The 122773-nt window shown below is 53.0% G+C and overlaps 4 protein-coding genes and 1 long non-coding RNA gene across 17 annotated transcripts; 3 read left to right on the plus strand and 2 right to left on the minus strand.

Moving 5' to 3' along the window:
- Positions 1-26898: 26898 nt before the first annotated feature.
- On the minus strand, positions 26899-29422 carry LOC131815513 (uncharacterized). The gene is made up of 2 exons (XR_009347764.1): positions 29345-29422; positions 26899-28956 (listed from the first exon to the last, which is right to left on the minus strand). It is a non-coding gene; the product is annotated as an uncharacterized LOC131815513 (long non-coding RNA).
- GRAP (GRB2 related adaptor protein) lies at positions 27569-53401 on the plus strand. 3 transcript variants are annotated; one of them, XM_059147187.1, is made up of 6 exons: positions 27569-27816; positions 29435-29640; positions 37011-37108; positions 41526-41648; positions 50049-50217; positions 51938-53401. In XM_059147187.1, the coding sequence occupies exons 2-6, from the start codon at positions 29563-29565 to the stop codon at positions 52121-52123; spliced, it is 654 nt and encodes a 217-aa protein (XP_059003170.1). In that variant the 5' UTR covers positions 27569-27816; positions 29435-29562; the 3' UTR covers positions 52124-53401. The 3 variants fall into 3 exon arrangements, with proteins under 3 accessions (XP_059003170.1, XP_059003169.1, XP_059003172.1); XM_059147186.1 differs by lacking the exon at positions 27569-27816 and having other exon boundaries at positions 28950-29640; XM_059147189.1 differs by lacking the exons at positions 27569-27816; positions 50049-50217; positions 51938-53401 and adding an exon at positions 44164-44257 and having other exon boundaries at positions 28950-29640.
- On the minus strand, positions 53390-112284 carry SLC5A10 (solute carrier family 5 member 10). Of its 2 annotated transcripts, XM_059147184.1 has the most exons (16): positions 112126-112284; positions 107263-107334; positions 106946-107050; positions 106520-106579; positions 105919-106023; positions 105766-105810; positions 100149-100254; positions 99852-99932; positions 98155-98360; positions 94351-94486; positions 61159-61266; positions 58640-58790; positions 54556-54724; positions 54153-54368; positions 53877-53934; positions 53390-53756 (listed from the first exon to the last, which is right to left on the minus strand). In XM_059147184.1, exons 1-16 carry the CDS (start codon positions 112237-112239, stop codon positions 53650-53652), a joined length of 1839 nt encoding a protein of 612 aa, XP_059003167.1. In that variant the 5' UTR covers positions 112240-112284; the 3' UTR covers positions 53390-53649. The 2 variants fall into 2 exon arrangements, with proteins under 2 accessions (XP_059003167.1, XP_059003168.1); XM_059147185.1 differs by lacking the exon at positions 105766-105810 and having other exon boundaries at positions 112126-112282.
- FAM83G (family with sequence similarity 83 member G) lies at positions 69425-100481 on the plus strand. The gene is made up of 6 exons (XM_059147183.1): positions 69425-69511; positions 69960-70609; positions 83732-83899; positions 91630-91754; positions 92520-93765; positions 97583-100481. The coding sequence occupies exons 2-6, from the start codon at positions 70088-70090 to the stop codon at positions 97988-97990; spliced, it is 2469 nt and encodes an 822-aa protein (XP_059003166.1). The 5' UTR covers positions 69425-69511; positions 69960-70087; the 3' UTR covers positions 97991-100481.
- On the plus strand, positions 110090-117392 carry LOC131815512 (uncharacterized). 10 transcript variants are annotated; one of them, XR_009347762.1, is made up of 5 exons: positions 110090-110524; positions 110652-111114; positions 111302-111455; positions 111770-112288; positions 114527-117392. XR_009347762.1 is itself a non-coding variant. In XM_059147192.1 (4 exons), the coding sequence occupies exons 1-4, from the start codon at positions 110481-110483 to the stop codon at positions 111728-111730; spliced, it is 591 nt and encodes a 196-aa protein (XP_059003175.1). In that variant the 5' UTR covers positions 110090-110480; the 3' UTR covers positions 111731-111759. The 10 variants fall into 10 exon arrangements, 4 of the variants coding, with proteins under 4 accessions (XP_059003175.1, XP_059003173.1, XP_059003174.1 ...); XM_059147192.1 differs by lacking the exons at positions 111770-112288; positions 114527-117392 and adding an exon at positions 111672-111759 and having other exon boundaries at positions 110778-111114; positions 111305-111455; XM_059147190.1 differs by lacking the exon at positions 111770-112288 and having other exon boundaries at positions 110097-110524; positions 110778-111114; positions 111305-111446.
- The last annotated feature ends 5381 nt before the right edge of the window (positions 117393-122773 follow it).

Here is a 122773-nt window from a genome sequence, read left to right on the forward strand (position 1 = left end):
CTGAGCAGAGAGCCAGATGCCGGGCTCGATCCCAGGACCCTGGGATCATAACCTGAGTGGAAGGCAGAGACTTCCACTGAGCCACCCAGGCGCCCCTTTATTTTACTTTAAATAGTGATTTTTTTTAAGGGAGTTATTTATTTATTTATTTATTTACTGAAGAAGGGTCCACACCCAAGATGGGGTCCTACTAAGGACCCTGAGATCAAGAGTCATATGCTCTGGAGACTGAGCCAGCCCGGCTCTCCCTAAGTGGTGACAGTTGGTTGTCTCTATTCGCAACAGAGAACAATCCAAACAATTTCGAAACTACAAAGAAAGTAAGCAATAAATCATCACCATAAGTGGGATTTCTTTTTTCCTTTTAAAGAGAGTGAGCGCCCAGGTGCAAAGCGGTGCTAGGTGGTGGTGGGGGCAGGGGCAGAGGGAAAAGGAAAGAGAGAGACTCTTAAGGAGGCTCCATGCTCAGTGTAGAGCTCATCTCAGGACCCTGAGATCAGCACCTGAGCTGAAACCAGGAGACCCACACTTAAGCCACAGAGCCACCCAGGTGCCCCCATAAGTGGGGTTTTCTATTTTATGAATATCATTATAGAATCCTCCCTACATAGCCTCATCATGTCTCTACAGGATGAAAGCCTAGATGGGCAGATATGATTATGAGATCATAGTCCATGCTATTTATTTTTTCCTATGTACAGCCTGTGACTTGCTTGCTTGTGTGTGTGGGTGTGTGAGTTTAAAATTAATTGATAGGGACGCCTGGGTGGCTCAGTTGGTTAAGCAGCTGCCTTCGGCTCAGGTCATGATCCCAGCGTCCTGGGATCGAGTCCCACATCGGGCTCCTTGCTCCTTGCTCCTCAGTGAGCCTGCTTCTCCCTCTGACTCCGCCTGCCATTCTGTCTGCCTGTGCTCGCTCTCGCTCGCTCTCTCTCTGACAAATAAATAAATAAAATATTTTAAAAAATAAAACAAAATTAATTGATAGATGTTGAGATGCCAGCTTTAGTTTTCCAAAAAAATTTGAGCAGAAAGCACAGAGAATTCCTGGAGTGCCTGGGTGGCTCAGTCGGTTAAGCGCCTGCCTTTGGCTCAGGTCATGATCCAGGAATCCTGGGATGGAGCCCCGCATGGAGCTCCTCAAATAAATAAATAAAATCTTAAAAAAAAAAAGTACAGAGAATTTAAAAATAAATAAAATCTTTCCAAAAAAAGTACAGAGAATTCATCCACACCTGCACACCCCATTTTCCTATTATCCACATCTTGCATTATATTGTGATACATTTATTATAATCGATGACACAATATTCATATGTAATTTTTTAAAAGATTATTTATTTGAGAGAGAAAGAAAAAATAATAAGAAGGGGGCAAGGAGGAAGAGCAGAGGGAGAGGGAGTAGCAGACTCTCCACTGAGCAGGGAGCCCAATGCAGCACTCGATCCCAGGACCCTGAATCATGACCTGAGCAGATGCTTAACCGACTGAGCCACCCTGGTGCCCCTTGATATATAAAGATTATTTTTTTTTAAGATTTTATCTATCTATTTATTTATTTATTTATTTGACAGGCAAATAGGCAAGTAGACAGAGAGGCAGGCAGAGAGAGAGGAGAAGCAGGCTCCCCACTGAGCAGAGAGCCTGATGTGGGGCTCGATTCCAGGACCTTGGGATCATCACCTGAGCTGAAGGCAGAGGCTTTAACCCACTGAGCCAACCAGACACCCCTAAACATTTTATTTTTAATTAATCTCTACACCCAACGTGGGGCTCCAGCTCACAACCCCGAGATCACATGAGTCCCATGCTCCACAGACCAAGCCAGGCAGGCACCCCAATATATAATTATTAAAGTCTAGAGTTTACAATGGGTTCACTCTTCATGTTACGTATTCTGTGGATTTTTGAAAAAAATATAATGATATTACCTACCATTAAAGTATTATACAGAATAGTCTCACTGCCCTAAAACCCCTGAGTTCTACCTATTCATCCCTCTTTCCCTCTGAACCCTTGTCAACCACTGATTTTTTTACTGACGTCATAGTTTAGAACCTCCCAGAATGTCCTAGATCTGGAGCCACATGGCCATCTGGTCATTTCTTCTCTGCTATCCTCTAAAGTTTTATAATTTTGTGTTTTACATTTACATCTATGATCCACTTTGGGTTATTTTCCAGAAAGGTTTGAAGTCTGCATCTGGATTCTTTTATTTATTTATTTATTTATTTTGCATGTTGATATCTAGTTGTCTGAGCACGACTTGTTGAAAAGACTATCCTTTCTCCATTGAATTACTTTTGCTCCTTTGTCAGAGATTGGTAGGCTGTGTTTGTGTGGGTCTGTTTCTGTGCTCTCTATTCCATTCCATTGATTTGTTTGTCTGTCCTTCACCAATAACACACTGTCTTTTTCTTTTCCTTTTTAGAAGATTTTAATATTTTTAAGTAATCTCTATAGCCAATATGGGGCTAAAACTCACAACTCCAAGATTAGGAGTCATATGCTCCACTGACTGAGCCAGCCAGGTGCCTCTCATTGTCTTCATTCCTGTAGATTTATAGTAACTCTTGGAGTCAAGTAATTTCAGTTTCCCAACTTTGTTTTTCTCCTTCAGTGTGGTGTTGAATATTCTGGGTCTTTTTCCTCTCCGAATAAACTTGAGTGTCAGTTTCTTTGGTACTTGCTGGGATTTTGATTGGGATTGCATTGAATCTATAGCTAAAGTTAAGAAGAACTGACATTTTTTTTCTAAGATTTTATTTATTTGTCAGAGAGAGAGTGTGTGAGCACAGGCAGACAGAATGGCAGGCAGAGGCAGAGGGAGAAGCAGGCTCCCTGCGGAGCAAGGAGCCTGATGTGGGACTCGATTCCAGGACGCCGGGATCAGCTGAGCCGAAGGCAGCCACTTAACCAACTGAGCCACCCAGGCGTCCCAAGAACTGACATTTTGAAGTTATTGAGTCTTATATTCATGATCAGGGAATATCTTTTCATTTACTTAGATCTTCTATAATTTCTTGCAAAAAAGTCGTATAGACTTCCTCATATAAATTTTATACATATTTTGTTAGATTTATACCTGAGTATGTATCTTTTTTGGTGCCACTGTAAAAGGTATATTGTTTCTAATTTCAAATTTCAATTGATTATTGTTGGTATATTAAAAAAAAAAAACTGTTGGGGCACCTGTGGCTCAGTGCATTAAGCCTCTGCCTTCGGCTCAGGTCATGATCTCAGGGTCCTGGGATCGAGCCCTGTGTTGGGCTCTCTGCTTAGCGGGGAGCCTGCTTCCCTCTCTCTCTCTCTGCCTGTCTGTCTGCCTACTTGTGATCTCTCTCTGTGTCAAATAAACAAAATCTTAAAAAAAAACCTTACTGATTTTTATATATTAACCTTGTATCTTGCACCTTTGCTTTAATTGTTTTCTAGTTCCAGGAGTTTTCCTTGTTGATTCTTTGGGAATTTCTTGGTTTTTTGCTCTTTAAAAATATTATTTATTTATTTGAGATAGTGAGAGAAAGAGAGAGAGAGCATGTGAGCAGGGGGAGAGGCAGAGGGAGAAGGAGAGAATCTTGAGCAGACTTCAGGCTAAGCACAGAGCCCAATGTGGGGCTTGATCCCATGACCCTAAGGTCATGACCTGCGCCAAAATCAAGAGTCAGTCACTCAACCAACTGAGCCATGTAGGTGACCCATTCTTTAGGATTTTCTATATAGAAAATCATGCCATCTGTGAACAATGACAGTTTTATTTCTTCTTTCACAATCTATATCTTATATATCACAATCTATATCTTATATTTCCTTTTTTTGTCTTACTGCATTATCTAGAATTTCCAATACAATGCTGCATAAGAGTAGTCAAAGAGATTGTACTTGCATTGTACCTGATCTTAGAAGGAAAGCATCTAGTTTTTGACCCTTAAGAATGATGTTAACTGTATGTTTTTTGTAAATGTTCTTTATCAACTTGAGGACGTTCTCCTCTATTCCTAGTGTGCTAAGATTTTTTTATTATTTTAAAAAAGTGTTGGATTTTGTCATATGCTTTTTCTACAACTGTTGATATGATTATATGTTTTTCTGTTTCAGTCTATTGATATGATGATGAGTTATACTAATTAATTTTCAAATGTTGAACCAGCCTTGCATACTGACCAAGTGGGATAAATCCCACTTGGTCATGATGTATAACTAAGTTCATGAGCGATATCAGTCTGAAGTTTTCTTTTTTTGTAATGCCTTTGTCTGGTTTTGGGATGAGGGTAATGCTGACCTCATAGAATTAATTGGGAAGTATTACCTCAACTTCTCTCTTCTACAGTCTAGAGAATTGGTATAATTTCTTCCTTAAATGTTGGCAGAATTCACCAGTAGACCCACCTGGGCTGCTGCTTTCTTTTTTGGAAGGTTATTAATTATTAGTGCAATTTCTTTTTTTTCTAAGATTTTATTTATTTATTTGACAAACAGAGTTCACAAGTAGGCAGAGAAGCAGGCAGAGAGGAGGAAGCAGGCTCCCTGCTGAGCAGACAGCCCGATGTGGGGCTCCATCCCAGGACCCTGGGATTATGACCTGAGCTGAAGGCGGGCTTTAACCCACTGAGCCACCCAGGTGCCCCATTAGTGCAATTTCTTTAATAGATACAGACCTATTCAGATTGTCCATGTCTTCTTGTGTGAGTTTTGGAAGGTTGTGTCTCTCATGGAATTGTTCCATTTCATCTAGGCTATCAAATTTGTGGACATAGAGTTGTTCATAGTATTCCTTTATTATCCTTTTAACATCCATACGATCAGTCCCTCTTTTGTTTCTAATATTAGCAATTTGTGTCTTCTCTCTTTTTTCCTTAATTGACCTGAAAAAGGTTTATCAATTTTATCCATCTTTCAAAGAATCAGCTCTTAGTTTCATCAGTTGTCTCTATTGATTTCGTTTTAAGTTTTATTGATTTCCACTCTAATTTTTATTATTTCCTTTCTTCGGCTTCCTTATTTAAATTGCTCTTCTTTCTCTCATTTGCTAAGATTCTTATTTTGCTTAGATTATTGATTTTAGAACTTTCTTTTTTTCTAATCTATGCTTTCAATGCTATGTATTTCCCTCGAAATACAACTTTCACTGCTTCCCACAAGTTTTGATGAATTGTATTCTCGTTTTCCTTTAATCCAAAGTATTTTTTAAAAAAGATTTTATTTATTTATTTATTTATTTATTTGTCACAGAGAGAGAGAAAGCACAGGCAGGCAGAGTAGCAGCAGAGGCAGAGGGAGAAGCAGGTTCCCCGATGAGCAAGGAGCCCGATGCAAGACTCCATCCCAGGATGCTGGGATCATGACCTGAAGGCAGCTGCTTAACCAACTGAGCCACTCAGGCATCCCCTTTTAGTCCTTAAAAAATTTCTCTTAAGACTTCTTTGACCCATGTGCTATTTAGAAGTGTATTGTTCAATTTCCAAGAATTTGGGGGGAATCTACCAGCCATTATTCCTGTTACTGATTTCTAGTTTTATTCCACTGTGGTCTGAGAGCAAACTTAGTGTGATTTCTGTTTTTTAAAATTTGTCAAGGTATATCCTAGAATATTGTCTGTCTTGGTGAGTGCTCTGTGAGAGCTTGAGAGGAGTGTGTATTCTGCTTTGCTGCATGAAATATTTTATAGACGTTAATTAGATCAGTTGATTGATGGTGTTATTCAGTTCAACCATGTCCTTACTGGTTTTCTGTCTGTTGGATCCATGAATTGCTTACAGTGGGATCTCAAAGTCTCCAATACGATAATGGACTTACCTATTTCTCCTTGAAGTTCTATCAGTTTTTGCCCCATGTATTTTAATGCTCTATTGTTAGATGCATACACATTAAGGAACGTTAGGTCTTCTTGAATAATTGATCCCTTTATCATTATGTAATGTCCCTCTTTATACGCAATAATTTTCCATGCTCTGGAGTCTGATCTGTCTGACATTAATACCTCTACTCCAGAGGTGCTTGGGAGGCTCAGATGGTAGAGCGTGCGACTCCTGATCTCAGGGTTGTGAATTTGAGCCCCACATTGTAGAGATTGCTTTAGTATATATACATATATATTTACTCTAGCTTTCTTTTGATAGCACGTGGCATATCTTTCTCTATCCCTTTACTTTTAATCTCTCTGTATCTTTACATTTAAAGTGAGTCTCTTAAGAGGCAAAGACTTTGAAAAGAAAATCAAAGTAAAATAATTTGGCAATTAAACAAATGAAGTGAAAAAAGTGAGTTTCTTGTAAACTACACATAATTGGGTCTTGCTTTTTACTCACTCTTTTCTTTTAAGATTTTATTTATTTATTTGACAGAGATCACAAGTAGGCAGAGCAGCATGCAGAGAGGGGGAAGCAGGCTCCCTGCTGATCAGAGAGCCTGATGTGGGGCTCGATCCCAGAACCCTGGGATCATGACCTGAGCTGAAGGCAGAGGCTTAACCCACTGAGCCACCCAGGCATCCCCTCCCTCCCATTTCTTATAACACTGCTGCCATTCATTTCACTTATTCACAAACTATAATGACCAAATATAGTATGGCTATAATTGTTAATTAAGAATAATAAAAAGAAAGTATTTTATTTTATTTTCATTGATTCCTTTGAGTCTCTGACCTATATAATTTTTCTTTTTTCTGAAGAATTTTGTTTTTTAATTTTTATTTTTTAAATTAACATATAGTGTATTATTAGTTCCAGAGGTAGAATTTAGTGATTCATCAGTTGCATACAACACCCAGGGCTCATTATTTCACATGTCCTCCTTAATGCCCATCATCCACTTACCCCATCCCCCCATTTCCCCTCCAGGAACCCTCAGTTTGTTTCCTGTAGTTGAGTCTCTTATGGTTCATCTTCCTCTCTTTCCCTTCCCCTATGTTCATCTGTTTGGTTTCTTAAATTCCAAATATGAGTGAAATCATGTGGTATTTTTATTCCTCTGACTGGTTTATTATTTCATTTAGCACAAGATCCTCTAGTTCCATTCATATCATTGCAAATGGCAAGATTTTGTTCTTTTTATGGCTGAGTAATATTCCATTGTATGTATAAACCACATCTTCTTTTTCCATTCATCCGTTGATGGGCATCTGGGCTCTTTCCATATTTTAACTATTGTGGACATTGAGACTATAAACACTGGACTGTATGTGCCCCTTTGAATCACTATGTTTGCATCATTTTTTAAAAATTATTTTATTTCTTTATTTAAAAGAGAGAATGAGCAATAAGGTGGGAGCAGAGGGAAAGGGAAGCAGACTCTCCACCAAGCAAAAGCTCAACATAGGGCTTGATCCCAGGACCTGGAGATCATGACCTGAGCTGAAGGCAGATGCTTAACTGACTGACCCACCCAGGAGCCTCTGTTTGTATCCTTTGGATAAATACCCAATAGTGTGATTGCTAGGTCATAGGGTAGCTCTATTTTCAACCTTTTGAGGAACTTCCATACTGTTTTCCAGAGCAGCTGTACCAACTTGCATTCCCACCAACAGTCTAAGAGGGTTCCCCTTTCTCCACATCCTGACCAACATTTTTTGCTTCCTGACTCGTTAGTTGTAGCCATTCTGACTGGTGTGAGGTGGTATCTCATTATGGGTTTGATTTGTATTTCCCTGATGCCGAGTGATGCTGAGAACTTTTTCATGTGTCTGTTGGCCACTTGGATGTCTTCTTTGGAGAAATGTCTGTTCATGTCTTCCCCTCATTTCTTGATTAGATTATTTGTCCTTTAGGTGTTGAGTTTGATATATTCTTTATAGATTTTGGATACTAGCCCTTTATCTGATAAGACATTTGCAAATATCTTCTCCCATTCTGTTGGTTGTCTTTTGGTTTTGTCGACTGTTTCCTTTGCTGTGCAAAAGCTTTTTATCTTGATGAGTCCCAGTGGTTCATTTTTGCTTTTGTTTCTCTTGCTTTTGGAGACATGTCTAGCAAGTACAAAAAAATTTACTTTAACATTTCTTGCAGGGATGGTTTACTGGTGACAAGTTCCCTCTATATTTTGTTTCTCCAAGGAAAGTCTTTATGTCTCCTTCACTCTCGAAAGATAATTGTGCTAGATAGAGAATTCTAGGTTGGTGGGATTTCATCAACACTTGAAATATCTCACTCCACTTTCTTCTTGCTTGCATGGTTTCCGAAAATAAGTCTGATGTAATTTTTCTTGCTCCTCTATAGGAAAGATGGGTTTATTCCCATCCCTCTGACTTCTTTTAGGATTTTTTTCATTGTCTTTGACTTTTATGCTATTTAAATATGATGCAGTTAGATATAGATTTTTTTGTATCCTGCTTTGTGTTTCTCTGGATCTGTAGTTTCATATTTGACATTCATTTTTGGAAATTTTGGAATTTGGAAATTCATTATTGCTTTGAATATTTTCTTCTCCTTCTCTCCTTTTTCTCCTTCTGGAGTTCCAGCTATGTGTATGTTACACCTTTTGGAATTTTCTTACAGTCCTTGGATACTCTGTTCTGTCTTTTTTCATTTTTCTCTTTGCATTTCAGTTTTGGAAGTTTCTACACTGATCTTTTCCCTCAACCATGTCCAGTCTATTGATGAGCCCATTCTTCCTTTCTATTCATGTTTTTGATTCTTTCTTAGAATATCCATCTCTGCTTGCCTTACCCACCTGTTCCTGCATGTTGTCTAAATACTTTTTCCATCCCAGCCCTTAGCATATTAATCATAGTTGTTTTAAATTTCTGGTCAGGGGCGCCTGGGTGGCTCAGTGTGTTAAATCTTCTGCCTTCCACTCAGGTAATGATCTCAGGGTCCTGGGATCGAGCCCTACATCGGCCTCTCTGCTCAGTGGGGAGCCTGCTACCCCCCACAACCCCCACCTGCCTGTCTGCCTACTTGTGATCTCTCTATGTGTGTCAAATAAATAAATAAAATCTTAAAAAAAACAACAAATTTCTGGTCTGATAATTCCAACATCCCTGTTATATCTGAGTGTGGTTCTTAAGCCTGTTTGGTCTCTTCAAACAGTATACTTTAGTATACTTTGCAAATTTTTTGTTGAAAGTGAGACATAATATGCTGGGTAAAAGGAACTGAGGTGACTAGGCTTTCAGTGAAAGATTTTACATTTATCTGGCTAGAGGATAGGTTGTAATTACTATTTGTTGTAGTTGTAGGTGTCAGAGGCTAAAATAACCACTAGTGTCCTTGCTTTTATCTTCTGTGTGGTATTTGGGGTTCCCTAGAGACTAACTAAATAATTGACCTTTATTAAATAATTTTTATTGAAGTAATAACTTTTTAAAGATCTTATTTATTTATTTGAGAGAGTGACTGAGAGAGAGAGAGAGAGGGTAAGATGAAAAGAAGCAGACTCTCCCCTTGAGCAAGGAGCCCAACGTAGGGCTTGATCCCAGGACCCTGGGATCCTGACCCGAGCTGAAGGCAGAGGCTTTAACCCACTGAGCCACCCAGGCACCCCAAAGTATAGACTTCTTAAATAAAGTCTGAGATGTGTTGTATTCCTCTGTTATTATACAGGAGCCCTATTTATAAATGATAGGCCTTGTTAAAATAAGTAGTTATAAGCCTTTGTTAGGAAGAGCAGAACATTCTGACATGTTTCAAAATGGTTACTTTTGCCCTCCTCCTGCCAGAAACATGAGCAGATTTTTCTCTAATATTCACTGTGAGAACCTGTTCAAGATCCTGGAGCAGTGCCTGGGTGGCTCAGTTGGCTAAGCATCTGCCTTCAGTTCAGGTCATGATCTCAGGGTCCTGGGATCAAGCCCCACATCGGGCACCCTGCTCAACAGAAGAGTCTGCTTCTCCCTTTCCTTCTGTCCCCCGTCTGCTCCTGCTCTCTCTTGCTCTTGCTCTCAAATAAACAAATGAATAAATATTTAAATGACTGAGCCATCCAAGGGCCCCAACAAATGAATTAAAAAAAAAAAAAAAAAAGAATCCTGGTGATAAAACTTGAAGACAAGGTCCCCCTGGAGATTATGACTCTTGAACTTGCCCAGTGGACTTCCAGCAATTCATCAGCTATAGTTCTGGCTTCCTGAACTTGGTGGTGGGTCCACCGAGGTTTTTGTTCCTGGGTTTCTGCTTTGGTGAGCTGTGGTTCTCTGTATCTGCCCGTCTTTATCTCCAATCTGTGATCTCAATCCTCCAATAGGTCTAGGGAGAGTTCTGGGAGTTTATCTTTCTTCTTACTCTGAGATCAGATGTGACAGTGACGACTCCTGAGCTCCTTACATGCCCAACCACAAACCAGAACTCAGTTTATTTGTTCTTAAAATAAAAACCTTAAAATTAATTTTGTTGGAATTTGCAAGATGAAGAAAAAAGTGAAACTGAATAAGTCCTGGACTTGAGATATATATATCTCTGTATCTATATCTATATATATATAGCCACAAGAAATGTGGGTTCTAAGAGGCACCCGGGTGGCTCAGTTGTTAAGCCTCTGGCTTCAGCTCTTGTCATGATCTTGGGGTCCTGAGATCGAGCCCCGAATCGGGCTCCCTGCTCAGGGGGATGTTTGCTTCTCCCTCTCCCACTCCCCCTGCTTGTATTCCTTCTCTTGTCTCTCTGTCAAATAAATAAATAAAATAAACAATAAATAATAAATAAACAAATCACAAATAACAATAATAAATCACAAATAAATAAATAAACAAACAAATAAATAAAATCTTAAAAGAAAGAAATGTGAATTCCTTAAAAAGAATCGTCTATGGTTAAGATAGAGTTCATGAAAATCATTAACAAATTAGTGTCTTTTTCTTTTTTAACTGTATGTTTAAAATTTAGATGATCTGAACGGCTCTCTGCAAGGAAAAATAAGGTGACTGTCTTTTGTTGTTTTCTTTTTTTGTTTTTTTGTTTTTTTTTTTGCTGAGCCTTCACAACTTTAGTTGCTTTTAACTTTGTAAACAGTCTGTTTTGTAATCACACATCTCCCAGTTGAACTTTATCTCTGTGTTGAAGTGGATTCAATGCACACCTCCACTCCTTTTAACATGGCTTTTCTGTATCTGAGTTCTTTCTTTTGATTCATCCATGGGTTGGCTAGATTTTATTATTGAATAACTTTTTTTAAAGATTGTATTTATTTATTTGACAGAGAGAGATCACAAGTAGGCAGAGAGGCAGGCAGAGAGAGGTGGGGGGAAGCAGGCTCCCCGCTGAGCAGAGAGCCTGATGTGGGGCTTGATCCCAGGATTCTGAGATCATGACCTGAGCCGAAGGCAGAGACTTTAATCCACTGAGCCACCCAGGCGCCCCTTATTATTGAGTAATTTTTAAAAGAAGGTCTAAAGGGTGCAGTATTTACTACAGGTAGCAGGTAGGGTCTAATCAGGAGATTGGACACCATAGACTAAGCAGGGAAAGCTTGCTCTGGGGGGTCACTATGATAAAAGAGTAACTATAGGGGAACTCTGTCCAGTACCCTAGTGCTGAAGGAGAGTACCCAAGGATGGACAACCTTGGAAGGCGTGCAGATCTCTGTGAGGAAGGTGTGGTTCAACCAGCGGATGACAGAGAAATTCTCTGGGTTAGCCAGACTGGTGCTACAGGGCTAAAAAGAGGGCGGTCTCCAAAAATGGTGGGGGACCAAGGGCTCAGAAAACTGCAAGTGGAGGGCATGACTCTTTTTTACAGCGTGTGTCCTCCTGGGGCTTGCAAGGGGAGTAACTGCTTGGTGCATGACCCTCCAGGCCACAGGCAGCCATGTGTAGACAGCAAGAGGTCTTTGGTTTCCATTTTCGAGAGGGCCACGGAAAGGTTATCTCCAGACTGGGACTGAAACAGGTTCAAGTAGGGATCACATTCTGGATCCAAGGCTGGGCCAGGCTCCATCAAATGTCCTCATGCCCGCAGGGCTGACCCTCTGCTTCCCCTATGCCAGAAACAGGCGAGCATGGTGTCTTCCTTTTAAGGAGGAGTCTGAAGAAATCCCTTCACTTGTCACAGAGCCTATCTTACAGGTGGTTTTGCAGCCGTGAGCCAAAAGTTGACAACTGACCCACGGATCCTTCACGTTTGGGCCCCTCTGCCTGCCACTTGTGTGCTGGCTTGACATTCTAGCTAGTTATGATCGAGGAGTCCAGCTCCTGGTTAAAAACCTTTAGGTGACTTTCCAGGCCTGACCACAGGGGATTGCAAAGGCTTTCCCTGTCACATCTCACAGGAGAATCTACCTCTTCACACCAGACTTGGGGCACTGAGGTCTCCCAGGGAGTAGCAATCAGGGACTCGGGCTCCCTGACTAGCCAGGCTCTTTGCGACTTTCCGTTTCCGGTGCTGCTATCTTCATTCCTAGGTCTCTTCAACTAAGACCTGAGGCAGTGGTCTTCTCTAGGCACCTCTGTGAGGCCTCTTTATGGGTGAGGGGATGCCTCCAAGGCACTCCCTGCCCCAACTTGGTACCCAGTACTTCTCCACCCTGAGCCCTCTGCCTCACACCCACCCCTCATCTTCAGGTCCGTAAAACATCCAAGACCTTCTACTGGGACTCCCTGGACAGTTGCACAGCTGGAGGTGACCCTCCACAGGGGCACCGTTCCAGGGGGGAAAATAGAACAGGAACAGTGAGAACTTCTCTGGTTTTATATTCTTGCTTATATCACAGTAAGTGATTAAACCTTAACACTTTGATTTTGGGCTTGGTGCTTTAATCAGCCACTCTGACACCTGACAGCTCAGCTCTCTCTCTCCCAGCTCAGCTGAGCTCCTGACAATGATATTCTTGGGGCACCCTTGCCCTCCAAACCTCGTGGCTTTGCTGCAAGATTTTCTGGCATGAAATGTTGCTTGGGAGAAGGCTGAGAGCAGACTATTTTTTTCCTGTTTGCATGACTTCAATTTTAAGTTTGGAGAGGCAAAGAATTTTTTAAAATTCTTGCGTTATTATTGAGATATGATCCTATTGTTATGTACAAATTTTCTGTACTAATTTTTTTGTATGCGGTATGCCCTTACTATCAATAATACAGGGTTTTTTTTTTCTTTATTTTAGGAATTTTCCCCTGCTATGCATGTCCAAATAGCTTTTTACACCCATTTGGTGTCTCTTTTTCAGCGAGGCTGATTATCCTTATTTTGGATCATCCCTACCGTTGCCCCGTACTTATCACTTCATGCTTATTGCATTAATCTCTTTATCTGTTGCCACTGAATCTACTGTGACTTTCACAACACTTCTTCCACGTCCCTGATCTTGTTTTTATTCCAAGTTTATTTCATTTTCTGTTTGTAATTCATTTGTTATGTCTGTGATGGAGTCCTCGAAACTGATTTCCTTGTCTTCCATCTCTCTTTCTGTCCCTTCTGTCATGTGATCACCTTGTCTTTTTTTTTTTTTTTTAAGATTTTATTTATTTATTTATTTATTTGAGAGAGAGAGAGAGAGAGAGAGAGAATGGGGGAGAGGAGCAGAGGAAGAGGGAGCTGCAGACTTTCCACTAAGCATGGAGCCAGAGTTAGGGCTTAATCCCAGGACCCCAGGATCATGACCTGAGCCAAAGGCAAACACTTAACTGAACCACCCAGGCACCTCCCTTGTCCATATTCTTGTAAAGTTCTTTCTTAGTCAAGGCACTCGTGTAGAGTCTGCTTTTCATCATGTAATGTTTTCTTTCAGACCAAATAGGCTGTGTTTGTTTCTATTGTTTTAATTTGTGGATTGGGCCCTAAGTGTACATAGGCTCCCTGGGTGTGTGGCTACATGATTTCATTTCATCTTTCTTGTAGGTGACTTGGGCCTCTCTTTAAAAACTTTCCATCTGATCTGCCCTGGGGCTTCCTGTCACATCGCCTCTCCCTGCACTGTGAGGTAGGGAGAGGTTTTTCTTGAGCTCTGAGAAGGGCAGCAGTAAGTCCCATTTACACTTGGGCTGCTTCCATAATTTGGCTATTATTAATAAGCTGCTATAAACATAAAGGTGAATGTATCCTTTCAAATTAGTGTTCTCATATATTTTGGGTAAATACCCAGTAGTGTGATTAATGGATCCTAGGGTAGTTCTATTTTTTAATTTTTTGAGAAACCTCCATACCATCTTCCATGGGGCTGCACAGTTTGCATTCCCACCAATAGTGCACAGATTTCCTTTTTCACCACATGCTCACCAACACTTTTTTTTTTCTTGTGTTTTTTATTTTAGCTCCTCTGACAAGTGTGAGGTGGGATCTCAATGTGGTTTTGATTTACATTTCCCTGATGATCAGGGATGTTGAGCATCTTTTCATGTGTCTGTTGGCCATCTGGATGTCTTTGGAGAAATGTCTGTTCATATTTTCTGCCCAATTTTTTTTTCTTAAGAGAGAAAAAGAAAGAGAGCATGAGTCAGGGGGTCAGAGAGAGAGAGAATTTTTTTAAAAGATTTCAGTCATTCACTTAAGAGAGAAAGAGAGACAGAGAGACAGAGAGAGAGAGAGAGACCGAACACAAGCAGGGGGAAAGGCAGAGGGAGAGGGAGAAGCAGACTCCCTGCTGAGCTGGGAGCCAGACATGGGGCTCAATCCCAGGCCTGCAGATCATGACCTGAGCCCAAGGGTCTTTTGTTTTAAAGTCTATTTTGTTCAATATAAGTACTGGTACCCTGGCTTTCTTTTCATATTCATTTGCATGATAAATATTTCTCCATCTCTTTACTTTCGTGATCATGGTATCTCCCCTGCCAGGTAAGTATCTCCATCTCTTTACTTTCAATCTGCATGTTATCTTTAAGTCTGAACCGAGTCTCTTGTAGGCAGCATATAGATGGATCTTGCTTTTTTATCCATTCTATCACCTTGCGTCTTTTGATTGGAGCATTTAGTCCATTGACATTCAAACTAATTGTCAATAGGTATGTATTTATTGCCATTTTGTTACTTGTTTTGTGGTTGTATTTGTAGTTCTCTATTCCCTTCTTCCCTTGGTCTCTTCTCTCACAATAAGTTAGCTTTCTTTACAGAGGTACTTGGATTCCCTTCTCTGCTTTTTTGGTGTATCTATTATTGATTATTGATTGTGGTTATCATTAGGTTTATATAAAACATCTTCTGCATTTAACAGTCTATATTAAGTTGCCTCCACACCACGTTTTTGGTATATGGTGTCGTACTTTATACATCCTTTTATTTTGCGAGTTCCTTGACTGATTTTTTCCACATACTTATTTTTACTGCTTTAGTACTTCTAGGTTTTCTTACTCTTACTTATGGTCTTTCCTTCCCATTCAAAGAGTTCCCTTTAACGTTTCTTATAGGGCTGTTTTAAGGGTCATGAATTTCTTTATTTTTTGTTCATCTCAGAAACTCTTTATATCTCTCCTTCTATTCTGAATGAGTCTCTTGTTGGATAGAGTACTCTTGACCGCAGAATTTTTCCTTGCAGCACTTTGAATATATCAAAGTTTCTGCTGAGAAATCCACTGATAGCCTTCTGGAGTTCCCCTTGTATGTAACTGTTCTTTTCTCTTGCTGCTTTAAAATTTTTCTATCACTATTCTTTTCCATTTAATTACTGTGTTTCTTAGTGTGGACTTCCTTGAGTCAATTTTGTTGGGGGATCTCTTTGCCTCCTTGATCTGGATATCTGTTTCTTTCCCCAGATTCAGGAAATTTTCAGCTATTATTTCTTCAAATAAATTTTCTGCCCACTTTTCTCTCTCTTCTCCTTCTGAGATCCCCTGTATTGCAAATGTTATTATGGTGTTGCTGAGTTCTCCAAGTCTATTCTCATTTTGCATATTTTTTTTCTCTCACCTGTTCAGCTTGATGACTTTCCATTACTCTCTTCTCAAGGTCACTGATCCGTTCTTCTGCTTCCTCTAGTCTTCTGTTTATTCCATCTAGTATATTTTAAATTTCATTTGTTGTGTTTGTTTTTCATCTCTGGTTGGTTCTTTTTTATCTCTTTGTTAAGGGTCTCACTGATGTCCTCCACTCTTTTCTCAAGTCTAGTGAGTATCTTTTTGGTCATTACTTTAAATTCCCTATCAGGCATATTACTTATCTCCATTTCACTTAGGTCTTTTGCTGTAGTTTGTCTGTTTGTTTGTTTGTTTAACTTGCCTTTCATTTGGGACATACTCCTCTGTCCCCTCATTTTGTCTAACTTTCTGTCTGTTTCTCTGTGCTAGGAAAGTCAGCTGTATCTCCTGCCCTTGGAAGTAGTGGCTTTATGACACTGCTGTTCAGTGTCCCCTGTTCACCACAACCTAGCATTTCAGGGTTGTCTCCTATGTGTATTGTGCACACACTGCTGTTGTGGCTGAACCTCTTTTTCCTCCTGTCTAGTTGTCGGCAATGGCTCTATGCCTGTTGTGGGCAGCATTTGGTCCCTGCGGTGTTATGTTCTAATCTGGGATTGAGTTGAGTCAGACCAAGCATTTTACAGGGGTGTGGTAGCCCTCAACTTACAGACTGCTTTCCCTGTGTTGTCCCCTGAGCAGCTTTCCTTGGTGGGTGAAGTCTGCAAATAAACCAGATATCTGCCCTCAGCCTCCCACTGGGGCCACAGTGTGACTGGTGTGTGTGTTTATCTTCCCCTTTCCTGGGCAAGAGTCACTCTGTGGCAGTGCTGGTCCTTTTCAGGGTTGCTTGCACACTGCAAAGCTTGTGAAAGGGCTGGGACTCAGTTTCTCATACCCTCCAAAGCTTTTTGGATGGGCTCTGGCCAAGAGTGTATTGGAGGGGCCAGATCCGCAAAGCACTTGGGTCAAAGACGTGGCATTTGCAAGTTTTGCGTGCTGGTTTTCCAAAAGAGAGGGCCCACTACCACTGTTGGAACCAAAGGCAGCCAGGCCAGAGGGGGTGGACCCACAAAATGCCTGGGTCAGGATATACAGTGCCAGCAAGTTTTGTGTCAGTCCAGTGTTGGAGGGGACCTGCAACCTGCAGCACTGGGGCTGGGGTAAGCCTAGCTGGAGAGGGCAGAATCACTGAATGGGGCAGGGCCGGGGGGGTGGGTAGGGCACGATGTTAGCAACTCAGGTAGGAATGTTGGCACTACACTGGTTCCCACATCTGTCTGTGTGTTTACAAGGGCATGTGGGGGAGGGAAATGGCTCCTACCAGCTCCTTTATTCCTGGAAGACTCTCCCAGGGATCTCTGTCACTCCAGACAGCTCTGAGATTAGCAACTCTCCCTTCTGTACGTCCCAGGTGTTGTGCCCATGCTGTATCTGCATGACCTCTGTGTTGTGCTGTCTCTTTAAGGGCTGGGACTCAGTTTCTCATACCCTCCATACTCTGGGCTCTCCCAGAGCTAGTCCCACTGAATTTTTGTTGTTGTTCAGTTTTAAAGATTTTATTTATCTATTTTTTTGAGAGACAGAGTGCGAAAGCACAAGGGTTGGAGGGGGTAAGAGGGAGAAGAAGATTCCCTCTGAGAAGAGATCCCAGAGTGGGGCTCGATCCTTCAGCTTGAGCTGTAGGTAGATGCTTAATAGATTGAGCTCCTCAGGTGCCCCAGTTCACTGCATATTAAAATTCCAGGGTTCCCCCCACCTCTCTAAATAAATAAATAAATAAGGGAGGGGCACCTGAGTGGTTCAGTTGGTTAAGCGTCCAACTCTTGATTTTGGCTCAGGTCATGATCCCAGGGTAGTGAGATCAAGCCTGGTGTTGGGCTCTGCACTGGGCATGGAACCTGTTTAAGATTCTCCCTCTCTATCAGCCCTTCCCCTTCATGCATGCTCTGTCTCAAAAATTAAACAATAAATAGACAAAAATAAAATTCCGGTTTTATGCCCTGCTTGTTGTAAAGAACTCAAGAAATTTGGCCCCTCTGGTTTTCAAAGTCAAATGTTATAGGGATTTATCTACCCTGTGTGGGTTCCCCAGTGTGACAGCCTGTTTCTTTCCTCTCCACCTGCAGATGATCCCGCAGTTCCATTTAGCTCCCCACCATATCTCCATCCTTCCTACTCTCTTCGATGTGGCCTCTTCTCTACCTTTAGCTGTGGAGTTTGCTATGTCAGTCTTTGGGTCATTTTCTGTGACACTGATCAGCAACACTGACACAAGTGTCATCTAGTTACATCCATTGGATGATGTGTGCTTAAAGTTCTCCTACTCCACCATCTTCCCGTATATTTCTTCTAAACTATTCTTTTTCTAGATTGTTTTGACTGTTCCAGGCCACTTGCAATTCCATAGGATTTTCGCTTTATTCTCCATATGAATTTTAGGATAAGCGTGACAATTTCTATACGATGTCAGGTGGCATTATTGTCATCTTAACAGTGTTAAATCTTCTAATCCATGATTCCTGAGGATGTTTTTCTAGTTATTTTGATCTACTTTAATTTTTTTCAGCAATGTTTTATAGTTTTTAGAGTAAGGATCATGCCCTGAGCTGAAGGTTGATGTTTAACCAACTGAGCCACCTAGGCCTCCTTAGTTTTTTTTTTTTTTTAATTGAGGATTTTATTTATTTATCTAACACAGAAAGAGATCACACAAGTGAGGGGAGCAGTGCAGGGAGCTATGCTGGGCAGCTGAGCAGGGAGCCTGATGTGGGGCTAGATCCCAGAACCCTGGGATCATGACCTGAGCCAAATGCAGATGCTTAACTGACTAAGCCACCCAGACACCCAAATTTTCTCATTTTTTGTTTATCTAGGAAAATCTATATTTCACTTTCATTTTTGAAAGACAGCTTTGCTGGGTATAGGATTCTTGGTTAACAGCTCTTCTTCTCTACTTTGTGGTTTTTACTAGGAAGTCAGCTGTTAGTCTTTTTCAGGTTCTCTTGTAAGTAAGAACTTGGGATGTTTCTTGCCACTTTCACGACTTTTCTCCTTGTCTTTGACTTTTAACATATTTGCTATGTAATGTCTGTTTGTGGTTCTCTCTGTATTAACTTGGAGTTTGTTGAACTTCCTGGATGCACAGGCTATTAATTTTCCATAAATTTGGAAAGATTTCTGCCATTATATTTTTGAATATTTTTTCCTGCACATTTCCTTCTTTTGTCTCCTTTTGATAATCCTGTTAAGTGAATGTGATGTGTTCAATGGTGTCCCAAATTTCTCTGAGGCTCTCTTAATTTTTGTTCATTCTTTTTTTCTCTCTATTCTTCAGTCTATATAATCTCTATCAATCCATATTCAAGTTCACTTATTTTTTTTCTTCTGCCAGTTCTAATCTACTGTCAAGACCTTCTAGTGAATTTTTCATTTTAATTACTGTACTTTCCAACTCTATAATTTCCCCTTGGTTATTTTCATAATTTCTGTCTTTTCATTGATATTCTCTATGTGAGGAGACATGTCATCATGCCTTCCTTTATTTCTTTAATCACGGTTTCCTTTAGTTCTGTAAGCATGTTTAAAATGATGACCTTAAAGTGTTTTTCTGGTCAGTCTGACAGCTGGTCTTCCTCACAGGCAGTTTATGTCATCTGATTTTTTTTCCCTCTGTATGGTCATGCTTCCTTGTTTTGTTTTGTTTTTCCATACATAATATGTGTGTGTGTGTGTGTGTATATGGTGTGTGGGTGTGTGTGTATATATATATATATATATATATATATATATATATATGGTGTGTGGGGTATATATATATATATATATATATATATATATGGTGTGTGTGTGTGTATAAAGATTTTATTTATTTATTTGACAGACAGAGATTACAAGCAGTCAGAGAGGCAGACAGAGAGAGAGAGAGGGAAGCAGGCTCCCCACTGAGCAGAGAGCCCAATGCGGGACTCGATCCCAGGAAACTGAGATCACAACCAGAGCCAAAGGCAGAGACCTAACCCACTGAGCCACCCAGGCATCCCTCTGTATTTAAAAAAAATTTTTTTTAAATAATATATTGTAGCAACTCTTGGTATGGGTTTCCCTACTCTGGGGCTTGTTATTGTTATATTCTTATTTGCTTAGTGACAGCTGGATAATTTGGAGGGGGGGAGGCTCTACCTCCCACAGTATTCAGCTTCTGATGTTTTCTTCATGGAGTCATTGCTTTCGAATGTTCATAGTCACCCTGGGATGACAGTGGTTTTGGCAAGTCTCTCATTCTTTCTTTCCTTGACCACACCCTGCCATTAAACTCCACTAATTTTCAACTGATTTTTCTGTTGTTTTCATTACCCTGGGGCATGCATTGCTCTACAGAAAAATCCAGTCAGTCCTGGCTCCTTTGAAACAATAGTGTAAGGTCCATAACTGATGATTCGTTCTGACCCCAGAAGGGTTCCTCCTACCTGTATTGGTCCCTTCTTCTCTGCTGCAAACCAGAAGCTCAGCGTGTGCCTTGAGTCTCCTCCCAATTGTCTTCCCCCAGAATCTCCACTATCCTTGGGAGCACCTTTAGGCTTGGATTTCTTCACTCTCTGGTGTAGATGAGGTCAGTTCCCTCGGGAAGAGAGGAGGAACTGTTTTTATGGCCAGTTTCTATCCCCCAGGCAAATCTCTGAGCTGGGGTTCTGGAACCAGGAAGGAGGACAAGAGCAAGCTTCTCTCTGAATAATACTCCTGCTTTAAGCGGGGAGAAATGCTGACCTTCTGCTCCTCCAGAAAGAAAGCCCTCTTACTGGGAGCTAGGGAGAGAGGATTCCTGTTGTTGGCCTAGGGGAAGGGAGGCTATGTTGTTGGTCTGGGGGGAGGGGCCCTGCATTGTTGGTCTGAGCTGGGAGGGTACAGAGGCCACTTTAGGCCGGGGCCTAGAGCACTGGAAACCTAAGCTAGAAGGGCCCATGGAGACCATCCTGGTTTGCTGCTGCCATTTGCCAGGACCCTCTCCTTGGTGGGATGTTCAGGTAGAGTCAGTCACCCCTCATAAGGTCTGGTCCTTTTTTAGGCCAGTGGGACACCCTGACTGAGATCGTGACCACGAGTTGGGACTCCATTCTCCTTGGAGGGATGCCCCTTTGGGAGCCGGCAGCTGGTCCTTCCCACTATGGAACAAACCCCCTCTATTCCTTTGGACTCTCCCTTGGGCTGTATTCTTCAAAACTGGAACACATTTGACCCCCAAGGCCTGAGGAAAAAAATGTCTCATCTTTTCATATAATGTTTGTGGCCTCAGGACCAAACTCCCAGATCAAGAGGTATGACCCCTCCATGGAACTCTATCTTACACTGTTTTCCAGATTGACCTCTGTTGCTGGAACTCCTCCAAATGGCCAGAGGTCTCATAGGTACAAGCCGTCATGGCATTGTCCCAAAATTCTGACCTCTGCAAGAACTAGAATGTGTCTTGCTCAGCTTTATGGCCCATCTGACTCGTGGACATTCTAGATGACCCCCTTTTATTCCATCCTGTTGTCGTTTTCCCCCCCTTGAAGACCCAGAGGCTCTCCTGGTTCCTACTAACACCCTAGGGTCCCCTGCCATTGCCACCACCGTTCCACTCTACAAGGTCCTCTCTCCGCCTTCCCATACCTGGTCTGGCACTCACTATGAGCCCAAGGACCTGACTTCCTATTTCTTCACGAAATGTCCTGCCCTTGGTGAGGCTGTGAATGGGCATACAGGGACCATTGGGGTCCATGTTTCCTTTCTGATATCTGATCTGTCTCAGATAGAAACAAAACTTGGTTCCTTTGGCCAAGATGAAAGTCACTGTAATACCCCAAAATCTACAACCCATCTTAGTCCCTTCAAGGTTCTTTCTGGGAAACGCTTCCTCTAGAAAGATCTTTTATTAGACCCTGAAAGCCACTACCTTGCACAGTATGTTACATCCCTTGGGCAAACTGTCTCTGCCATTTAACCATCAAAACCAATACAGTCCGAAACCCGACCCCTCTTTCTCAGGGAACATATACCCCAAACTTATATCCAGGGATTGGGTATACCTTAAGGCTCTTCCACAGGAAAGCAACAACAACAAAAAACTCTTGAACCTGTCTGGACAGGGTCCTATCAAGTTCTCTTGACCACCCCAACAGTGATAAGACTTCATGCCTTCTCCCTGTGTGTCTGTCTTTCCAGAGTCAAGACCAAGCTGGCCTTAGGTGAGGAACCCTCTGCAGAGTATGGCTACAAGCCCATTGGAAAGCTTTGTTCAAACGAGACAAAGGTGAAACATACTCAGAGGACCAGAGACCCATGAATCTGGTCCATTACCAATCCCCATTCTCTCACATTCAGTCATTCTATGAATTTATCTTAGAAAAGCCCCCTGAATACTTTCCTCCCAAAACTCTCATGATTTCCCCTTCCTAAATTCAAGACTTCATTCTTGACATTTTCCTTTGGTGTGACCTCTCCAAATTTACTTGGTCAGAAATCATAAGTTACCTGGAGCTGTCCCCCCTTGAAGTTCTGCTCTCACAACACAGTCAATACCCCTGGTTGGATTAATCTTTGTTGGGGCACCTGGGGGGCTCAGTGGATTAAGCTTCTGCCTTTGGCTCAGGTCATGATCCCAGGGTCCTGGGATTGAGCTCTGCATTGGGCTCCCTGTTTATCAATGAGTCTGCTTCTTCCTCTCTCACTCCCCCTACTTGTGTTCCCTCTCTCGCTCTCTCGCTCTCTCTGTCAAATAAATAAAATCTTAAAAAAAATCATTGTTATTGTAACATTCTTTTGGTTCATATCTGATCCTAAACATAGATTTCCATGCTAGCATAATTAGCTCTAAATCCAAAGAGCAAAAAGACTTTCCAATTGTTAGACATGGCCGCTGTTCTGTTCTTATATCATTGCCTATTGTTTTCTGCTCCCTATTTCCCAGTCCTCAAGGAGTCTCAATGCCTCCTCCAAACAGCCAACACAACCTATTCCTCCAATTGTTGGCTATGCATAGATGCCTCCAATGGAGGACTTGGATCCCCTTACCTAGCCACCCCTAGAGAGTGGACAGCAATGAAGGTTTCCTTAGCCTACACTGTAACCATATTTCCCAAAGTTAATCTCCTCCAGGCACCCTTAGATGATGTGGCAGTCTCAGGCCTTACATGGCACCAACCCCATCCATCTTGGACCCCTCTTTTTCAGCCATTCAGCTATCCTTATTTGCACCCATTTGCATTGTGACCCCAGGACCACAGGGAATACCACTCGCCCTCACTATCACAGATTCTCAACACGCTACCTCTACTCCAAGGTCGCAGGGACAAGTTAAATTCTCTAGTGCACCTAGTTTAAATCATTCCCCCTCAATCCTTTTGGATGCAGGAAACATCACAGTTCTGCTAAGACAGACCTCAAAACTACCCAACTCCTTCACTTTGGTTACAACCCACAAAATGGGGACCCTTCCAGTCCTTTCCCCAATTTCCCTCAAATTCAGAACTCCTAGATGTCACCGGACATGGGTTTTTATGAAAAATCATTCTGCAGGAGCCATGCAAACCTCATTCCCTTGTGTCGCTCCCCTACTGGCAACCATGCCAGCTGCCCACTATCAAATAGCTGGGACACTAGGATGGTATTGGTCTTTCTTTGGCCCTGACTTGGGGGCCTCTTCTCTTCCCTTCCCCACAGGTGGGCCTGCTTCTCCACCTTCAGAATACTTCTTCCTCTGTAGAAATGCTGTTCGTATCTGTCTCCCTGCTGACTGGACTGGAACTTGCACTATTGTAAAGCTTTCTCTAGATTTTTTTTTTTTTTTTTTTTGAGTGAGAGAGAGCAGTAGTGGGGATGTGGCCTAGCAGAGGAGAGGAGAGAGAATCCTCAGCAGGTTCCACACCCAGTGAAGAGCCTGATGCAGGGGTTCAGTCTCATGAACCTGAGATCATGACCTGAGCTGAAATCAACACGCTTAACTGACTGTGCCTCCCAGGTGCTCCTCCAAGATATTTTTATTTTTAAATATTTTTATTATTTGTTTTTCCTCCCAGATATTCTTATAGCCCCAAGGGCCATTCTAATGGACCTCTTCCCTTAATTGGACACACTTCACCCCAAATGAAGTATGCTATTCACATTCTTGAGTGAATGGGCTTCAGAAAACAATTTGATCCTTTCTCTCCCCTCTCTTGTTAAACTTTCCCTGACAGATGCTCCCCTCCCTGCCCAGAACCAAAATTCAGAGAGGTCCCTCAGATGTCTCTCAGTCCTCCATCCTGCCTCCTTGCAGTGTCAAGGGTATGGTCCCGTCTAATGACAACAGAACTCCAGAGGTAACTGCAGGAATCAGCACTGGGGTGGGAGGTGTTGTAAACTCATCTAGGATCTATCATAATCTCTCTCTAGAGGTTGCAAAGGCCTAGAAACAATAGTTAAATCTGTCCTAACTATACAAATTAGCCACCCCTGAACCAAGTCGACATGGCTCAGGTCTAGGGGCAAACCCAGGGGGTATCTGTGCCGTGCTAAAGTGTTTCAAGAATTTTCTCCATTGGTGCCTATGGTTCTTGGTAGACCAGAGAGATGTTCTGCTGATGGGCAGCAAAGCAAGGTTTATAGAGTGGTAGCAAAGTGATAGTCCAAGCTACCAAGGAGGGAAAGGACCCAATTCCGGTCGTTACCGGAATTTCTAAGTCTAGGGGTTTTTATGAGCTTGTTGGGGGGCTGTTTTAATCTGATTAGCCCCCCTCTCCCCCTCTCCCTGCCTGCCATCCAATCAGATTCTTGTCACCTCTCTATCCTTTGGGAAAGGGTGGAGGGCTCTTTCTACAGTGGATTAATCCCTTAAATCCCTTTGAGGGTGACTTCTTCTTTGGGTGGGGACCCCTTTTCCCTGCCTGCCTTCCAACTATACTTCATCAAAAGGAACAACATAGTTTTGGATCAATGAGGGCAAATACAAGAAAATGCCCATACTTGGATTCAACTGGACTCCCTCCAGGACCATGCAACACAAGGATGGTTTCCCTGGAAGGAATCCTGGCTCTCCTGACTCCTTCCCTTCTTAGGAGCCTTGGCCTCCATATTCATACTCCTGATTATTGGTTCCCCTGTCTTTAATGTCTTGGTTAAATTCGTCTCTTCTAGAATCCAACAGTTCCACGGACAGATGATGGTTTGACAAGGATTCTAGCCCCATCCCATCAGAGGGTCCCCTCCCCCTAAATCTCATGGCCCTGGCCACCAAAAGATGTCACTCAAATCGCCTATCAGTACGTTAATCTGCTACCAGGCACTAGTCCATGATTGCCCAGAACCCCTGACCCACCTGCAAGTTTAGGGATGTACGATGTGTCCTTGCCCCCAACTGTTCAGCAGGAAGCAGCTACTGCAGACCTCCACCCAAATGCCAAACACCTGTCCTTGTCGATGTGTCTGGGGGTATGTAGAGACCACTTTTAGGCCACAGGCTTGAGCACTGGGAACCTGAGTGAGGTGGGAGGGCCCACCGTGACCACTGGGCTGTATGCAAACAGGTCTGTTAGGAGATCAGCCTCAAAACAGCCATAAGCCCAGGCTCCTTACACTTGGACACAGGTACCAAAAAAGGAAAATCCCATATGTTTCTATACCTCCTCACCTTCTCCCTTAACTCCAGCCCCCCACCACTGCCTCCTTGTGGACAGCCTCTCCCTTCTGTCCTGCCTGAGCTCTGTGTTGTTGGTCTGGGGAAAGGGAGGCCCTGTGTTGTGGGTCTGCGGGGAGAGAGGGGCCCTGTATTGTAGGTCTAGAGAGCAAAGGCCCTCTGTCCTGGGCCACGGCAGTCTGGAGCGGAGTCTTCACCTCAGTGAACCAGAAGGAGGGTAAAGGGAGGGAGTGATCTTGGTTCAACTACCACAGACTCTCACCTATTTATTATTTTTTAAACAAAACTTTCATAAGTATTCCTTTTTTTTTTTTTAAAGATCTTTTTGTTTATTTATTTGACAGAGAGAGGGAGATCACAAGGAGGCAGAGAGACAGGCAGAGCGAGAGGGGCGGGGGAAGCAGGCTCCATGCTGAGCAGAGAACCTGAAGCGGGACTCCATCTCAGGACCCTGAGATCAGGATGTGAGCGGAAAGTAAGATCCGGATGCTTTACTGACTGTACTAGCGAGGCACTCCACGAAGAAAGAGTTCTTGAGTGAACGGGCTTCAGAAAACAATTTGATCCTTTCTCTCCCCTCTCTTGTTAAACTTTCCCTGACAGATGCTTCCCTCCCTGCCCAGAACCAAAATTCAGAGAGGTCCCTCAAATGTCTCTCAGTCCTCCGTCCTGCCTCCTTGCAGTGTCAAGGATATGGTCCCGTCTAATGACAACAGTACTCCAGCTTGCATTGAAAACTACAGTTCTCTGAGCCCTGACCCCAGCTCCGGACCTGGAGTGATTAATTCTCTGTCCTCCGCTCCCGGTCTCAAGCTGCGATTTCAGACTGTCCTCCCCTTAGGACCAGCCCCGAGGGAGGTGGGTGTATCTATCTCCTCTGGCTTCTGAACCACGTCATCACAATTCAGTGGCTTTGACAACGTGAGATTATTCTCTGCAGGTGTGGAAGCCAGAAGTCCCAAATCAGTCTCACTGTCAAGACGTGAGCAGAATGGGTCCTTCTGGAACCTCCAGGGGAGAATCCATGGTGGCCTCTCTCAGCTTCCAGAGGTGATCCCCTCGCATCCCTTGGCTCGTGGCGCCTTCCTCCCTCTTCGAAGGCAGGAGTCCAAGCATCGGGCTTCGGTCATATGTCTGCTGCTTCTGTGTCAGATCTCTGTTCCTCTCCCTCTCAGAAGACACTCGAGGTCACACTGAAGGCGCCCCCTGGACAATCCAGGGTCCTCTCCCCATCTCAAGGTCCTTACCTTAGCCACATCTGCGAGGTCACTTTGCCAGACGAGGGAACCTTCACAGCATCCAGGGATAAGGCCCTGGATGTCCTGGTTCCACGAATCAGCCGGCCACAGGGAATTAGGGCCTCTCTTAGGACAGAGAGTCACATGTGGCTGGTTCTGCTGTGGCCGGGCATGGCTAGTGACCGGTGCTGATTTTTCTCCTCCGGTGGGTGGCTTTTGGGGGATTCCCCCCTGGGGACCCCAGCTATAATTCCCACGAGGGGCTTGATGCTGTCCCAGGTGCCGGATCTGATGCCCCCCTCACTCTAGGCCCCACTAGCTACCGTCAGCTGGGGTGCCCGATGTCCCCAAGGGTCCTCTCAGTCAAGTCCCATTTGGGGGTCCTGTGTGGTCTCTGGGAACTGGGTCCATTTGAACTCCTGAATCTGTGCCTCACCCCCAGCCTGGCTCTCTTTGCTCACTGTGTGCTGCTCAGGCTCCAGGCCAAGATCATGGGCAGCACTGGGGTCATGGCCCGGCCTGGCTCAGGTCTCTGCCCAGGCTTGACTCCCCGCCCTCAGCCCGGCCACATACTCTCCGTGGCCCTTTGGAGAGCCACTCACCTTTTTGTGTGTGTGACTTGGCACAGAATAAAGACTTTGAAAAATACCAAATAAGCCAGCCGGCTGGCCCCCCAAACCCCAGGGGACGCATGCTTGGCTTCCTAAGAAGAATGCTGCCTACGCCTGCCTCTAGGCATCTCAAGCTTGGGGAGGGGGTGCCCCCCAACCCCTGGCTGCCCCATTCTGAGGCTTTGAAACCTCAGCTGAAACTGAGCCGGAAAGAGCCTTGTAACATCCTGTCACGCTGGGGTCTGAGCGGAAGACGGGGAGGGGCCTGGAGGGGAGACTGGCAAAGGGCTGTGGGGAGCTGGCCAAGCCCTAGGGGCTCCGGGGTAGGTCACGGCTTCTGCCGTGTTCCTCTTTTTGCCCCATGACTTCTGTTTGTTTTGTTTTGTTTCGTTTTTAAAGATTTTATTTATTTATTTGACAGCGAGAGACACGGTGAGAGAGGGAACACAAGCAGGGGGAGTGGGAGAGGGAGAAGCAGGCTTCCCGCCGATCAGGGATCCCCATGCGGGGCTCAATCCCAGGCCCCGCAATCTGAGCCGAAGGAGGACCCTTAACGACTGAGCCACCCAGGTGCCCCTTGTTTGTTTTTTGTTTGCTTGTTTTTACATAAACCTTTTATTTTGAGCTAAATATAGTTTGCTCACATAGTTCACATAGAGCCTATCCACTTTCTACATAGAAAATTTCCAGCCTTCCACAAAGCTGTGGAGGGCAAAGGACAGGCTTCGACGCTCCCCCGCGCTCACTGATTCATATCTGTTTGAGTTCATGGTTTTTAATCTATTATCTGGAACTAGACAGACACACAGAGACCTGAACGTAGAAATATGGACATACTCTGTCCACAAGTAAATATATTTCTTGAGACTCATCTAGAATGAGCTCTTTCATATCGATGTATGTAATGAGTTCATACAGGAGTATATTTATACATGAGTGTGTATGTGTATGTGTGTGTGTATGTATGTGTGTGCATGTGTCCGTGTGTGTTTCTACCCCCTAGCTCTGTGTTTCTCTCTCGTGTGTCTAGAAGCATTAATACTCTCAGCTAACACCAGCTCGATCCTGGTGTTAGGATCCTCTCCAAAGCAGCTGATTCTAGGCTGACGCAGGAAAAGGCTTCAACGGGCCTGGAACATACTGGTCAAAGGAAGTGCCCAGAGAATGATGGGCACTTGGCAGAAGGACAAGGAGGCAGCTTGAAAAGGGTCCCATGGGCCAAATCCGGGACGGTTTGAGCATCCCACATCAATCATCGTAGTAATGGATTCGAACCCATTGACGAAAACAGGAAGGCCAAATGTAACCACATTGATATAAACAAAGGAGGAAAAACTCCTTTACAGAAAAAAAACCAAAAACAAACCGAAAACAGCATGCTTTCACATTGAGCCATCCAGTTCCCATCCAACGCCACGGGGCTCTTCCTTGCTTTGCCTTTCCCGGTTTGTGTCTCCTTTCTTTCCCAGAAAGAACCAGGGTTTGGAGCAATGCCACCGCATTTATCCACTGATGCTCTTTCCCGTAATACACAGTTGTTGCAGAATTGTTACACTGATACCACATCCTGTGACAAACCTACTAACGAGAGGTCAAGATTTATTGGCAGTTCTTTTTGACCTTAGGATCTCAATTGGACAGAGGACGTCCAGTGTTTAAACTGGAAGAGGCACCTTTTGAATTGGGCTTTGAGGGATGCATAAGAGTCTCCTGGGAAGAGAAAGGGGAAGGTCACATATGTGCAGAGGGAAGGGGCATGAAAGAGCAGGGTGGAGCCCAGTGTTTGTTCACAGGGCAAGGGGATAACAAAGGATGGATCTGGAGAGGAGTCTGGTGGGTGGGGGTAGTGGCTTGGAAGAGCCTTGAATGTCAGGCAAGGAGCTGGGGTTGGGGAGGCAGGCCCTGGGGAGTCCTGAGAGGCATCGGAGTTCAGAAAACGTGGCGGGCAAGCCGGTGGGGGTGGCTGGGCCCATGAGACATATTGCCTGAGCTGCCAGGAAAGCTCTTGTTCTCTGGAAACCTCCGTATCTCATCTGTGACATGGGTGGAAGAGGGGACCCACTCCCAGGGCTCCCCGGGGAATCCCCAAGAGTCATACCTGGCCTTTGGGGGTCCAAGGTAGAGGCCCAGCCGCTCACAGGCTCGCCGTGCTCCGTGACATGTCAGCTTCCTGTTTCCCCTCCCTCAGGGGCAGCTTCAAAAGCCCAGCACACTCTCAAAACAAAGGAAGACGGGTCCTCGGGTCCTCGACTGCAGAGGAAGCAGGAAGAGCTGACCCAGCTTGGAGCCCAGCTGCTGGGGCCTGGGGACAGCGGGATGGAGTCCGTGGCCCTGTACAGTTTCCAGGCCACGGAAAGTGATGAGCTTGCCTTCAACAAAGGGGACACGCTCAAGGTAGGGGGGCTGGGCTGGGCTGAGCTGGGCGGGTGTTAAGAATCAGAGGCCCAGGACACCCCCCTACCCCGGACACCCCAGACAGAGTCCAACTTCTCCAGGTACTGGCTGTGTGATTCTGGACAAGCTACCTCCTCCGGCTGAGCCTCAGTGGCCCCATCTCGGAAATGGGGAGATAACTATGACCCGTCCTTCACAGGCGGGGGTGTGTTGTGAGGATTCAAGGAGACATTAGCATGGTGCCTGGCAGGAGTCTGTTCAACCCCAGGCCTCCCGGTTTTCCTGGGAAGAGTTTCAAAAGACAGTTGCAAAGAGGGAGGGAGGGAGGGATAGAAAAGCTTTCAGGATGAAGTGTACACACTCTGGGGGTTGGGAGGGAAGGTAAAAAGGTAGAGAAGGAGCTTCCCAACAGCGTGAAGGAAAGGGCAAAGAAAGTCATACCACCAATTGATTCTGGAACCTTTGTTCTGTCCCCGTGAGACTGAACAGCCTGGGTACGGGTTTGGGAACGTGATGCTCCACAGGGGGAGCCATGTCCACTTATGGAATCCCCTTCCTCTCTCTGCCAGGATGCCAGCACCTATGTCCACGTGAGTGGCTGGTTGGGGGCCCTGGGGACACGTGGCCTTCGGGGAACATGGGTAGGCTTAACACCAGCACTACCTGGTCAGGACAGGAGACATCCTGTGAGAGCTGGGTCTAGTTCAAAGACCTCACTGACTACTTTGAGAGCAGTTTTCAGACTCAGATTTGAGGCTCGGTGGGAAGTGGGACAATGAAGAAATAGGAACGGGGGAGGGGGCTAGCTCCAGCTGGGGCTCAGAGTGACTGGTCAGTGGGGGGGGGGATCAGTAGGGATCCCCCAAGGCAACTGTGTAAAGAATATGACATTTCCACTTCCCTCCCAGATTCCTGCACCCATGACCCCCACCCCAAGATGAGTCATGTTTCCCACTAGCTTTTGGTAAAGCATTAGGCAACTCCCAGCGCGTTTGCTTCTAACAGAGGTGCTCGCTAAGGAAAGAGTGAGTTCACGAGGCCAGGAGCACACCGGAACACCAGGACGTAAAGCAGGGCCTGGCCCACAGTAGGCTCCTAATAAAACATGGGGAATGGGGATGCCTGGGTGTCTCAGTTGGTTGAACGTCTGCCTTTGGTTCAGGTAATGATCCCAGGGTTCTGGGATCAAGCCCTGCATTGGGCTTCTTGCTCAGCAGGATGACTGCTTCCCCCTCTCTGCCTGCCCCTTCCCCTCAATCTCTTTCTCTGACAAATAAATAAATAAAATCTTAAATAAAACAAACAAACGTGGAGAATGTTGCAGGAGAGAAGGAATGGCGGAATCATTAATGTGTTAGCTGAAATGGGAGCATCCCGCGAAGTGGGATTTGCATCTTGTGTCCGCAGAGACCAGGGAGGGTTGGGGAGAGGACTCTTCAGGCTCAAAGAATATTGGAGGAATGCCAGGCCGTGGGAAGACCTGCCTTTTTTTTTTTTTTTTTAAGATTTTATTTATTTACTTGACAGAGATCACAAGTAAGCAGAAAGGCAGGCAAAAAGAGAGGAGGAAGCAGGCTCCCCGCTGAGCAGAGAGCCCGGTGCGGGGCTCAATCCCAGAACCCTGAGATCATGACCCAAGCCAAAGGCAGAGGCTTAACCCACTGAGCCACCCAGGAACCCTAAGACCTGCCTTTTTCTTCCTTCCCTCCACAAACATTTGTCAAGCTGTTGAGCACGTACCCTGTGCCAGGCGTTGTTTTAAGTGCAGGGGCTATAACAAGGAACCAAGTAAAGTCTCTGCCCTCTGGGAGCTGACATTCCAGAGAGTGAGTGATGTAGGGCGGTGATGAATGGACTGAAGAAATCAACACAGGGAGATGGGATGAGAGTGAAGGTGAGTGGGAGGTTCAGATGGGGTGGTTAGGACAGTCTTTCAGTCAGGAGCATAAGACTCTTGATCTTGGGGTCATGAATTCGAACCCTACACTGGGCATAGAGCTTACTTTAAAAAGAGAGAGAACACCTTAGCCCAGCCCTGAAGGCTGAGCAGGAATCAGCCATGCAAAGAGCCGGGGGAAGAGAGCACCAGGTGCGGGGTGGAAAACAGCTGGTGCAAAGGCCCTGTGGTAGGACCATATTAGTGTGTTTGAAGAGTTGAAAGGTCTGTGGCTGAAGAGCAGTGAGTGAGAACAAGAGGGTAAGGATGATGTTGGGAGGCAGGCAGGCATCAGGGCCTGTGAAAGATTTGTATTTCATTTCAAATTTGAGGTGTACTCACTGAAAGTTTTTACTGGAGGAAAAAATGTGATCAAATTTACATTTCCAAAAGATAACAGATTGACAGGAATGGAAGCAGAGAGGGACTCTTGCAGTCTACTAGGTAAGAAATGAAGATGGCTAAACTAAGAAAAAAAGTCATGACAAAATATTAATGTCCTTAATATGTAAAGAGCTCTTATAAATCAATAGGAAAATCACAAACAGTGTACTAGAACAGTGGGCAAAGCTATGAATGGGGAAATTGCCAAAGAAGCAATGTAAGCAAGTAAGTGTCCAATTTTACCAATAACAAAAACCATGAAACCAAAGCAAGTAATTGTTTTCCATTTGCCAGATCAGCAAAATTTTATTTTAAAAAGAATCTCCCAGGTTATTGAGGGTGTCGGAAAATGTGCACTTTTACAGGGGAGTGGTGGACAGGTAAAGTGACACAGTCATTCTGCAGGGAACTTGGGGAACATATAAAAAGCCGTGAGACTCTCCATATCCTATAACCCAGAAATTCTGCCTCTGGGAAACTGAGATATGGTCAGAGATGTATGTGTGTTCTCTCACGGGGAACTCAGAGAGGACTCAGTGTGTCCGCGGTCTTCTGCTAGGTAGTGGCGACTCGGCAAGGAGAAAATGGGCACAGTTACCACTCAGGAAGCTGAGATTCTGGTGGCAGATGAGGGCCACAAACCAGATTAATAACATACAGAATTTGTCTGACAGAGACAGTGCATGGGGAAGAATGAAGCAGGCGAGGGGTGGGGAATTTGGTGCTAGTTTGCAGTGTGAAATCAACCTAGACTGCCCACCTAGGGATGGTATCAAATATCGTACAGCCCTGAAAATGCTATTTGGGGAGGGCGCTTAATGGCGTAAAAAAATCTCATGATGCGATGGCAAAAAGCAGAATGCAAACATATCCACATGGAGGGTCAACTCTACACAGATAATCAATAGGTATTCATTTTGTGGAGTGATGAATTTTGTGGAAGGAAAACTGCCCATCGTGCACTGGATTTGCACCCCCCCCCCCAAAAAAAAAGATCTTTCTAGAAAAAAATGACCTGAAAAGCTAGCAGTGTTTGGTTTGGGGACATGAGCCATGAGCTATTATATTACCACTTTCTTTTCTTTTCTTTTCTTTTCTTTTTAAGATTTTACTTATTGGACAGAGAGAGAGGACACGAGTGGGGAGGAGAGGGAGAAGCAGGCTCCTTGCTGAGCAGCGAGCCTGTTGCAGGGCTCGATCCCAGGACCCCAGGATCATGATCTGAGCCAAAGGCAGAGGCTTAACCCACTGAGCCACGCAGGCGCCCCTTGCATTAACTTTTAAACAGACTTTAATTTTCAGAACAGTTTTAGATTTGAAGAAAAATTAAAGAGATACAGCACAAGGGGATTTGGACCCATCCGTCTCAGTGGGTAACAGCTTACACGATGAGCACCCTACCTACCATTGTTTTGTTAATGGATTGATCTTGATAGATTATTGTTAGCTCATGAACATAATCAGTTTTTGCATTGATTTGATTTTTTTAAAAGATTTTATTTATTTATTTGACAACAGAGAGGCAGGCAGAGAGAGGGGGAAGCAGGCTCCCCGCTGAGCAGAGAGCCAGATGTGGGCCTTGATCCCAGTACCCTGAGATCATGACCTGAGCTGAGGGCAGAGGCTTCACCCACTGAGCCACTCAGGTGCTCCTAATCTGATTTTTTTTAACATCTTGTCTTAAAATATTCTTTATCTTCATGGCTGAGTTTCTTGATGCCGCCTTAAATTTTGTCCCCGAGATGCTTCAGCCGCCCCACTCCTGTGAAACCCTCTCTCTGTATAACAGTAAAAACGTGACTGGGTTGTCACGTTGTGTCCCCTCTTCTCCCTGGCCAGGCTTCAGCGTGTGGGTCTGCTGGCCCCCTGTCACAGCAGGGCCCTCAGGTGGATCCCCGCCCAAGGGAGCCCCGGTGGATCAATAAATCCGAGCTCTGATGTTGGAGGAAGTGTAGGTGGCAGGGGCATCCACTCTGGACAGATGGCCCCCAATGGACATATGGCTCTGGAACAAAACGTCCTCCTTGTCAGAGCAGGCACCTCTGGGGACAAAGTACCCCATTGCTCCCAGCTGGAGGAGGGACGTAGCTAGTGGCTCACCCCCATCCCTGGGTGAATGACCTGGCCTCCAAGACCCAGACCGAGGGAGCCCACAGCCTCCTTGGCATCTCCAGAGGGAAGGTCAATGGCACCTCTGACCCAGGGCAGTCGACCCTGAGCCCCCTAACCTGCTCCCCGGGAGCCCTTCCCACAGTGGTTAATGGCCACCATTGTAGATGCCAAGCCCTGGACTTGTCCTGGCTGCTCCCTACCTGTCTTGTGCACAGCCGTCGTTGAGTCCCGCCAGCAACTCTGCTGACACCTCTCCCGACCCTGACACCACTTCTCCACACCCCCACCCGCCTTCCCCCCCGCCTCGGGGTCTCCCCAGCTCCCAGCTAGGCCAGTGCAGAAGCTCCCCACCGCCCCCACTCCCAGCAGTCCCCATCCCTCCACCACAGCCATGACTCAGAGCCCGAGCCTCTCCTGATGCCCCTCCATGGCCTTTCTTGGCTTTTGAAGTAAGATCTCTCTCACCTGATTCCTGGGGCCTACAAGACCTACATCCTCTGACCGTGCCCGCCTTCCTTACTTCACCTTACAGTGCTGCCCTCCCGCCTCTACTCCAGGCACACTGGCCTCCTCTCTGTTCTGAGAACAGCTCCCACCTCAGGACCTTTGCACTGATTGTTGCCTCGGCCTTGGATACTGTTCACCATATCTTCTCACATCCCGTTCTGTCTTATAACTTGGGCCTCAGTTCACACATCAGCTCCTCAGAGAGGACTCTCTCGACCACCCCATCTACCCACTGTTGACAATGCCCAGCCCTCAATCAATTTCAGAGCACTTAACCACTACATTGAATTACCTGTGAACTGGTTTCCTTCCTTCTTTATTGTCTTCCTCTGCCCACCACTGTGGAAGCTCCTTGTTCCCTGCTGTCTCCCTAGTACTTTGTATGGTGTCTGACACACCGTAGGTGCTCAGGTCATAGCTGAGAAGTGAATGCCTTGGCCAGGGGTAGGACGGCCTCCCAGGTGGAGGGCACGGTGGGAAAAAAGGCTTGGGGGCAGCCCAAGCTGTGGATTTCACCCGGGGAGGAGCTGGTCCCTTTCCTTTGTGCAGATTCTCATGTCTCAGGGGGTTTTATAACCTTTGAACCATGTGACCATTAAGAATTCAGCTCCTGTGGCGCCTGGGTGGCTGAGTTGGTTAAGCGTCTCTCCGGCTCAGGTCATAATCCCAGAGTTCTGGGATCGAGCCTCACCTCGGGCTTTGCTCCACAGGAGGTCTGCTTTTCCCTCTCCCTCTTGCTGCTACTCCCTCCACTTGTTCTCTCTTTCTCTCTGTCTCTCTGTCAAATTAATATCATCTTAAAAAAAAAAAAGAATTCCGTTCATGTGACCAATGAGAACATTTCTGGGTCCCCAGATCGGGATGGCAGGAAAACAAAACAAAATAAAACAAAACAAAGATTCTATTTGAGATAGGACATTCACACGGCCACGGGGGACTTTGTAGTTCGACACTGCTGCATTCAGCATAGGCCATAAATGTGCCCATTTCATAGATGAAGAAACAGAGGGCAGGACTGTGGAGAGAGTCAGAAGGCAACAGAGTAGGGCAGCCCCAGGCTCCCAGGCATCATCCTTGAACTCATGTCCATGGAAGCCAGCTGACAGGTTTTAAGCGTCCTATTAAGTCGGAGAATTGTTTTGTTTTGTTTTCAGCAAAAGTTGTCCTGAGTAAGCCACCTGTTTCCGTCCACCCCCTCGGGGCTGTTGACCTTGCCCAGGCTGCAGAGTCAGGAAGGAAGGAGCTCAACGGGGCCTGGCAGACAGATAAGGGGGTGCTTGTCTGCAAGGCCTGGGCCCAAGGCAGCAACTCTCAGCTCTTCCCAGCAAAATCAAACTAAGTTGATGGCTTTGCGTCAGCCTGCCCCTGGGCCTTTGCTCCTCCAAATGCCCTCTCCTTGGGATGCTGTTGTATATCTGATTTTTTCTCTTTCCCTCAACAAATACCCACTAGGATTGCACCAATGTTGGCACCTGCTCCAAGACCGACAGGAGAGATGCTCCCCTGGCCTTGGGTCTGGACACAAGTGGGGAGTGGAGTGGGATTAAAATTCCCAGACCCCAGGCTGCTGGCTTGCTGTACAGGCTCTGCCTCCTCTGGGCATCACGAGCCTTATCTGCAGCCTTTGGTGACGAGCTGTCCCATGTGGGAGGCTGGCCCAGGGGAAGGAGGAAGGCGCCCCAGGGTTCATGCTGTACCCACTCCCCAGGCCCAGCCCATTCCTCCCTGTGGCTGCTTGGTTGCTCAGCCACGGCGACACTCACCCCCACTCAGCTGTTTCAGTTCCTCTCGGCCCACCTGTGGGTCTGCAGAGGCCTCACACCATGGACCAGGGGCCCATGTGACTTGAACAGGCTGGGCCGCAGCCTCATCATAGCCCAGAGGCCTCCCTCGTCTGCTCACTGGTGCCTGAATCCCCACTTTCCCGAAATGACGCCCATGAACTCAGATTATAGGGGTTTAAAGGCAAGTGACCCCTGGTGAACCATCAGGAGGAGCCGAGCTGGGGCTGGGACTCCCCGACCTCCCGGGGGACCTCAGACCTCCACCCCACGGCTCAGTACGTGGCATACAGATGCTGTGGAGTCCCCATGCTCAGGGGACAGCTCAGGAATTGCAGCACCCCGGGGTGCCTGCTTCCCAAGACTGCATGGTCTGCCAGGGCTCTGGGGGGACAGATCCTGAGAGTCCAGCTCCAGTCCCCCCAAAGTTCAACCCACTGACCCACATTCTGGGTCCCCAACTGTCCAGCCTGGGGAGTCTGTGACCCTCCTGGGGACATGCCTGTGACATCAGACTCAGCCCTTGTGGGCCTGGGCAGGTTCCCAGCCCTCCTCTGTGAAATGGGTCCTGGGACCCCCTACCTGTCCCTGAACAACAGGGCCTCAGCCCATGGCAGCTACCCGAGTGACCTTGTCTCTACTGCCCACAGATTCTGAACATGGAAGACGACCAGAACTGGTACAAGGCTGAGCTCCGAGGCGCTGAGGGCTTTATTCCCAAGAACTACATCCGTGTCAAGCCTCACCCGTGAGTGGCTATATATCTATCCTAGGGGCTCCCCTACCCCAACCCCTGCAACCAGTGTCCCCACCTGGCCTGGCCCAGGCTGAGCTGAGCTGCCTGAAAAGCTCAGTCCTGGTGCACCCCTTAGGCACGGGGATTCCTCACCTCACTTCCACTCATCTGCCTGAGGTCCCCTGTCTCTACCCTGAGCAGGAGCAGGGGACAGAGATGGGAGTACCAGAAGGTGGCAGAGTCAGGGCCGGTCCAAGCCACAACCTGTGACACCGGGGAACATCCAGGAGGGTACTGGACGGACGGGGCCCCCAGCTCTGGGCTGGCTGGGCCACTGGCTGTCGTGTGGTCACTCTAGGCCTCAGTTTCCCTATCTGTAACACAAGGAGGGCCAAGGCTTCAAACTGCAGAGGATTCTAGAGCTCTCTCTAGGAGGCTAGCTCAGCCTGTGTGAGGATGAATGAGGGGGACAAGGGAGGGGTGACAGGGGGTAGGGCAAGGGTGGGAAGCAGATCCTGTAGGTCCTGCCTTTGGGGATTGGAGGGGAGCTGAACACTAGCCGAGCAGACCAATGCCCTGGGACTGAGGCAGAGTGAAAGTCATGTGTGGGGCATAGGGAAGCCCCCATCAGGCTCATAGTAGGTGGCATCCCAGCCTGCTGCTCTGGGAATGGCTGGGGCATAGCCCAGTCCCAAAACAGGCCCCAGTGGCCAAGAACCTATGGAAAAACCAACTAGATCTTCTTGAGATGCTGATGGGGTTAGTCTCCCACTCGATCATTCATCAAACACTAGCCACGGCCCCAGGGGCGGGGGTCTCCTGGGTGATGCTGGAGACACAGGAGAAGCAGCTGGAGTTGGAACAGCCCCAACCCGGGGGAGAGATGGGACATAAAGAAAGTCCAAGACAGGAACATAGTCAACCCTGAGGTCACTGGGGAAGGGTTCTCAGAAAAGATAGCACCGAATGAGGTTTTGAAGGGTGCGTAGGAGTTAGCTAGGTAGAAAAGGAGAAAGGCATTCCTGGGAGAGGGGACTGGGAGGACGATGAGGGCAAACCCATGGCAGTGAGACCACCAGGAGGGCCTCAAATGGCAGGCCTGGGACGGTGGGGAGTGCAGAGATGGCTGAGCTGGGGAGGGTGTCAGTTGGATGTGGAGGACCATGACTCGGCCACACGGCTCAAGAGGATAGGCCAGAGACCACGAGATGTATGCAGGGGGGGGCAGGATTGGGGGGGGCCCGCAGTGTACAAGAGGTGCAGTGCCTGGGCAGGCCCGGGGGGTGTTTCCTCTTCATCTGTCTTCGAGTTATTTCCAAAGCTGCCCCCGCCTCCAGCTTCCTGTGCTGGGGAAGCCCCATCCCACCCAGGTCCCCGCTATACCCCTGTCTGGGCTCCAGGCATCCCGGGCCTCTTACACAGAAGCCACCGCCCCTAGTCGGTGTGCTGGGCTGCAGCTCCCAGATCCAGGCCCTGCAGCGGCCCGCTACACCGAGTGACAGGGTCAGGGGTCTGCCCCTTTGGCCTTTTACAGCCTTTTTGTCAATAAAGGGAAGGCTCTAGCGGAGGGGCATGGAGAGATGCCAGGCGCCCCGGGGAGCAACCACAGACAGAGTGGCCCCCTGCAGGCTGGGGGTGGGGTGGGGTCAGGAAGACTTGATATTTCCAGGGACAGGAAGTGTCCCGGCCAAGGCCGGAAGCCCAGAAGTCCCAAAGCTGCTGGGAAGCCTTGAGCAGATGTCAGCACAAGGCCAGGACATGGGAGCTGCTGGGGGTTGAGACGAGACTCCACCCATAGGAAGCCATGGAGGGCCCCGGTGTCCGATCTCCTGGGGGTCCCTGGGATCAGTTCTGGTCACTGGTGTCTGAGACGGAGCAGGGACAGAGCTCAGGCCCCCGACCAACCCATCAGAGGCCAGACCTGGTGCCTTGTCCGCTAACCTCAGCACCTGCCCGAGGCCCCGAAATAGCTGGGGAGAATGCCAGCTTAGCATCTGATTCAGCCCGTCAGGCCCCAGGGTGTGGGGTGGGGCAGGGGAGAGCTGGGGTCCCAGAAGGCCTTACTTGGCCTACATCAGCCCCGCTCCTTCCCTAAGGATTCACTGTCTCCCCTGCCTGGCCAGGGGACCAGGTGCCCCAGAGACACCCAACCAACCGTGCACCAGTGGGCAGTAAGGAGGGCTTCCCAGAAGAAGGGCATGGTTCGCTGGGCCTGGGTGTTAGAGTAGAAGTTTGCCAGGGACGGCCTGAGGGTGTGCTGCGGGAGAAGGGGTGTGAGCTAGTTCATGAGGGTCCCCAGTCTCCCAGGGGCCCTGCAAGCTGGGTGCCACCATCACCATCTCATGGACAAGGAGACAGGCACAGAGAGGTTGAACGGTTCTTGCAGGCACACACAGACGGCAAGAGTCTGCATGGGATTTGCAGCCCTGTGCTGTGGGTCGCCACTGCCCCCCCCAGGTTGTGCCCCCCAGACATGGGGAGGGGGTAGCTCTGGGAGAGGGCCTGAGGCTAGGGACCGGCTGGGCAACCTTTCGGGGAATCCCTGCCCTTCTCCGGGCCTCAGTTTCCACATCAGGGAAATGGGGGAAGATACGAGGTGGCCCTAAGAAGAGTTGGCACTGGCATGGCAGAGAGAGCTGAGGTTCAGGGGGCTTCTGGATGTGTTGCTCCTGCTGTCTGTCCTTCAAGCCACCTGAGGACCAGCCCTGCCTTGTTCCAATGGGGGCAGGGCTGGCCGCCTCAGAGGGTGTGGTTGCAGAAGCCTTTGAGGGTGACGGGCGCCCACACACTGATGCCTCCTGTGGGGTTTTGTGGGTTCTTTGGAGACACCCAGGCCCTCAGGAAACGCCCACTTGGGGCCCCACTGGGCCCCTGTTCCTGTGTCCTGCTGGGGGCTCCCGGGTGGAGGAGCTCCCTTCCCCCAGCCCCCAGCTCAGCCTCTGTCCTAGAAGCCTCCATCCCAGCCTCCCGAACTCCAGGGACCTGGGCTGAGCTTTCCAGATGGTGGCCTTGAACCCCCACACTCAGCAACTGTCTTTTACCGCCTCCCCTCCCAGGAAATCCATCATGAAACAGGCTCCGGGGTCCCCACGTCTGGGTGTCAGCTCCCCAGAACCAGGGCTTGAGACACAGTGCGAGGACAAGGACTTCATTTTGGAGTGGGAAGTGACCCGGGAAGGAGCCGCCATTAGGGGTGTGTTAACAGGATGGCTGCTGCTGGCTGCGACAGGCACCGGGGATGGGGGGGAGAGAGCGCAGTCTCCTCAGAATGTTCCATCGGAGACAGGGGAGCTGAATGTTTACCCACCTGCGCCCCTCCACCCCTCCCCACTCTGTCATCACTTGACAGTGTTCTGGGGGCTCAGCCCACCCTGAGCACAGGCCTTTGTTAGTTGCCAGAAAAAAGCCCCAGGACAGAATCCCAGCATCCTCATTTGGCAGGCGACATGGTGGGGAGTGGAGACAGGGCAAGACACCACGGGTTGCTCCCTGCACCTGTCGCCCCTGTCCTGGGCTTCAAGGGCTCAGCAACATCCTGAGACAACAGGAAAAAAGTCCCACCTCACATCCGCCCCCGGTGCCAAGCTCAGACGCAGGAAACATTTGCTGAAAGAGGGAAAGGAAGCCTTACAAGGAACAGAGTCTCTAGACCCCGCCCCTGCTTGGCCATGGTGCCCCCATGTGACACTGACTGCTCTGGGCCTCAGTTTCCCCATCTGCACAATAAAGGGTCCAGTCAGAGACCACCTGGACTCTGTGAGGGGCGGCAAGATCCACAGAAGCTGGGGGGTTGCCTGGGCTACACAGCAAGATGGGCAGGACTGTCACTAGGGTGGGGGGGGGACAGTGTGGGGTCTTACAAGTCTCTAAGCATTTGCCAGGCGCTTCTGCATTCCCAGTTCTGTGTGGTCATCCAGAAAAGGGACTTGTACCAGGGAGAAAAAAAATCCAGGTGGCCTCCGTTTGTGCAGCCGTGAAATGGGTGCAGGGTGAGATCCTTCCTCATCAGACCAAAGCTGCTATTGCTTTTGTCATCCATTTTTATGTTTGTTTGTTTGTTTGTTTTTCCACTTTTAAGAATCTATCATCTAAAACAGAAGAGCTCAGCTAGGGTTGGCTGGATGGAGGTTCACTAAAGTTTGATTTCTCTCTTTTCCTAAGGGAATGTTTGCCTGGCATGGTGGGAAAGGCTTGGGCTTGGGACCAAAATGCTGGGATTGGGTCCCAGGTCCTGCCTGCTGCAGCATGTAGCCTTGGGCCTTGTCACTTTGCATCTCTTTGCCTCGGCTTCCTCATCTGTGAAATGGGTGCAGTCATACCTCTCGTGTCTCAGCACTGCTGTGAAGATCAGCCCTGTAGGTTGCCTGGCACATGGAGAAGCGGGCAGCCTGGCCTTCCCACTGCCCTCACCTGCCCCCTCTCTCTGCAGGTGGTACTCGGGCAGGATTTCCCGGCAGCTGGCCGAAGAGATTCTGATGAAGCGGAACCACCTGGGAGCCTTTCTGATCCGGGAGAGTGAGAGCTCCCCGGGGGAGTTCTCAGTCTCTGTGAAGTGAGTTCTGACCCCTCGGGGAGTGCAGAGGAGGGTGGGCAGGGAGGTGGCATTGGAGCTGAGCATGGAAGCACAGGACATGGGCTCCCAGACGGTGTTGGAGGGAGTGGCGTCCTTGGAGGAGGGGCAGCTGGAACTTGGAAGCAGGTCGGGGAATAACATGCACCCCGGGGAGGGGGGACGGGGGAAGCAGTCTTGGGTCCACTGCTAGGTCTCAGGTGCCAGCGTGAAGGGTCTGGCTGGTATTCTATGAACAGTGAGGAGCCATCGAGTACTCATCCTGAGGGGAGGAAGAAGGAGGCCAGGGTTTGAGGTGACAGGAGCAACTGAGGGCAGGAGAGCACCAGGCCCTCAGGACAGGGGTCCAGGATGTGCTGCAGTCAGGGACAGGGTCCCGCTACGTGGTGCCGTAAATAAGATGATGGACTAGGCATCCAGGCTGCTTGGGTCTGTATTCTCGTTCTGCCACTTACTGGCTGTGTGACCTTGGGCCAGTCACTTAACCTCTCTGGGCCTGTTTCCTCTGATGTGAAATGAGTCATGACAAGGAATATTTGAGTCAATGTATATATTTTTGAGTCAATAGATGTAGAGTGAAGAGAATAGTGCCTGGTGTTGAAGCGGGGTGGCCGTGCTGGAAGGGTGTGGCTTTGTGACAGGCAGCCCCTCGGGCATGATGTGGCAGCCTCTGGGCAGTGTGGAACCCAAACCTAAAGGCCTTTAGGGAAATGGAGGGAATGGAGGAACCCAGGCTGGAAATTGGAAAACAGGAATGGGAGTCAGAAGGGAAGGGTTCTGGTCTCTGTCTTTCCTGTTCTGGAATAGTAGGGTATAGAGGCAGAAATTCACGGATTATTTACTAAGCTTCATATCATGGGCCAACCTATTTTAGAGGCTGGGGAAATGCAGTGACAATTGCCCTTATGAATTTCTGCCCTAGTGGGGGAGACAGACAGGGAACAAGGCATGCAGCAGGAGTCAAGGTGGTCAGAGACGGTTGCTCTGAGGAGATGGCCTTTGAACAAAGATCTGAACCTGGAAGCAGAGGCTGCCCAGGTCTCCGGGAATGAGGATATGGAAGGAGAGACTTCTGGGCAGTCAGAACAGCAAATTAAAGGCTCTGGGGCAGGATGCACTGGGGGTGTGTTGGCATCCACAGGAGGTGCCAGAGCAGAGAAGCTGGGTGGAGAGAGGTGGGGGATCCTGACAAGAAGGTGGAGTTTTCCCTCCGAGCAATAGGGATCCACGGACGGTCTGGAGCAGGGGTAGATGTGACTGGCTTCCATTTCTCAGCAGATCCCTCTGGCTGCTGTGAAGAGGAGGGATGGTTGGCCAGTGAGGAGCCAGGCAGGAGGTGATGGTATCTCAGACTCTGGTGGGGGCTGAAGGCATGAAAAGTAGCCAGATCAGGGAGTGCCATGGATCTGTGATGTCAGGGCCGACGTTCATACCAACAGTTAGGGTCTCTGTGGGCACTGGGCACAGAGCCTGCACAGAGGAGGCACTTACTGTCACGGACAGCGGTCTTGGGGTGGCAGGCTTGCAGCTGGAAGGAGGCACAGGTGCTCGACTCTGGAGCTTGATGGTGTGGCCGCTAAGAATCCCTTTTCTAGGATGGAGTTGGTCCGCAGCCAATGACTTGATTGTCCAAAGGATAAATGAACACAGGACCCTTTGATGGTTAATGGCAGTGAGGAGGTGGGTGATGAGCCTTCCAGGCTCTTCTGGACCCTAGCGTGAGCTCTGTGAATGGTGCGATGTACGCTGGTCCCTTTCTATTTCTGATGGTGGAGCGCGATCTGCATACCGGAGCGCCGTGTGGTGGTGAGCTCCCCGTCTGGGCCTGGGGCACCCATGTGGAGAAGACTGCTGTGGTCAGGAAAGCTGCTGGTGGGCGCGGGGGGGGGGGGTGTTGTAAAAATGATCCAACGTCATGAGAGTCCACAGCACTTACCTGATGCCCTCCAAACTCTGCAGACAGCTATGGGCTCTTTTCTCTTCCCTCCCCCAACACCCACCTCGGCGAATAGGCTGGTTACCCTAGGGGATGGGAATGGCTCTGGCCCTACTTTAGCCTGTATTTTCCCATCTTAAAATTGGGAGCAACGTCAGTGTGCACGTGTGTGGGAGATGCTGTGAGTTCTTAGGCCTGACCCCACCCCTGCCCATGGTTGTGGACACCTGGAGTAACTCCCTTCCCCACTCCCTTCTCCCTGTCACCTTCCCACCTCCACAGCCAAGCCCCCACTTCCCTCTTGGGTTCCTGCAAAAGCAGGAAATGGCAATTTTCCATGTGCTGGCTGTCCAAGGGCCTGGTTGTCTGGGAATGGAGCCCACCAGGTGGGCTGGGCCAGCTCTGGGTGCTTCCAGGAATCCAAAGTCCAAGATCACCCAGCAAAGCAGGGGCACAGGGGAGTCACTGGGATAGCTTCTGCAGCCCTAGCTGAGGGGAGGTGGTGGGCCTTCCAACCAGCCCCCAACAGCCCCCCCATCCCCCTCCCTCCTCTGCTAACAGATCCTCTGCCTGAACTTCCAGCATTAAGACCCTGTGCACTGCCCTCTTCTGGCGCTTCTCGGTAAATGCAGCCCCGCCCGTGCACAAGCACAGCTTCTGACCCAAACATCTCAACCTACTGTCGCGCGCGCGCGCACACACACACACACAGCAGAACAGGGAAAGGAGTCAAACCAAGTGTGGTGGAAGAGTAGACACGGCGTGGTCTAGGGGTCTCCACGATGAATGAATAAATAAGGGGAATTCAGTGACAGGGGACACCGACACCTGGCGAAGGAGGCGACATCTGAGCTGGGCCCTGAAGCCTAGTAGGAGTTTGGTGCACAAAGATTGGAGACGGAATGCAGACACAGAGACCAACATGGGCAAAGGTCCGGAGTTGGGACAGTGGGGGGTGGGTTTGGATAGCACAAGTTTGACCAGGAGGGGAGACAGGCCTTCATAGGATTCAGTGAGCGTTGGTGAGCAGGGGAGCCAGCACCAATGTCCTGGGAAGAGGTCTGGGCGAGTAGGTCTGGGCGTGTCCTTCAGAGAAATGCTGGTTCACGCCCCTTGGTGCCTCCCCCAAAGTATCCAGCCTGGCCAAGCCCCCCAGCCAAGGTCAGAACCGGCAAGAGCTTCCGGGCCTCTGCTAGCTGTAGTTTGTGCACAGCGCCACCAGGTGGCGGCCTCCACCGTGGGTTTCGTCCCAGTCGAGCCAGGGCTGTACCTAGGTCCGGCTCCCGTTCTTGGTCCATTGTCTCTCACGGGGGTGTTTCAGTGGTCCTTGGAAGATCACTGGGCCGGGATTAGAGTAGGAAACAGACTCAGAGGGCGTATATGGCTATGAGTGTGGGCTTTTGAGCAAGAATCTCAGCTCTGATACCTCCTACCTCCTAACCCTCGGCAAATTACCTTCTGAGCCTGTTACTTCATCTATAAAATGGACATCCATGTCAAGTGCTTAGTATGCCGCCTAGAACATGGTAAGTGCTCCGAAAATGCCAAGTGATAGTAGTTATCATTATATTTTCCTGTAAGGGCCACACGGTGCCTCCCAGCCCCCTGTCCCACAAATCCAGAGTGGCAGGGGACCCGGCTCTCATCCTGACTTTACTCAGAACTTGCTGCAAGGCAGATCCTGGCTTTCTTTTGGCAGTAATGTTTTCATCCACAATGTGGAGGCAGTAACCCCAAGTATCACAAAGTCCGGGGACCCAGTGGCCATCCAGTAAAGTGACAGCTGTGCAGATTCATGTGTGAGAAGATTTCTGCCCTTGCTGACTTGGCTTTTGGGGACTCTGACCCCACGACACGTGGCATCTCCCGCATGCTCATGCCAAGCCCCATAAGGCTGTCAGAGGTGGGGTTTATGGGCCTCGGCCTGCCTCATGGAGGATAGTGGCCACGCTGGCTGCCCTTTACATGATTACAGAGGGCTCTTTCCCCTCCAGCTGCAGGGGCACATCTGAGCGCACAGCCAGCAGACCAGGGACCAAGGCTGGGGCACAGTGCCTGGGCTGTGTGACTTTTGCCCCATGCTCCCATCCAGGCTCTTCTGCTGTGAATGGCGGCTGGTTCCCCAGTGCCTTTCAGGCCGGAGGTGCCCTGAAGTCAATGCACATGTGTTCGCTCTGGCCACGGAGTACCTACGGCGCACCAGACCTTGTCCAAGGTGCTGCAGATGCAGCCGTGAACAAAATAGGACCAAGCTCTCTGTCCTTTAGGCACTCGTTTCCACTGGGGTGACAGACAAGAAACAATTCGCAGATTATAGGAAATCTTGGGAGATGATAAAGGCTCTTGGGGAAATGAAGCAGGACAGAGGAAGTGGCAGAAGGTGGAGGGCGCTCCATTAGTCAGGCAGATGCTGAGAGGGAGAGGAAGCCATCCCCAGAAGCCTGGGTGGCAGGAAGCTATAGCTCAGAGAGGTGCAGTAATTTACCCAAGGTCACACAGCAAGGAAGAACAGAGCAAGTGCCCATTGACCTTCTGTGCCTGGGCAGACCCCTTCTACCTTCTATCCTCCTTTCCTGAGTCCTGACGATCCATGGATCCCTGCCAAGTTCACTGTGATCTTATTTCACACCTGCTGCACTCCTAAGAATCCCTTCCCCCCACTCCAGCCCTTGTCACAGTTGGGAAAGCAGAGGTTAGAAGGCTCATGCCTCATGGAGATCATCTCGTGGATAGTTAGCACACAGGCCTCCGCCCAGGAGGGCCTACCATAGGCCCTAGCTGGGGCAGTCCCGGGCCTCCTGACCTTACCCCAGCCTTCTTTATCCTCTCTGTGCTGTCAGTCCCCTTAGCTGCCGTGGCCGTTGCCACCAGGCCAGAAAAACCTGCTGGGCAGGACAGGCTGCTGCTAGCATCGGGCCTCACTTGGTCCTTGAGGGACAGCACAGAGGCCAGGCTCATCCCCTCTGCCCCTGGGAGGTGGCTGCGGGGGTCACACACAGAGACAAACACACCCATGGCTGTGAAGAAAGGGACCCACAGGTGTTGTCATTGTGGCAGAGCAGAGAGCGGACCCCCCAACACACACACACACACTCAGACAGACACATGGGGCACACAGGCCAGGACACACACATGAACCTCCCAGGCACTGGCTCACTGTCAGGGACTAGCTTTCCTCTCCTGGCCTCACCCAGGCTTCGACCCCTATCCTGGCTGCCCTTTCCTTCTCCAGTTCAGGAGGGCTCATCCAGCAGGGTGTCAAGCGTCATCTGGACACAGATATGGGTCCCCCTCTGTGCCTTGTAGCTGCCCAGGGCCTGGGGGTGAGGGTTTGAGGTCTGGAGAGCCTGCAGAGGATCTCAGACCACCTGCCTTGAAGGATGGCTAAGGCCAACACCAGGCAGAGCGAAGGAACAGTGCTCCTGGAAAAGTCACAAGCAGGGGCCCCATGAGGCCACAGATCAGCTGGCTGGAGGTGGGTGGCTGCCTCAGATTCTGAGTCCTTAGGGTCGTCCATGGAGATGGCCCTGCTTGGCCTCAGACAGGTGCGGTCACTGATCAGAAGGGGCCCCGCCCAGTTTCCACGCAGAGCAGCATCACCAGCATGGCCGATCCTGGCTGTGGGCAGGCCTCTCTCCTCTCTGGGCCCCGCTCTCCACACTGTAGGACAGGATGCTGGGACCAGATGGGAGAAGGGACAAGACCTGCCGTTTAGAGCACTGATATGTACCATACACAGGCAAGGGGCCTGGACAATGCAAGCTTCTCCAATTTGAGAATTCTCCAATTCTCAGATTGGAAGGTTCTAGAAGTCCTGGATCCCTTGCTCCTTCCCTGCCTCATCTCCGGTTCTCTACTCGCTGATCCTCCTGTGAGAGCAGGGAATGCTTCATTCTGGCTCACTTTCCAGGTGCTCACTTGGGAGTTGAGATCTCCTTCACAAACCTACCAGGCATTTCTCTGCCCCTTTACCTGAAGGGGAGGGGCTGCCCATGCCCCAGGCTCCTCCCTGGGGACCACCTGGAGTCAGAGCCTTCTGCCTCTGCACTGGGTGGCCGAGACGCGGAGTCCTTGGGGTCCCTGGTTTCCTGGCTTCTCACTTGCACAGCCTTTGGTTGAGAGACACTCCTCCCTGTGCACCCCCACCAAAGTCTAGGGGCTGGGGCCGCCCCGATCTTGCTGGGACAGGGCACCTGGGAGCCATTGGGCTCATAGGTGCCTCAAGGAAAGTGAGTGGCCTCTAGGAGGCTGTGGCAGGCCAGACAGGGCAGGAAGCACCCTCCGCCTGCCTGCCTTAGTTCCGTCCCAGGAACAGAGACCTGCATGTCCCCTGGTTCACAGCGGCAGCAGCTTAGTCACCTGGGAACAATGCTTGCTGACAGCACATGAGTGGCTTTGTCTCAGATTTGGGATCTTGTCTCCACTTGGTCCCAGAGTCTCCTGGGGCGGGGGAACTGGCTCCCTTTGGAGCAACACTGCCCTGAGATCTGGACATGTCTTAGAGGGTCAGGTCTCTTTCAGGACCCCTGGAGGGCTGGACCACAGCTCAGAGCAAACAGGAGAGGGTTTTCAGGAACTAACCACCCTGATGAGCACTTAAATCCTCGGGCCATGACTCTGCGTTCCCCAAGTCCAGCCTTTCCCAACTAGGCTAGACCATCAGGGCCTAGTCCTGCCTCCCTATCTTTTCCATGCAAGACATTAAGAGAAGTGGGTTGGAAGGAGAAGGCTGTATGAGGGTCTGAGGAACCCAAGAAGACCTCTGCCTCTGAGTTGGGCCATTTTACCTGGGCTTTGAAGTATGAGTAGGAGTTTAACTGGAGAAGAATTTAGAGAGAATCATGTATGCAAAGCCCTGTAAAAGAGATATGTTTGAGTGGAGAGAGAGGGGTTCTATGTGGTTTGGACCCCTTAACATATGAACCCAGGCTGCGGGCAAACCCTGGCTTATACAACAAGATTTAAATTTAGAACCCAGGAAGTGCTTTTGCCTTTTTACTATCAAGTCTTCACACCACTGTTTGGTTCTCACTTAGTCTTTCACAAAATGAGAGCACAGACTGTGGCTCAGGTGGCCAAGGGGCCAGCGCATGCCCAGTGGCCTGCCTGTGTCCCCAGCACACATGCATGGCCACGCTCACTGGCCCCAGGCTTCCTGGGCTCCCTAAACCTTCCTAAAGCTTCTTCCTGCTGGGGAACTGAGGGTCTACTGTGTTCTCCCTACAGCTGCCCGCAGTCTCCCCCTCACCCCCTCCTTGGGCAGGTGAGGACACTGAGGCCCAGGTGAGCTGACCAGAGACAGGAAGGATGGTTGTGATTTGACCAGGCACAGAGGCCAAGAGAGGGAAGGGCTCCTGGGGACCACAGCCCAGGGAGTAGTCCTGGACTTGGGATGACAGGTCTGGCACATTATCAATACCACAATTGGAATAATTATTATTCCTATTGTTATATGGTGAGAATAGGGGAGTGTGCTAGAATGACACTTGACATGAGGCCCCAGCTCTGGCTTTGCTGCCATGTGACCCTGGGAAGGTCATGGTTTGCACTCTGAATGTCAGTTTCCCCACTGTACAAAGGCCCTGATTTGCACCTCCTGGGCTATGTGGTGGGCCCCCGCCACTTCTGCAGCAGTGAGGGAAATCATAGTGGTTTGTGTTGCCCTTTGTCAGAACCCATGCCAGCACCACCCCCGGTCCCAATCTGTCATGGCCTGTCCTGGCCTAGGACATGAGGCATGTGGGAAGAGAGTGTATGAAATGTATGAAGGAAACGAGGCTGGGCACAGTAGCCGAGCCAGATCTTGAGTCCGAGGTGTTAAGATTTTATCCAGAGAGCAATGGGGAGCCATAGATGGTTCTTGAGGTATGGGGTAGGAAGAGACATGAAGCACCCAATACAAGGGCAGGCTTTGTCTGAGTCAGGATGGCCTTAGGACTCATTCCTCAGGGGGGACTGTGAGGCCCAGGAGAGGGATGGGGGAGAATGTCACTGCTAGGGGAGAGGAGGAACTGTCTGGCCGCCTCCTTCTTAGAGGAACCCATTTAATCAACCATAAGCAGCATTTTCTGAACACTTATCTGGAAGGGAGTCACTACCATTATGAATAAGCTGAGGTTTAGAGAAGTTCAGTGATTTGCCCAAGGTCGCACAGCGGCCAAGGGGCCTGTTCCAGAGCCCACACCCGTAATTCCACATCGCACCGCCGAGGCGAGTCACCGGGTCAGGTCAGCGGGCCCGGGCCCTGCCCCTTCTCCCAACCGCAGGTGTCACCGGGAGCCAGAGCGGCCAGCTTCCCAGTGAGGGTGAGGAGGGAGGCCCGGGGCGGGGGAGTGGGGGGTGGGAGGTGGAGTGGGGGTGGGGTGGGGGTGGGGGGTGCTGTGCGGGCAGGGACAGCTCCCCCCCCCCCCCCCAGGGACCCAGCTCAGGCAGCTCCTCTCCCCCAGCTATGGCGACCAGGTGCAGCATTTCAAGGTGCTACGCGAGGCCTCTGGGAAGTACTTCCTGTGGGAAGAGAAGTTCAACTCCCTGAATGAGCTGGTGGATTTCTACCGCACCACCACCATCGCCAAGCAGCGCCAGGTCTTCCTGCGGGACGAGGAGACCCCGCTCAAGGTAGGCGGGCGGCTCCGCAGGGGCGGAGACACCTGCTGGGACCCGGGGGGGGGGGGCGTGGGCGTGGCCTCCCTTCCTTCCCCCGCAGCCCTGCGTTCTGAGAGGAGGGGGCCAGCCCAGGCTCTGAAGTCCTATCCTGGGGGTGCCGCGGGAGGACAAGCAAGGGTGAAAACGCAGAGGGAAAGAAAGGGAAGGAGCAGAGTGGATATTGCAGGGGGCACCCCGTGTCTGGCTTGTGTTCAGCTCCCGGCGCCGTGCGTGGTCACAGGAGGCCTTCTGAATGCACGAGGGTCCTGTTACCTTGCCGACCCTCCTGAGTCCGCTGGGGGCCTCATCGTCGCCATTGTACGAGTGAAGAAACTGAGGCTCACCCAGGACCACCTGTGGGTTTGACTCCGTCCCAGTTTCTGCGCCCCCAGGAGCCGGCCTTGGGTGGGGTGGGGGCAGTGTGAGGAGAGTTCATGGGCGATGTGCTGGCTGGGCTCAGGGTGTGATTAGAATGATGACAGCAGCCAACGGGGTTATTAGCCCCGACAAGTGCTGTTTTCTTCGGGAGGGGGGTGTCGGCAAGGCCTGGGGCTAAAGGTCAGGACCCTAGGACTGCCCACAGGAGCTTGGGCTCTGCAGAGGGATCCAGAGTGCAAATCCTGGGGAGGGTATGCAGGGCTGCCCCAGAGAGGCTTTAGTCCTGCCTGTTCCTAGACCCCCAGCACGTGTGACCTCAGAGTCAGTTCAGTCCTCCACTGGGCCTCAGTTTCCCCACTGTCCAAGGTAATGAGGATCTCATGTGCCAGGAGAGTCAAAGCATGCCTTGGGAGATCCCCCATTAATGCCTTTTCTGTGCCCCCAGCATGTTTGGCCTCCTCAGCCTGCCCATGGGGGCTGGTTTAGCTGTGAGCTCGCAGTCTTAGCAAACTGTTCCCCTGCTAGGCCTCTGGCCCAGATCTCCATCCTCTCCCCTCCACTGCCTGGGCCAGATCTGCCTCTGGAGAACGTGACAGAGTCAGACAGAGCTGGCCAGGGGTGGGTAGGGGGGTAGGGTGGCGGGGAGGCAGCTCTGCCTGAGGGCTCCCCACGCCCACTGCTTTCCTCCAGCCTAGGCTCTGGGGTCACCCACCCTGTGGGATCACTCCAGAACTAGCTCAGTCCCCTAGGACCCATGCTACCGCCTCCTCCTTCCTGGGCAGAGAACCGCTCATTAGAGCCCGTCTGCTGATCCTATCATCCATCCTGGATAAGATTCCACAGGCTCAGGACAGAGATCCTGGTGGGACAGGCAGGGCAGGGACACTGGGTGTAATCGTCACGGCGCCAGGCCGACGTGCCTGCAGAGAGCTTTGTCCCACTGCTATTTGCAATTTGGGGATACTGAGTCCTAAAAGGGCAGAGTCTTATCCCAGGTCTCCTTGGGGTGTAGATAGGGCAGGAACCCAGGCCTGAGAGCTGGGAGCAGTTGTGGGCGACATGCTCTCCCAAAGCCCGGTGAAGCGCAACAGCTCCTGGGACCAGACAGTCCTGGGGCTCCGTGCAGACACAGTCTCTGCGCTGCAGACATTCAGGGACAGGCAGCTGGGGGCTCATGGTGTTGGGGGGCCATCTATCTGGATCCGGAGCAAGAAGCGAATTCAAGTTCAATTCTGCCCTCCCCCACCTGAAGCCAATCACTTCTCTTGTTGGGGCCTCCTGAAAATTCCCCACTAACCACCTCTTCCCCACACAGGCCCCCCAGGCCTGCTTTGCCCAGGCCCAGTTTGACTTCTCGGCCCAGGACTCCTCACAGCTCAGCTTCCACCGTGGGGACATCATCGAGGTCCTGGAGCACCTTGACCCCCACTGGTGGCGGGGCCGGTTATGCGGACGCATTGGGTTCTTCCCTCGGAGCTACGTCCAGCCGGTGCAGCTGTGACCGGGGTGCGGCCTGGGGACGGGGGCAGAGCCTGCAGTCCATCCATCCACCAGACACTGAGCTCTGGAGAGAAGACGTGGACGCCCTGTCCCTGGGTCCCACAGGGCTCAGCCGAGGGTCTTGGACCAGAACGTGGGCCTGCCGGGCCTGGGCACCTGCTGCTTTGTACAAACTGGGACGGGCCCTGGGGCCCAAGAGCCACTGTGATATTTGGTGCCCACCAGGCAAGGTGAGCTCCCAGGGCTTCCCGCTGGCGTCTTCCCATTGGCCACCAGCTGCAGGGTGCCCTAGGACAGGGGCGCATAAGCCCCCCAACCTCCCACCATCAATGGCCTCAAACTCAGGGAGACCTGAGGACTCCTATGTTGCAGGAATTTGGGGGCTCTGCCCAAGGAACCATGCATATGCTGGATGGGTTCATCTTGGGCTGACCATCTGCTGGGTCTGCCTGCCCCCAAAATGGCCCTTGAGGGGTGCTGGCTACTGGGAAGCTGGCTTAGTGAGGAGGGATAGGACAGGGGCTGCACACCTGTTAATCTGGACTGATGGAAGGACAACAGGTGGAGACTGACTTCTCAGCAGCCCCATGAAACTTGGGGCTCCACTTGAGTGTCCCACACCCCTGCCCCACCATGGACACTTGGGAGAGGCGCTGCAGGCCCACAGGAGGTGTGCAGTGATGGATATGGAGGGAGCCGCTCCTCTCCCGCAGCCCCGAAAAGACGGACAAGCTCTGAGGGCCAGGCCTGGGGCACGGACCCTCGGAGGACCCGCCTGCCCTGGCTCTTGTTCGCCTGGGTCAGAGTTCTGCAGACTGGGGCCCTGGAACTTAGGGAAACCACAGGCCACAGGTGGGAAACCACAGGTGGGAAGTCAGGGCCGTGGCTGGACTGGGAGTTCTCACAACATCTGGAGTGGTTCCCTGGCTTGAGGAAAGGCAGGATAGAAAGGCAGGATGTCCACACAGAACGTGCAACCAGCAACAGGAGCGAGGGCCACCTGCCTGGTGCCTCGGCACCTTTGGGAGCAGGAAGAGTAAGGGGGACTCAGAAAGCGCTTTGGATGCCAGGTGGTGGAAGGGGCAGTGAGAGGGGAGGGAGGGAGAAGTAGGTCTCATGGCAGCAGGGAGCAGGGGGCATGGGGGCAAGAGCCCAGGGAGGGGCCCATAGGCTCATCCTCTGCCCCGGGCTGGCCAGCAGCCCTTCAAGTCCTGAGCTGCTCCTGATCCAGGCCCATGTTTTCAAAATAAAAACAGTAAAATGAGTATCAGGCTATTCATCACAGATCTAATTTTCATTGCCGTTAGGACTACTTTGCGCGATTCTCGAAATATCACGTTTTCTGTTTGTTGCGCCCCTACTTTTCTGGGACTCCTGCTTTGCTGGCTCAGCCAGTCCCTGGTTGCTGACCGGCCATGGAGTCGTGAGGGGAGACCACACCTCTCCGGGCCTCGGTGTCCTTGTTAGCAAAAGCGAGGGGGACCTGAGAACTCAAAGGGCTTGGGCTTCCTGCCCCCAGGGCGAGCATCAGGCAAAGTAGGCGTAGAAGAAGATATTTACACAGATGAGCAGGATGGCATTGAAGCCACATACGCGGGCCCAGAAGGCGTGCTTCTGGGGTACTCGGCCATCGCCTGGAGGAGGGGGGTAGAGGAGAGAGACAGATGGAGGTCCCAGGGCCACACCTAGTGCCCCCCACCTCCCGGACTCTTTGGGGTGGGGGTCAGGGTCAGAGCCTAGGGCCACACACACACCTGTTTTGGCTCCCTTGAGTACATCCTGAGCCAGGGTCCACCAGGTAAGGTTCTCAATCTGGAGAGAATGATCAGAATGGGGGTGTGGCAGGACAGGGCTGGGCCCAGACAGGGGCAGGGGTCAGGGATGGCAAGTGAGCAGCTGAGTTCTAAAAGGGACAGGGGTCAAGAGCTAGAAAATTCCAGAGTCACAGAGGGTCAGGGGTCAGAAACGGAACTGGAGTTAAAGTTTGTTAAAGGTCAGGGGTCACAGTCAGGGCCTGGGGTTAGGCTCACCTGAGCCCTGTGGGGTGGTGGCGTCAGCAGACTCCCAGCCACCACCACGACTCCACTGAGCAAAAAGAGTGCAACGGCAAAGTGCAGGTAGTGGATGCTGCCAAGGATGGCCGGCTGCGTGTCCGGGTCTCCGCAGCGGGGCGCGGGGTGCAGGAATTCCAGGACCAGCCTTGTGGTGCCCACTGCCAGCCCCACCATGAGGCCCCAGAAGGCCCCCTGGGAAAGAGGAGGCAGGGCAGGTACATGGTGACGGGGGAGGCCAGGGTTCCCCCAGCACACACACAAGCGGGGAGGGGGGGTGTTGGGGGAGACAGGAAGAAGGCACAGCTTGTCCGCGTGAAGAGAACAGAGCCTGCCCCCGACCTCCCATCTGCAGCCCTAGCTCTCCCCATTCCCCACCCACCTGCTCGTTGGCGCGTGGCCAGAAGATGCCCAGAACAAAGAGAGCGGTCACCGGGGGGGCCAGGGAGCTGGTCACCGACTGCATGTAGATGAACAGCTGCCCACTGTTGGAGTCCTGCAGGACGGGGATCCAGGCCACACTCACGCCGATGAGCACCACGATGACCAACCTGTGGGCAAGCAGCGTGTGCTCTCGACCCTCAAGCCCCTTCCTCAATTCTCCCCCATCTCCCGGGATCACTAAGACTTCCTCTCCAGCTGCCCCTGCCACCACCACACGCACGCGCCCCTGCCACCACCACACGCAGGCACCCCTGCCGCCTGGCTCCTCTGGGGAGGTGGCCAGCCCCACCCTGACCCAAACCCTCTGTGTCTTCCTGCCGCCCGCAGGCACGGCCCCCGACTCAGCCTCTCTGCTCCTTCTTGTCCCTGGGGAGAGCCCCCCAGGTCCCCACCAGGCTCTTCCCTTTGTCCTCAAGCTCTCATCCCACTTGCTTACCGTCTGTCTCCCCTTGTGGGCTGGATGCACCAGCCCCTCGCACAGAGTAGATGCTCAGTAAACATTTGGCAGTTTCAAGAATGACCTGCAGCCCCCATATACCAGCGAGACTCTCCCCCTGGCAGTTTCTCTAACACTGTTGGGATCTGGCAGGAGCAGGGCCTTTATGGGGCACACACCTCATCATGCCCATAGCCCGGGCCTGCTGACTTGTGCCCATCACAGGGTGATCTCTGTCCTAAGAGGGCAAGGGCTGGGTCCAGGCGTCTGGGTCTGGGTTTAGTTGGGATGTGGACTCCTCTTCCCTGAAGCCTGAGACCTCTGACCAGAGGAGCTCCTTTGCCTCCCTACCCTGTGGGGACTCCTTCTGGCTCTTGCCAGCCTCCCCTCTAGGTGTGAGCCCTCTGCCACAGGGACACGCTGTCCACAGTCAGCAGCCACCCATTTGGAGTCCCCCCTCCCCGAGTGCAGAGCACTGGGCCAGAAGCCCAGACTCAGTGACGAGTGGGCCCTTGTCCCTGAGTAGAGCAAAGAAAACAGATGAGCCCGTTACCCTGTGGTAAGGACAGGGCTGAGGGGGACCCAGAGGAAGCATTAACCCAGGAGGGCTTCTAGGCAGAGGAGGACCTCATCCAATCTTTCTTTTTTTTTTTTTTTTTTTAAGATTTTATCTATTTGAGACAGAGAACAAGCAGAGGGAGAGGGAGAATCAGGCTTCCCGCCAAGTAGGGAGCCCGATGAGGGGCTCGATCCCAGGACTCTGGGACCATGACCTGAGCCAAACGCAGATGCCTAATGACTGAGCCACTCAGGTGCCGCAGACCTCCTCCAGCTAAGGAGACAGAGCTGGGGTGAGGTATCCCATCTGTTCCTCCTCAGCTGAGTACCCCTCACCCCTGTGTCCTGGCTCACCTGGACACTGCTCACCCCAAGATGGGGGGTGGGCAAGGCCCCCTGGACCCTGGATAGGATGGCAATTGGCGAGAGAGGCCAAGCGTGCTGCTGGGATGGGTCCTTCCTGTCTGCTTACCCTCCCACCTCCCTTTCTTCCCTTCCAAGCCTGAGGGGGAGGGTGGGGGGGGGAGGAGGTGTCTCCTTGATTAAGGCTTAATTAACCCTTAGCCTGGCAGGTGGGCGGGCACTGCCCTCTTCAAAGGCCTAGGCGGGCTCCATTAACACCCCGCCCACCCCACCCTCCCCACGCGGGCTCCTGCGTCCAACACTGGACTCAGCATCTCTGTGCGGGGCCTGGTCTCTCCAGAGTGGCCCAGACTGGGGCCCTTGCCTTCCCGCTGCCCTCTAGGGCTTCCCCCTTCCAGAGGGACCCCAAGCCCAGAGGCTGTTCCTTCTGCCTAGGACACCCTTCTCCAACTCCTCCCCTTGGCTGACCCCCCTCTTCCTCCAAGACTCCGCTCAAGGCCCTCCTCCTCCAGGAAGCCTTCCAACCCATCCCTTCCCACGCATGCACACTGCCATCAGACCACCATCCCTGAGCTGCAGCTGTGGTTGTAGGCGAGCCACTCAAGGACTCCAGGTGGGGGCTTTGAGATCTCCTGGGCCTCCTATATTGTTCAGCTCAATGCAGGACACCAGGCAGGCATCAGGCACTATTTGTGAACCGAATAATAGACAGAAGGTAGACAGAAGAGGGTAGCAGCAGAGGGACATAAAGGAGAAGGGCCAGGCAGAGGGGCCTGGCAAAGATCAGGGCCCCAGATGTGGAACTGTCACCTCCCCCAGGCCTGCGACAGCTTCTCTCGCCTCACCCCAACCTAATGAGACTGTCAGGGTCATTGGCATGCCCCTGCCTGTCCCTGTCCCGTGCTGGCCTCCTCCCCAGGCCTCTGGACATGCTCTGCGGCCCCTTTCTCTTTAAGTCCCATATCCCCTTGGATCAAGACTCCAGAGACACAGGACCCCACACAATCCAGGAAACACAGCTTAAATAGTGTTGTTTTAGGAGGCTGGAGGTGTTGGGTAGGGGGGGTGTCCCGGTTTTTTGAGAGGGAGACACATTAGAGCTGAACCCTGGGCCGGCACCTAGCCTTCGATCCTTTCCGACTTCACCAAACTGGCAGCTGAGAGAACCGGGACCCAGAGAGGGTGAGAAAGCCGCCCCACATCACACAGCCGCGTGCCCACAGGCAGGCTGGCAGGGCCTGGGTTGGGTGGGGCTTGACTTGGTCAGAGAGGTGGGAAGGAGGGTCAAGGGCCCTGTGGCTGGGGGTAGAGGGGAAACCAGTTTAGGACTTCGGTCTCAGGTGGGAGCAAGAGAGAAGCCTGCTTCCGAGGAGGCGGGGAGGTAGGGGGCTTTCAGGTGTCAGGTCCCAGGATGTGAGCCTGGAAGGGCTGTGGAGGAGTCTGTCGGACAAGGACGGGCTTCCAAGCACATACGCACACTGAGATGCCAACCTCCCGTCACCCACTGCGGACTCCCGGGTACTCTTCCAGGGCCACACAGCCACGGAGGAGGGGCAGGGGAACCACACGGCAGGGAGAGGAGGTCAAGGGGCCAGGACCCGCTGACACAGAAGCCTCCCGCCAGGCAAGAGGGAGAGGCTCCTTGTTTTTGGAGGAGGCAGTGAGCCCACAGATGAGCTCACACTTGCCTGCTGAGTGGCGTGTCCTGACAGGGCCCTTCTGGAAGAGGCTCGGCTGTTTTGCATCCCTGGGACAAGTGCCGGGAACTCTGGGAGAGACCCCGCCCTGAGGATGGGTGCCTAGGGCCAGGAGCCCGAGGCTGCCCTGTTGGTCGAGCTAGGAATGGGAGGCTGGACCCCTTGACCTGCGGAGTCGGGGGCTGCAAGGGCCTGGAGGGAGACAGGTGGGTGGGACCTAGGAGAGGACCCGAGCAGACAAGCACATACGCACACTGAGATGCCAACCTCCCGTCACCCACTGCGGAGTTCACCCCAAAGGACTCCTGGGTACTCTGCCAACACAGCTCCAGCCCGTCCTTGTGGGAGCAGGGGGTGGGGAGGGGGACATCAGGGAGACACGTGTGCTGTGGGAGGATTCTGATGATGATCCCCTGTGGGAGGCTTAGAGGGGAGAGAGGCCCATTTCTTGGTCGGGGGTTATCAGAGAGGGCTACGTGGAGGAGGGGTCACTTGGGCAGTCTAGAAAGATCATGGGGTGAGTCACTGAGGTGAAAAGGAGGGGACAAGCAAGGCTAGGAGGAAACGGCAGAAGCTCAGGGGGGCCAGGGACAGCTATGGCCTGAGTGGGGCCCCCCGAGAACCAGCTCTGGGCCCCCTCTGTCAGGAGGGCTAAGGGCTCAGATTGGGGGAAGACAGAGAGATCTCTGGGATGTCTGGGGAAGGGGGCGTCTCCCCAGCAGAGATGCCCTCAGATGAAGCTTAGAGAAACAGATACATCAAAGATGAGGGCCGTGACTGTGAAGGAGTGACCAGAGCCACATGGGAAGGGGGATGGACTTTTCTCCAACCTGCAAACCCCAACTCACCCCTCAAAGACCCCCTCTGGGAAGGCCTCCTGGGCCATCCCTCACATGGCTGGGGAGCCCATGTCCCAGCCTGTCCCTGGGGCCTGGCACTCCCCCCAAGACCCCCCCCAGCCACCATACCGGCCCACCAGCAACAGCTCCCGCTCGCCAGCCCGGGGTCTCAGCCGCCTCCAGATGTCCATGGTGAAGAGCGTGCTGCTACTGTTGAAGATGGACGTCAGCGACGACATGAGCGCGGCCATCATCACTGCGATCATCAGCCCCCGCAGACCTGGAGGGCAGGGAAGGGGCTGCTGTGACCCTGCCCGGGAGCCCCTCCTGCCTGCATCCTCCTTTCTGAGGCCCCACTGTCAGGAGCGGCCATTCACAGGTCCTCGAGAGCAGAGCCCCCGGAGGAAGGAGGCTGGAGGTGTTCACGGGAGAAAGGCCCAGACATGAGAGGAGAGCTGGAGGCCAAGAGCAATTGCGGGGCAGGGGTGGGGAGGTGGGGGGGGGGGGGCGGCGGGGGGTGGGGTACTTCTGGATTTGCGGCTGGAGCCTGCGGCTTGCGGGCCCCATTGTCACAACGGGGATGGCTTCTACTGTTCTGGGTGCACTCAGAGCTTCCTGTCTCTGAGGAGCTTTGCAGGTGACAAAGCACTTTCACACCCAGGCCTTTACTTGACGGAAGCATTATTAACCCGTTGACAGACAAGGAAGTGGAAGCTCCTAGCGGGAGGAGAGGTGCCCAGGGACTCACAGTGGCCAGAGGCAAAACTCTGCAGTGGGGTGGGGACAGGAAGGCCTGGGGCGGGACCCTCTGCTGAGAGGTCACAACCCGGGCAGGGCCTGGTGGCCTGTGTGTGGCAGGCCCCAGCAGGCAGAGGGGGTCCCCTTTCTTTGGAAAAGGAGATGCGCTTGGTTCCCCAGGAGAGAGAGAAAAATCTACACAGGGATTGGCTGAAAATGAAGGAGGGGTCCCCATCGGGGGTGGATGAGGATCTGCTTTGCAAAGCCTTCTGGAAGTCGTGGGCTTGAGAGGGGCTGAGAGTCGGGAGCCCCGAGAGACAGAAGGAGGCTCAATTTCCTTCTCAGTGCTGTGTGGCCTCAGGCTGGTCAGCTCCCTTCTCTGGGCCTCAGTCTGATTGTATATCCAAGGCCTCTTGTGCTTTTTCTTCAAGTGTCTAAGCACCTCGCCTCCATCCCTGCAGATTCTCTCTCTGTCCTCCACCCCTTGCCCTAGTTTAAACCTGACTGAGGGTCTCCTTCCCTGAGGGCTCAGCCGCCCTGGTACTATTTTTGCCTAGCCTTGGTTCTGTGTCTGACCCGCTGTGTGACTTCCAGGCCTCCCGTGGCCCTCTCTGTTCACTTAGCGTGCTGACTGGGTTGGGGCCAAAGAAAAGTGAGTTAGATCATGGTTTTCCCCCAAAACGTTTCTCCATCTTGTTTCTCTTGCTCAGGGAGGTGGATTAACTTGGGGCTTATTCTCAACCCACATTTCAGAAAGGGAGCTCAAGGCCTAGAGAGAGGTTATGGCCCAGCAATGGCTGGGTGTTAGCACTCGGGGGCTTAGCGACCTAACCCCACCCCCAGAACAGAAAAGGAAGGTGAGGCCCAGAGGTGGGAACCCACCGCGAGGCCAAGCCTTGTGCCAGGCGGTGTCCTGGCATTATTATGTTTAATCCCAGCAACAACACGCTGACGGGTGGGTAGGCGTCATTATCTTGAATTTACAAATGAGGACAATGAAGCTTCAAGCAGAAGTGACACGCCCCGAATATCTCAGCCAGCGAGCTGTGATTCGATCCCAGCTCTGTGAACTCACATCCCCTGGGCCAACACGTCCCAGGAGGGAGGGAAAGCAGGGCAGGGCCACAAAGCTCCTGGAGGGGAAGCCACGGGGAGTGAGGGAGACTCAGGGTCTGGGAATCTGAAGAGGAAACCAGGTCTCAGAAGGCTATCTCCTCTTTTGGCTCTGCTGGACAAGGAATGTGGGAAAGTCCAAAACCCGCCCCCTAGTTCTACCTATAGGTGGAGGCAGGAGGTGTGGGGCTTAAGGGAGCCTGAGCTCCTGATCCTAGCGGTCAGCAGTGGGTTTGGGGCCAGACAGACCGGGGTTCATGTCTCAGCCACTCTGTCGTCATGGAGGAGTCGCTTTCCCCGCTCCGTGCCTCAGTTTCCCTATCTGTAAAATGGAGCTGACTACCTCACAGCCAGCAGTGGGAAGCAGGTTGACCTCACTCAGGGGATGGGACAGCAGGGAGGAAGAGGACAAGCACTGGAGGCAGATTATCTGAGCTGAGAACACAGCTCTGGGGCTCATTGGCCACGTGAACTTGGGCAAGCCCCAGCAACTTCTCTGGGTCTCAGTCCCCTGTCTCCAACATGGGGATGATGGTAGCAGCCCTTAGGGTTCTCAAGGCGATGGAAGGTATTCCCATGAAACGTCTTTAGAATCTTGTGCAGCCCATGGCGGGGGTCCATGTGAGTATTTTCCCACATTATTACATTCCTTTCCTGCCTGATGAGTGACATCCCACTTGGATGTCACACTGGATCCAGAATGGCCTCCACAGCGCCCCTCCCCCCATCCCGCCCCTTAGCCTTGCTGCCCCACCCTTCCACCCCACACCCCGCCCTGACCCCTCCCAGAGTCTCACCTATGGGCATCAGCTCCATGACCAGCTTGGGGTAGGCGATGTTGGAGCAGCCAATCTCGGCCCCGCAGGCCCGCAGGCACTCGGACGGCACCACACAGCCCACGTCATCTGCATCAGAGGGATGCCCAGTATATCCCAGCTCGCCCATCCCACCCTTCCCACAGCTGTGAGCACCTGGATCTAGCAAGACCCCAGCCCGGCGGGGCCCTGCGATGTCACCATCTCTGACCAGGAGCTATGTGGTCCTGGGTTCGTTTCCCAGGTTGGGTCATGAGATGGGGTTGGCCTCAGAGCTGTTCTGTTCCCTAAACTCTTGACTCTGTTCCTTTTGGTGTCCTCCGTCATAATGTCTTCTCCCTGTCCCAGGCCAGGTCAGGGAGCTCACCTGCGGTGTAGCATTGCCCATGTGAACAGTCTGCTGTTAGAACCCATCTGGGGTGCTGGTCTCCCTCACCCCCCTCCTGCCCCCAGTCCTTCTCCCCGGAGGGGCAAAGGCAGTCTAGAGGGGCACCTTCTCCAACCCCTGGGCTCAGAGATTTAGGCTGGGGCCTGTCCCCCTAACACCACCCCCCCAAAGTTATCTCCAGCAGCTCCTGCAGGACCCGAAAAACAGGGACGCCCAATCACACCCTGGTCAGAACTCTCTAATAGTTCTGCCATCCGCAAGACCCTCCCGTCATAGAGACAGAGGCTGGGCTCCTCCGGACTTGGCCCCTTCCTTGCCCCCCACCCCCTGCACCTTCCTCCAGCTACACGGGCCTCCCTGTCACCTGAGGCCTTCCCCAACAGCCCCCCTGCCCAGGCCTTCCAGGGGGGACCGGCTCAGAAGTGACTCCTGGGTCCATCCCCTGAACCCCCCGGCCCCTCCACATTTTTCCTCATCTCTTTGCTCAGGACCACTGGGGCCTGCTGATTTGTTTCTTCCTCTTCTTGGTGGACGTGGGTGGCTAGCTGGTAAGAAGGGGACTATCACCGTGGCCATCTCCCCAGAGGCAGGAGGGGCACACACCGCTCATCTGTGGGTGAGTGCCTGGACTGAGCCCTACATCCAGGCCTCCCTTGCAAGCCCCCTCATACAGAGCCCTGTTGGGGGGCAGGAAGCGTGGGCCCCACTCCCAGAGCTTGCCCACAGCAGCCGGCCTCCCGAGCACAGTGCGGGAACAGTGGGCAGCCCGCATTCACGTGTTCCTCTCACCAAATACTCCTCATCACCCCTGTGGCCCCTGTCCCTCGGGATTTTCAGCAGGGGGCCCACAGATTCGGAGCAAAAGAGAGGAGGGGGATGGCATGGGAAGTTCAGAAAGAGACACAGCTGGACCAGCGCTCTAGGGCAAAGGGAGGCCAGTGTGGGGGCTTATATTTCCGTCAGGCAGGGGGCAGCAGCATTTCCCTCTGCAGACCAAGCACTCCCAAGTTCACCACGGCCCCCTCCAAATGACCCTACTGAAAAGTCCTTCCATGGCTGTCCAATCCACTGCAGTCTCAGATCCCCTTCCTCCAGGCTAGCAGGGCTGGGGAATCACCCCCCACCCCGCCATCCTCAAGGACCTGGCACCCTGATCTCTAGCCCAGACCCTCTCTTGCATCCAGGTACCTGTAGCATCCACTGCCAGTCATCCCACCTCCCAATCAGTGTATCCAATCGGACTTGTCCCCTTCCACCTCCTCCACCTGGTAATGGCTCACTGTCCTTTCTCCTCCCCTCCCCTTACCCAGCCCCTAGCCCCCCAGCCCCTTGGTTTCTCCTGCCACACCCCTGCCTGCTTCACTTGGCTCCTGCCCTGCTCCTGGGCACCAGCCCCTCCCTGCCCTCTTCTATCCCCCCCATCCTTGCAAAATGACACCTCTGCTCACACTACTTCCTTCTCAGAAGCCCCCCTCCCCCACATGCCCAGAGCCCAGGGCCTTTCAGGTCCCTGTCAACTGGTCCCAGGTCCTCCCACCCAGCGTGTGTGCGTCAGCCACCCAACCGGCTGCTGTTTTCTCACACACGCCCAGCGCTTGGCCGCCTCCAGGCCTTTGCAGACGAGGTCCCCTCCTCCCAGGACTCTGTCCTACCCTTGTTTACCTCCTGCTCCCTGGCCCATTGCAAAGGGCTGGTCCTCTGAGGCTTTCTCTGACTCCCTCTGCACCTCCCCGCTCCCCAAGCAGGCAAAGCAGCTTCCTCTCAAAGGCTCCTATGGCGGAGGATTGAATCATGATAGTTTGTCTGTGGATTTCACCTCCCCCCACCAGACTGCGAGCTTCCCCAGGGCGGACACTGGGTTTGAATCATCTCCAGGTCCCAGGTATCACTCAGTTCAGGGCTGGGAACATTTGTGAATGAATGAGTGAGTAATGGAGTGAATGGTGGTAGAGAAGGAGGCAGGCACTGGAGGAGAGCAGGAGGAGGAGGAGGAGAAAGGATGCCAGAAAACAGTCATGAAAAGGTCCAGGCACTGCTTGATCCAGTGGCAGCCCAGCAGTGGACTGGAACCCTTGGGACCAAAAGGGCATAACTTGGCTGGGACACACAGTGGGACCCAGGTCAAGCCCCAGGCCCATGGTGGGACTTTGGGGTGGGGGGGGTGGGCACTGGGGTCCAGCATACAGAGGGCAGGTGATGGGCCCCTCCTGACAGGTTCTGGGCCTGCACTGGCCGGCTCTGATGCCCGGACCCAGCCCTCCTGGGAGAGATGGGTGAGGAGTCACAGCCACATAATGGCTCAGAAAGCCCGAGTCAGGAGATTCTGGCCCAGTTTTTTCAGCCCATTCCAGGCTCTGGGCATGGGCCTCTGCCTCTGGGCACCACTGGCTCGTTTGCCTGAGTTTGTGCTGAACAGCAAGAAAGAACAACCTCTCCTTTATGTCAGCAGCAGAGGTGTCGCCATTAAAGTCCCCTGAATGTGCTACCTTCAAACAGTGAGCAGCCTCAGGACAGTGAAGGGAGGGGGGATTGCTTCTGAACTGGGCAAGAATCAAGGGGCCTGGGGGCTCCCCAGCTGGCTCGACTTTTGCATCGGCACCTCTGTCCAGCCAGGCCCACACCAGAAGCCTGGGTGCTGGCCCTCTCCTCATCCCCCATGTCCTCCCTCCCTGTGGCCAATACCAAGTCCAGCCACTGGGCTTGGGGACCAGGTGAATTGCATCACCTCCTTACTGCATCGCCTTGCCCCCTCTAACCCACCCTCCTTGCACACAGCAGAGGGACCTTCTAAAACCATCCATCTGCCCACCTCCTTCCTGCTCACACACTTCTTTGGCTCTCCGTCCCCTGCAAGAAGGACCACAAGCCTCTAAATGTGCCATTCATGGCCCCCTACCCACTTAGCCAGTTTTAGCCACACCTCTGGGCCTCCATGTTTGCTGTTCCCTCTCTCGGGAATACGCTTCCCTCCTTCATAAATTCAGGGAATTCATAGGCGTTCAGACTCTCAACCTGTGGATGTTTGTGCACGCTTTAGGCAATATCCTCGGGGCACCATTAACTCTGTGACCTGTGACAGCCTCTGCCAGTGTCTCTTGATAGACTGAATGACCCTTTCCCAAGGAGGCCACTGGACATAAGATCATGAGTGCTAATCAAGTTGCTCCCCACTCCCTAACCAGCCCCGGCCCATCCCAGGGAGAAAGTCCAGATGTAGATGTTGCAGTAAGGAGTAGGAGAAAAACACACAGACCTGGGTTTAAGTTCCACTATCCCAACACCATACTGTGTGATCTTGGGTGATTATTTAAGTTCTCTGAGGCTGTTTCTTCCCCATAAAATCCTTCTGGGGGACATCCAGAGACCAAAACTCAACCTCAACCTAAATGTTCCACCTGACACAAAATTAATTCACAATAGATCACAGATTTAAATGTAAGATGTAAAAACTATCAAACATTTGGGTGGGAAATAGAGAAAATCTTCAGGACTAGGCCTAGGCAAAGAGTTCAAAGACTTGACAGCAAAAGCACTATGCATAAGAGAAAAAAATGGATTAAGTAAACCTCAACAAAATTAGAAGTTCAGTGTGAGACACCTGTGAAAAGGATGAAAAGAAAAGCTACAGGACAAAATCAATAAAGTTGCAGGATACACGATCACTATACAAAGATCAGTTGTGTTTCTATAGACTAAGAATGAACCATCAGGAAGAATAAATAAGAAAACAATACCACTCATGATGGCATCAAAAATAATAAAATACCTAGGAATAAATTTAACCAAGGAGGTTAAAGACCAGTACAATGAAAATTATAAAACACTGATTAAAGAAGTTGAAGATGACACAAATAAAAAGAAAGATATACCATGTTCATGGATTAGAAAAATTCATGTTGTTAAATGTCCATACCACTGAAAGTCATCTGTAGATTCAATGCAGTCCCTATCAAAATTCCAATAGCATTTTTCACACAAATAGAAAAAATTTCCTAAAAATTTGTATAGAACCACAAAACAACCCAGATAGCCAAAGCACTCTTAAGAAAGAAGAGAAAAACTGGAGACATTACACCCCCTGATTTTAAACTATATTACAAAGCTATAGTAATCAAAACCATACAGTATTGGCACAAAAACGGACACATAGATCAATAGAACACAATAGAGACGACAGAAATAAACCCACAACTATATATAGTCAATTAATTTAGGACAAAGGATTTAAGAATATACAATGGGGAAAGGATGGTCTCTTCTATAAATGGTGTTGGGAAACAGGACAGCTACATGCAAAAGAATGAAACTGGGCTACCATCTCAAACCATTCTTAAAAACCAACTCAAAATGGACTAGGGATTTGAATGTAAAATTCCTAGAAGAAAACATGGGAGGGGTGGTAAGCTCCTTGACATCGATCTTGGCAATGATTTTTTTTTTTAATTTGACACCAAAAGAAAAAAAGTGGGGGGGGGGGAGCTACAACAGATTAAAAAGCTTCTGCACAGCAAAGGAAATCATCAACAAAATGAGAAAGCAACCTACAGATTGGGAAGAAATATTTGCAAGCCAAAAAACTGATAAGAGATTAATAGTCAAAATATATAAAGAACTCATACAACTCAATAGCAACCCCCCCAAAAAAAGAACCTCAAAACAAAATCCAATTAAAAAGTGGGCAGAAGATCTGAATAGACATTTTTTCCAAAGGCAACATACAAATGGCCAATGGGTACATGAAAAAGTGTTCAAAATCATTAGTCATCAGGGCTATGCAAACCAAAACCACAATGAAATATCGCCCCACACATGTTAGAATGGCTATCATAAAGAGAGAAAGAGAGAGAGAGATCACATGTATTGGCCAGGATCTAGAGAAAAGGGAATTCCTTTTGTGCATGTAGGTGTGCTACTGGTAGGAACCTAGATCAGTGCAGCTACTATGAAAACCAGTACATAGTTTTCTCAAAGAAGAACTAAAAATAGAACTACCATTTTACCCAGCAATGCCACATCTGAGTATATATCTTAAGGAAATGAAATCACTACTTTGAAGAAATGTCTGTACTCCATGTTCATTGAAGCATTCGTCACAATAGCTAGACATGGGAATAACCTCAAGGGTCCATCAACAGATGAATGGATAAAGATATGACATACACAAATAAACACACACACACAAATATTATTCAGCACCGAGAAAGGAGAAAATCCTACCATTTGTGACAACATTGGTGGACCATTATCGGCATTATACTAGATGAAGTAAGTCAGGGAGAGAAAGACAAATACTAAATGATCTCACTTACAAATGGAATCCAAGAAAGTTGAAGTCAGAAAAAGAGAGTAAAATGATGGGGCTGTGGGATGGAGGAAAAGGAGTGATCTTAGTCAAAGGGTACAAACTTTCAATTATAAGATGAATTAATTCTGGTGATCTAATGTACAGCATAGTGATTATAATTAATAATATTGTATTATATATATATATACATATATATAAAGATTTTATTTATTTATTTGACAGGGAGAGACACAGCGAGAGAGGGAACATAAGCAGGGGAGTGGGAGAGGGAGAAGCAGGCTTCATGCCAAGCAGGGAGCCTGATGCGGGGCTTGATCCCAGGACCCTGGGATCATGACCTGAGCTGAAGGCAGTTGCTTAACCAATTGAGCCACCAAGACGCCCCTGTATTTTATATTTTTTTAAAAAGTTACAGACCAGCAGAAAATACTGTGCAGGCCATAGACCTGACAAAGACCTTGTATTTAGAATATATAAGAGCAGGGAGCCCGGGCCTGGGTGGCTCAGTTGGTTAAGCGTTCAACTCTGGGTTTTGGCTCGGGTCTGGGTCTTGGTTGGGGTTGCGGGATAAAGCCCCATGTCAGGCTCTGTGCTGGGCATGAAGCCTGCTTTGAGATTCTGTCTCTCTCTCTCTGCCCCTCCCCACCACTGCTCACACTGTTACTCACTCTCATTCTCTCTTTAAAAAAAAAAAAAAAAAAGGGAGAAAAGCTCTCAAACTCAAGGGGAAACACCAAACAATCCACTTAGAAAATGGGCAAAAGACATGAACAGGCATTTCACTGAAGAGGACCAACAGCTGGCAAATAAGTGCATGAAAATATGTTCTATGTCATTAGTCATTAGGAAAATAGAAATTAACTCCATAGGAAGAGATTATTACACATGTATCAGTGTGGCTAAGATAAAAAAATTGTGACAACATAAAATGTTGGCAAGGATGTGAAGAAACTGGATCACTCGTATATAATTGGTAGGAATGTAAAAATACATGATACAACATATATATGAATGAATATATAAACATGCATATGAAGGTTCGTAGCAGCTACGTTCATAATAGCCCCCAAACTGGAAACAACCCATGTCCTTCAGCAGGAGAGATGGTTGAACAAACTCTGGTCCACCCATGCCATGAATACTAGCCAGCAACAGAAATGATACAGATCATTAAGCTACGGACATGCACATCAATCTGGATGACTTGTCAGAGAATTATGCTGAGTGGGAGAAAAAGCTAATCTCTAAAGGTTCTATGCTACACTTTCCATTTATATAGCGTTCCTGAAATAACAACATTGCAGAGATGGAGAACAGATTTTGGGGTTGACAGGGTCAGGGATGGAGATGTGGGTATGGTGGTAGAGAGGGAGGTTTTGGTGATGGTGGAACAGTTCTGCATCCTAATGGCAATGGTGGCGACCACACAAATCTACACACAAGATTGCGCGTGCACACACACACCCAGGAACACTTGTAAACTGGTGAAATCCGAACAGGTTCTGGATTGCACCAATGTCAATTTTCTGGCTATTGTGTTACTGTTACTGTGTGTATTGTATTGTGTTCTACAAGATGATGCCACTGGGAGAAGGATGCCTGCCTATGACCTCTCTGTTGGTGTGCTGTTGTTCTTTTATTTCTAACAACTTCCTGTGCATCTGTAAATATGAACAGGTAACTGCAAGGTTGGAGGGCTTCCTTTTCAGCCCAGAGAGCCAGGACTCCCTTCATGAGCCCCAGGGTTAGTCATAAGGGCCAAAGGAGAAGCTGAAGCCCAGAGACTCTTGTTCTGGGTCTCGGGTGGCAGTGAGGCTATATAAATCAGCCTTCAGGGCTCCCAAGGCAGTGCTTGCCCCTGGGGACTGCTGCCTCTCCTCTGTGGCTGAGTGGGGTGGGGAACACAGGGTATATGCGTAAGAGTTGGGTCTGACTCCAGCCCTCAGCAGCCCTCTCTGACTCTCCCCATCCCAGGGTTCAGGTGGGCACTGCTCATCATCTGGGACCAGTCCCTGGGGGCAACCCGTCCCAGTAAAGAGCAGGGATAGGGACTAAGAACTGGGTATCTACCTGCTCTATGGACACCAGGTTCCGTAAAGGCGCCTTCCTGAGTTTGGGTAAGACGGTGTCCTATCCTTGCCATGGGGTCGCCCAGGCCAGTACCTTAACTCTGCTTCCACAACTGGACAGCTGGGTATCTGCACAGACTTCCCATCCCACCTGGGAAACTGGACACTGATAGGGTTGGACCAAGGTTACCAACCCTGGGAGTCAGGGGGAGGAGCACAGAGACTGTTGAGTTGCTGTGTGTTCTCAGTAAGAATACTGTCCCTCTCTGGGCTCCAATGTTCCAGTCGTTGTTGGACTTTGGTCCCTGGGCTTTCCAGAATTCCGCCAACCGGCGCGGGGAGCCGAGGAGGAGGAGCAGCCCACAGCCACCCCACGCAGGTATCCCTTCGGGGTTGCGGGTGGGGGTGGGGGGGTGTCTGAATCAGCTTCCGGCCCCGCCCCTAGGGCGGCACGTGACCGCAGGTGGCGGCGGCGGTGTGGGCGGGGCTGCATTAGTCACCAGTCCGCCGCCGCCGGTGCGCTGCGCTCTGCCTGCGCGCCTCTCCTTGCCGGCTCTGGCCCGCGCCCGCCCGGTAAGCGAGTCCTGGCCCGCCGCCCCGGATCCTGTGCCGGGCAGCGGCGCTTCCTCGAGCCTCCTCCGGGCAGGCCTCTCGGGTTGCGGGTCCGTAGATTTTAAGACCCCGTGCCCTTCCCGGAAGCTGTCAGAATGCAGGGCGCCGCCGAGCTGGGCCAGAGGCCACCCGGGTTGTGCCCTGCCTCCCACTCTTGGAAACTTCTGGGAAGTTCCCTGCCTGCCCTGGTTCCTCCCAGAAGTTGCCTAGGACTTTAGGCAGCTCCACAGTTCCTCCGGGATGTGGGTCCCCCGGCCCCTACTGATAGAGGCGCACCGCACCCAGGCGTGGGTCCCGCCCCACCGTCTCGCCCACTGCCGCCCCACCCCCGCCCTGTCGCCGTGTCGCCCCTCCCCGGTCCCGCCTGCACCCTGACCTGACCTCTGCGTTCACTTGGGCTCTCCCGCAGGCTCCCTATGGGCAGAGTCGCTGAGGCACTGGTGGAGCCACAGAGCGCGCCGGAATTCAGGAGCCTGATCTTGTGGAGTTCTCTGTCGCCCGCCCACCCGGCACAAGCGTCGTCTGGGCAGTGGCAACATGGCCTTCTCCCAGGTACAGTGTCTGGACGACAGCCACGTCAACTGGCGCTCCAGTGAGTCCAAGCCCGAGTTCTTCTACAGCGAGGAGCAGCGGCTGGCTCTGGAGGCCCTGGTGGCCCGTGGCAGGGAGGCTTTCTATGAGGTGCTGAAGAGGGAGAACATTCGGGACTTCCTCTCGGAGCTGGAGCTCAAGCGCATCCTGGAGACCATTGAGGTGTATGACCCAGGCTCTGAGGACCCAAGGGTTGCCAGCAGGCCCCGGGGACCTGAGGACGATGGCATTGGTGACAGTGAGGAGGCCAGCAGGGCAGGTGGGGACCCCACCGAGGCCGAGCCACTGCCATCCCTGGAGTACTGGCCCCAGAAGTCTGACCGATCCATCCCGCAGCTTGACCTGGGTTGGCCCGACACCATTGCCTACCGTGGTGTGACCCGGGCCAGCGTCTACATGCAGCCCCCCATTGATGGGCAGGCCCACATCAAAGAGGTGGTGCGGAAGATGATCAGTCAGGCCCAGAAGGTGAGCCAGCTACTGGGTGGGGGGTCCCCTGAGGGGAAGCTGGCCCTGTGCACCAGAGCCAGCCCCCAGCATCTCTGCCATTTCGGTGCGCGTGAACTCACAGCACCAATGCAGAGACCATGACACCATCCCTTGTGGTCTCTTTGCTGCTCCCAGGCTGCCTCTTCCCCTGGCCTCCTGGGGCTCCTCAGTGTCTTTGCGCAGGATTAGGGTACTTGGGTCCTCTGGCAGGTGACCATGGGTGCCCCATCTCAAGGGACCTTTGTGCTTTGCTGGGGGGGGGTGTGTTATGATTTGCCCCAGAGCCGGCAAGCAGCTTCGCCAGAAGAAAGTGTTGTGATGGGGTGGGGTGGGGAGGAAACTCGGGGTTTTCTCTTACTTACTGTCCCTCGAGATGGCTCTGATTCACACCTGGGAAGCAGGACGCTCCCACGCACACCATGAGACACTGGTGTGGCTTTTCTTGGGTGGTGGACAGAGTCAGGAGTGGTGCAGGAGGCACGGAGACCAAACACGAGCTTGGGTCCCTTTGAGGCTGGCGTGGAGGTCCCAGTTCAAATGAGTCCATTTCCCAGCTGTGCTGGGCAACGGAGAGTGACTTCCTCGCCCTCTCTGAGCTTCTTTGTGAGCTTTGGGAGGACGGAATCTTCCCAGGCTGGGATGGTGAAGGGACCTCCAGCGTTGCTTCTTCCCTTGCCGCGAGGGGCAGTATCCCTGGTTTGGGTAGTCATTCTCAGCCGACCTGAGGCCAGGCCTGAGCTCAGTAGAGGGTGGTGAGTGGTTAGCAATATCTGTGCCAGTGCAGGTGTTTCTAGCAGACTGTAACCCTTCGCCAGGCCCCAAGCGGGGCAGCGGATCGTACGAGCCCAGAATGCTGGTTTTGGCGAGCATCCTGGCTGACAGAGCCTGGGGAGACTCATAGGCAGAGAAACCAGAAGTGGGTCAGAAGCTGACAAGGTGGCCATGGGTTAGGTTTCTAGAAAGGTGCAGTGCCTGTTCCTCGCGGACAGGCACTCTGACCCTGGCAGAATCGGAGAGCCTGTGTCTCGAAGCCTGGCCTGCATCCTATTCCCAGGCAGCTTTGGGGTTCAGGTTTCTGATACATAAAGTGGAGGGGAGCCTGGGGCTGCGTCTTTGGCTGTTGAGGAGATGGAATCGGGTGACCAGAGTGAGGAAGAGTTTCAGGAAGAGGAGGGAAAGTGGGAGGAGGAAGGGGCCTTCATGGCTCTTGGGCAGCTATCCTACCCCACACCTGCCAGGGGGTAGGCAGGTGCGACTGATGTCATGTCTGATGAAATTGTGCAACCCAGTCCTTTGGGAGGGTCTGTTGGGGTCCCTTGACCCCTTTTTTAAAAATGGGGAACTAAGACCCGGGGGCTGGGCTTTGACCTGCTGTGCCAGGGTTCCCTCTCCTCCCCACCAGGAGTAGGAAGGAGACCGACACCAGATCCCTGCTTGGCTTGGGAAAGGCCAGCACATCTAATCTTCCCCAGACAGGAAGACTGATGGCCTGGCCCAGCGATGGGACCAAATAGGGGGACCTGGGGCCAGGCTGGGCACGAGGCATCCTCCCCACATGTCTGCAGCCTGGTCTGAGACCCAGCCATGCCATGCAGTCCCCTGGGCCTCTTGTAACTTCATTTGCTCCCCATGAAAGCCCCACCAGGTTGTTGGTGTTGCCTGTCCAAGGTGACATGGCTGGGGAGAGGTCCATCTCGGGTTGGAACCCTGGTCGGTGTGGTACCTCAGTCAGCGCAGCTGCCTGACCCTTCTGAGAAAAGCGGCTTACTTCTGAGCCTGCCCCCTTGGATGGCAGGGAGCCTCTCAGACCCAGCAGGAGGGTCTAGGGTCTTCCATTTGAGAGCACAGAGAGAACAGGGACTTGTTCGAACCCCACGGCGCCATGGTGAGCCATGCCTCTGCTTCCCATCCTTTATACTTGCTTGGCACATCCATCCAGGGACCCGTGGCCAGCATAGTGTATGCGCGTGGGTGGGCAGTAATGACAACAGCTACTGGTTTTTGTGTGCGAGGCACTTGGTAATTTCAGATAGTGGGATCTGCCCATTTTCCAGATGTAGAAACTGAGGCACCACTGGTTCATCTCTGCTGATGTCACCTAGCAAGTTATTGGGTGGAGGGGTGGGGACCAGGCCTGTTGTCATCCTTAGACTCTAAGATGGGTCCCCTGCCCATCCTGGCCTGGACAGAACACAGAGACAGGCAGGGCAGGGAGGGGCAGCCCAGACACACTGCCATCAAGCCTCCCATCTGCCCTGCGCCTGCTGCTTCCCAGGCTCCGGCATGGGGCCGTGCTGCTGACGGATGCTGACGGCCCATGCTGACAAGGTGCTTTCCTGGCCTGCCCGCCCGCTGGCACTGGGAGCTCTCCCTGCTTTATCTCTCCCCGTGAATCACATCTTTCCCTTCACCCTGCATCCTCTTCTGCACCCCACCAGCAGTAGTGCGGGGAGAACACTCCCCAATCCCCAGGCCTGGGATGGGGAGCCTGCTGTTCGGTTGCCTGGCACGAACACTGACCCCCTGCCAACTGGGCACCTGGGCTGGGGCTGCTGGTGCTGACTCAGGGCAGCCCAACCCGCCACCTCCTCCTCCCCCTGGCCTGTCAGCACGGCAGGCAGACCCTGGGGCCGGGAAGTGACGCAGCACACACTCAGCCCGCCCCAGCGCGGCCGCCAGGGAGCGGCTGTGTTCCCATCAAGGCTGCTGAATTCCCCCCTTTGCCAAAACATGAGAACGAAACTAGTGGGGCCCAGCACCGGGAGCCCAGGATCCCAGCTCTGCCTCCACCGCTGGGAGACCTAGAACAAGCCCCAGCTGTTTTCAGAGCCCCAATCATCTCGTCTGTAAAATGGGTACAGGCATTGACGATTGGTAAGGGTCCCTTCAGCTCTGACACACTTTTGCCCTGCGATTCTGGACTCTTCTGGGGGAGGAGACCAGTGGGTTCCGGGTCTAACCGTACTGGCTGTATGGTGCTGAGCAGGGAGCTTGTGCTCTGGGACCCGTCTTCCAGCACCACAGGGCTCTGAGATGTTAACCACCCCACCACCACCCAGGACCCATGATCTACCTGGGGAAAAACCTCCTTCAGGGTTGCAGCTGCATACCAGAGGCCGGGCCTGTAACGTCATGCCTAGGAGGGATAAGCCCCAGCCTCGCTCCCCTGCCTCCGAGAGAGAGAGGGATGAGGCTGGGCTGGGTCCCAGAGGGGGCTGGGGAGGGAGTGCCCCCAACCCCATCCACGACCTCGGGGAAAGGCTCCTAGCTGGACCCCTGCGCCAACCCCAGACAGTCCGGGGAAGGTCCCAGAGCTGGGGGTGAATCGTGGACAGGTGAGGACACTGAGGGAGCATGAGGGCGAGTGAGTGAGCACGACTGACTAGAACCCACTTCTCAGGTCTGCCAGGCCCGGGCTTGGGAACAGAGAGAGCCAGAGAGGTCCAGTGTCTTGCCTCAGGCAGGAGGAGACTGGAAGCAGGTAACCCCACAGTGTTTTCGGTCAGCCCCTGCCTTCACACACTGACATCCTGGCTCACGGCTCAGCTCCCAGAGAATAAAAGCAGCTTAATGAGGCGCTCGTTAAATGCCAGCTGTATGCCAGGTGCTGAGCGGGCACTTTACCTGTGCTGAGGAGGTGTTGCCTCCTTGGGGCGGATGAGGGACCCGAGGCTTAGTGGAGCCCAGAGAGGGCAGGCGCCTTAGAGGAGCCGGGCCCAGAACCTCGGTCTGGGCCCAGAACAAGGCCCAGAACCTTGTCCCCCGACGGGAGCGGCATCTTGGCTGTCCTCTCTGGGCCCTGCCCCCAGTGGGAGTGTTGGCGCCTTGCTGCTGCCCCCAGCTTGACTCAGGACAGTAAAAGCCCTTTCATGAGGCTCCTTGTCCCCATGAGGCTCCTTGTCCCCATGAGGCTCCCAGCCACCTGGCTCTCCCGGGGGGGGTGCTGGTAGAAGTATGAGCACATCAGGACTGGGGAGAACAGGCCACCCAAAGCTGAGACCCCTGCAGGTCCCCCAGGAGCAGGAGGGAGGGCTCTCATTTCCCCTGAGCTCGCTGGCACTGAGGCTGTCCCCTAGAGGCCGCGGGAATGCCCGTTGAGCTGTTTCCAAGGCGTATGCGGCGCTTGCTGGAACCCAGGTGAGCAGCAGCAGGGCCAGGCTCCTGCCGCAGAGCTGGGGAGGGGCTCGTGCCTGCTCCCACAGTTCCCAGCCCAGGCCCAGGGCCCTCGCCTGCCAGGTGGGGAACCATCTGATAACATAATCCCAGGTGTCAGCTCCATCCTCTCCAAGGCTTCCTACCCAATGGCGTTTGCATCCTAATTGAGACTTTGAGAAGAGCCAGAAGCAGCTCTGCCAGGAAGGAGGGCCCGTAGCTCGGGCCGGGCGCACGCTGCCTGCCTCTGGCACCTGGTGCTGGGACAGGCAGCCTCCCTGCTGCCGTCACGGTCCTCCCTCCCGCGACCTTGTTGTCATATTCATGTCCCAGATGAGGATACTGAGGTTAGGGCACTGAGAGTGGGGGCAGAGCCTGCTGGCCTTCACCTGAGGGTCTGGTCTGGCGGGTCTGCATGGCACTCCTGGTCTCCCGGTTTCGCCAAACATCCTGAGGCCAAGGGACCTCCCCCCAGGCCAGCAGAGAGGGGCCGGTCCTCTCACAGTCCCCTGGTTTTCCTGTGCGGCGCTGCCACCCCCTTTGCTGCATGGCCTTGGGCCTCAGTTTCTTCATCTACAAAACGGGGATTGGACACTTGTCTTGGAACAGTAACAGTGGTGAGCGCTCACGAGCTCCTGAGCTATCCGAGGACACTGAGTGCAGGTCAGGGCCTCACCTCCGCTCCAGGACTCTGCCCTCTGTCCTGCCAGGCTCTGGCCTGCCTCCTTCGTGGCTTCTGAGGGCTCTCCAGGTGTCCTCCCAGGCTAAATGCAGTGCAGGGCAGTGGGAGGAGGGACTTGCAGACCACACAGACCCATGGCCAAGTCTCTGTTCCACTTAGTTAGCCGTGCTGTCCCAGGATGGTCACTTCGCCCCTCTGGCCCTCTGTTCCTGCCTCCTCGTTGCTACGGTGATGCCAACAGCCACATCAGAGTGGTGGAGAGAGTGCGGTGTTTCATCAGTGCGAGTTCTCTTCTCTCTTCCTTCGTCTTCCCCTCTCTCCTGACAGTCACTTTGGGAATAGTCTGGGTTGCAAAGTAGTGAGCTCCCCGTCCTGGAGGAGTTCAAGCAGGGGCTTGCCCGCACATAGTAGAGACCAGTGGGCAACAGGTGGCCCAGGGACCTCGGGTTTTCTCTGGCTTGCAGTGGGACCTTGGGCAAGTCCTTTCTAGGCCAGTCCTGGGGGGTTGGGAAGCTCAGTGACACCACAGCGTCTGTCACTCCCAGACCCTGGGAAACCTGAGGTTTTACAGGCTTTCTAATTAGTCTGAGATTTTTTGATTTGAAAATCCTCAGCTGGTGCCATTCACGGATGCCCATGCGGGGGTCTGGTTGGCCAGACGTTAGGCCTGCAGGCCTGGAAGTTCACAGGACTCGGAGGCCCCTTGGGGGCCGGTGGGAAGGGGACGGGGCCTGTGCTCTCCCGCTCATCCACAGACACAGCCCGGGTCACCACCCAGCCCGGGTCACCACTCAGCCCTCCCCCACCCTCTGCTGGGCCTCTTTCCCCTGCAGCATTCCTGAGCCTTGGTCAGGAGGCCGATGTGTATCTGGGGAAGGCTGGAGACGCAGGGCAGGGCCCACGCTGCTGGACTGGGCTGGGTCCCCGGACAGAGGTCTCTGGGCGTGACCAGTATGTGCCTCTTGACCCCATCCTGCTGTAGCCGTTTGGCGCTCAGGAGGCCTGAGCCTCCTTTAATTGGCCTTAATGAGGCTTCTGTTTTAATAGTGCAGAGGGTGGGGAAGGCGCCAGGTTGATGCCTGTCAGAGGGGCGAGACTCGGATTATCCATCGCAAGCCCCCATGCGACTGAGAAGAGAAGCTGAGGCCATGCCCTGGGCCACCCCGGGAAGGAGTGGCAGAGCCAGGAGGCCCTGGGGCATTTACCTTTGGGCAGAGCTGATGGTCAGGAGTTTGTTTCAGGAGCCAGGGTGGGCTTTGCAGGGCGGCGGGTGGAGTCAGCTAGAACATACACAGGATCCCCTGCCAGGGGAAGAGCTCTAAGCAGGAGGCCTCTGCCACCAGCTGACCATGACCATGTGGCTCTGGGACAGGGACTTCCTCTCTGGACAGTGGTAGTGGTCACTGCTGCCTCTGCTTAGTCCTTAGAAATGGGACATCTGAGAGTGCCAGAAAGCTGGCCTGGTTTTCCTGCTTGGGTCAGCAGGTGTTACTGACCTACACAGACTCTGTCCTTGGGAGGCAGGACCACCAGGCTGTTCCCTCGGGGACAGGCCTTTGGGACCCAGAGGATGGGCAGACTGGTTTGGAGAGTGCCAGAAGTGAGGAGGAATGCCCCCCCCTCACCACCACGCTGGGGCCAGGGGCTCCCAGGAATCCTTCCCAGTGCTTGGAGAACCTTCTAGGCCTTTCAGTCTCCTTAATTCTCCTTAAACCATTAGGTCTGAAAAAGTCCTTATTTCGTTTTTGGTTTGGGAAGCTATTTTCCATGGGTAGAGAATTCTAGGGTAATTGTTTTTGCCTTTAGTGCCTTAAAGATGTTTGTTGCTCCCCTATTCTCCGGTTTGTGATTATTCTGCGAAGAAGTCTGCTTATCTCCACCCTTGTTATATAATGATCTTTCTCCCTCTGGCTGCTTTTCAGATTTTCTCTTTCTCACTTGGGCATTAAATGATGGGATTTTGATGTGCTTCAATGAGGTTTTCTTCCTGTCTCTTCTGCTTGCAACTCACTGAGCTTCCCCGACTGTGGATGGATAATTTTCTTCAAATGTGGAAAAATTACGGGCATTACTTTTTCAAACATTCTTCTGTCTTCTCCACACCTTCATACCTTTTAAGACTCACAATTTTTTGTATCCTAGACCCTCTCAGCGGGCCCCGCCCCCATGCACTGATGCTCTGAGCCGATCCTGGTTTGTCATTCCCTTTCCATGGGTCATTTGGGATCATTTCTACTGATGTGTCTTCAAGTTCACTCATCTTTTCTTCTATGGTGTCTAATTTAGTATTCATCCCATCCAGTGTATTTTTCACCTAAATTGTTACTAGTTTCACATCTTGAGGTTCACTTTGGTGTTTTTAGGCTTTATTAGTGGGACCAGAGCTGATTTATTAGCCCAGGGTAAGAGCTGGACCATGAACCACATGCTGGCTTGCAAAGCCTCAAGTATTTCCCATGTGGCCTTTACAGAAGAAGTTTGTTGGGCTCTGCTCTAGGGCTTATTTGCCCACTACTCAGTTAAAACCCTCCTGAGGACTCTTTGCACAGGCCCTGAGTTCTAGGGAGCTCTGCACTCTAGCTGTGGGGAATGTAAATGACTCCTGCGTCCTGCATGAACACCGGTGACCATTTCAGCTGCCTCTTTCCAGCAGTCTGGTCCCAGCGTGGGTGGTCTCCTTCATGCATGTGATGCTCAGTCACCAGCTGAAGGGTAAGGGGACACCCTGTATGGGGGTCTGGTGTTCACTCTCTACAGCCCTCTCTCTCCTCCAGTATTCCATCCAGAACATTCTGGCGACCATGCCCTGAGCACACTCTGCTTCCTTGATTCAGGGAGACTGCTAGACTCCATCAGGGCCCCCTCCCCGATGCTGCAGCTCAGGCGGTAGCTGAGGCAATCTCAGGCTGATCTTATTGTTCCCCTTCTCTCCAGGAGCACTGTGCTTGCTGCAGTCCTGTTGTCTAGGGTTTCATAGATTTGGCCTGGTTTTTGTGGGTTTTTTGTTTTGTTTTGTTTGCTGGTTAAGGCCAAAAGATTAGTGTAGGTTCTGTTATTCTGTGGTGGCCGGAAGTGGAAGTCGAATCCAGGATGCTGATGACCATCTTTTGAAACCTTAGAACAGCCCACAGTGTTCTCTGTGTCGTCTCTGTGAGTGACCAGGTGGTGCCAGCCTTCTAGCCGGCACAGAAGAGTGGAGATGGTGAGCGATGATTCCTGGCTGGTGCGCCCCAGAGGGTGCCGTAGGTCAGGTGGGCCAGGACTCCAGTCTGTTCGAGGAGGAGGTGCTGAACACGGGCTCTGGGGCCCCGAGTGGCCTCTGTGCCTGCCTTAATGCACTCTGCCCGCCAACAGCTGTGCAGGTGGGCCTCGTTACTGCCCCCTGGGGAGACGGAGGCTCTTGCCTGAGGTCCCCTGTCTTCCCCTGTCTGCTGCCTGTGTCGCCACCATCTAGGAGCCCATCAGGGCCTTAGCGTGACAGCTCCAGAGCTCTGGCACTTTGCAGATGGTGACATGAGAGCCACGGAGGGCCAGGGCCTTGTGTGCTCGTGCTCTGTTTGTGTGGCTGCTTCTGGGCTCCAGGGTGGGCGGGGCATGTCTGTGTCCCCTTTTCTGTTCTGGAGCACTTGGAAGGGAGAGACCAGGACTGCCCCTCTCTGAGCCTCTTCCACACAACTGCATGGCCGGGGAGGGCAGGGCAGATGTTGGAGAGGGAGCTACAGGCGGGAACCTGCTGGACCCTGAACCGGCTCTCAGAGTCCAGACCCTTAGGAGATGGTGTGCCACTCAGTTGGTTGCTGTGGCCTTGCCAGAAACACAGACATGGTGCGTGCCCCAATGGCAGGAGCTGCTGGGAGTGTGGCTCTAGGCCCGGTGTTTCAAGGGCCAGCTAGTGGGGTTAGGGCCCCCTGGGGAAGAGGAGATGGCGCCGAGGCTGAGCCCCTGGGCAGTGGTCTTCTAGCTGTGTGTGGAACCCCTGGGGCATCTCGCCCCTGACCTTCCTCCCCCAGCACTTCCACACAACTGCCCTACCCCCAGGCCCGTGAGCACAGTTCTGCCCCAAAAGTGGATTCTGTGGTCACAGGAAGTCCATGGAACAGCGCCGGGGCGGGGGTGCCGGGAGCTGCGGGCCGGGTGTCTGCCTGCAATGGCAGGTGGAGGTCCCATGCCAATGGGACAGAGGGAGGCGGAGTGGTGGTCAGCCCAGCAAGATGTTCCAGCTGGCTCAGACAAGCCATCAGGGCACCTGGGCAGGGCCGGGCCCAGGGAGTCGGGGATTCCCTCAGCAGGTCTAACCTCAGGCCTCACATCCCCCTTCCCCGTTTTACAGATGACGACACAAACCCAGAGAGAGACATGACTCATGTAGAGCTGGACCCTGGCTTGGAGCCCTGAGCTCCAACTCTGGGCCCGTGCTGTCCTTGCCCAGGGGCTCAGACTCCTGTGGCGGCCCCAGGGGGGACTGGGGGACACCAGCACCCCCCACCCATACCGCCGGCCCCAGCAGGAGGTATCACGAGGCTTCCGGCTGTGTGTGTTGGGGACTGCAGCCATGGGTGGGGGCTGCTGCTCCTTTGTGGCTCAGACGCTGCCCCCCTTGTTCACGTCCCCCCAGTAACCACCTGGACAATGGAAGTGCCCGTGGTGGGGGCATGGGAGGCTGTGCCCGAGATCGGATTGGGGAGGGCGTGGTAAAAGGGGCTGTGGGGAACCCTTGGAGGAACACATCTTGGGAGCTTGCATATACGGGTTATTTGGGTCTAAAGCGTGTTCAAGCCCCGTGCCTATACTGATCCCTGCCACGTTCCCCTCTGCTCCAGCCTCACCCACTGCGTGGCTGGCCCCCCTCTGGGGCACGGCTGTCCTCCTGCTCCCCCTGGGTATCATGCAGACCCCAGTGTGCTGCCCTTTGGGGCTGAAAACGGGGATGGTTGTCATGGGTATCTGGTCCCTTCTGGTTCTGTGCCTTTCTTCAAAAAAGGACTTTCTGATCCGTGAGATACAGGGACCCCTGGAGACCTTCCTTGCCTTGGGAGCTGGTCTGTGTCTTCTGGGTATTCTGTGTTGTGGGGCTATTGTTGCCCTGTCGGCTCCCCAGCGACACCAGGACTGGGATGTGGGATGTGCGCATGCCTGCCGGGGGACCCCCTGGCATCTGGGCACTTGCTCCCGCTGCTTATGTGGACACACCAGTTCCTGTGGTCCTGAGGCACAGGGTTCAAAGCAGGGACCCAGGCCACCTATGCAGTCACTTTTCCAGTGCAGTCACTTAACATACGGCAGCACAAGGGTGGTCTCCAGGTTCCAGCCTCCCCTCCAGTGTCTTCGTGGCTTTGGCCCTGGCCTTGCCTGGGACCCTTCTGGCGTCTGTGTGAGCTGAGCTGCAGTAGGGGACAGCTGCTGTGCCCCTCGACGCCGGGCCAGCAGCTTTGGGCTCCAGCCATGATGCGTGGATTGGAGGACCATAGCAGTGAGCGAGGCTGACACCCGCATTTTGCAGATATTGAAACTGAGGGCTGGAGAGGGGCCACGGCTTGTCCTGGGCTTCCCTCGTTCCTGTGACCCAGACCACTGGGTCACATTCTTAGTGGACAGCAGCTCCCTGAGGCTTGCCTTAGACCAGGCCGCATGCTGGCTCCGAATGGGGGCTCTCCCCTGGATGAAGTCACAGCTTTGTGTGCCAGCTGGGACACCTAAACAGATAATTAGGCAAGGGAGTGAACCACTCCGTGCCTCAGTTTCCTCATCTGTAAAATGGGAACAGTGACTACTGCCACACCGCCTGTTTGAGGACTGAATGTTACACCATCCCGCAGCGCAAAACCCGGGTTCTAGCCTCGAGTGTCTGGCTCCAGCTCTCCCAGGTCCAGAATGGGGAACAGTATGTGGGACCGGGGGGCCTCCTTGGGGAGCAACAGGCCCCTTCCCCCAGCATCATCCCAGTGCTTCAGGAATGCCAAGCACCTCTCCCCGCTCCTGGCATCAGCTGGCACCTGTTACAGGCCCTCTTCTGACTGCATCTTGGCACGGAAACCAGTGTCTCAGGAGAGCCAGCACTCAGCCCTGGGACCCCATGGGAGGGACCCACCATGGGGGGACAGGCCCCAACAGATTCAGGCCCACTGCATCCAGTACCCTACCTGCCGGAGGGTGATGTGGGGAAGGATACACGAGGAGTGGGTCCTGCTGGGGCATGTCCCCCAGCCCAGGCCCAGGGCAAGTCCTCATCTGCCATAGCAGATGGGGTCTGGAAGCAGGCCTGACCAATCTGGTCGGGGATAGCAGTGACAAGGGAGCAAGGGTTGATGTGTTGTCTGCCTCCAAGGAGACATGTGTCAGCTGCGCCCTTCCCAGGGTGGCACAAGATGCTCTTTGCCTCCAGGAGTGCCTTATCCAGGGGGTTCCCAGGGCTGACTCTGGGGCTGTGGAGTCCTAGGCGAGAAAGTTCCTGCTACCATCCCGTCCACCTTAAGGTCTCTCATGCTCAACTGGTGAAGTCCAAAGCTGTCCTGAGCCCACCCAGCTGTCCTTGTGTCTCATCTGCCCCTCAACCATCTCCTTGCCAAGCAGTCTCTGGCCTTTCCATAAATATGTCCTGGGATGGGGAGCTCACTCCCTGTCAAGACCCTTGCCTCACTTTGGGTCAGAAGGCGCCTCCTGTACTGACCCCAACGTCTGTCTCTGTTAGTTTCCCCCTGCTTGTCCTAGCCCCTGCCTAGACTGTACCCGCGCCCTCTGCCCCACCGGAAACAGCCCTTCAGAGACCCAAAGCCAGCGAGCAGATGTTCCCCAGAGAATGGAGTGAATCCTGGGCCTCAGCCATGACAGAGCCCAGCTTCTCCTGCAGCTCCCTGCCCCTATTGGATCACAGAGAAAGCTGGGCCTGGAGAAGCTAGGTGTCTTCTCTGGGTCACACAGATCGTGTCTGGGACAGGGCAGGGCAGGGAGGAGCCCACACGGGCCTGCAAGGGCTAGCTGGGTGAGCTCACCCGAGCGTGTGGACTCATCCCTGGCAGGCCCCAGGCTGCTTGTCCCTCACCCTGCACCTACAGATCAGTGTAAGGGAGCCTGTCAGGCCACCCTCACGGTGGGGGTGAACTTGGCTCCCTAGTAGGCCTACATAGGTTCTAGACTGACCACTCCCAGCTCATTATAAGGCCGAGTCCCTGGCCTCTTAAGTCTTTTCTAGAAGGTTCTCGGGCCCTGGACAGGGCAGTGGTGCTGGTCTCGAATGGCTAGAGGGGTCGGATATATGTGTTGGTTGTCGGCCTCAGGCCCCAGTCCCCTGTGCTCCCCTTGGCTGCCCAGTAGCACGGGGAGGGAGGGATGAGAAGGAGGACCAGAGATGGTCACCAAGCTCCAGCTGTCCCAAGCATCTGCTGACTACCCCTCAAGCCAGATGAGCTCATCCCAACCACCCTGTTCTTCCCCTTTGCCTGTCACTGCCTACGTGGGGCTAGGGCCTGGGCCAGATGCACTCTGACCTCTGGGGCCCCACCCTGAGCCAGGGCCTGGAGGCTGGAGGTCGGCTGTTACAGGGACAGATGTTGTCACATAATAAAGTGCACGTGCTGGTTTTGGGCTCTGTTCAGACAGACAGGAGAGGCGGTAGTGGAAAGCCTGCCCAAGCCCACGCCAGCCCGGGGACGCGCAGGTGACCTCAAGAATGCCTGTGCCAGCTGCTATCTTCCTGGCTGTTGACACATATGGTCTACCTCAGCATCCCAGGGTGGGAGGTGGCAGGTGATGGTGTGGGCTGCTCTGGATCAGGAATGCAGGCCAGGAAGGGACCAGAACGGGGTGCCCCCGTGCTGAGCCCTGATCTCTGATCCCGATGAGGAGGGCCGGCTGCCCTGGGGGCTGGCCCCAGCACGTCCCCAACCTCAGGATGCAGACGCTGCCTGGCTCCCAGGCATTCTCTCCTCCCTCACAGGCCTCACTGACCAGGATACAGGGCTTTGTTTTCTGTTGTTTTGTATTCCGGATATACAAGACATGCTTCTCCAGTCCCGCGGCTCCAGAAAGTCCAGTCTGGGCTACAGATTGAGAATCTTGTACCCTAAGCATTGAACCCTATAACTTTGGGACCAGAGAGGCCCCCAGCCCATCGCTGCCAGTCCCAGTGCTGAGGCTGGGGGGTGGGGGAGGGGCAGGGCTAGCAGGGGTGCCCAGAGAGGTGGGTAGGGGTGGGAGGGCTGTGTGTCCTGCCAAGGCACCTGTCCCCGCTGCTGCACTGCCCAACAGCCCTGGTCTCTTCCCACTCGCAGGTGATAGCTGTGGTCATGGACATGTTCACCGACGTGGACATCTTCAAGGACCTGCTGGATGCCGGCTTCAAGAGGAAGGTGGCCGTGTATATCATTGTGGACGAGAGTAACGTCAAGTACTTCCTGCACATGTGTGAGCGGGCCCGCATGCACCCAGGGCACCTCAAGGTGAGCTGGCCGGTTCAGAATGACCGAGCGGTCACTTAGTGGGTCAGCAAACACTTGCAGCACCTCCCTCCTAGGGATGGAGCCCCATGCCGGGCAGAGATTGCAGGCATCCTGGAGCCTCCTGCCACATGGTCACCTGACCTCTGTCTGGCTGCCCAGGGGGACAGGACGCTCTCTACCTCCTCCGACAGTCAGAGATAAGATAAACGGTAGGTAAGGCCCGGAGCTGGTGCCAGGTGCTGTATCACGTGTGATCTCTGAGCAGCCCAGGCCACGTTGATTACCTGTCTTTGCTTGCATGCCTCCAGTGACAGGGTGCTCACCACCCAGGCTTCCACAGCTCACATCTGATCTGGAGGGCTCTGACTCTGATTCTTGGGCTTAAACCAGAATCTGTGTCTGTATGGTGTCCATCCCCCAGTTTTAGGATCTGACTCCAATAGAAGTTTCCTTGGGCTGAGGTCAGGGAAGGCTTCCTTGATGGCTGCAGAGTTCACATAAATTGGAGGAGGAAGAGCGGCATAGAAAGGGCTTCCTAGGGAAGGACAGCATGGAGCAGAGGTGGAGGGATCAGCATGAACCCAGGTTCTTAGTACTGCTTTGCTGTGTGTCCTTGGGTTCATCACCTCCTGTCTCTGGGCTCCGGGATCACAATGGTCCTGAAGAGGGCCAGATGGGCCACTGTGCCTGGGCTCTTCCACTCTGACACCCTGCATTCGATCCCGTGTTTGGGGGCAGGAGGACCCTTCCCTCCACTGAGCTATCGCTTGACACCTACTATATGCACCATGGTCCCGAGGAAGAGTAAGGATGAGTGTGCATGACAACAGCGAATGCTTTCACAGAATTTCACATGGGTCGGTCCCATCCTAGGCACCTGACACGGTTGATTAATTGACTCCGCATGACAACCCAGTGGGATAGGGCAGTTGTTCCCATTTTACGGATGAGGAAGTTGAGGCACTTGTGCTAGTGTCACTCGCGGCCAGTAAGTTAAGCACAAGGGGATTGGGGGCCAGCACTAGAGCTCCCTGGCTGAGTCCCAGTTTTTGACGGGTCACGTTTCCTTGGGCTTCCGGCCTGTGATCTGAACACGATCCCCAGAGAAGGGGGGACGCCAGACTAGTTAACAAGAGGCTGGGTTCCTGTGCCTGTAATTTGTCGGTGTTCGTCAGGTATGCCCACCCATCCCAGCCGAGCCCTTTCAAGTGGGTATGAGCTCTCTGGGCGGCGAGTCTGTGGCTGTTGGGACATTTTTATGTGGTCTCCCTGGTGGGTTGACCCCAAGCGCCACGCTCACCCAGCATGCTGCTTACCGTGTAATTAGCACTGAGAATCAACTCCTGGGGCAGACAGCTCACGCTGGAGAGGTCCAGCGTATAGAAAAGGCGTCTTTTGAAAGGCGACTTGCAGAAGCCTCTGCCCTGTGGGCAGCAGATCAGAGAACCTCTGGGCCCATCCCCTGCACCCTTGCCACGAGCCCAGTGGATGGTTTACACACTTGTGTGGCTCCGCCCCCGCACGTTTGCCTGGGGTGGGATGAAGGAAGACGCAGGGAATGGGCTGATCCATGCCGAGCAGGATCTGAACCCGGGACTGGCCTCGCTCCTGTCCTGTGTGTCTTCTCTGTAGGGAAGTCTCAAGTATAAGTCTGCTCAGAGCGCTCGGAGTTCCAGGAAGTGAGAGGCAGGCAGGACTGGGCTGAGAATGCGGTCCCAGGGCTGCTCAGCTTGCTCCTGGGAGGTTGGCTCCTGCCCTCACTGCCCGCCCACCACCCTGCCTCTGCTCCCCCATGTGATCGGGGGTGGGGGGAACTCATAATCTGTTGCAGCCCCACAGCTTCATAGGGGCCTGAAATGCCCAAGCTGGGCCTCGAGGGCCACCCAGACTAGGCTCCCCGTGGGGCAAATGCGGAAACTGAGGCTGCAGGGAGGTTGTGACTTGCCCAGAGGCATTCTGCCAAGTCAGCGGCTGAACCTGACCACCAGTAATGAGAAGTTGGCACAGACCAGGAGGGAGAGAGACTCGGTGCCTGACCCCCTCCCCCCAGCTGAGGCCACACCTGCCATTGGGGCAGCCCCAGAACTGCCCATGGGGGCTCGCCGTGCAGACCCACTGTGAGACTCAGGCACGTGGCTCCCCCTGTCTGAGCCTCTAGTGCCTCGTGGCCATGATGATGCCTCATAGGCTTGTTTGAGGATGAAATTAGAGGAGACAGTGGTTATAAAAGCACTCCATGTGCTAAGGGGAGTTACGCAGCTGCTGGCAATAACAAGAAGTTATAAATCCCAGGCCCGGGGCAGGGAGGGTGCGGTGTGCGGCCTCCCCCTGCACTTTAGCTTGAAATGAGGCCAGAGCCTGAAGCATGGGCAGGGCAGTTCAAACCAGGGGTCCCTGCTCTGGGGAACAGAGCACGGTCCAGACCGTCTACAGGGACGGTCTGCAGTGACGTGCATACCCCAGAGCCAGATGTCACCACAGAGGGGGCAGGCCCTTCATGGGAAGGAACGGATGACCCTGACCCCCTCATTTTTGCTGTTGAGCCCGCCCCCTCCACAGCCTGGGCAGGTGGCCAGGGGCTCCTGTGCACCCGGCCCTGGCCAGGTGTCACCTTGTCGAGGGCCTGCCTGCTCAGCCTACCTCCCTGCCCGCAGGCCAGCTGGGTCTGGACCTGTCTCAGAAGCACTTCCTTTGCCAGTAATCCCTGGGCCCGCCCTCAGCCACTGGCCACCCCTGCCCAGCTCTGCAGTGACCTGCCCTCAGCTCCTATGGGCCCGGGATCGGTTGTGCCTGTTGGGGTCATCCTTGTGACCATGGGAGTGTTGGGCACTGGTCTGGGCAGAGCCGGGAGGCAGGACTGAGCCCTGGCTCTGCCACCTGCACCGTGACCCTGGACAAAGATACGGAATCTTTTTCAGTCTCAATTTCCTTGTCTGAAAAATGGGAGTCTCCCCCATTTATTTGGCAGGGCTTCTCTGAAGAGCAAAGGAAGCCATGTGGGGGCAGGGCGCTCAGTCATGAGCTCTCCCTGCCCTGTCCTGGAGCTCTTCTCGTGAGATCCCAGCTCTGGTCTAAGAGCCAAGGGGCTTCCCTCCCCCTTCCAGCTGTGTTCGGACTGGGGGCCACCCCCACCCCAGCCTCGTGCCTCCTGAGCTCTGAGCTCCCACAGCATATTCTGCAAACAGCTGCGGCATTGTTTGGGCTAAGCCCACTCGTGCTTTCTAGCGGAGTTGGAAGGCTAAGCACTAGCACCTTCCCAGGTGTGAGGGTCCCAGTCATCCCCAAGCCCTCCAGCCTGCTGGCTCGGCTGGCCCCTAACTCCTTTAGGCAGGGAGTGTGGGAATGAGCATCTCATATTAGAAACAGAGAACAGGGCCGAAAAAGAGGACCCAGCCCTCTGGTTCCCACAGGGCACAGCGCCTCAACAGGTGACCCAGTCACATTTGGGGTGAGACTGAGGGCTAATGGATGCCCCAGAGGCAGGGGGAGCTAGGCAGGCTGGGCTGGGCCTCAAGCCTCGTAGCTGAGACAGGACCAGAGCAGCGAGATGCCTGGCTGATTGGAAAAGGTAGTCGGCTTTGTGCCGCCAGACTGGAAAAACCAGCACCCACCCTGATGAGGACGCAGGGATTCAGTCTGTGGCTCAAGTTCCACGCCAGCCAGGACAGCCTCGGCCCCATTCTGGCACCTGGGGTTTCCCCCCACTGCTGTCCTGCTGTCTCTGATCCTGGCCTGTCTCTTTAATGGGCTCGGGGGGTGAGGCAGTAGTTCCCAACCACGCAGGGTTTGCCTGGCTTGGCCTATTTGTCAATGTTGGGGGGCTTTTGTAGTGGTTGTGACTGGGAGGGGACTATTGGCATCGGATGGGTAGAAGCCAGGGCCGCCATTAAATGTGCCATGTGCAGTGCACAGCCCCTGCATCTGGATATCACCTGGCCCAGAATGTCAGCAGCGCCAGGCCCTATCGACCCGGCCTGTGGGAGGGGCCAGGAGCCCCTCTGAGTCAAGGTCCTGGAGCTGGGCTGGCTCAGCGCTGCCCCATCCCCTCATCCCAGCTTTGTGATGGCCCCGGGAGGCCAGGGTGAGCGTGGCTATCGGACCCCCGTGACAGAGTGAAACAGACCCTTTAGAGGAGAGTAGCGGCTGGCTGGCTGCCCAGTACATGAGGACATGGGCTTTCTGTCCCCTGCAGTTGGCACAGCAGGCTAATCTCACTGTCACCAGCCAGGCCTGGTCAGGGTGCATCTCTGGGCTCCTCCTTGGGCAATGCCAGCAGGCCCCCGCAGAGGCCATCATGGGACAACTGGGGGCTGGACCCCACCAACCGGAGACCATGGGCTGGTCACACCCCTCGCTGAGCTCCCTTCCCACCATCACAAACTGGCTGCCAGTCCTGGCCTCCCCGGGCTGACCCACGACATTCTAGGTATGTTCTGGTCCTCCATGTTGGTCCCCTCTTGCCCCCACGAGCAGAAGGGGTCACGTCCCTGCCGCACTAAACGTGCTGTCACACTCTCACGGATGGAAAGCGTCCGTCGAGTGCCAGGCACCTTGCTGGCTCACACCCACCACCCCTGTATTTCCTCAGGCTTTCATAGTAGCCCCAAAGCAGAAGGCTGGGGAGCTCCCTTCACAGGTAAGCAAACTGAGGCCTAGGGAGGCCCAGCTGGGACTGGAGCCATGCTTGGCCAGAGCCCGAGTGACCCACCTGCTCCGGCAGGGGACTGGGCTTGTCCCCTTGGCCTGCCACCGGCCCACATGGGGCCCCAGGCAGCTTGGTATGGGGTCAGGCTGCATCTTTGTGAGCATAGGAGGCCCAGTGGGGGGTGCGGGCAGGGCACCTGCAGGTCTGCCACATATATGCTTGGGGCCACAGCTGCTCTTGGAGCAGACGGAGCGCTGCCTAGTCCTCCCCTGAGGTTGTCTCAGGGACCAATCGCTGCCCCCTTCCATGTCCGAGGAAGCTGAGAATCCTGAGTGTCCAAGGCCTTGCCCAGGCACCCTACCTGAGCCCGTCTGGGTGTCCTCCACCCTGCCTGCGACGTGCTCTGGTGGGGGTGCCCCGGGGCTCAGAGACAATGCGGCTTTGTGGAATCCTCTACCTTGTGCACCCAAGCCCTGAGACGTTACCTCATCCGGGCCAGGCCCCATGGGGCGGGCCCCCCCACCCCAGGAACAAACAGGGGAGCTGCCATGATGGGAAGGGGGTGCTGCCAGGGGGCTGCCGCAATCCCCCACCCGCTGCTGTTGGCCGCAGGGTTAGATGGGCCTTAGAGCCTGAGGCCATCTGTGCAGTGTGGGAAAGTGAGGCCCAGAGAGGGCCAGGACCCTGCTTAGAGTCACACAGCACATCCGGCGGAGCCAAGGCTGCCTCTCACTTGGAGTTAAGTCACTCTGAGAAGTAGGTGGTGACCTTCTGAGCCCTTCATGGGGACAGGCTTTGGGGTGGGTGGGGGAAGACACTGCTGAGAGGGGGACTGAGGCTGGTATCTGTTCTTCCAGGCCAAGGAGTCGCCTGTGGCCCCAGCAGGCAGAGCTCTGGGCTGGGAGACCACAGAAGCCACAGAGCTGGGCTGTGGTCGGGCACAAGTGGCAGGGCAAGGCCTCACACCGCCTCCAGGATCTTTGTTCCAGCTTCTGGTCCCCAAGCATGCTCTGTGTTGGGTACAAAGTCACGAGCTCTAATTGTCCTGGGTCATGGCCAGCTTCCTGCTGAGCTGGCTATGTACAGACACGCAGACTGGGGGGCAGGGGAGCCAGCCCTGGGAGGAGAGGCTTATCTGCCTACGGGGCTGGGCCCAACAACAAAGGTGGGCATCTATGCCATATGGTTGCCATCTGGGGACTGCCCTGGGACTGTCCTGGGAATGCCCAGCAGAGAGGGGTCTGGTTCCCGTCACAGAAGGAGCAGACGCAGGAGCACCCTTGGGCTGGGGGTCTGACGGAAGGACAGATTCCAGCTCTCTTAGACCCATTCCTTTCACCCCGTCACCCCTGCCTTGACAGGCCGTGTATCCCCTGCCCAACCGAAGCCCTCTCCTCCCCCCTCTCCCCTGCCCCTGGCCCTGTTCACTTCGTGCACCCTCCCACTGGATGCCGGGACTGGGTTTGGAGGGGCAGTTCCAACCCTGTCACTCCCTGCTCTGAATCTTTAGTGGCTCCCCACTGCCCTCAGGGCAGAGCTGGCCCCGGAGCGGTGGGGGGGGGGGGGTTAGGGTCTTTCATCGGCATGTGGCTGAGCTCGCTGTGCAGGCTCCATCGCCCAGCCTCCTCCCGCAAAGTCCTCGCAGGTTAGATGCTGCTCCCGTTGCCCAGTCTTTGTGTTCCCACGTTTGGAATGCTGCACCCTCTACCCACCTGATCCACTCATCCCTGACTTCCGGATGTCAGCCTCCCAGGAACCTGCCCCAGCACCACCCCCCCAACCCAGAGCTGGGGTTCTGACTCCTCTGCCTCCACCCCCACCTCCCGTGTGGGAGCTCGTCACTTTCCCCTTGGTCTGTAGCTGGGGGCCTGGGCAGTGGTCGGGGAGTGAGTGAAGTCGGCACAGATCCCTCTGGAGGGAGTGACTCCCATCTCAGACTGGCAGACAGACGTGTCAGAATGCTGCCAAGGAGTTGTTGCCCTGGACAGGGGTCAGATTCCGTGGGGCTTACGTTAAACCTGAAACTCCCAGCCTGACCTGTCCAGGGGCACCTCTACAGGCCCCCCCACTCCAGGAGCCGGGGTTTCCAACACCCTGCTGGGGCCACACTCGTGCCACTGAGCCCAAGGGTCTTTCCTATCCTGAAGCTTTACTTTGGGGTCCCCTCCACTCCTGGGTCTCAGCCAAGGCTCTCTGCCCTTCCTGGCGCCTCCCGTGCACCCCCCATACCCTCCCCTCCCCTCCCCTCCCCCCACACCCATCCCTCTCTCAGAGGAAGAACCTCCTGCTGGGGGAAGGGCAGCCAGCAGTCGGAGCCCCACAGCGCCCCATAGACGGCACATCAGGGAGGGAGGAAGGGCCCTTCCTTGGCCAGAGTCCAGAGAAAGGCAGGAGCAACCTGGCTCAGACACAGGCAGTAGTGTCTGCTCGTGACACCAAGGAAACCCCGTGTCCTCCCTCTGGGTCTTAGTTCCCAGGGGCTTTCCAGCTTGCCCTGTGGGTTCGGCCATTTACTGATCGGCTGCTGGGAGGCAGGCCATGAGCTGGCCCATGAGGAGGTAGGAGAGTCTGCTTCGAGCCCCGTCCTCAGTGAGCGGGGCTCAGCAGGGACACTGAGACAGCCGAGTGGGGAAGACAGGGAGAGAGACCTGGCCAGTCACTCTCCTGGGAAAGGCCACAGGTTTGCCTGACAGCAATACGCCCATCCCTGAAGGCAATCCTCCCTCCTCCCCAGCTGCACAGCCCCCATGTTACTTTTCTTAACTGCGTCTGCACACCCCTCCTGCTCAAGACCCTGCAACAGCCTCCCACCCCTGCAGCAGCTTGTCCCATGCTGGCCTGGCCCCGCAGATTCTCATCCTGCCCACGTCTGCGCTGTGGACACCCTTCAGGCCACGCCCAGACCATCCTATGCCAGGCCCCTTTTCACTAGCCCCACCCTCCTTTCTGTCTTCCCATCACTTCCTGCCTTGGACCCCCGACCTTGTGGTCCTCACATACACCCACCCCCCTGCACAAAGTCTGCCCCCCACCAGCATGGTCAGTGCCATGGTCATGTAATTCTGTCTCCTGTCCCCCAACACAGAATCTCAGGGTGCGGAGCAGCGGGGGAACAGAGTTCTTCACACGGTCAGCCACCAAGTTCAAGGGTGCCCTGGCCCAGAAGTTCATGTTCGTGGATGGAGACCGGGCCATCTGTGGCTCCTACAGGTGACTCTCCAGCTTTCTGGGGCCTGGGGACAGAGGTGGCTCCTGTTCCCAGCTGGTTTCTGCCCTTAATCCTGCCTTATGACACCCTGGTTATTCCGGTTCATGGGTCCCCAAACTGCTGAGGTGTGAGCGGGGCTGGGGCATGCCCGCACGCCGCCCACCTGTCTCCGGAAGCAGGCAGGGGAGGACTCCTGTCCTCAAGTCTGTTGTGCCAGCCAGAGCTGTTACCCGCCTGGAGGTGGGTGTGGGCCGAACACACAGGGAGGTCCCTTGGAGAGCCACCTTAGGATGGGCCAGGACAAGGATGGCCGTGGCGCAGCTCTGCAAACCCTGCCGTGCAGGGGACAGTGGGGGGTGGGTCCCCAGCCACGTCATCCATGCAGCCAAGCCCCCGAGGATAGCATCTGCCCCACCCCCACCCCCAGGTGCTGGACCACGCCCGGGCTGTACTGTGCATCCCGTGAGCGGGGGCACTCTAATACCCCAAGGAGTGCCCCACTGTGCTGTCTTACACAGGTGGGAGCAGCCTGGTGCACGTGACCTGTCCCAGACTCAGGTCTGGGCCCGAGGCCTGTGCTCACTTCTCGGTTCCATCCAGGCCCCCGTGGCCAGTCTGAGGAGCGTCGGCCTCTGGGTGCACGAGGGCTTGCTCAGACGCCCACTGCGGGGGCTGGGTAGGACTCCCTAGACTGGGGACCCACGGCTGGAGGGAGGAGGCCGGCCCCCCAGTGCTTGACTCGGCTGCCTTGTCTCCCTGTACTGCAGCTTCACGTGGTCGGCCGCAAGGACGGACCGGAACGTGATCTCCGTGCTGTCGGGACAGGTGGTGGAGATGTTTGACCGGCAGTTCCAGGAGCTGTACCTCATGTCCCATGGTGTCAGCCTCAAGGGCATCACCATGGAGAAGGAGCCCGAGCCTGAGCCCATCGTGCTGCCCTCCGTGGTGCCACTGGTGCCCTCGGGCACTGTAGCCAAGAAGCTCGTCAACCCCAAGTACGCACTGGTCAAGGCCAAGAGCGCCGATGAGATCGCCAAGACCTCCTCAGAGAAGGAGGAGGTCAAGAAGCCCCCAGGGCTGCGGGGTGCCACCCTGGCAGAACGGCCTGGAGACGTCCTAGAGGCGCCCCCGCCCGTCCACCCCGGCCTGCTCAACCTGGAGCGGGCCAACATGTTCGAGTACCTGCCCACATGGGTGGAGCCGGACCCCGAGCCCGGCAGCGACATTCTGGGCTACATTAATATCATCGACCCCAACATCTGGAACCCCCAGCCCAGCCAGATGAACCGCATCAAGATCCGAGACACCTCCCAAGCCGGCACCCAGCTGTGGAGGCAAAGCCAGGATTGCAACCCTGCCCCCGGGCCCAGTGCCCCCCAGGACGGGGGCCCAGCAGAGAACGGTCTTCCCCAGGAGGACCCCAAGCCACAGCCCCCCGTGCCCAAGCCCCGGACAGTCCCTGTGGCAGAGGTGATTGCCCAGGACAGTGGCAGTGTTGACTGGGCCCTGGGGACCCCAGAAGAGGAGACTCCCCAGAATGGGACAGACGGCACACCACCCAGGACCCCGGGTCCTGGCCACGCCCCACTGCTGCGGCAGCTGTCTGTGACCCAGGACGACCCTGACAGCCAGGGAGCAGTGATCCCCAATGGACTAGATGGGGAGGACGAGGAAGATGACGACGACTACGTGACCCTAAGTGACCAGGACAGCCTCTCGGGCAGCTCTGGCCATGGCCCTGGCCCCCGGCGGCCCTCCGTGGCCTCCTCTTCTGTGTCAGATGAGTATTTTGAGGTGAGGGGGCGCTCGGCCCCTCTCCAGAGGCGCCACTCAGAGCAGGTAGCCAATGGGCCGGCCCAGCCCCCCCGCCGGCAGCTGAGTGCCCCCCATGTGACCCACGGGACCTTTGGTGGACCCCTGGGTGGCTCGCTGTGGGCCCCAGGTCAGGAGAGAGAAGAGGCGGGTACTCCAAGGAGGACACAGGCCCCGCATTCCACGGAGAAGGAGACACAGGTGAGTCAGGGTTCCTGCCCAGGAGGGATCCCTCCCCCAGGTCTGAGCAGCCGGAGTGGTCGTCTGCCGGGGTACCAGGTCCCCAGATCAGATGGCTTTGCCTGCTACAGTGGGGAAACTGATGAATGGGGTGGGTGGGGGTAGGTAGCAACAACCCAGGACTACACATGTGGCTGGTTTTTCCGACATTGGGGACCCAGAGCCCCCGTGCCCCATCAAGACAACCAAAGCCAGCTACTGGGAGCCAGAAGGTGCTTAAAGTACCCAGAGATTTCAGACACGAATTATAGGGAGTTGACTCTTCCCAGCCATGTGGGTGGTCCACTCCCTTACTTGGTGACAGCACAGAGACGTCCTTTACACCCCCAAGGTCACACAGCAGTAAGCGGTTCCTGTCTAAAGCTCATGTCAAGCCGCTTCCATGTCCGTCCCTTTGGTGATGGCCCCAGGGACTGCTCCCCTCCGCTCTCCCCTAGGCCAAGAAACCGCTCACATTCGTCCATTGCCTCCCCTCCTGGTGACCTCCAGGACCCAGAAGCGCGGGCCCCATGCAGCCCTGGCCCAGCGCCCCCGTGCCTGTCCTACCTGGGAACAGCGCGCGGCTGATCATGCCTGGCATGACCATCAGGCCCATGGGCAGCATCTTGAGGTAGCTTGCCAGGATGGAGCCGGCCTTGGCATGGTTCAGGTCCCGGGCGGACAGCGACCGCTGCACGATGACCTGGGGGCACGAGGAGGGGGTGAGTCCAGCTCCCCTCAGGGGAGCCTGGCGGGGGGGCTTTCCTCTTGCTGTGTCTGAGGGAGCGGGTGGAAATAGGATGCTGTCCCTCTAGCCCTAGAGCTTCTGAGACAGCTGAGCCTGACCCCCGATGGCATTCCCACCAGAAGCAAGCCCGTCCTGTTCCCGGGACTCCTGCTTAGTCTCCTCACTCATCTATCAAGTGGGGAAGGGTTGAATCCCACTTGGCCAGCCACAGTGGCAGCTGTCAGGGCTGGAGGACACCCTGGGTGGGATGGTATCTGGGGAACGCCTCCCCACAACCCCATCTCCCACGCCCTCACGAGAGCGGTCACAGTCTTGCACGTGCCGGGAGCAGATACTGACAATGACAGTTTGACACCACTGGCCCAGGAGCTGGAGCTTCGAACCCTGGGCTTCGGGGAAGCCTGTGGTCAGGCAGTGGAGGGATGCTAGACGCCGCCTCAGTGCGGCTCCTCAGGGAGCCCTAGACATAGCCTAACTGGGCCTCAGTTTCCAGATCTGCAGAACGGGAGGAGAGACAGGTCATCAGAACCCCTGGCAGCTGAGATCCCTCCTAGCTCTGACATGATTTTCTTTTGTATTTTTTTTTTAAGTGTAACTTTAAACCGCTTCACAGAGCTAGAATTCACATATAGCTCACCACATACATGGTACAATTCAGTGATTTTTAGTATGTTCACAGGGTTGGACAGTCTGCAGCTTGTAAGTATGTATGTTTTGCAGCTGAAGTCACCACCCGCAGTTCAGAAATAAGGGTCTGTGGTTTTGAACTTATTTTCCAAACATGCTGGCTGAATGCAGAGCTGCCTGCATTTCCCTCTAAGACACAGTTCTTGGTAGGACAGTCATTATGGGGCGCTGGAGTGGTGACCCCGAGTGTGTCAGGCTGACTTCTCCAACAGCTGCCTCTGACTTGGGTCAAGTTCTTATCTCACTTTGGGCCTCAGTTTCCCTGTCTGGACAAGGAGGGGGTTAGATGCAGCTCTCTGTAGACTCTTCCCCTCTGATGTCTTATGGCTGCACTCCTCGTGGGAGAAGGCATTTCCCTAAAACCCCCGCACATCAAATCCCATCATTTTGTTCTGTGCTCATGGTGGCCAGCCCTGGGAGGCAGGGAGAGCAGCTGCCATAACCCCACTCTGCAGCTGGAAAAGCTGAGGCTCACCACTCCGGCGGAGTGAGCATTGAGCAGCAAGACCAGGAGGACCTTTCCTGGGGGGTCAGCGGGCTACTGCCTCCCCAGTACGTCTCAGCACAGGCTCGGCCCAAAGCCAGCTCTCACTCCCCCCCGCTTGGCCACTGAAGTCCCCGAGCCCCTGGGACTTCATTTGTAGGATGGGACACCACCGCTGACCCACAGGGCTGCTGAGTGATGGACGAGCCTGTGCCTGGCTGCTCACGGGTTCCTTGAGTTCAGACTTCCTTGGGGGGCAACTTCAAGGTCAGCCGCAGCACAGGGGAGCATTGGGACCCTGGCACCGCTCTCTGGGAAGGTCTTAAGCTGGCTTGGTTGTTGACAAAGGGTGCTCAAACAGGGCTACCGAGGTCAGGGAGGAGTGCGGCTGAGCTCGCTGCCCATGGGGCCTTTTGCCTCCTGGGCCTGGGTTTGCTTGTTCCTGAGTTTGAGAGCGTCAGCTACACACTGTGGACGAACAAGGAGGTAGCAAAAAGTCTAAAGCCAGTGACAAGCCCTGGGGTCCCAGCACACAGAACCACCTCCTGGTGCCGACCAGACTGGGCGTCTCGGAGGGCTATCCTGGCCCGGTGGTGGGATGGCGTCCTGCAAAGCCCTTGCTTGCTGCTGAGGGTCATGGCAGAGTAGGACCAGACACACGAGGTCTGGGGAAAAGGTACCTATGTTGTGAGGGTTCTGGGCCAAGGCCTGGCCATCCCCCAAGCAGACCCAGCCCGAGTGGGAGGATGACAGGGAAGTAAGGCCAGGCCGTGAGGCCCCAGTGTCAGTGGTACTCGGGACCGCCTTGGGGTCAGTAGCGTACTGCCTCAGCCCCCTGGTGTGACCTTGTTATCCAGGCATTAAGACTCATCCAGCGCTGACCATGAGGCCAGGCAGGGGAAGGCAAAATCTGACTGAGGTCGTGCCCAGAAATGGCAGTGTCCGGCCAGGCCCGTGCTGAGTGGGGAGATGACAGGTGTCCTGGGGAAAGGAGCACAGGCAGGCCCTCCGCTCTCCTGAGATGCTGGGCAAACACCTGCTGTCAGGTCAGTGTGTGTGCCGGTGGCCCACATGTGAGACGGGAATATGTTACACCTGGGGAAACTGAGGCCCAGCCTCCCAAGGTTCCTGACGCTTCCTGTCCTGGATTACTTCCCGCTGACACAGCCCAGAGACGGTCCTTTATCGACCTCTCCCTCAGAGAGGGAGAGCCAGGGCTGAGCCCGCTTGAATACTCCCCATGCTGGGGCGGGAGCCATGGCCACGGGAGCCATGGCCACAGGGGAGGTCACTCTACTGTGGGTCCAGATCCAGGTCTGCCATCTGGGCCTCGGGGTTGTGGCCTGGGGATGGGGTTGGCCAGGCCTCCCTTGCAGGGAAGCCTCCCCTCACTCATCCGTAGTAGCCGGCTGGCCTCAGTCCCATGGCGGGGCCCTTGGGACTCCAGGTCTAGAAGCGAGATGGTTGTCTCTTGTTCCACAAGAATTTCGCCACCAGGGGCTGCCTGGAACTGCCCAAGGGCCCTTGGTGTGTTCACAGCCCAGAGAGAGCAAGAGTCAGACTCAAGAAGACCCAGCCCCCCGCGCTCAACAGAACTTTCCTGGCCGGGATTGAGGTGCTCCTTCCAACAAACCCATCCAGCCCCCTTTGTGGATGGAGGAAGCTGGGCCAGGCACAGCAGGAACTTGCCTTATTGTAACCACAAAAGGTGGGAATATTCCCATAGGATATGGGGAAACTAAAGCACAAAGTGGTGAAACAGATTTGTCTCAGGCCACAGTGGGTGAGTGGCAAGGCCAGGAGGCAAACCCAGGTGTGCTGTCTGCGTCATGCCCCCAGCCCTAGGGGTCTCCTCACTGTCTCTGCTCTTTTTCTCCTAGGGCCAGCCCATCCCCCACTATAGGGTCCCTGCCTCAGGGACCAGAGAGAAAGATGGCTTCCTGCGGCCGATGAGGACCTCGGGATCCCTGCGGTACCGCCCTGCTGCTGATGGCGCCCAGAGCTCTACCAGGAAAGCGGGCCCGGCCACAACAAGCCCATACTCCTGGCAGATCAAGGGGGGCCCCATGCCCCGCACCCTGGCCGATCCCGGGACCCCAAGGTCGGCCCGAAATGCCAGCTCCCAGGCTGATGGCAGGGTCCCTGAGGAGCAGCCAAGCCCTTTTGGAATCTCGTACTCCAAACTGTCCCAGTCCAAGCACCTGAAGGCCAGGACGGGCAGTGGCCAGTGGGGCTCCTCTGATTCAAAACGGAGGGCTCAGGCCCCGCGGGACCGCAAGGACCCCTAGCACCTGGTCCCTGGGCCTGGAGCTGTGCAGTCCAAGGCCTCTGCCCCAGCCCAGACTCACCAAGCAGGTATCCGTGGGGCTTTGCCAGGGCCAGGCTGCTGGGCCGCCTGGACCCTCCAGAGACCAGCCCAGAAGGCAGGAGGGTGGACTGGATTGACACTCACCTGATCTGTGCACCAGTACCAGGTGGCCATGATGGTCAGACCAAAGGTCATTCCCGTCCATGGGAGGTCCCCCGTGTAGGGGTCTCGAAACATGTGCATGGCGTCTGCCCGTGGCAGGTGGCAGGTGGTGTTGGCGATGGTCCGGGATGGGATGGCCTGGGCATAGGCTGCCTCCAGCTGCTCATACCCACCGATCTGGTCAAAAGCTAGAGGGATCAGGGCAGGACAGGGACGGGTTGGTGGCTGGGGGCCCTGACTCCAGGCCCCCACTTCCCAAGGCATCAAACATGACTTTTTCCCATTCACCTTTCCCGGTGTCTGGAAAGTTATGGAGGGTAGAGGGTTTAAAAAACAAAAACAAAAAACAGGGGAATTCAAATGACTGTTTTATTTGTATTTAATGTAAGATTATTAAATAAGCATTTTGCACGTGGACACCCCAGTGTCCTCTTGGCCCCTGGATGCTCGTTGGCCTCGGGCGAGGGGTTCTCTGACAAGCTTCAGACTGTGGACTCAAGGGAACGAAAGTATTTTTTCTTGGCATTCGAGGACCTTCCCAAGGAGTCTGAAGTGTTAAAGTCCTGACCTGGGGCTTCTGAAGGATATGATTTTGCAGAGCTGAGGAGGCCCGGCAGTCATGTAGCACTGAGAACAGAACGAGTCCCAGAGGGGACAGGGGACTGACCAGGGCCCTGTGGCCAGCCAGCTGGGTCTCGGGCCACAAGTCATTTCCTGGAGACCAGACCACTTTCACTCCCCCACTGTTCCCGTCTACCTCAGGGTCAAGGGCCCCATGTGGCCACACCCCAACCCATCGGTGGCTTCTTCTGTGTCTGCAGTCACTCCCCCCATTTCCAGCCTGGGCCTGGCCGCCAGGCTCCCTCTCCCGCAGGGGTTCCAGGGACGTGGGCCCCTGGCCTGGAAGGAGGCAGACACACAGAAGTCTAAACACAAGACTGTCTCATCCACCTGCTCTATGCCCCTCTCCCCCTGCCTTTCCCAAGCTGGAAGCCTGCTGCCTGGACCTTGGCCCCCGGCTCACTGCCGCCTGGAGCCCAGGCACGGGCGGGTCCTCAGAGCAGATGCACAAGCGCTATCCTAACGTCGGAAATTGCCGGGCCACGGGATCCTCCAGTCCAAGTCTGGATGAGGCTTGAAAGACCTCTGTTTGCCCCTGTGGGTAATCCTTCCGGCTTGGATTGCAAAGGTACAGGGAGGTCACTACCTAGCAGGGCAGACCTGCAAGCTTCGTCCACATTCTCAGACAGGATCCCTGACCTGTCTGCACCCTCTTCCCTCCTCCCCTGCCCCGGCCAGCGGCGGTAGCTGCGCTTCTCTGGATTACGCACGTGATGATATGAACATTTGGCACAGAGGCCCAGGCTGCTTTGTGGTTTCCTGATGGTGTGCATGGCTGCCCTCGGCCCCCTGCTCACCATCAAGCCCCAAGCCAGCCCAGGGTGGGTGACACTCTGAGCTAGGCAGTGGAGGTGGGAAGGGGGCAGGCAGCCAGGGTCACCCAGGGGAGGTTGTTGCAGGGGCGGAGGTTGGGGGAAGGGTGCCGACTGTCCGGGGGGGCTTGAGCTCATGAGCACCCCCCCCCCAAGCGCTGGCACCTGGGTCCCAGCACGGCAGCCCCGGAGCACCGTCTGCTGCCACAGCCCTCCCCACTCAGCCCCCAGCCCGCAGCCTCTCACCTTTGACAGTCAGGATGATAGCCCCCACCACCATGATGAGTGTTTGCAGGGCATCTGTGTAGATCACAGCAGCCAGACCTCCTGCGGGTAGAAATGGGGCAGCTCAAGGGAGGAGGGATGGCTGTTCCAGGGTATGTGTCCCCCGCCCTTCACAGGTGGGCCTGCAGAGCCAGCTCTCGGTGGGGAGGGGGGCCCTGCCTCGTGCTCGTGCCCCGGCTGGCTGGTGGTCTGGCTGGTGGTTGAGTCCCCTGTCTCCAGGCCCTCCCCACGCCCCCACTCCTGGCCGGGGCACCGTACCTGCGATGGTGTACAGGGCCGTGATGGCAAGCATGAGGATGGTGGAGAGGTAGAAGTTCCAGCCCAGACAGATGTGCACAAAGAGCGCCCCTGCATACAGGTCAATCTGGGGAATAGGAAAGGAACTGTGCGGACGCTCGAGGGGACTGCGGGAGCCTGGGCACTACTTGCGTGACGTGTGGCCCCAGTGCCCCGTGAACAAGGTGGGAGAGACACCCCACCCCCACTCCTGCACCCCCGTGAGGTGGGGCGAGGTCCTGGGTGTGGACCAGCGGTGTGCAGGGAATGTTGCTAATGTTAATAAAGTCCTAAGTGGCCCCTGTCCACCGAGGAGCAGTGTTGTCATTGAGTCTGGCCCCCCTGCCATGGGATGTGGAGGAGGAATCCAGGAGGGCTTCCTGAGGGAGGCGCAAGAAGACGAATGGGCCTCAGGAAATGGGTCTCCAGGCCAGTATCCATCTATGTGTGGCCCCTAATCTCTGCTCCCCATTAGCCAGGGAGCCCTGGAAAAAGACCAGATGTGTTCTGGGGGGCAGGCTGGGGAACAGGCTGGCAGTCTTGCTTACGGCCCTCCGGTGGGGTTGGACCCAAGGCCAGGGCCATGTGTCACGCCGAGGCTGGTCCCAGGGGCTGGACTGGACCCAGCTGCTATCATCCCGGACCCCAGGCGGCATGGGGGGCCAGAGTCCTCTTCCTGGGGTAAGCCTTACAACCCTCATTCCACCCCTCAGCCCCGCCTGTCCTGTGGGACAGGACTCCGTCCTGTGGGACCTAGGGACCTGACAAGGGGCTCCACCGTGCTGAATTTCCTGACCTGCCATTCTGGGCCTAATCAGTAGAGAGCACATGACCTGAAATACAGTCTTTGGGGCCAACGGGCTCCTGACTAAGGCTGGGCAAGGCAGTGGGTCAGCAGAGCCCGTGTGGGGGGGGGACCACTCAGCATGAGGCCCAGGGGGCACAGGCCCCTTCGAACTACCGCAGTGCCTGGCCCACCATAGGTCTGACGAGCACTGCCCAGTCGGCTTGTGAACCCTCTTATTCCCCCAGACCCTGAGCCCTAAGGACACAGAGCCTGCAGAAGTTGGGTCTTATTCCAAAGCCTGGGTTCCCTGCACTTCTACTCTCTCTTGGAGAGATCAGCCAGTGCGGACTCTGACACGGTGCTTTCAGGAGAACAGTGGACCCCACTCTGGCTGCTGGTGTTGGTGTGAAAGTGTGAGTGTGTGCGTGTATGTGTGCGTGCGTGCGTGTTGGGCAGAGTGTGTCTACTTCCAGCCCAGGCAGAGAAGCCCAGGGTTGTGAACGTCAGAGCAGGAAGGACTCCTCAAGCCCTCTGCCCCATCAGACCAGAGGAGAAACTGAGGCCTGGGGAAGGGAGGGACTTCCTGAGGCCAGGCCTTGACAAGTATCCGATATTGGAGTTCTCAGGAGAAGAGGGACAGGAAATCTCTAGAAAGCAGCAGCACCTCCTCGTGCCTGCTCAGTCCTCCAGCCAGCACTCAGGACCCCTCTCTGGACCCAGGCTGTCCTCAGAGAAGAGCCCCGAGCTCTGGCCTTCAGGCCCCAAGCATCTATCTCTCTCAGCCCAGGTGACTCTGGTCACCCCGGCCTGGCCATCATACCACACACTTTGCTGCCCCTGGGCCTTGGCTGACCAGGTCCCTGTGCTCTGGGCAGCCCCATGTACGTGCCCCATGTTCCAGAACTGTCTTCCAGTACTGCTCCCCTAACCTCTCCCCAGGGACTTGCTTCCATGGCAGTAGGCCCCAAGGCCTACTTGGACCAGTGTCCGGAGCAGCAACAGGCAGAGGTGTGGACCTGGGACTTGGCTGCTGTCCTCCCTCCGGGACCCCACAGAGCGAGAAGTCAAGATTTGCTGCTGCAGTGCCTATCAGATTGTCTGTAGGCTCCCGGGGAGTTGCAGCGAGGAACTTTCCATGGCACCCAGCCCAGTCTGACCTCTCCTGCAGCCCGAGCTCCATCTTCTGTGGGCCCAAGAGAGCCACACCCGGGTACAAGCTAAGAGCCCTAAACCCAGAGCCGCATGGGCTGGGTCTGTGTCCCTCCCTGTTCGTCTGGGTCCTGGTCCTCCATGAGCAGGTCATGAAGCCTCCGGAGCCTCGGTGGCCCTTATCTGGAAAATGGGGAAGCAGGAGACAGGGCACGGCTGCAGGCCCAGCTTCCTCCATCCCTCCACAGAGACGAGCCCTCAGGGAAGTTAGGGGAAGGGCGGGCAGGACCTCCAAGGGAGCTTGCCCTGCCCCAAACCTTGCCCATCTCCCTCGAGGCTATCATTGTCCCTTCAGGGCTCCAGAAAGTTCTCACCTTTGCCACATTCCCTGCACCCGACCCACTGGCCAGTGCTCTCTCCAAATTACTCCCGCGCGTGCACTGTCCCCACCCTCTGCCCCCTCCCTCCGGAAGCCCCTCACGGGCCCCTCCCACACTCAGCTTGCCCAAAGACAAATCAAGTTCTCTGCATTTCCACAGCACATAGTACCAAAAATCCATCCAGCCAGCCCCAGAGGCCCTGTGCCACCCGTCAGGCAGCCCCGTCCAGTCCCCTTCCTCACTCATCCCTCCCCGGGCTCAGCAGCTCCCTGCCCTCCAGCCTCACCCCTTCCTTCTGCCGCTGCAGACCTGGCATTTTCAACGCAGACCCCTCTCTCCAAAGGGAACCTGACCTCTGCTCCTGCTCTCCTTGTTCTAGAATTTGGCCCCGCCTTTGCGTCTTAACTACACTTCGCTGTTACGAGTATATTGGCCTGTGTACTGATCTGTGGAGAACATTAAGCCCCTTGTAAGGAATGTGTCCATCACCCAGGGCTCACACAGGGCCTGGCGCACAGTAGGGGCTCAAATAGCTACATTTACATATGTGCACGGGCGGTGGGCACAGCAGAGTCCCCAGACCAAATCCAGTCACAGGCCTCGGTACTGTGTTTCCAGCAGCAAAGGTGAGGGATAGGCATATGTCCTGCAAAGCCCAAAAGACTCACTTTCTGGGTCTTCACGGAAAGAATTAGCTGGCCCCTGGCATATCCCTTCCTTCAGTCCCATGAGGTATGCCAGTCACCTAGAAGCGCCAGAGAATCAGGAATGAGCAGAGAGAAGAAACGGGGGAGACAGACAATAGACATTCTAAGTAAATTATTCAGCATACCGGAAGACAGTCCGACTATGAAAAAGAGGGAAAGCAGGTAGGGGCAGGCATCACTGAGAAGGTGAAATGAAAAGAGTCGACAGAGATGAAGATGCGAGCCATGTAGATATCCAGGGGAAGAAGGTTCCAGGCAGAGAACACAGCAAATGCAAAGGCCCGGGGGCAGGATCACGCCTTGTGTGTTCATGGATGTGCAAGGAGGCCAGGGTGGTTGGAATGATGTAGTGTGACAGGAGAGGGACAGGACAGGCGCATGAGGCAGCAGGGGCCCCATCTTGGGGGATCTTGGAGGCCACTGCCGGCCTTCACTCCCGCTGGCCTAGGGTATTGTGCCATGTTTCTCTATTGGCCAGAGGTTGAATGACTAGCCCAGAGCCATACAGTGATGGGTTCTGTGGCCCCTGACCCCATCTGAGAGTCAGGGTGGTGGTCTGAGGGATGGGAGCAAGTGAGCCCTGTGGTCTCTGACCAGACAGACTGCAGCTGGGGCGGGTGCTGAACGTGCAGACAACTGGGGCATTTCCAGGGCTCGGCCCGGCGCAATAAGGGCCTCTGGAAGCCACCTGGGCACGTGCACATCCAACAGTTTCAGCCCAAAGTCATCAGCCAGGGTGGCCCATCCCGCCCAAACCAAGCCAAGGCAGTTAGCATTCCTTCTGCTTCCCCTCTCGGCTTCATCTGGCCACCTGGCCTTGGCGCTAGGGCCCTGGCCTTGACGTTGGTGGACTGCTTTCCATTTTATAGGAGGGTCAGTTGATCCCCATCACGCGTCCAGTCCAGGCTGGCTTCAGCATTGTAGAGCAGAGGTTGGGGCCCCAGGTTGGGAGGCAGAGGCCTGGGTTCTAACTCTGCTCTCCGCCTGATTCACCATGACCTTGAGCAAGTCAAGGTCACTCTCTAGGTCTCAATTGTCTCATCTGTAAACTCGGCTTGCAGGGTGAGATCTCTGTTAGGACGTCCCCTCCTAACACTCAGCCCTTGTGGAATCCCACCCAGGCCACCCCCTTGAAGCTTGCCCTGAGCGACATGGGACCTCACAGCCGATCAGTAACAGCACGAAGCTGGATGGGGGGGTGCGGTAAGAGACCACCCGTGTCCACAGGTTGGCCCCACAGGGCCCCACTAGGCACTCCCCCTTCTCGCTCCTCCCCCCTCCAGTCCACCCACTGGTAGGCGTCAGAGCCAGTGGTGCAAAGCTGACTTTGTCGGTCCCCGGCTTCGAGCCCCCAGGGTCCTTGGGTCCTTTGGCTCCTGGCAATCTCCCGCTGCAGCCCTTGAGGTCGGGACTGGGAAGCTAGCAGCCCAAGAGCCAAATGCGGCACCAGGTCTGCTCTGTGTGAATCCGGGAGCATGACCGTCTCTGGTTTGCCCAGTCCCCACCACTCCCCAGGTCTTCACACTGTCTCCTCTCTGGTCCCAGAAGAGTCTGACTTAGAGACACCTAGAATGCAGGCCTCTGGACCCGGACTGTCTCCTGGACACATCCTCCACCGCCCACCCATCTCTCTCTTTGGCCTCTGTTCCCCTCCCCCGTCAGTGTCCCTTTCCCCGTTAGAGCCCAACCTAACAGCCCCTGCTTGGGTGTGTGTGTGATTCCCTGTGTATTCACCTGCCTCCTGCCATACCCAGAGCCTGGAGGGCCCAGGCCAGGTCTGCCTGATTTCTGTGGCTCTGGCTTCCAGGAGGCGGCTGGGACGGAGCAGGAGCTGGGGGGCCTCCCTGACCACTTTCCTCTACCCCACCTGCCAGCCCCACCCCCTCACAGACGCCGTGAGAGGCAGGCACAGCCAGCCCTCTTTACGAACAAGCAGACGGAGGCTCGTGTTCTTGTCTGGTTGCCTCCAGCCAGAAGCAGACTGATGTAGGACTCGGGCCCTGGTCCCCACTTCCCCAGTCCTTCCAGAAACGGGCTGAAGGAGGCTGTATGGCTTCGGGGGTCAAGGGCAGAGTGCCCCTGGACTCAGGAGTGAGAGCCAGAAGACATGGCATTACCATGAAGTCACCAGGAAGCTTGGGACAAGTTAGTTCCCCGCCCTGGGCCTCAGTTTCCCTTTCTGTGAAATCAGGGGCTCAGAGAAGGGGAGCCCTAGTAAGGGAGCCTGGATGGACATTTGAGGGGTGTGTTCTGCTCTTACCCTACCGGGGGGACCAAGTCCAGGCTCCCAAGGGAAAGCGGCCAGGAGTGCCCACAAGGGCAGCTCCACAACCTGAGGAGCTGACCAGCCGCAGGAGGGCTCCCTGCAGCTTCTGAACCAGAGACCGCAGGGGCTCTCAGCGCCCCCTCGTGGTCAGTCCTGGCTCATCTTCTTGCTGACCCCCGCCCCCACCGGTGACCACCCTCCTATCTCTGCCTGGAGCAAAGCAGGAATCAGGAGGCCTGCTTTGCCCCCAACACTGCCAGCTCCCCCAACCAACATTCTGGAAGCCCTAGTCCAGCTATTCCAGGCTTACTTTGTGGGCAAGTCCTTGTCCCTCTCTGGGTCTCAGTTTCCCCAGCTGTTGAACAAGAGACAGATGAGAGGATGTCAGGTCTGAGGGGCCCCTGGAGCAGGGATGATTCCAGGCTGTGCTGGCTGGACGCCAGAAGCGGGGGGTGCAGCTCACCGATATCTTGGTGAAGACGGAGAGCATCAGGGACAGGACAGACAGGTACATGCGAATCCGCTGGCCTCCGTAGCGCTTCTGAATGTATTCCGGCATGGTGACAATCTGGCGGAGACACAGGGGCAGGGGCTAGGTACTCCTCTGAGATCCCACCCAGAGCTGCTCAAGGACATGGCCAGGCCCACTCATTACCGCCCCAGCACCTGGGACTGGACTAGGGACAGAGAGACAAGCTTGGAGGGGCTGTGGCGATGCATCTGAATGAACTATTGGCACAGCTGGGTGGGGAAGGCGGCCGTGACGGACGGAGAGAGAGTCAGCAAGTGGTAGCCACGGAGGCAGGGACCACCCAGTTGGGGCTGCGGGAGTGGGCAGTCGGGGATGGTGTCGCCCAGCGCTGTCACCCAGCTGTGCGGCCTAGCGGTGTCTCGCCCATGTGCTCAAGTAGTCAGAGCTTCCTTGCCCAGATACAGCAAGCTGGGGAGTAGAAACCGGCAGGCAAAGCCCCCCAGGCTGAGGTCCTCAGGGACCTGTCTGCATGAGTTGGTAGGCACGTCATTTGAACTAACAGCCCAGCCCTGAGAGCGGCGAGTGGACTCACCTCCGAGGAGATGTAGATGGGCACGAATACCCACGCCAGAGCCAGCAGCACATACGTGGCCTGAGGGGGACAGAGGCAGGGTGAGGACAGCAGGTGCAACTCTCCCCTGAGTCCTGCTCTAGAGACGTAGCCAGGACCAGCGGTCTGGAGGCCTGGCTTGCCAGGAGAACCTGATATGGCCTCGTTCCCTCTCTGTGTGCCTGTACACTGATGGCCCCAGGCCAAGACTAACAGCTCCCCTCCTATCCAGTTGGCATTCTGAAGACCAACCTTTCCCTGGAACTCCACCCGTCTAGACATTGGCCGCCCGGAGTTCCTGGGGGCTGCCCTCTGGGCCAAGGGCAAACTCCAGTGGAGGCCTATCCACCGCATTTTAGGGTGCCAATCCCTCTCCCCACCCCCCACCCCTGCCCATCGGCAGCTCACATTCCACTCGAAGCCCGCCACAGCCAGGCCCCCAGCCGCCCCCGAGCCCGCCAGTCCGATAAAGAGGCCTGAGCCCTCGCTGCTGGCGAAGAGAGAGGCTCCAATCTGGAGGACAGAGAGGAAAAGGAATCAGCTTCGGGCCCTCCCTACCAGCCTCCAAAACCCCCACACTTTGCACAATTCCCAGCACCGCATCCTGACACTCCCAGCTTGGGGTCCCCCTGCCAGCCTCAACCTGTCCCCTCAGTGCCTGCCTGGGGCATCCCTCATCCCCCACACCCTGAAAGGAGGGGCTGGGGGCGTCGGAGTGCACTCACCGGCCACCAGGTCATGTCCCGGCCCGCTAGGAAGTAGCCTCTCACCGTGTTCCTGCTGGCCCGGCATGAGGACTGTAAGAACAGAGGCGGACATTGGAGCCTGGCACACACTGGAGAGAATGTAAAATGGGGCCGTCGTGGCAGAAAACAGCCTGTGGGCCCTCCCAAAGACTTCCACGTTCACGTTCAACATTCACCTCCTTAGCGTGATGACCCAGCATTGCACTCCAACATCTGAGAGAACTGAAAACTGGGTTCACACAAAACTGGTCCCTGGATGTTCAGAGTAGCCCAAAGGGGGATAGGCCCAGATGCCCCCACAAAATGGGGTCTAGCCGCACAATGAAATATTCCCCAGCCACAGGGTGGAATGAGCTTCTGACACCTGCTATGACATGGACGGCCCTCGGGAACTTTCTGCTAAGTAAAAGGATTCAGACACAAAAGGCCACACACGGTAGGATTCCACAGGTAGGAAACGTCCAGAACAGGGGAATCCTTAAAGGCAAAGGGCACAGCAGGGGTTTCCAGGGCTGGGGAATGATAGGTATGGGGTTTCTTTTGGGGTGATGAAAAAGTCTTGGAACCACATAAAGGTAATGGTTACACAGCACTGTGATTGTACAAAATGCCAGCGAATTATATATTTTAACATGGTTTACGTCGCCTCCGTATCCAACGTGGGGCTTGAACTCATGACCCTGAGATCGAGAGTTGCATGTTCTACTGACTGAGCCAGCCGGGCGCCCCAAGCAGAGATTTTTGCGTCTTGGTAAGGACTTTGAGCCCAGGATTCTGAGAACCCTTTGGCCCTTGATTTCTTCTAATATTTTAAAGATTTTATTTATTTATTTGACAGAGAAGGATCACCAGTAGGCAGAGAGGCAGGCAGAGAGAGAGGGGGAAGCAGACTTCCTGCTGAGCAGAGAGCCCGATTCGGGACCCTGGGATCATGACCTGAGCCAAAGGCAGAGGCTTTAACCCACTGAGCCACCCAGGCGCCCCAAGATTTTTTTTTTTTTTTTTTTTGAGAGAATGGTGTGGGGAGAGGGGCAGAGGCAGAGGGAGAGAGAGAATCCCAAGCAGATTCCCTGCTGAGCATGCAGCCCGACTCAGGGTTTGAGTCCACGACCCTGAGATCACGACCCGAGCCAAAATCAAGAGCCAGGCTCTTAACCAACTGAGCCACCCAAGCACCCCTCTTAACTTCTAGTATTTTCATCTCTGATACATTTCCAAGAATTATCAGTCAAGGATTCTTGCATACCTTTTGTTTGGAGCATGGAATTTTGTGCTCTGTAATATAATTTTAAATATCTGAAATCAGGGCAGCTGAGTGGCTCAGTCGTTAAGCGTCTGCCTTCGGCTCAGCTCATGATTCCAGGGTCCTGGGATCAAGCTCTACATCAGGCTCCCTGCTAGGCAGGAAGCCTGCTTCTCCCTCTCCCACTCCCCCTGCTTGTGTTCCCTCTCTCGCTGTGTCTCTCTGTCAGATAAATAAATAAAATCTTTTTTAAAAAAAAACCTGAAATCAGAATGCTTGGGAACGAATCCTGGCTCCTCTGCTTCCTGGCCGTGTGACCTTGGGCAAGTTACTTCACTGATGGGCCTTGGTTTCCTCACCCACAATGTGGGCCCTAATAAAAGTTCTTCCCTCACAGGCTTCTGTGGGGTTTAATGAGTTAATAGGAGTAACACTCTGACGATGGTGCCTGGTACCTAGTAAGTGTCTGATGAGTGGTTTTATGGATTTTTCAAGGCCTCACTTAGTGCTGTCTGGACAGGAGAAAATGAAAAGATGTGAACTCGAGAAAAGGAGAAGTATGAAAAGAAGGACCCAGCAGCTGTATTTAGATCTGTTATTTTGCATTCCTTTTTCACAACATACATATCCTAATGGAAGACTGGATCACATGATCTCAATCAATACACAGGCCTCCTTCTACCTGATTTTAACCTCATACACACACAAACATACACACCGTCATATTTAAGATGATTTGTCTGAATTGTCTGGATCTGTCATCCAAAGCTTTTGATATGGGCCCTGCTTGCCTCTCCTGCCTGAGCTTCCATTACTTTCTTTGAGCTGTGACCTGGCCCCATTGAATGCAGTACTATCTAAAGGCTCTCATGGCTTTGGCCAGGATGGCCACATCCAGCAGTGTAGGCTGTGCACTGTGCAACTTCCAGAGCAGCTCTGTTCTTGCCCTGTGATTTTTCCTAACATGTTTTCTCATCTTTCAAGGATATGGTGGGCATTTCAGTTGCCTCCTTCTTGCCTTTCTCTTTCCTTAAGGGGTCTCATTTTTCTAAGCAATTAGCTTGAGTGGTCCCAACCCAGTCTCCCACTCCAGGAGTCCTGACTCACCTAAAGCCACAGACCCTATCACATTCTTTAGCTGTCACACCTGATTCAGGGCAGCTGTGGACTGCTCCTGGCCTCCCAGGAGGTAGAGGAGGAAGCTGGAGCTCTGGGGATACTGGCAGCCATGTGTACCTAGTTAATATTCACCGAGGGCCCCACAGCCATAGAGTTGGTTCCCAGTGCTTAACCTGTATGAAGTGTTTAGTCCCATGAAGTAGGAACTATGATCATCCCCATATTACCAATGAGGAAACCAAGGCTTCCACAGCTAAAAGTGGCTAGTAAGTGATTTGAACCCAGGCTGAGCAGAGGCTGGGCATCTCTCCTCCATGTGGGACACTGGGCTCAGGACAATGCCACACGCAGGTGGAAGCTGTGAAAGTCAATGTGAAATGCACCATAGCCTTGTTGATACTGTGAGCCCCTGGATCCAACTGTGCCTGAAGCCTTATCTATCGTCGGACTTTCCAAGATGGATATCCTTACATTTCCTTCATTGTTCAAGCTCTTCTGATCTAGGTTTTCTGTCACTGGTTAACAGATACCTTAATAGGTGCAAAGGCTCAGCGCAAGGTCCTTTGTCCAGGAACATTTCTTTAAAGGCCCTCCCCGGGCTCTCCTAACCCTACTGTCAGAGCACCTCTGCAGGTGCACCTGTCCAACCCAGCTTGTCCTGTCTGCATTTGGGTGATGAGCGCCTGCATCTGATCACTGTGCGATCCAGCTCCAGCACACTCACTCCTCGTCTAGCTCTGTTCTTTGCTGCCGACACTCACAGCCGTCTGGCCAGCAGCACCAGGCTGGGCCCGCATGGCCTGCTTGAGGGCCAGGCCAGAACTTCCACAGCTCCATGGCCACGGCACCAGCCTGCAAGCGAAGGCGAAGCTGGGAGAGGTGAGTTCCAGGCAGCGAGGCAGATGGGCCCCAGTCACCAGACGGCAAAGGGCATCAGGGGCCCCAAACGGTCCCTTAGATGCAGCTTCCAGCTAAATTCCCCACCCCACTCCTCTTCCCTCTTCAGATCCTGCTGACCTCCAGCCCCTGGCTCATCCCGAAAGCCTCCATTGCGGGCGCCCCCTCCTCTGAACTCCCAGCCAGCAACTCTCCCAGAAACAGGATGGCTGACAGCAGAGTTCTACATCCACAGGCCTCCTGTGCTCCTTGGAACCGCCAGGAGCAGTGGGCTGCCTGCATCGCATGGTGTGTTTGAGGAGGCGTGCCCAGAGCGGCAAGGGACTGACTCCAAGGACGCAGAGGGGGGGCCAGCCCTGAGCGGCTTGTGGTCTACGATTCCACCACTGAAGAATCAATTGCAATTACTGCTGCTGCCCGCCCCAGCACCCCTAGCCGCCCCCCCAGCATCAGCACCCCCAGCACCCCTGCAACACCAGGACCACTCACACCCTTCCTACTATTCAACCAAGAGCGGTGGCAAGGTCCGTGCCCCTGTAGGCACCTCAGGTGGGAGAACGCCTCTGACTCAGGTACTCGGGGCTTGGGATGAAGTAGGTGGTGTGTCTGAATTTTAGATCGAGACCCCCAAGGCCCAGAATACTGAGCGACTTCCTAGGAGGTCAGAGCTGGGAATGTGACCAGTCTTCTGCCTGGTCACATTCCCAGTCTTAAACCAGGGCCAGGGAAGAGAAGAAGGGATTCTCATTCTCCCCCCAGTAGATGGAGGCCATCGTGTATCACGGCTCAGAGATGCTGGCCTGGGGACCTCTGGGGACCTCTGGGGACAAGGAGGAGGAATCTGACCTCTGCAAAACCAAAGCTGGCTTTGGTGCTCACCTCCCTCACCAGGAAGGCCTCCAAGGTCTGCATTGTGAGTAGACGGGAGGAACGCCTCCCCTATGTGCAGGGACATGGGGGTCACTGGGTAAGTCCCAGATCCCAAAGCGGTGGGGTTCATCCATAAATGGGGCTGGCTTTTGCCCTGCGGCTGTGGGGGCTGGGCGGTAAGCAGAGGACCCGCCTAGGAGGGGTCTCACTACCGCTGCAGTCTGTGAGGGCCTAAATCATGTCTCTTTCTCATTGAAAGTGAAAGAAACTGGCTTAGGAACTAGGCGAGGAGGGCGGACAACAAGATTTTCAAAATAAAGATCCTCAGGCTCTGTGTGCGCCTCTCCTTCTTTGGAGCCTGACCCAGCAGGTGCGGGGAACAACTGGACAGATGTTCGCCCCTCAAGCCCGTCTGACACGGAGGAGGGATGGAGGCCAGGAAGAGGACATGCTACGCTGGGCCCCCAGCTTGTCAGCCGCACGAAAGCCCAGGGAGCTTCTCCCTAGGCCTGCACGTTAGAGAGGACTTCCTCTTCCACCCCTTGTAGCCTGAGCAGCCGCTGCCCAAAGGCAAAGTGGCTTGGTCAAGGTCTTGGACAAATCCACCCCAGGGCTGGGAGGAGGACCCCAGCGGACTCCAGGTGTGCCTCAACTCAGCCTGGCTCCCACACCCCAGTGCCATCCTGGCCAGCCGCCCACCCCAGGCTTCTCACCCATATGCCCACGGCCACGTTCAGGGCGAAATACAAGGTGATGATAATGATGTCGGTCACGCTCAGCTGCGGCCCGGGAGCGTGGGGGTCGCCGGTGGAGTTGTCCGCCACCATCCTGTGGCAAGCACCGGCTCTGAGCAGGAGGAACTGAGGGCCGAGCCAGGTCAGAAAGGGCTTCCTGGCAGGCAATTAATTGAACATTAAACCGAGCGCGATGGTGGCGTCTCCAGCCCACAAGATGACCGCGTGCCGGGAAACGGCTTTCCAAGTGCAGCGCGGGTGTCCCCCAACCCCCCCACCAGTGGGAAGCCAACCCTGACCTTGAGTGTAGGGGCAGAGCTGGAAGGGGCTTGGAGGAGGGCAGCCTCCCCAAACTCAGAGAAGGTTTGGGAAAAGTAAAGGGAGTTTAGGGGGTGCCTGGCTGGGTTCAGTCGCCGAAGCATGCAACTCCTGATCTCAGGGTCACGAGCTTGACCCCCAAGTTGGGGGCAGAGCCTGCTTTAAATAATAAATAAATAAATAAATAATCATAAATAAAAGGAGATCAGTGCATCCACAGGCAACCAGATTAGTCCCAGAAAGCGCTGTTACCCGAGGTGTGGCTCGCCCCGTATTTCACTTATATAAAAAGCACGAAGGGTTGGGGACAGATGCCTCACCTCTGGGGACACCATGGTGGTGCAGAACCATATCCTATGGCCACTGGGCCATGCGAGGACTGAGGGGGACTTGGAATGGTGACTCTTGAATCATGTGGCTTACTTCCCACCACAACAGTCCAGCCCCAGAACAGGTTGCCAAATGTTTTGCGTCCTTTTTCTTTCTTTTTTTTTTTTAAGATTTTATTTATTTATTTGACAGACAGAGATCATAAGAAGGCAGAGAGGCAGGCAGAGAGAGAGGAGGAAGCAGGCTCCCTGCCCAGCAGATAGCCCATTGCGGGGCTCGATCCCAGGATCCCGGGATCATGACCCGAGCCGAAGGCAGAGGCTTTAATCCACTGAGCCACCCAGGCGCCCCTCTGCTTCCTTTTTCTAGCCCAGCTGAAACTATCCCAACCCCCTCATTTGACCCTCTGTTCAGGTCCCCGTGGTCTCCTCAGGACGTCCGCAGATGGACAAGTCTAGCAGGTGCCTGCCAGGAACCGAGGACGGTGCTTGGGCTTTCTGCCTGCTGTCCCATTTGGGGCTCCCTCAGGGTGGGTGGTAGCATATCACGGCCGAGGAATGGAGGCCAGGAGGCTCAGCTGTCTGTCGTCTGGCCATGGGAGGGGCAGAGCTGGGAATCAGATCCAGATTTGACCCCGGATGTCCCCGTTGGTGACAGTGATGGCCCTGGTTCCATTGGAAGCCAGAGAGTCTTAGATGCGTCCTCACTAAGGAAACCATTCTGCAGAGCCTGGTGGATGTCTCCGATGTGGCCCGTGGCTTTGCACAGCGTTTGGAGTTTAACAGGGTCACGCCGCTTTTCCAGAAGGTGTTAATGAGTGAGCAGCACCTCTGGGAACACACTGACCCGCAAAACCCAACTGTGCCTGTTACTCGGTAACCCAAGGTAGACTGTTTAAAGATTACATGCAAAACGAGACAGAGAAGAACAATTAATTCAGTTTCTAGTCAATTCAGGCAGGCTCAGACCGCCCCCTCCCCAACTACACTCATCTCCGGACAACTAGCCTCGCTGAAGGTGCTCACTTTCCAAGCCATTGCTTGAAGCATGTCGTGAAACAAAAGATTATTTGAGGGGTGCCTGGGTGGCTCAGTTGGTTGAGCGGCTGCCTTCGGCTCAGGTCAAGATCCCAGGGTCCTGGGATCGAGCCCCACATCAGGCTCCCTGCTCAGCAGAGAGCCTGCTTCTCCCTCTCCCTCTGCCTGCTGCTCTGCCTACTTGTGGTCTCGCTGCATCTTTCTAATAAATAATAAAATCTTTAAAAAATCATTTAATAGGGTGCCTGGGTGGCTCAGTGGGTTAAGCCGCTGCCTTCGGCTCAGGTCATGATCTCAGGGTCCTGGGATCAAGTCCCGAATCGGGCTTTCTGCTCGGTGGGGAGCCTGCTTCCCTCTCTCTTTCTGCCTGCCTCTCTGTCTACTTGTGATCTCTGTCAAATAAACAAATAAAATCTTTAAAAAAATCATTTAATACAAGTCGGAAGGACCCAGCTGGAGACGATCAGAGTTTATTAATCCAGTCTCGTAGGGATAAAGTGGTCCCCTCACATCTCAGAAGAAAACAAACCATTAGGGATAAATGCCCCCACCCCGACTTCTGATACAAATTCTGGGGAAAAGAAGTCAGGAGGAGTGGGCAGGTGGGACAGGGAGAGGGTGGCAGTGAAGGGTGTGAGAAATTCCACACTTAAGCCCAATCACTTTCCATATTCCCACCCTCTGCTATCCAACAGGACCACACTCGGATCAAACTCTGATGGCCCAGCGCACCCAGGACAGGAATGACAGGACCTGCCCAGCCAGGAAGCCAGCCAAATCACACCTCACAAGCTGCATCTATCCCAAGAGGGAGCCCCCCATGTCATGTTTCCCAACACCACTGCTGATGCCAAATGTGTGGGGTTTCTCCCACACACACCAATGAACTCTCCATCTCTCTAGAGGCCAACTGGGTGTCCTCCCATCTGACTCAATTCTGTCACTAACGACCTGAGTTAGCACAGATCCCATAGTTTAAACACTTAGTCTGACCAAACTGCCCCCCTTTACACAGCAGGTGCAATCTTAGGCCTCCTTGTACTTTGGACTGACCATCTAGAGGTGCTGGAAGTTTCCATGATCCCCTTCTCAGATTCATAATTTGCCAGATGGCTCCCAGAGCTCAGGGAAACTGATCAGTAACAGTATATGATACAGATTGTTGTACAGGATACAGATGAACAGCCAGAGGATCAAAAAAGAAATAAAAAAAGTAAAACAAAAACTTAGTTTTTAATTGATCTGATAACAATGTGTTCAAAATAGTAATAGCAACAACGTATTTGGTATGTGTGTGCTTGTGTATAAATGAAATGAATAATAGCAATGATATAAGGACAGGAAAGAAGTGTGATTATTTTTTTAAAAGGTAATCACACTATTTGTGACAGTGCACTTTTATTTGAAAGTGGACTTGGATCAGTGATAAAGTCTTTCATCTCCTCGGTTAATTCCTAAGTATTTTATTCTTTTTGATGCTATTGTAAATGGGATCATTTTTTCCATTTCCCCTTCAGGTTGTCCATTGTTAGTGCTTAGAAATGCAATTGATGATTCCATGTTGACTTTGTATCCTACTGTTTTCCTAAATTCATTTCTTAGTTCTAACAGATGGTGTGTGTGTTTGTGTATGTGTGTGTGTGTGTAATCTTCAGGGGTTTTCTAAGATCACATCAGCTGTAAACAGATAATTTTATTTCTTCCTTTCCAGTTTCAATGTCATTCATTCATTCATTCATTCATTCATTCATTCATTCATTTTCTTGCTTTGGTTAGACTTTCCAGCACTACATTGAACAGAAGTCATGAAGGAAGGCATCCTTGCCTTGGCATTAATCTCAGAAAAAAAGCTTTCTCTCTTTCACCGTTGAGTATGATGGTCACTGTGGATTTTTCATCCATGGCTTTCAATTATGTTATGGTAGTTTCCTTCTAGTATTCCTAATTTTATGAGTGTTTTTATCATAAAAAGTTACAATTTCTTGAAACACATTTTCTGCAATGAGACGATCATGTAGTTATTCCTCTTCATTCTGTTAATATGGTGTATTACACTGACCAGTTTTCATACGTCTAATCGTCTTGCATTCCAGAAATAAATCTGACTTGGTTAAAGCCTATAATCTTTTTAATATATTCCTGAAAATGGTTTTCTAGTATTTTGTTGATGTTTTATTATCAATATTCATAAGGGATATTGATTTATAGGTTTTTTTTTAAAAGATTTTATTTATTTGACAGACAGAGATCACAAGTAAGCAGAGAGGCAGGCAGAGAGAGAGGGGGAAGCAGGCTCCCCGCTGAGCAGAGAGCCCGATGCGGGGTTTGATCCCAGGACCCTGAGATCATGACCTGAGCCGAAGGCAGAGGCTTTAACCCACTGAGCCGCCCAGGCATCCCGATTTATAGTTTTCTTATAGTGTCTTTGGCTTTGTTATCAGGGTAAGTCCACCTCATAGAATGAGTTAGAAATTATTCTTTCCTCTTACGTTTTTTGGGGAAAGTTGGAAAAATACTGGTGTTACCGTTTTTTATTATTTTTTGAGTAATCTCTGCACCCAACATGGGGCTCGAACTTAAAACTCCAAGATCAAGAGTTGCATGCTCCGCTGACTGAGCCAGCCAGATGCCTTACTTCTTTGAATGTTGCGGAGAATTCACCAGTGAAACCATCAGATCCTGGACTCTTCTCTGTTGGAAGTTGTTTTTTTGTTTGTTTTGTTTTTGTTTTTTTCAATAACTGATATAATTCTATTAGTTATAGGTCTATTCTGATTTTGTATTTCTTTGTGATTTAGTCTTAGTAGGTTTTGTGTTTCTAGGAATTTGTCAATTTCATCTAAATCATCCAATTTGATTGTGTACAATTCCTCATAGTACACTCATAATCCTTCCTGTTTACTTCAAATCAGTAATAATGTCCCCACTTTCTTTTCTGTTTTTAATAATTTGAGGCTTCTCTCTTTTTTCTTAGTCTATTAAAGGTTTGTCAATTTTGATCTTTTCAAAGAGCCAGCTTTTGTTTTGCTGACTTTTCCCTATAATTTTTTATTTTCTGTTTTGCCGATCTCTCCTCTAATCTTTATTATTTCTATCCTTCTGCTAGCTTTGGGTTTAGTTTGTCCTTTTTCTGGTACCTGAAGTTGTAAAGTGAGATTGTTGATTTGAGATCTTTCCCCCTTCCTCCTTCTTTCCCTCCCTCCCTTCCTTTCCATGTAAGAGTTGATAGCTATAAATTTCTCCATTAACACTGATTTTACTGTATCCCTAACATTTGGTATGTTATGTTTTCATTTCTATTCAGCTTTAAGTATTTTCTAACTCCCCTTGTGATTTCTTCTTTGATTAATTGGCTGTTTAAGAATGTGTTGGCTTAATATCCACAAGTGGAGAATGGAAATATCTAATTATTACTGTAAAACTATTTCTTTTAATTGTGTACATTTTTGCTTCATTTATTTTGATAGTCTGTTATTAGGCATGTAAATATTTCTCATTATTATGTCTTCGTGCTGTACTGAACCTGGAACAAATATATACTGTCCTTCATTGTCTTTTGTAGTATTTTTGTCTTAGTCCATTTTGTCCTATATTACTTATGCTACACGTTTTCTTTTTGGTTGCTATTTGCATGGAATATCTTTTTCTGTCCTTTCACTTTCAATCTGTTTGTGTCTTTGGATCTAAAGTGAGTCTTTTGCAGACAGCATACAGTTGTATTGTGTTCTTTTTATCCATTCTGTCAATTCCTCTTTTTGTCTGCCAATCCTTTTTACTTGATTATTTAATTCATTTACATTTAAAGTAGTTAATGTTAAGGACTTCTGTCATTTTGCTATTGATTTTCTGTATGCCTTATACCTTTTCTGTTGCCTCATTTCCTTCTTTTGTGCCTAATTTATTTTTTGTACTAAAACACTGAAATTCATTTCCAATTTCATTTGATATATATTCTATGACTATTTTCTTCATGGTTACCATTGGGATTGTATTTAATAACCTAAGGTTATGACACACTAATTTCAATTTATACCAGGTTAACTTCAATAATATACAAAAATTCTGCTTGACAACTTTATTTATGCCCCCTTTTCAGTTGTTATTAGAAAACTAAATCTTTGTTTTGTTCCACAAAACAAACTTTTAAATGGATTAGCCTCTTATGTTGAAAACATAAAGCAAGGTTACACACTGATGTTATAATACTAGCTTTTAGACTAATAATTTTTAAATATATTTCTCTTATATTATGTAGAAAGGAGTTAGAAGCCATTGCTACAATAATAGTAACTTTTATATTACTTATGTATTTGCCTTTATTAAGATCTTTAGTTTTTTGTGCAGCTCCGGTTGCTATCCAGTGTTCCTTCATTTCACCGTGGAGGAGCCTCTGATTATTTCTCGCAGAGCAGGTCTAGTGGTAATAAACTCTGTCTGTGTTTGTTTACCCAGGATTGTTTCTGTTTCTCCCTCACTTTTGAGGGACAGTTTTGTCAGATGTAAGATTCTTGTTGACATTTTTTTGTTTTAGCACTTTTTGTTTCAGCTCATCGCTTTCTGAATTCCAAAGTTTCCATAAGAAATCTGATAATCTTGGGGCAGCCAGGTGGTTCAGTTGGTTGAACATCTGCCTTTGGTTCAGGTCATGATACCAGGGTCCTGGGATCGAGCCCCATGTCAGGGGAGCTTGTCGGGGAGCCTTTTCCCTCTCTTTGCCTGCTGCTCTGCCTGCTTGTGCTCTCCCTCTCTTTCTCTCAAATAAATAAATTAGTTAGTTAAATATTTATTTTTTAAAGATTGTATTTATTTGACAGACAGAGCCCACAAGTAATCAGAGAGGCAGGCAGGGAGAGAGGAGGAAGCAGCCTCCCCAATGAGCAGAGAGCCCGATGCAGGGCTCGATCCCAAGACCCTGAGACCATGACCCGAGCCGAAGGCGGAGGCTTTAACCCACTGAGCCACCCAGGCGCCCCTAAATACTTTTTAAAAAATCCGATAACTTACTGAGAATCCCTTGTATGTGACTCATTTCTTCTCTCTTGCTGCTTTCAAGATTCTCTGTCTGATTTCTTAAAGTTGGATTATAATGTAATGTATTTTGGTGTCCCTGAGTTCATCTCATTTGGAATTCATATTCATGTCTTTCATAAAATGTTGATGTTTTTAGCCACTGTTTATTCAAATATTCTCTCTACCCCTTTTCCTCTCTTCTCCTTCAGGAGGAGGTCTCCCACAACGTGTATGTTGACCCACTTAATGCAGTCACAGAAGTCCATTAGGCTCTGTTTCTTTTTCTTCAATCTTCCTTCTGTTCCTTGGATTTAGTTCCATTTTATCTTTAAGTTCACGCAATCCTCTGCCTGCTCAAATGGGCCTTTGAATCCCTCTAGTGAATTTGTCATTTTAGTTGTACTTTCGGAATTTGGGGGGGTTTCTTTTTAGGTTTTCTGTTTATTGATCTCTCTGCTTTGCTCGTACATTATTTTCTTGTTCCCCACATCTGTTTTTTTGTCTTGTTTTGGGTTTTCTGGTTTGTTTAGTTTTTTGAGCACCTTTAAGACAGTCACTTTAAAGTCTGTCTAGGGGGTGCCTGGGTGGCTCAGTGGGTTAAAGCCTCTGCCTTCGGCTCAGGTCATGATCCCAGCGTCCTGGGATCGAGCCCCACAGGGGACTCTCTGCCCAGCAGGGAGTCAGCTTCCATTGCTCTCTCTCTGCCTGCCTCTCTGCCTACTTGTGATGTCTGTCAAATAAATAAAATCTTAACAACAACAAAAAAAAATCTGTCTAGTAGATCTACCATCAGGTCTTTTTCCAAAACCATTTCTATTGATTTTTCCCCTTTGAATTGTGGTAATCCTGGAACTCAGGTGCTCTCCCTTTCCCAGTATTTATTATAGTCGTTGTAGTAGTGGTAGTAGTGTAGTAATAGTGGCAGCAGCAGCAGTAGCAGTAGTAGTAGTAGTTATTGTAGACTGTCTCTGTGCCAAGGCTCAACCTGAGGGATAAGTTCTGGGCCTGCACATCTGGGTAAGTTTCTAATTTTCCCTGTATATGCAGTTGCTTCTGAATGTCCTAGTCTTTAAAGTCTGGCTCCCAAAAGGGGGAAAATGAGAAAATTGGGGGTGCGGGTAGGGAGTAAGGAGACCAGCCTTTAAATCTCCCAGAATTCTCATCAGTTGGAGGGGTAGGGCTTGCAACAAGGGAAGGAAGTTCAATCCCAGTGGCTGCCAGGCTCTTTTTATCTCTGTGATCGGAAACAGCCATCAGCTGTCAGAGCACAGATCTCCACTATTTGGAGGACAGGGTCCTTTTTGCCCACCCTAGCACTCACAAGCTGGGTAGGTGGCTCAGGAATATGGGTACAGCTGCCTGCCCTGAGTCTGGGAGTCTGTGTGTGTGGGGGGGGTGGTGTGTGTGCAGGTATCAGCAGCTGTACTAAGAGCTCAATTTGGCTAAAATTAACAATTTACTGTTCAAGACTCCCCGTGGAGGTTGCAAACTTTTGATAGACATCGGAGTTCCAAAATCATCAAATCTTATCCCAGAAATTGTCTAGGAGACAGATTCCTGGTGCTTCCCACTCTATTGTCTTCCCCAAATCCTGTTTGGTTCATTTTTATTATTTTTATTGATATTCTCTATTTGGTGAGCCATCTTTCTCCTGATTACCTTTAAAGATTCTTTGGGCATATTTAAAAATCATTGATTTAAAATCATCAGTAAATCTAATATCTGCCCTTCCTCAAAGATGGTTTCTATCAAGTTCTTTTCCTATGTGTGGGCCCAGCCCTGTTTGTTTACATGCCTCAGAATTTTTGTTGTTAAAATCTGGGCATTTTTAATATTATAATGTGGGAAGTCTGGAAATCAGACTCTCTTCCTTCCCCAGGGTTTATTGCTGCTTGTAGCTGTCTGGTAGCTTTTCTGGACTAAGTTTTGTAAAGCCTGTATTCTTTGCTGTGTATGGTAACTGACGATCTCTGTTCAGTCAACTGAATGGGGTCATCCCAGGCTTCCTTAAGCCTGAAAACAAAAGAAAAAAGAAAAGGGGGGGAAAAAAAGAGGAAGGATGAAAGGGAGGGAAGGAGGGAGGGAAAATAACCCAGACTGCAGAGGGACTGCATATCTCATGACATGCCTTCAGCATTCACCTGGGTAGACCACAGCTCTACTTCAGCCCTCACTTCCTGCTTGCACAGAGCCTGCTGCAGAGCTGCCAGAGGTGAGAGCTTACGGCTTTCTGGAGTCTTTTGTGAGCATGTCCTCAACTCGGTGCAATCCCACACCCTTCATATCCCCAGGAATGTGTGCGAGCTTTTCAAAACCCTTTCCCCCTGACGTATCTCATTCCCTAGCCTTTCTCCCAAGCCTTTTTTTTTTTTTTAAGATTTTATTTATTCATTTGACAGAGATCACAAGTAGGCAGAGAGGCAGGCAGAGAGAGAGGAAGGGAAGCAGGCTCCCTGCTGAGCAGAGAGCCCGATGCGGGGCTCGATCCCAGGACCCTGAGATCATGACCTGCACCGAACTGAGCCACCCAGGCACCCCTCTCCCAAGCTTTTAGTGGTTTCATTGTTTGCCCCAAGAAGAGTGGCTAATACATTTGCCTTTACATTTTTTCAACCATTGTCCCTCTACTCTTTGGAGTTTGGAATCGGGTAAAATTAAGACAAGTCCTTTGAGTCAGTCCTTCAAGCAGCCAATAGACAGGTCCAAACAAGTAACTAATTCTGAGAACAGTATTCTACTCCCACTGGTACAAGGAACATCTGCCAGGAATGCAGGTTTTTATCTTCCAGGCTGCCAGGAAACACTAAACGAGTGGGGCCAGGGCAAGTTAAAGTGCCACAAAGCAATCTTGTCAAGATTCAGATATTTTTATTATTATTGTTTTGCCTTTTTTTTCTCCCCTTAACTGACCATTTACTTGGTTGCTGTAAACTATGGATAACTTTCTAGAGTCCCAATACAGTTGATTATGTTTTTGCCCATTGATTCTCTCCTTTTATGAAGGAAGAGACTTTTGGAGTTCCCCATTCCACCATCCTCGTAGACGTCTGCCAGCTTATTCATTTGGAAGTAAAAGGAAAACATGGTTAATTTCAAGAGTCTCAGAAAGCAAAGAAAACCATGCTCGCAACGTAGAAAGGAGAGAGCTTATTTTAAGGTCACACAGTTCTAAGCAAGAGTTAATGTCCGACGTTAACAGTGCAGACTTCTACCTTGATCAGATCTGAGCATTACTTTAGGGAATTAACAAAATATGTTTCTTTCATGAACCTGCAGGAGCCCAACCACCAAAGGCTGTGTGGCTGAGATCGCACAGCAGGAGGGGTCTGGACACTGCTGGGTGTGATGAGCACAGAGAGGTGAGCAGGGGACCGTCTGGTACTGGGGGCAGCTGCCGGAAGCAGATCCTCAGCACTCCTGCACGCGCGGGGCCCCAGACCTGCTCTAGAGCAAGTCGTCAAGAAACCCAGATATGGCAAAAAGTAAGTGACCGATCTTAATTTTGTGCTAAGTCACTTGCGATTTTATTCCAGATTCTAACACAGGCAGAAACCACAGGCTCAAGTGTGTTTGGAAGAAAAAAAATAGTCCTGGGGCTCCTGGCTGGCTCTTGATCTTGGGGTCGTGAGTTCAAGACCCACACTGGGGGTGACGTTTATTTGAAAACAAAACGAAAAATCTTTGCCTCCGTGAATTTGATGGGAGTGCCATTGCAGGACCTCCGTGGGAGAACATGCCAGCCTAATTCCCCGGACCCCAGCGTTCCCGAGCCTGGTACAAGTGTCACAGTCAGGTTCTGAGTTCTGCACTCTGAACCGCAGCACAGGCAGTTCTTGCTGCTGGACATGAACAAAGATGTTATCACTTGCCCTCCGCGACCATCCCCAGCATCTCGTCTTCTAAGGCATGCAGAGGTAGCACTGTGCTCAGCG

The sequence above is a fragment of the Mustela lutreola genome, chromosome 15 (genome assembly GCF_030435805.1).
Source record: "Mustela lutreola isolate mMusLut2 chromosome 15, mMusLut2.pri, whole genome shotgun sequence".
NCBI lineage: Eukaryota > Metazoa > Chordata > Mammalia > Carnivora > Mustelidae > Mustela > Mustela lutreola.

Coding starts and splice junctions, on each gene's coding strand:
- FAM83G (XM_059147183.1), top strand. CDS start 70,088: ATGGCCTTCTCCCAGGTACAGTGTCTGGACGACAGCCACGTCAACTGG. Junction 83,900..91,629: donor TGCACCCAGGGCACCTCAAG/GTGAGCTGGCCG, acceptor CCCCCAACACAG/AATCTCAGGGTGCGGAGCAG. Junction 91,755..92,519: donor GCCATCTGTGGCTCCTACAG/GTGACTCTCCAG, acceptor CCTGTACTGCAG/CTTCACGTGGTCGGCCGCAA.
- LOC131815512 (XM_059147190.1), top strand. CDS start 110,481: ATGGCCACGGCACCAGCCTGCAAGCGAAGGCGAAGCTGGGAGAG. Junction 111,115..111,304: donor GGAGAACGCCTCTGACTCAG/GTACTCGGGGCT, acceptor TCCCCCCAGTAG/ATGGAGGCCATCGTGTATCA. Junction 111,447..114,526: donor TCACCAGGAAGGCCTCCAAG/GTCTGCATTGTG, acceptor GCTATCCAACAG/GACCACACTCGGATCAAACT.
- GRAP (XM_059147186.1), top strand. CDS start 29,287: ATGGGTGGAAGAGGGGACCCACTCCCAGGGCTCCCCGGGGAATCCCCA. Junction 41,649..50,048: donor GAGTTCTCAGTCTCTGTGAA/GTGAGTTCTGAC, acceptor CCTCTCCCCCAG/CTATGGCGACCAGGTGCAGC. Junction 50,218..51,937: donor ACGAGGAGACCCCGCTCAAG/GTAGGCGGGCGG, acceptor TTCCCCACACAG/GCCCCCCAGGCCTGCTTTGC.
- SLC5A10 (XM_059147184.1), bottom strand. CDS start 112,239: ATGGTGGCGGACAACTCCACCGGCGACCCCCACGCTCCCGGGCCGCAG. Junction 105,811..105,918: donor CCGTCTTCACCAAGATATCG/GTGAGCTGCACC, acceptor CTTGTTCAACAG/CTGGGGAAACTGAGACCCAG. Junction 54,725..58,639: donor GAGCTGTTGCTGGTGGGCCG/GTATGGTGGCTG, acceptor GCTTGCCCACAG/GTTGGTCATCGTGGTGCTCA.